The 144179-nt window shown below is 32.1% G+C and overlaps 3 protein-coding genes and 2 long non-coding RNA genes across 6 annotated transcripts; all 5 read left to right on the forward strand.

Annotated features, from left to right (window-relative positions):
* The first annotated feature begins 3830 nt into the window (after positions 1-3830).
* On the forward strand, positions 3831-14235 carry LOC127718322 (uncharacterized). The gene is made up of 6 exons (XM_052224311.1): positions 3831-3947; positions 6661-6713; positions 8294-8405; positions 9374-9417; positions 10356-10412; positions 13778-14235. Exons 1-6 carry the CDS (start codon positions 3859-3861, stop codon positions 14125-14127), a joined length of 705 nt encoding a protein of 234 aa, XP_052080271.1. The 5' UTR covers positions 3831-3858; the 3' UTR covers positions 14128-14235.
* Positions 14236-31937: 17702 nt separating this feature from the next.
* LOC127719118 (uncharacterized) lies at positions 31938-44418 on the forward strand. Its single transcript, XM_052225141.1, has 6 exons — positions 31938-32061; positions 34102-34154; positions 37300-37408; positions 40949-40992; positions 43638-43694; positions 44312-44418. Exons 1-6 carry the CDS (start codon positions 31973-31975, stop codon positions 44416-44418), a joined length of 459 nt encoding a protein of 152 aa, XP_052081101.1. The 5' UTR covers positions 31938-31972.
* Positions 44419-45795: 1377 nt separating this feature from the next.
* LOC127718325 (uncharacterized) lies at positions 45796-48758 on the forward strand. Its single transcript, XR_007989739.1, has 3 exons — positions 45796-45854; positions 46248-46304; positions 47961-48758. It is a non-coding gene; the product is annotated as an uncharacterized LOC127718325 (long non-coding RNA).
* Positions 48759-52625: 3867 nt separating this feature from the next.
* Positions 52626-70829, forward strand: LOC127718323 (uncharacterized). 2 transcript variants are annotated; one of them, XM_052224313.1, is made up of 6 exons: positions 52626-52748; positions 53418-53470; positions 67628-67739; positions 68554-68597; positions 69506-69550; positions 70175-70829. In XM_052224313.1, the coding sequence occupies exons 1-6, from the start codon at positions 52654-52656 to the stop codon at positions 70276-70278; spliced, it is 453 nt and encodes a 150-aa protein (XP_052080273.1). In that variant the 5' UTR covers positions 52626-52653; the 3' UTR covers positions 70279-70829. The 2 variants fall into 2 exon arrangements, with proteins under 2 accessions (XP_052080273.1, XP_052080272.1); XM_052224312.1 differs by lacking the exons at positions 52626-52748; positions 53418-53470 and adding exons at positions 66288-66444; positions 66690-66742.
* LOC127718324 (uncharacterized) lies at positions 60255-64662 on the forward strand. The gene is made up of 3 exons (XR_007989738.1): positions 60255-60625; positions 61021-61077; positions 63793-64662. It is a non-coding gene; the product is annotated as an uncharacterized LOC127718324 (long non-coding RNA).
* Positions 70830-144179: the final 73350 nt, after the last annotated feature.

Genomic DNA, 144179 nt, shown 5'->3' on the forward strand with positions numbered 1-144179 from the left:
TGAGATGGTGACAAGGGAACGTCACCATCTTAAAATGGATAATTAACAATAGGAAATGAAAAATCATCTCTTTTATCGTACATTTTGGTATAAAGCTTCCCGTTAAAGATATAGATGTCAAGATCCAGGAAAGGGCGGTGTCCATTGTTAGTATTTGCTTTATTTGAAGTCAGTTCAGCAGGATAAATGTCTTTAGTGTACATACTGAAGTAGTCATATTTGAAAGCCAATACATCTTCCAAATATCTAAAAGTGTTGTTAAATTTTTGTATCAAATGTTGTTTCGATGGGTCCTTGCTGATTTTAGTCATAAATTGTAACTTATTGTAACTCATAACAATACAGAAACAGGTATACAGAAATAAGTGGTCCACAGTAAGTCCCCATTAGAATTCCGATAACTTGACGATATACGTAATCTCCATAGCGAACAAAAATGTTTTCTAAGAAAAATTCAAGTACATTTATCGTATCAAAGCAGGTCCAATTGACATAGTTCTTTTGTTTTTTGTTACTAAAAAATGTCCTAAAAGAGTTTGAACATATATATTCGCATTCCGACTTTTTAAATGGCCATTTAATTAGATGTGTGATTTTTTTCTTAAAGAGATTATGAGGGAAAGTGGTATATAGGGTATTAAAATCAAAACGTTGAACAGATTCGAAATCACCAATATAAGCATGCAATTTATCAAGTACTTACAAACGATTTTTTGACACTACAACAGTAATTAATTCCACTATTTTCAAAGGCCTTATTTGAACAATTTATTACCAGGTTTTTTATTGTACCAACTGTACTAATAAGTAGATTAGGCAGTTTAGTAGTGGAACAATGGCTTGAAGACGAAATAAATCTATATTTGGAAGGTATTTTGTGCAGCTTCGGAAGCCAGTACATAGTTGGAACTTTCATTGAATTTGTATCTGCTTGTAAAGAGGGAGCTAAAATTGTATGTGTGTAACAGATGTTATTTTCCGAAAATGGAGTCAGTTTGAATGTTGGTGAATTCGTGAATTCGTTTTACAGAACCGCAATATAAAATTTACATCAAACAATAATGATACTATTGGCATATTGGCAGCCTTATCAGCCGGAACAAAACAAATTCCTTGGCGAGTTCTTTTAGCTTATGAGAAATAGGGCTATTATAGTTGTTGCTAGGAGTAAAATGTTCTTTAAAATGTTTAATACGAATATCAACTATATTCATTATTGAATTGAAAAAAAGAATCTAAGGATTTTTTGTCAGCTTTTTCTCGTTTTATCCGTTTTGTGCAGTAAGTACAGAGTGAATCGTGTATGGTGTTAAGACACTCATTCCAATTAATAATTGACGGGGGACGATATTTAGGTCTTTTACTAAGGAAAAATGCCAACTATCGGCCCTTGGCGATATTAAGGGCTTCTGTTATAACATGGGAACTGGGGCCATAAATGTATTGGGAATAAATGCAATTTCATGACGTAGGTGTATTGTCACTGATATTAACATCTTTACACACCTTGCTATAGTTAAACACATAATGGTACACATGTATGTCAATATCAATAACGTTCTAGTTTTTGTTGTAAACCTCGAATACGTGTCATACTTTAGATTTTATCTCATACATGAGGATGGTTGTGTAAAGTTAATAAGTGTATGTCAACATTGTGTTAAATATCAATATTCATAAAGAACAGATCTTTAAAGAGTATACAACTTGTACAAGGATTCAATAAATCTTTCATCTCGTGGGGTCTTGTACGCTATCTTTTTCTTATCGTGTTTTAGGGAAGTCATAAAGGCTAAGAGTTTAGAGTTTGTAATTAATTCATCGTTGTAAATTGCTCTGATGAATACTTCATTTTATGGTGTTGATATAAGGAATAATTTATTCTAAGAAATCGAGAGAGAAACACATCCTTGTAAAACAGCCATTAAAAAACGTTTAGCGTCAATAAGGAAAATATTGTGATGTTCACACTTTAAACAATCATGTAGAAGACACGTTTTAATATGAGAGCAATATGAAGAGAAATGCTAGTTTAACTTAATATACATAAGCAAACCGGGAGCATAAGGACACTACATTTGATTAAATTGTTGTTTTAGAAGATTTTTTAAGAAGATCTTTTAACCTTTCCCAGCCAAAATCTGTTGATCGTGTTATGTTTATATGGGTGATTTACCTTTTTAACTCTTTAAACTTTTTTTTTTGTTTTCAACTGCTTTCTGATTCCAATATTGTTTGTTTTGTTTTGCAACATGCCAAACAGACCATTGAAACATGCAAACAACACTGTTGTCGCTTTTTTGTACTCTGTGTAATCTGACTCATTTTTCATATGATAGTTCTAATACTTCTTGCTATTAATAATACTTTTAAAGTGAAAAGGCATATTTTTGTTTTCAAGTTATCGGTCACATCTTTAAGACACGTCAACAATGTTAGACATAGCATTTGATTTATTTTCTACTTTCTATTATGACTGTCAAACTGAGATCAAGATCAAAGGCATTATAAAGAGTTTGTTTTTTTTTTCTTTTTTTTTTTGTGGGGGTGGGAAGGGGGTCGCTATAACGCTAACACACTAAAAAACCAAACAAATGGAGTGAACTGTTTCAGACAATATTGGAAGGGAAATGATAGTTGCAGCTAAGATAATTTGACTATATTTATGTGCGTTTTATTCACTGTGTATTTGCTAAAATAGTTACATTACACAGTTGGATCGTGTGCATTAATTTTGGATGCCTTTGATCATAAAGATATCAATTACTTATAACCTTAAGTAAACAGGGTGCAGCTGTTTCATCCACTTGTTTCATAGAATAACAAACACGATAATTTTAAGAATTAATGTAAGGTGGACTATGCTACTTACATTGGATCTCCACCAGATCATTATCAGATTTATGATTTCGTATTATTAAATAAGTTTTTTTCTGACATGGGTAGTTATTTGAACGTCAATAAAATAGTAAATTACATTTTAAAGTACGAAAATTTCAAATTTGCACCCTCATTTCATATAGAACAAAATGCTTATTATTTCAATTTATGTAATGCTATGCATATATTCTTTCAATGATCATTTGAACATTGATGATCAACAATTGTCAAAGTCGATGGGGGAAAATAACCTTTCAAGATTCATATTCTCTTATACAATGAAATAAGAGAAATATAAACATGTGTGTTAAAAAATTAAAACCAGAACATTCCATCAAAAACTCATTTTAGGTTTAACATGCAATGGTCTAATTTTCTAAGCCAGTTTCGATTCTGAACATTTTGATTAGTATGATTATTTTGACAACGTCATTTAAGCATGTAATTGTCACTGAAATAGTGGTCTACATTGCCGGATTTTCTCGATTTTTCTGTAAATAAAAAGCCATATTGTCTTTTCCATTCTATCAATACACGTTCGATCTGTGCCTGTTAATTTGAAAAAAAGGGACATGTCAAAACCCAGTATGGTTTACCTAGGATAGAACATATCAAAAACACAATTCAAATGTGTACATAATTTAAGGTTTATAGATTTTAAATGAAAATATAAATCAAATAGACATAACATACATGTATGTACGTTTTCAAACACATCAAAGATTACTCCAAATGATATAGAAATTTTCTATAAAATTAGTATAATATTGCCCCCTTATCGTCCTCCATTTTTTTTCAAATTAACCTCAATGAACGAGTACTTGATGATTATAAGGAAGTTTGTTCCATTGAACTTGGACACATCCGATCTGTATTTTTTTTTCATTGGCTATACTTCAGGAATTAATATAACAATTCTTCCGGCTTTCTGATATTTCGATAGCGTTTTTATATTATATCATTCTCGACTTTGACACAATGTTAGTTTTTTACATAATTCTAATACTTTGTTTTAGTGATAAAGGCACTAGTTTAAAAGGTCTTAACGTATGTGAAGACACACAAAGGTATAGTTGTAACAATTATAATAGTTTAAAGATACTATAATATAGTTTAAACAGTATTTTATTCAAATAAATTGAAATGGATTGGGCAACAGGCAAAGCCTATGTAAGCCCTCTCCATATACTATAATATATTCAGTATATGATTCAAGATTCCGATACAACTCAGCCATGTGGTCGTAGTGATACGATTAATATTCTTGTTGGTTTTAAAATATGATTTCTGTTGTGTAGTTAAATTGTTTTCATCAGTCAGGCATCTTTTCCATCAAACAATTACGACATAGCGTCTTAAACAATAAAGTTTTCATATTTAATTAAATGGTCTTTTGCAAAATCTCATTGCAAATTTATTTGCTGTAACTCGTTTAAAGCCTTTTTCTGTAACGAAAAAGGAAAGTATGCTAGATACACTTACTGGAAATGTGAAGATATGATTAAAGCTTTAAATTTTCTCCTGGACAACATATATGTACATTTCGGCAATAAAATGTATCGACAGGTAGTAGGTATTCCTATGGGCACTAAATGCGCCCTTTTAATAGCAGATTTATTCCTGTATTGCTATGAATCTCAGTTTATGAACAAACTCAGTAAAGACACGTCATTGTTACATTTGGTTGATACATTAAAAAATACCTACCGTTATCTTGATGATATTTTTTCGTTAAATAATCTCTAAATATACTACCGAAATTTACCCAAAGGAACTTACTTTAAATAAATCTAACATAAACAGCAGTAGTTGTCCTTTTCTTAGATTTTAGACATTTCAAATTTTAAAGGGAAACTCCATACTAAAAAATTTACGACAAAAGAGACGATTTTTCATTCCCTATTGTTAATTTTCCCTTTTTAGACATTTTTATATATCCCAACTCGTTCGTTATGCCCGTGTGTGCAGTGATGTCATAGATTTTAACGAACGTAATCAATGCATCACTGGTAAATTATTAAGTCAGGGATTTTGTTACCATAAATTGCTTAAAACCTTTACTGAATTCTGTCATAGATACAAAGATTTTATTAGTAAATTTGACTTATTATAAACGGTATTTCACATCCTAAATTGTACGGTAATATTGTACTAAAAGCGCAGAAATCACTATGTGATCCGTGTAAACTCTTCGAACCTTTAAACAAACTTATTAGTAAAGGTTATCTTACCAATGTTGTAATTAGATCTTTGAATATAGTTTACATTGGCACAAATATCGATTTTGTCATCAGCAAATTAAAACATAACTAAATTTGTATTCTTTTCGAACGTTTTTGTTTTTTGGGATGTATAAATACACATCCGCGTTCATTTTCTATATAGAGATTACTCTATCTATATATTACATTATACATATTTATTAACAGGTTAACTCCTAACTATCCTACTGCCTGTCGATACTTTTATTTTGTCATTGCACAAGTCATGTCTTCTTTGACTGTCCTCGACGTTAAAACACTAATTCCCTGGGATGTGTTTTTGTTGAGTTTAGTCTCTGATGTATGATTTTTTATTATTTATTGTTTTTTGCTTTTTTACTGCGAGTACTCTGAAATCGTACTTTCGTGTTAATTTGACCTGTTGATACAATTTGTAATGTATTTTTGTTATTCAATGTTTACTTATTCAGTGTTATATCTAGTCTCACTGTTTTAAAGTATACCACATTTGATAAGTGTTAAGTATGATTATAAATTTTCACTTTTGTTCTCGTACTAGGAACAGCAAAATTATTTATTTTGTAAAAATTATGTCCGTACTCTATGTCTTCCTTACAACAAAATTAGTTTTGTTTACCTGTGTACGTTATATTAATTGGCGGCATTTTGTCTAAGGTTATGTTTGTCTTTTTGATATTGTTTTACATCTAACCCCCTTGTTTTATTAATTTTGTATTTACATTGTGTCAAAGATCAAATTTATTCGTTCAGTATATGTTCACTTGTTTTTGTTAACATGTCTTTTGATTGAGTTAAGCCATTTCAATTGAAATTTTATAGTGTGTCTTTCTATGTTGTGATGTTACACTATTGTTTCAGGTAGGGTCAAGGTTGGCGCCTATTAAAACGTTTAAACCCGCTGCATTTGTTTGCACCTGTCCTAAGTCAGGAACCTGATGTTCAGTGGTTGTCGTTTGTTGATGAGGTTCATAATTGTTTCTCGTTTCTCGTTTTTTATATAGATTAGACCTTTGGTTTTCCTGTTTGAATGGTTTTACACTAGTCATTTTGGGCTCTTTATAGCTTGCTGTTCGATGTGAGCCAAGGCTCCGTGTTGAAGGCCGTACTTCGACCTATAATGGTTTACTTTTACAAATTGTTACTTGGATGGAGAGTTGTCTCATTGGCACTCATACCACATCTTCTTATATCTATTTAACAATAAAGTATCCTTTTTATATATAATAAAAATGATACAGTTTTAATTGTGTTGTATGTAAGGCTTTATATTGGTACATGTAGCTAATGAGGTATATCAAGGGTAATTATTCAATTCTAGAACTTATTGAAGTTACTCGCGAAATCTTAATGTTTTTCGCTGACATAGAAAGATAAGTGAATAGTTACCCAATGTATCAACAATCTGATCGAAGTTGGTCTGATGTATCTCCACAGTGCAAAAGTAGTGATAACGTTATTTACAAAAAATCTGGCATAGACAATACTTGTCTTTTTAAAAATATAATTATGTTTATTAATATACTTTTCATTATTATAGGAATATACAGTATTGTTGTTCGGGCTATGAAGACACAAATGGTATATGTACAGGTATGAAAATATTCAGAGGAAAATGGATATAATGATAAGACTAAAGATGTGCCCTTTTCTTTATTCTATGATATACCTCGTTTATTTGAACAAAATACAAATACGAAATGTCGAAATCAAATGAGAGGTACTGAAATTAAAAGACGACAAGATGAAACTATCCAAACCGGTAGGATTATAGTCTGCAAAAAGGTAAAGCAGGAAAAAGATGTGCTCTCATTTCTTCCTAAAATGCTTCAAAAGCAAGCATCCCTTGGAGAGATTTGGTTCTAGTATTGTGGATATTTACCAAAATCGGTTGCATACTTAAATTATACCATGTTACACATGTTACAATGAGTAGTTCTTTTTATATTCATTTTTGATTCTCTTGTTTTCAACAACTTATAAAATATTATGTTATGGTATATACTTGTATTTAATCAATCAACATTAACTTAAAAACAACTCTAAATGTAATTAAGGACATCTTCTTAATATGATTAATTTCGTATTTATCTTTCATTTTTTTTAAATTCTTTTGAATCTAACGAGAAATAATGTAATCAATAAAGGACAGTTATTGGTTAAGATCATAGGGAATGATGAACATGGGAGTAGGTTCAATCATACGCGGCAGTACTTCCTTTTGCAGTATCGTAGTATGATCTGTAACGTAGTTATTTAAGACATCTGTGTTTTAAAACTCGCTTCTAAGCTTCTTTTCAAGAATTTCTCAACATAATATAAAAATAGGAAGATGTGGTATGATTGCCAATGAGACAAAATGACACAGAAACTAACAAAAATAGGACACCGTACGGCCTTCAACAATGAGTAAAACCCATACCGCATAGTCAGCTATGAAATGCCCCGAAATGACAAATGTAAAACAATTCAAAAGACAAAACTAACGGCCTGATTTATGTTCAAAATAATGAACGAAAAACAAATATGATATACAGCAACAAACGACAACCACTGAATTACAGGCCCCTGGCTTAAGACAGGCACATACAGAATGTGGCCGGGTAAGACTCGTTTGAATGCGCGCCAACCCCCCCCCCCCCCCCCTAACCTGGGACAGTGGTGTACAGAACAACTTAAGAACAAACAATAAAAATCAGTTGAAAAGGGCTTAACGCATCAGATTATACAAAGCAGAAATTCATCTAAAAAAACACAAAGTTGACGTTACAGGGTACTTATATGTCCATTTTCAATGAATGGCTTTTTCACATAATATTGACTTATGTCGTACCAAGTGTCAGACGATGTTCTTCATTTGTGTTTCAAACAAATATATTGATCAATAAGGAGTAAAAAGGTATTTGATTTTGACTGTAAAGAATGAATTTGCTAATTTCATTGATAAGGCAGTCGACAGTACTAACAAATCCTGCTTGAATATTCAGTAGTCCTCTCAACTAAAACACATTATTCTACATTTGAGCACACTCACCTAAAACTTACAACGTTCACTCTCTCTAACCAATCTATGCTAGAATGATTCAATATACCTTTCGATATGTTTAATATTTCTTTAAAGCCAGGGCAGGGACTAGAATTTCATTACCAATGTTTGTTCATGTCCTTTTCAGAGTGCAAAATTGGTTATAGGTCAATAGAAGGAAAACCGTGTACCCATTGTCCAAACAACAGATTTGGAGAAAGATGTTTGAACCGTTGCAACTGTAACCAAATTGGAGATAGGTGAAAATGAAATAAAAGCATATTTTTTTTTTGTATTTAAACCAATATCATTTATAATATTTGTTTTCTTTTTGTGTAATACGAAACTCAAATTGTATCGTACAATTAAATACGGTTTGCGATTTTTGCGGTTTGTCTTGTTATAATTAGATAGTGGCTGTTTAAACGTTTAGGTTGAATAAGTCGAATCTCGAGAATTTTGCCAGGCATCTGTTTAGCCTTTCTAAGAAGGGAAGTAAACAAATTAAATGATATCAACATACATTCACTTACAGAATTATACTTTTTAAAATTGTTCTCAAATTGCCGGAACTCGATGGTTATATGACATTACCAATAGGTTGATAATTCATGAAGACGCGTTTGAGTTTAAATCTTTATGTAAAATGGCCATTTGAGACCTTATTAAACGGCGACATAGATGTTTGTTTTTCTTCAAGGCTGTGTCGCACATTAAATAAGCTACTAAAGTGATCACATGAAATTGTCAGAATAATGTAATTAAAGAAGGTGACATAATTGATGTATGTTTAATGGATCAACCAATAGCTCTATGCATATTTTGAAGAAGAAGAACAACTAGTACTGCTGCAAACTCTCAACAAGCGAATCAATTGAAACCCGCAACATAAAAAACGACAATAATTATAAAACAACATAATTATGACAACGCCATCGCAAAAAAACAAGAAAACAACAACAAACAACGAACACGTCCGCAAAACACTACATAGAATACTTAAGATTGAGCAATAAGAGCCCCATTAAAAACAAAGCTGTGCTACGAAAGGGTGAGCATTTCCTATTCCACATAGGGCACCAGCCGTGTTGCATTTCTTTATCTATCAAGTAAGATAACTATTGCAATGTTTATTAGGTACTTAAGTTTCAAATATAATGAACGTGGACATGCTATTATATTATTCCTCTTGTATATTAAAATATCAGTGTTTTTTTTATTGATGCAGGTGTGATCATGTTAAAGGGTGCAGTTCAAAGTTTGAAGTTCGCGGTAGGTATTTTCAGACTCTAACAGCATTTACAATTGGAACTTACAAGTTAGTAGATTAGTCCTTAGTTTTTTCATGTATTTGTTTGTGAACTTGTTTGTCTCTTTGTTGTTTTTCGTTCTTTGTTATCCAATGATGTTGTCAATTTATCTAGACTTATAAAGTGTTAATGTTCCATCTGTATCTTATGCCTTTTTAGCAATGGAAACAATGATTCTTCTGTTTTGGTGATCACACATTTGTATAGAAACATCTTAAAAAATTGTTTGTATTATTTTTTACTTTATCAGATAGACATCTGTATATGAAAAAAACCTTTCCGTACTTTGAGGCCCAAACATGCTATACTTATGCTCTTCGATCTCATACTTTTTTTGTCGTTTTAACTTCTTTGATTCGAGTGGTAGTGGTGAGTTTCTTTTGTAGATGAGACGTGCCTCTTGCACCATTCTCAATTTTATTCACAATGGCTATTTCAGGACTTTGTCGTTTGTACATAAACTATTATATTTGCGGAGGGATTTTACTGTTAATTGGCGTCATTCTTTGTCGATCACATTTGTTTTTTCCTTTTCGATGTTAATGTTGTATGCGTACATTGAAGGTTATGGGTAATGTTTACATTCATAGGGAATTTGTCAATCCGCCACAAAACGTATGATCTCATATAATCAGATGCCAAATGTGATTTATCAAGAAACGAAGAGATTTTGTTGTAAGTTTAATATCAGCAGTTGTCTGAATTTCTTTTTTCTTTTCTTTATTCATTAATGGTATTTACTATCTCTTTTTATAGAAGACGGTACATTGTTGTTAAATTTGTGTCTTGTCCATTTGTCAGTTTGAAAAATAAAATGTGTTTAAACTGCTGTCTCCTTTGATGTTAGGTTTTGTTTATAAATGAATAATTCACGTAATATATGTTAAATTATCTTTGTAGAAGATGTCAACTATACAACTAGAACTGTGGTGGAAACCTTTTCCGAATCAATGACGGGTAACAGTTTTGGTAGTCCCCAATATTTAGTGTATCTTGCAAGATACCATAACTTTTGTTAATTAGTTATATCTAATCTGATATGAATTTGGCCATTGTTGTGTTTATTTTAATTATAAAGCATGAGCGATGGATACAATCCAAAATTTATTCAGATGTAAGATTACAAAAGTTTAATATATCAATAAGTCAGTTTTGATCATTTTTCAGTGTTGTGTTCAAATTAATAGTTTAGCTTCAGAAATGCTTCAGAAAAAACAATTAGATAAATAAACTACTTTATTCTTTAATTAAACAAAAAACCGTGATGACTTGACCGGAAAAGCTTTTAAGAGTGACACGTCACCGTAAGTATGACGTGTGCAAACGGGATCACACTCTAGCGCTTCCTTTAGCACAACTCGCACTGCTGCGACAGTAAAACATTGATTCAGAGAATCATGCACAAACGAATTTGTTTAATGATCTTTAATACTAATGAAAAAAGCTTAGATATATCTTCGGAAAATCCTTGTGCCAAGTCAGGAATATGGCAGTTGTTTTTCACATGTTCCGTTGTTTGATAGCGTTTGATTTTCTCAAGTTTTCATGGACTTTGCCTTCTTGATTAGTATTGTGTTATACCTTTCCCTTCAAGCAGCATTACAACTTTATTACAGTTATTTGAATATAGATTTTGTTTTTTACTTTTTGTTAGATGTTCGGAATTTTCTGTTTTTATTCGTGTAGTGATTTAAGAATTGTCCACTGACCTACTTTACCTTTAATAATATTTTTTTTTTATTGTTTTTAAATTAAAATACACCTGTGACGTAAATCTTTTGTTTAAACTCTCCATTATTTTTCAGGAATGGAAAGTTATTTTCTATTGTCCATCTTCATTCATCCGGACGTTTTGCCCTTTGAGTATTTCCATGGGCACATTCTTAAAAAGTGTTCAGCCATGGAAATAGTTCTAAAGGACGTAACTCGATATTGAAAGAAGATGAAAACTTACAAAAATGGCTGATATTAAATGGATTTTTTTTTTAAATTGGGATGACCTCGTAGTAATACAATGAAATACAAATATTTCATTGTAAATAAACAGCTTTTATTTGCGAGTCGTAATTCCATCGTATAATATATAGTATCGTGTTCACTAAAATTTTACAACATTATCCGCAATTTGTTTTCCGATGCAAATCTTGGCTAAATTTCTGTCACGGATAATATCCAAGCGGGTAAAAAACGCATATTTTCCATTAAATGCCATTCCTCTTCTGTGCAATTACAAAATATCAAATATGTTAACTCAGTTAGACATTACCATTATACAAGAAGGACAATAAGAGAAACAAACTTACAGATTTGCTTTTAGTTTTACCGTTTAAGATATCATTTGCTTGAAATTTTAAGTGTTGTATTTTGATTTTGACATAAAAATCGTTTGTTCCAATTTATTATGTACATTAAACAAAAGAAACATTACTCAGTTTCTACAATGATATTGTGGTTAAATACAATAAATAGTTCAAGAAACTGAAATGATCAAAATGACGTATTCGGTATATCATTTGATTTTTCGTTGTTATAATTTGTATATGTAACTAATGAAAAGAATTTTAGGGGTATGGATAATATTTGAAAAAGGCTTGTATTAAATATTGGGCGGGATTTTTATTCAATTTTCAACAGAAACGCGTAACACAATCGAATTCCTCTACTGTTATTATATGTCCAGTAGCAAATATAACAGTTATATCGGCAGTGCAAATGACGGCGTTAATATTGAAATGTTTAAATGAAATCAAAAAAGTAGTTTTCCACTTAAGTTAAAGACATACAAACCACAATCTAGAAATGTTTTTAATCACGCGTTTTTTTTTTTCTCTAAAATTGTTTGCCTCTTTTCTGATAATAGGGAAGAATGAAAAATGTTTTTCAGTTAGCTTGCATTGCTTTTTAACACTCTAAAACATGCATTACATTTTTGTTTTTCGTTGTTATGAGCAAAGGGAGCGGAAAAAAAACAAATGTTGGATTATGCATGAAACATGAAACAGTGTTTTCTTGTTTACTTTTATTTGATGTAACAGAATAGTTTGAAATATAGAATCATATTTTGTTTCAGATATGACTTCAAATCGAGTACACCTTTATTAGTTAAATAACCTATACTAAATTGTTACATACCTGTCAATTTATTCTAGTTGTACCATGTCGTTTTTGTCGGACGATTCTACATCCAAGATTTATCAAACGAAAAATACACATAATCCATTAACATATATGCATAAATATCAGGTTTTTCTCTCTCCCGAAATACCACTTATAACACACATAAATATCCTTTCATTCGTACCACAAGAAAGACATGCATATCCAATGACTTAAAACATAAATCTGGATGAACTTTATTCAAGATTTGTTTATAGTAATTATTCAACTGTTCATAAATACTTCGTTAAGTGAGTATATGGTCAGCTTGATCTTAAATTTTGCCTGTGGATTATTGGGTACACCACGGGGAAAATGAAAAGAAAATCATTACAAAATGAAATGAAATTCTTTAAAATGTTATAATCTAAAGATTCGTTCTGAATATTTAAGGTGTATTTTGAGTTAGCGAAAGTCCAAATAACTGTACATTCCTGGGAAATTATGGGCGTCGGCCCTACGGGCCTCCGCTCCATTATTTCCAAGGAATGGACAGTTATTTGGACTTTCTTTATAACAGAAAACAAAGGTGCCGATATAACGTGTTTGAACAATCTAGTGAGAATCTTTTCCCGACACATTTTTAATGGCTAATGTCTCTGAAACAACAGTCTTGAAGGTAATAGATATTTTGATGATTTTCTTTTATATAGAGGCATTCCGTAAGGTTGCCTTCGTTTGAATATTTTTTGCAAATATTTTGTTTATATCAGATTACGATAAATGTCCTGTTCAAACATTTCTGATGTCATCAGTCCACCATGATAACAGGGAGGGACAAATACTAAAACAATAATCCAATACATAAGTTAAGTCCGTCAGTTTTTTTCATACGAAACTGTATTTTCACTTTTTGGATGAATGCATTTTAATATAAAAACAAGAAAATTAAAAAAGGAGAAAGTCCATAAAAACCGACAAAATCAAACGTTAACAACCAACGGATCAAGTGGAAAATAACTGTATTTAAAGTTTGGCAGCACTAGCTAATGATACAAAACGAGATGTTGGTTTCATTCTGATAAGATATAAATCTTTGTCGATTTTGATGCATATCTCTATTTTTTACTTACATTAAAGCACAGTTAAATCATAATACATATATATATTATATATATATATTATATAGATAATTATATAATACTAGTATTTATAAACTTTTTCAGTGTTTAAATTGCACGTGTTTTTCTTCGGGGCTGCAATAGTAGGTGCATTAGTTATGATAGGAGGATGTTTGGGCTTTATCTGCTTTTGTAAAAAAGGAAACCAGATAAATGCGAATACGGTCATTGAGGAAAACAGATTTCCAAACGTTAACTTAGATGCAGGCCATAGTGCATTCCAGTTGACAGAAGATCAACATGTAGCTAGTAGCTCATATCTACAAGTCATAAATGGATCGTACGGCACTGTCATTGATAACAATGGAAATGAAGATCGCTGCAGGCAACTCAACCCATATGTTAGCCTGGTTCCTAAAAATACCGATACACATTATTACATGTACTATGAGTAGAGGAAACAACAAAACCATGATACATTATCCGGTCTTTATTCATGTATATATATGTTAGAAATAAGTTATAGAAACTAAATAATAATAAAATGGAAATTTCTAAAGATAGTCAACTTTTTGTATTATTTGTCAAACAGCTGAGGAAGACTATTTTCATATCTGTCTTTCATTCTCATTTTTAAAAGATATAAGGGAGCAAATGCACCATCTTTATACAAAAAACAATGTTTTAATCAAGTTCCAAGTAAAACATACACTTTTCTGACACAAAGTCACATATCAATGATATAATGTTTTATCTATTTGCAAACAGTATATGTTTTTGCATAATAAGTGCATACTGTATTCCAGAGCATGTGCATGACTTATTAGGAAAATTATAAGGTCTGTTAAACTAAAATAATGTCGTAAATTCAAAAAGATACATAGACATAGTTTAGAATGTAAAGATTCATGTTCACAGTTACGCTGGGATTTTATTTAAAATTTATCATGAATATTTTCCTAGATATTATCAAATTAGTTCACAAAAAAGTATTAACAAAAATACCAAACTCCAAAGTAAATTCAAAGGTGAAGTCCATAAAAAATGACAAAATCAAACGTTATACATTACTAACCAAGAAAACGAATAGACAACATCTGTCATATTTCTGACTTGGTAAAGTCATTTTTCGAGGAAAATAGTGGGTTACATCCTAAAAACTAGTACATGTTTGACAGTTGTTTATAGTTCAATTATAGTGACAAAACTAGGTGAGCACCCCAAACAGACATAGGCCGTTAGTTTTCTCGATTGAATTGTTTCATATTTACATGACGAATCCTTTTATAGTCGGCTACAAGGTATAGGTTTTTTTTATCATTGTTGCAGGCCATACGGTTGCCTATAATTGTTTACATCCACTTCATGTGAACTTTAATTGGTAGTTTTCTCATTGGCAATCATACCACATCTCCTTATTTTTATATGAAATATAAATGCGACAATAATTGGATCCAGCAACCAAAAAGAGAAAATGAAAACAACTAGTTATAAGTTTCATGTGCCCAAAACGCTTTTCTTTATTTACCTTCATCAGGAACGGTCAATGCCAAATATTTGAAAGCCAAGGATGTATAAGAACCAAAACAGTTGAAGAGCTATACTACGAAAAAGGACCTAACAAATAGCCAAAATCCATTTAAGGTCAACTTTGCCTGAGGGAGTTGAAACTTCAGTTTCTAAATAATTTAAAATTTTATAAACGGACTATTTAAACTGAGTAAACATACATCACAGACTCAGTGATACGGTGTAGGGTTGAGATACCAGAAACCGAATATGACATACAAAGAAACCATCATACCATAGCAAAAAGCTCGATAAGAACTACGATGCATTCTTTTAATCAATGAATGAATCAATTTATATGTAGCCATTTATGATAAAATGACTATTTTTTACAATAACAAAATAACATTAATGAATTAATGAATAGAACGAACTAAACACAGAAATACAATAATTTCGAATTTGAATTGGCAATTATATTACATCTTTTTCTTTGTTTAATGAAACATATTTTCACAATGATTTTAAATTGTGACACATATGCAGCACATTATTATATCTAAGCTACATACCCGGTAAATCATATTATTGCATTATTAAGCTTGTTTCTGTAGATAAATTGCAACTGATGAGAAATTGTTATTTTTGGTTTTAGCATTATCTTTTTCTGGCCTTTTCATTTTAAAATTAATGAACAAGTCTATCACGAAGTAGGAAGTTGGTTTCATTCATTCAATATGTTAGCATTCGATGTGTTTTCATGACAACAAAACCGACAGTTTTTAATTTATTTAAAAAATTCTTTCTGATTTACAATCATTTCATAGATCGATAATGAATTGTACCAGAACCGAAAAACAATGTTAGTTAACTTTGTATTGCTTATACTCTATATCATTCATAAAGGCAAATGTTTGGAAGGTCTGAATGTATGTGTTGACTGGATGAGGTACGTTTTTTTTTATTTGAAATAAAGTTATGGTTAGTACTCTGTGATTACTAATTTTTTATAAATATTATATTTGATATATAATCAAACCAATTATTAGACTACGTCTATACAGTGACATGTATTGATTTTGTCATATTTTGTATTGTGTTAAAGCTAGATCATTGAACATGTTAAACGACCCTTGATAGACCAATAAGGCCAAGGAAGTACACATTTTACGAAGTTTCACGTGAAGATGTGATTATGTGATAAAAAAAAGTGAAATAACAAAAATACCGAACTGCAAGAAAAAACTAAACAGAAAGTACCTTAACAAATGTCAAAATCAAAAGCCCAAAGCCATTAAACGAATGGAAAACAACTGTCATATTCCTGACTTGGTACAGGATTTTCCTTATGTAGAAAATGGTGTTCTAAACCTGGTTTAATAGCTAGCTTAACCTCTCACCTGTATGACAGTCACATACAATTCCATTATATTGACAACAATGTGTGAGCACAACATACAGACATAATAGTTAAAAATGTAAAACATTGGGGTACAACAGTCAACATTGTTTTATAATCTTAATCACTATGAAAACAAACAACTGTGTCAATAAAGAAAAACAAACTGGCATGTAGACACTCTTTAGACATTATTCATTGTCTTTCGTATGTAATATCCTTGTATGCCTTTTGTGTATTGACCGAGACCGAATATAATTTACAGTTCGTTGACCTAACATAGAATGACAAATATTAAAACTGATGACTTTATGGTAATTCTGTACTTCTTTGTTGTAACTTATTTCAATTTGCATAGTTTTACTTCTCGTGTCCTAGGACAATTAAGATCACCAGCTCATTAGAAAGTAAGTCGGGACCATTTTATCAATTACATTATACCTATTTCATTTGTGAAATCCCTTACTTACTCATTTTCCAAAAATTAATTATTTCTTTTTTAGCTCAAAGTAAATTGGAAATTGAACTTTTCATAATGAATCATTAACTTTCTTCCTGCTTTATGATCTTTGTATATAGTGTTTGCAAACGATGTCATCATCGACAATATTTTTTGTTATCTTCATAACTCTACATGTAATATTCTATATTATATATTATTGATGAGGCGAATGTTTAACAGTGGTATACTACTATTGCCTTTATTTAATTGGTCCTTATGTATTTTAAGACGGAAATAGGTACGTTTATAAATTCTGAAATATGTATAAGTTAGAATTGTTAACTAACACATATTTACTGATTTCGTACACAACAGAACTGAGGATCTTAGTAACTATGAAAGGACCAAACCATGGAGTTTGAAATTTCTTATTGACAATCTTGTCAAACTTATAAACAAAGGACCCTATCTCATATTTGTTGTCAGTCAGTAGTGTGTCATGGTCACGTTTTTGTCTCTCTGCATTGGCCTTGAGATTTTCTCTTGCTATTTCATAAACTTCTTGGAAATGAGACTTTAGTGTCGAAATGTACTCTTCTTCATTTTTCTGGATTCCTTTGTCTCTACTTTTATATATTAAGCTAAGAGGAATATTGACCTCTCTTCCTAACATCATACAGTTTGGTGAAAAACCTGTTGCCGGATGAGGGGTACTTCTGTATGCAGCTAACAGTAAACTGATATATTGGTCCCAATTTGTGACGTTCTTGTTGACAAAATTTTGATCATACCACCAAGTGTCTTGTTAAACCTTTCAATCAAACCATTTGATGCTGGATGATATGCAGTTGTTCTGGTTTTATGAATTTGTAATAAATTACACACATATTTGAAGAGGTCGCTTTCAAAATTCTTTCCTTGGTCTGTACGCAATTCTAGTGGTATGCCAAACCTGGCAATAAATTCCATCACCAGTTTCCGAGATATCTGATCAGCTTGCTGATGTGGTATTGAGTAGGCTTCCATCTAACGGGTAAAGTAGTCACCTATAACCAAAATATATTTATTCTTCCTCTTGGTGAATGGTAGTGGACCAATGACGTCTATACCAATTCTGTCTTATGGATACCCAACTCTGTAATCCATCAAAGAGGCTTTTGGCTTTTTTCCAGTTCCTTGTATCTTATTACATATTTTACATCTCTGTATGTGCTCTGTTATGTCTTGACTCATCTTGTACCAGGTGAAAACTGTCTTCATTTTCTCTGTGGTTTTCTTGACTCCCATGTGTCCAGAATAAGGAGTATTATGGCTCATGGTCAATATATCTTTCTTTAATATTGCTGGAATAAGCAACTGTAAATTATTTAACTTATTCTTGGTATTGGTTCATTTCTGATAAATAATACCATCAATCATTTCAATATTCTCCCAGTTTTACCAATATCTTCTTACAGCTGGGCTCAAACTGGCAAACGTTTCTCTGTCTGGTAGTTTTTCTTCTGTTTTCCATTGGTGCAAATACTTCAGGTCTGGGTCTTTTTTTTGGAAAGACTGCATGTCCTTAGCTGAGTATTTAGCTAACCACTCTGGCTGTGTTTTAGACCTAGTCAATACAGCTCTAACTGTAACATTAGAGTTCAGTTCTTTGACATCATCTACTTCGGTCTTGAATTTGCCATTGCTCATTTAGCTCCAAACAGGCCATACATGTATTTTTCATGTTGTTTGAAGAATAAATTCACTCTGTATCACCATGTTCTTGTCGAGACAATGCATCGGCATTTTGATGTTTTTAGCCTGGACGGTGTTGTATTTCAAAATCATACTGGGATCGTGATTCTATCCATCTTGCTAGTTGACCTTGAGGGTCTTTGAATCCAAATAACCATTTAAGAGACCCATGGTCCGTTCTGACTATGATTTTTTTTCTGTCCACTTAAACGTGACATCCTTTCTAGTCAAATGACTTAATGGAGCAGCTATCTCACTGAAACCTTTTATAAATTGTATGTAGTAGTTACAAAGGCCAAGGAACATCTTAACTTCTTTCATCGACGTAGGGACTTTCCAGTTTTTCACATTCTCAATAAGCTTGGGATTTGGTTTAATACCATCTTTTCCCACAATATGTCCAAGATACAGTATTTCACTCATCATCAGGTCACATTTTGATGGTTTCAACTTCAAACCAGCTTTGATGAGTCGTTGGAATACTTCGTCTAATCTGGCTAAATGTTCATCATACTCTGAACTGAAGATGATGATATCATCAAGATATATAAGGAGAGTCTTCCACTGTAATCCTCTAAATATCAGCTCCATACATCTCTGAAAGATGCTTGGTGCATTGCATAACCCAAATGGCATTTTACAGTATTCAAACAGTGATGAAAACCGTCTTTGGTTGGTCTTTTTCTTCCAACTGTAACTGCTAATATCCACTCTGAAGGTCAAGACAACTAAATAAAGATGCTGAGGCTAGGTAATCCAGGCACATATCTATTCGGGGCAATGGGTAGGCATCCTTTATGGTGAGGTCATTCCGTTTTCAAAAATTTAAGCACCACCGGACAGTGTTGTCTTTCTTCCGTACGAGTACGACATTTGAGGCCCATGCTGATTTTGATGGTTGGATTATCCCATGTTCTAGTTGCTCATCAAGGTTTTTCTTGTCTTCTTTCTCGAATGCTGCTGGTGTCCTTCTTAGTGGTACTCTAATAGGAGCAGCCCCAGCTGTATCAATTCTAGGTTTGACTAGTGAACATGTTCCTAAATCCGTTAATGAAGAGGCAAAAGCCTAGCTGTTCCTCTGCAGAACTTCAGCTACACTTACTTTGATATTGTTACTCTCTATACTTTTACTGCTTCTTTCATAAAGTTCTTTGAGATGTTCTGGCAACAGTTGAAGTTAGGCCTTGTTCTCCTGTTTACCATTCAGCTCATTGATTTTACAAATATTTATCTCCGGTTCCCACTTTTCGCGTATATTTGCCTTTTCTAAGGTCTCAGCAATGGAAATTTATAGCTTTCTCTTGACAAATCATGTGTTTTACACATCTTTGAATGATCAGGATGTAGTTCACCAAGAAGGTAATGTTTCTCCAAGTGTATGGGTTCTGATTCTAGATTTATCAATCTTACTGGAATAGTCTTCGTGAAAGGATCAACCAATGTCTGTGCCACCATAATTTTCCTGTTATCTTTAACTACAGGCTGTATCATGGAATACCTGGTATCTAGCAATTCTTTATTTCGACCGCAACCATAAAGTATAACTTCTGAAGATGGTGGAATGCTGAAATTCTTATCCAATAATACTCTTGCAATCATGTCTGACTTGCGGTTAACTTCACATTCAATCCATTTTCCATTCAGTTGAATTCCTTTTCTAGAGTTTACTGTTATATCCATTTCATCAAGGACATCACAGCCTAGCAACAAATCATTACCAATTGTTGCTACATATACATCCTAGACAAACTTTGAGTCTCCAAGTATTAACGTCACTGCTGCTATACCTTTTGTTCCCATTTGCTTTCCTGCTTCGGCAACAACTAGTTTTTTCAGTGCTGGTTTCAACTTTGATCTGCTTGATTTTGGAAGGCGGAAAAGGTGTCTTCATTTAAAACAGTAACTTCCGCTCCAGTATCAATAACAGCTTTTACTTTTTGATTACTGACTTTCATTGGTACCCTAATACTGGCTGCTGTTACGCGATCAATCACAATTTCCTCATTATTGTTGAATATAACATCCTTTTCAGCACCTGTATCCTGACCACTATCACCATTTAAAGAGAGACCTTGGTTTTCCGGTATTATCTCAGCAACAAAATCTTTCTTTTTCTTACTACTGACAGAGTTCCCCATTTCAATCCCCTTACCAAGAAACACACATTCAATGTTATTATCTACTTGATCTTCATGTGTCTGGTTTATATCTACTAAGTCTGCTTTACTCTTGCAATTGCGGGCTGACACTTTGCCGTTAGTCTCAGCCCGTTTTAGTTTAACGGGTTTCCGTCTGAAGCCTGTCCGTGTGTCTGTTTCTGATTAGGACATGACCTTGCATAATGTCCTTCTTCATTACATGCATAGCATCCTGTGTTGTTTTATTCTGATTTTTGTCCTTGTTATGCCATCTTGCATTTTGACTGTTAAAATTCTTCTTTTGCTGGTATGCAGTTGATGTTGGTAGTCTTGTGTTCATTATGTTCTCAACAGACTAGGTTACTTCAGTTGTGATACTTTCTTTAATCTCTCTACCAAACTGATTAAGACGCTCTTCGGTAACAACTCGTTAACCTCCAACTCGTCTCACTTCTATGTCATCAGACTGATCAGCATCAACAGACGTTTCTTCTTCTTCAATTTTAATTTGCCTTATTTGAGTTTTGCTTCTAATTCCATTTTTGCATGTAGTATGCCATGCTACAAGATTGATTGTTTCCTCCATAGTTTTAGGTCTTTTTGTCAATACATCATAGGCAATACTTTGATCATTTAATCCATTTAACATATATTCAATTGATATATTATTGAATAGTTGATTATCCATGCCTGGATATGCCTTCCTGACCATTGTTTGAATGCGAGCAGCATATTCATTTATTGACTCCTTGTATTTTTTTCTGGTAAATTGCAGCTCTTTTCTGTAGGTTTCAGGCAGGTTTTTATCTCCAAATCTTCTTTCCATATCTTTGGATAAAAGTCGAAACAAGCTCCTTGTGTCATACGTTAGCTCAGATGCAAATTTTGCAGCTTCTTCTTAAAGCACCAGTTATATTTCCTCAGCTTGACGTCTTGGATCCCAATTATTTCTTTCAGCAATTATTTCGAATTGCATCAGAAATGTACTCCAGTAGATTCTTCCATTGTAGAATGGTAGTCCTGAGTGATAACTATCTTGCATGCTAGATGTGGAGTCTGTTCGGTATCTCAGTTGGCTGTTTTGCTGTCTAGTATAATCTGGTTGAAAATTCTGCTGTCTTGTATATACTGATTGAAAAGTTTGCTGTCTTGTATTATCTGGTTGGACATTCTGCTGTCTTGTACAATCTGGTTGAACAGTTTGCTATCTGTAATAATCTCTTTCATTTTCAATTTCCCTTATGTTCTCCCTTAATTTAAGTATTTCTTGTTGGTAATCACTGGTACTATGGCTGATTGGTCTGTTGAAACTGGTGTCACTGAATGATGTAATATTCGGTATATTGCCTGTCATTGTCTGGGCATGAATCGGAATAGAGACATAAGGTGTGCATATTCCTCCCGTGGACTTTGGTTATATGGACCAATGCTCAGTGCACTTTGGTTATGTGGACCAGTGCTCAGTGCACTGTGGGTATATGGACGAGTGCTCAGTGCACAGTGTGATAAAATACATGTGCTCGGTGCACCTTAAGCTTGAATATATGTGTTCGGTGCACTCTGATGTTGTACGTTTGTGCTTAGTGCACTCTGTACCGGAATAGTTATGCTCGGTGCTCTATGTGACTGAATAATGCTCAGTGCACTCTGTGATGGGATATGAGTGCTCAGTGCACTGTGGGATAGGTTCTATGTACTCTGTGTACTCTGAAATCGGGTATTTGTGCTCAGTGCACTATCACTTATCATTGACACCCCAGGTATATTTAATGAATTATTACTGGCTAAAGCAGGCAAGGTAAGTTGACTTGAAGAACCATATAAACTTGGCATATTTGATAACTCACTATTTGAAACCACGCTGGAATTTCCCCCGTTACTAGAAAATATCGGCAATGGAAGTTCTCTATTCCGTAAAAACATTTTTGGCTTTGCAAAAGCTAGGTTTAAATATTCTAAATATTTCAATTGCTAATATGTTATCTAATAATAATTAAATGTATACAATCCTTTAGGCTTTACAGTTTATGTAACATATGTTCAGAACAATAAAATAATTGTTTGTGTAATGCTAAAAATAAATATTTTTAAAATCTCTGTCTTCGTTTATTTTTTTTTCTGACTAAGTATTTTTCGACAAATAATATTTTATCTATACTTTATTCACACTCTAAGTTTCAGTAACCTTTAAGTGCTTAATTTCTTTAATACTTTTTTATTTTATTTTTATTTTCGTATTATTTATGAATATTTACAGCTCTTAAGTTTCATTAACTCTCAAGCTTCAATGGGCTTTAAAAATATACTTCGAGTTTCAGTAACTCTCTGTATGTTAATTTATTTTTCTTTATTAAACACTTAAAGTTTCAGCAACTTTTGTGTTTTTATATATCACTGTAAAAATTAAATTTATTCTTTGTGTTTCAATTTACACTTTGAGTATCAATAAAATTTATTTATTATTTTTTTTGGTGTAGTCTTTTAATTTAAATTGTAGGTTTGGTTTTTTTGTTGTTTTTTTTTAACCGCTGTCACCAATTGTAGCACCGATCGGAATTGCTGTGAACTTTTGTTCAATGAAACTATAAATCATTTCAATTAAATTAATGTTTTATTTCATTATATCAATATTTAAGTTTAAAATAGGGGGACATCAGTCAACATTGTGTTATTATCTGAATCAGCATAAAAACAAACAAATATGTCAATAAAGAAAAACAAAATGGCATATAGACAAAACACATACGCAAAAATGAAATACAAGAATACAAAAAATACAATAACACAATTGTGGGGTGTATAAGTACCGAGCCACACCAAAAGGATATTACCAAAAATGCACCTAACAGTTAAGGTTAATAATTTACAAAGACAAATAAAAGAACACTATAAGACGTAAGTAAGATGATGAACAACGTCAGTACCTACAATCTAACATCAAGATCATTATGTATTATTTGTGAAGTTGATGCGGAATATTTACCAACAAGGTCTTAGTATCTTCCGATGAACCTTTTTAGAAAAAGGACGAACGTTCTTTGACAAAACCATAGTTCTTCAAGTTTTGCTCAGACACTGGTGAGCTTTAATAAAGTCTGAGTAGTAGCTGCAAGCTCTTGAATACCGAATGAGTTTGGAAATGTATATCCCATATGCAGGTGAAGTTGGTATTTTGCTTCTAATGTGTGGGTTATGATAATTTTAAAATTAATATCGTTTCGTTTGTCATAGATAAAGGATAGTTATTTATTGGTTAAGATCATAGGTACTGATGAACATAGGCAAAGGTTCAATCACACGAGGCAGTACTTCCCTTTGCAGTATCGTAGTATGATCTGTAACATAATTATTTTAGACATCTGTGTTTTAAAACTCGTTTCTAAACTTCTAATTCAAACATCTCTCAACATATACATTTTCAATGACTAGCTTTTCGCATAATATTGACCTTTGCCACCAAGTATTAGAAAATGGCGTTTTTTCAGTTTTTTTCATTGATAAGGCAGTCGGCAGAACTTAATAATCCCGCTTGAATAGGCAGTGCTCCTCTCAACTAAAACACATTATTCTACATTTGAGCACACTCACTTAAAACTTACAATGTTGACTCTCAAACATTCTATGCCTGTTTGAATTGTTTTACACTAGTCATTTTGGGGCCCTTTATAGCTTGCTGTTTGGTGTGAGCCAAGGCTCCGTGTTGAAAGCCGTACTTTGACCTATAATTGTTAACTTTTTATACATTGTGACTTGGATGGAAAGTTGTCTCATTGACACTCATACCACATCTTCTTATTTATATAGAACGTTACAACATATCTTTCGTTATGTTTAACATTTCTTTACAGCTGGGGCAAAACATAGAATTTCATTTACCAATATTTGTTCATGTGCTTTTCAGAGTGCAAAATTGGTTTTATGTCAATAGGAGGAAAATCGTGTACCTATTGTCCAAACAACAGATTTGGAGAAAGATGTGTTACCCTTTGCAACTGCAACCAGAATGAAGGAAGGTGAAATAAAAATGAACTTATTTTTCTTTTGTATCTAAACGAATATCATTTAAAATTTCTGTTTTCTTTTTGTATAATACCAAACTATTATTGTACCGTACAATTAAATAAGGTTTGCGATTTTTGCGGTTTGTTTTGTTAAAATTAGATAGTGGCTGTTTAAACATTTAGTTTGAATGAGTCAAATCTCAAAAATGTTATCAGGCATCTGTTTAGCCTTTTTAACAAGGGAAGTAAACCAATTAAATGAAATCAACATACATTCACTTACAGTATTATATTTTTTAATGTCTTCTCACACTGCCGGAACTCGATGGTCACATGACATTACCAATGGGTTGATATTTCACGAAGACGCGTTTTGTGTTTAAATCTTCATATAAAACGGCCATTTAAGATCTCATTTAACAGTTACTTAGATTGTTGTTTCCTTCAAGGCTTCATCACAAATTAAATAACCTAATAAAGGGACCACATAATACCGTCAGAATAATGTGATAAAGAAGGTGACATAATTGATGGATGCTAAATGGATCAACTAATAGCTCTATGCATATTTTGAACTTGTTCTTTACAAAGAAAAAAAAAACTAATCGTGTTGCAAAGCGAACAATTGACACCCACAACATAAAAAACCGCAATGATAAACAACATAATTATAAAAACAACAACAGAAAGTCTGCAATACATAGAAAACCAATGATTGAGCAATAAGAGCCCAACAAAAACAAAGCTGTACTGATGTGATACGAAAGGGTGAGCATTTCCTGTTCCACATATAGCACCAGTCGTGTTGAATTCCTTTGTCTATCAAGGTAAGATCTTCAAGGTAAGATGACCATTGCAATGTTTATCAGATAATTAAGTTTCAAATATAATGAACGTGAACATATTATTCCTCCTGTATATTGAAATGTCAGTTCTTTTTTTTTTATTTACGCAGGTGTGATCATATGAATGGGTGCGTTCAAAAGTTTGAAGTTGGCGGTAGGTTTTTTCAGTGTTTGGCGGTAGGTTTTTTCAGAGTTTAGCAGCTTTAACCTACCAGTTCTTCATGCTCTTACGACTTTATTTTGATTAGTCCTTAGTTTTAAATGTATTGGTTTGTGAACTTGTTTGTCTCTTCGTCGTTTTTCGTTTTTTGTTTTGCAATGACGTTGTCAATTTATCTCGACTTATGATTTTTTAATGTCCCCTTTGTATCTTCCGCCTTTTTAGCAATAGAAAAATTGGTTCAACTGTCTTGGTCATCACAAATTTATATAGAAATATCTTTAAACATATTTACTTTATCAGATAGACAACTGTATATAAAAAACATTTCCGAACTTTGAGTCCCCAACATGCTATAATTATGCCCTTCGACCTCGTACTTTATTTGGCTTTTTAACTTGTTTGATTCGAGTGGTACTGATGAGTCTTTTGTAGATGAAACGTGCCCCTTGCGTTCAGAAGTAAATGCTGGTATTTTGATGAGTTTTGCTTGAACTGCTTACTTGAACAGGTAGCATATTGGCAACTTCGGCACTTTGTCGTCTGTACATTTACTATTATTATACTTGCAAAGGAATTTAACTGTAAATGGCGTCACTCTTTGAAGTTCACATATTTTCCCTTTCGATGTTAATGTTGTATGTGTACCTTAAATGTTTTTGTTATCGTATCGACTTTGTTAATTCGCCACAAAAAAGGATAATCTCATCAAATCAGATGCGTAACATGATTAATCAAGAAACGAAGTGATTTTGTTGTAAGGTTAATTTCAGAATTTGTTTGAAAATTTTGGGTTTTTTCTTTTTATTTAGTTAATGGTATTTGCTATCCCTTTTTGGAGAATACGTTACAAAGTTGTTAAACTTGTGTCTTATCCATTAAGCGTTTTGAACAATAACATATGTTTAAACTGCTCTCTCTTTTTAAGTTGGTTTGTTTCTTTTTATTTATGCGTAATCCAGATAATAAATGTTAAACTATCTTTGTAGAAAATGTCAATTATACAACAAGCGCTGTGGTGGAAAACTATTCCGAATCAATGACGGGTAATGATTTGCCTGACTGTTTTTGTAGTCACCCATTTTTTAGTATATCTTGCAGGAAACCCTTATTCAAGTTAATAATTTTGATTGAATCTGATATGAATGCGACCATTGTAGTGTTTATTTTATTTATAAAGCAAGCGAGATGGATATAATCCACATTTTATTCAGACGTTTTGAAAAATTGCTTAATATTTATATATGTCGGTTTTGAGCAATTTTCGGTGTTGTGTTCTAATTAATAACTTGGCCCCAAATATACTTCAGAAAATCAATTTTAGTGTTTATTTTAATTATAAAGGAAGAGAGTGGATATAATCCATATTTTATTCAGACGTTTGAAAAGTTGCTTAATATTTAGATATATCGGTTTTGAGTAATTTTCAGTGTTGTGTTCTAATTAATAGTTTGGCTTCAAATATACTTCAGAAAAGCAATTAAATAAATAAACTACTGTAATAATTAAACAAAATATTATGATGACCTTACCGAGAAAGCTTTAAAGAGTGACAGATTACCGTAAGTATCACATGAGTAAACGGGATGTTACGCTAGCGCCTTCTTCAACCTAACACGTGCTGCTGGGACAGTAATACAACGCCTCAGAGAATCTTGCACAAGCCTGGCTTCACACAAATTATTTGAATGATCTTTAATACAAATGAAAGAAAATTGCATATGATGTTTCACAAAAGCAGCATTGAAACTTTAATTCAAGTTATTTGAATATAAATATAGTCATAGTAATCGGTTTTATATATACTTATAATTCCTCTGCACTTTCTCGTCTTTTCCTATGATTCAAATATCATTTTCGGTCGAAAATTCTGAGTTACATAAAGTAAAATTACATGTCTATCAACCAAGGATTTCAGATTGTATTATTCCTTCATTTCATCAAGAAAACAAATATGTACGCTGATTTTTGTTTTTATTTGTTATTAGATGTTCGGAATCCTCCGGTTATATTCATGTAGCACCATTTCGAATTTTGCCATCTGACTTACTTTACTTTTCGTTATATTTTTGCCTTGTTTTTAAAAGAAGAAAAAGGTTTCAATGTTAAATGTACGAACAATCTAGAGAGAATCATTTCCTGACAAATGTTTAATGGGTTATATCTCAAAAACAAGGACAGACCTTAACATAATCCTGAAGGGAATAGATGATTTAATGATTTTCATTTTATAGAGCTATTCCATAAGCTTCGCTTCTGTTTAGTTATTTTTTCCAAACATTTCGGGGTTTTTTATAAGAATTTAGGATAAATATATATCTCTGGTGCCATCAGCCAGCAATAATTTAAAAAGAAGAGACGAAAATAGGAAAAGAATAATCAAACTCATACGTCGAAACCAAACTGAAAATTTCATGACAAAAAGCGATACAAACTACCAAAAGACAACTAACAGTATACACAACGCAACATTGAAAACTAAAGACTCTGTAACACAAATCCTACCAAAAACTGAGGATGATTAATCTAGGTGCTTGATAGAAATATTCAATTTAGTTTCTCTATTTTGAAGCCAATTGATAGCTTCATCGAAGGGTAAGTTAACATTTTTGACGTGCAATTCAGTATACTTTATTTTTCCTCTGTCAAACATTGATCAAATGTCCTTGCTTTCCCCTGATTTTGTTTTTGTGACGGGTCATCAAAAGGTGACCATTCCTTCTGATTACACAGAAAAATAGCAAAACAATTTATATACCTTTGAAACAGGATGAATTCTTTTTTTTACTGGTATATTTAGTTGTGTTCAGAATTCGTTGTATTGTTTTGTGAACTTCTTTGTCTCTCCGTCGTAAGCTTTTTCGATGAGATCGTCATGATGTTTTGTTTAATTGACACATACAGTAGTTTATTTTTTTTAATTTATGCATCACAAAATTAAAAAAAACTAATATGTAGCCTGCTTTCCTGACCCATTGTCGATGGAAGTCAATAAATAATTAGGACAGGTGATTGTCCATACTGATTCGATTAAGTATAAAACATGAATTGTTTTGTTTTTTTAAGTTAAGTCCGACAGTTTTTAAATAGAAACTGTATTTTTAGATGTTTAATGAATATATATAAACAATTTAACAAAAATACCAAACACTAACTTGAAGGCAAATTCAAAAAGGGAAAAGTCCATAAAAACTAACAAAATCAAACGTGATCAATCAACGGAACAAGTGAAAAAACAACTTCTTGTAAAGTTTGGCAACACTAACAAAGAGTACAAACTAGATATTCATGAATTATTTTAGTTCTGATAAGATATATATCTTTGTCGATTTTGATTCCGATCTCTATGTGTTACTTACATTTGGAAACAATATAATCATAATATATAGACATTAATTGTCGAAATCCGGATATGAATATCCATTTATTACATCGGTGATCCGTTTATTTGGCAATCGCCAATGGCAGTCAGCAGGGTATATATATATATTACATAGCATGTATAAACATTTTCAGTATTTGAATGGAACGTGCTTATCTTCTAGGCTGCAATATTAGGTGTAATAGTTATGATTGGAGGTTGTTTGGGCTTTCCCTGCTTTTGTAAAAAAGGAAACGAGATAAATGCAATTAGGATCATTGGAGAAAACGGATATTCAAACGTTTCCGTAAAGCAGGCCATAATGCATTTCAGTTGATCGACGACACACATGTAGCTCATATTCACAAGTCATAAATGGATCGTATGGCACTATCATTGATAACAATGGAAATGTAGATCATTGCAGGCATCTTATCTCGTACGTTACTGTGGTCCCTACAACCAGCGATACACATTGCTACATGTACTATGAGTATAGGAAACAACAAAACCATGATACATTATCCTGTCTTTATTCATGTATATTTATTTTAGAAACGAATAATAGAAACTAAATAATAATGAAATTGAGAATTTCTTAAGTTAGTCAAATATTTGTATTATTTGTCAAATAGCAGAGGAGGAGGATTTTCATTTTTGTCTTTCATTATCATTTTTAATAGACATAAGGGAGAAAGTCTAACATCTTCATACAAAAATCAATGTTTTTATCAAGTTCTTAGTAAAACATAAACTTTTCGGACACAAAGTCATCGATCAATGGTATTATGTTTTATCTATTTGTTGCTTTAAGGGATTTGCATAATAAGTGCAAACTATATTATAGAGCATGTGCATGATTTATTTAAAGAAAAAAATGGAGGGTTATGAATGAAAATTAAAGGTCTGTTAAAATAAAATAATGTTGTAAATTAAAACAAAAAATCATAAACATAGTATATAATGTGAAGATGCATGTTCATAGTTACGCTGTGATTGTTTTAAACTCGTAGTGTGAAGACTTTCCTGGATATTAGGAAATTAGTTCACAAAAGAAGTATTTACAAAAATACTGAACTCCAAAGTAAATTCAAAGGTGAATTCCATAAAAACTGACAAAATTAAACGTTAGATTTTATTAACCGACGAAACAAATAGACAACAACTGTCAGATTTCTGACTTGGTAAAGACAAGAAAATGGTGAGATAAACCTGGTTTTAAAGCTAGCTAGGTTTCTCACTAGTATGACAGTTATTTATAGTTCCTTTTTACTGAAAAAATTGATCGTGCACCCCAAACAGACATAAGCCGTTCATTTTCTTAATTCTTTCATATTTTTCATGTCGAGGCCTTTTATAGCCGGCTACACATTGGGTTTTCTCGTTGTTGAAAGCCATACAGTTGCCTATTATTGCTAACATCCACTTCATATGAACTTTTTTGGAAAGTTATCTCATTGGCCATCATATAACCTCTCCTTCTGTTTATGTTAATGTTGCAATGATTGAATCCAGCAGCCTTAAACTGTGTAAACATATAACACAGACATACAAGTCAGTGGTACGTTGTTGGGTTGAGACAACAGAGACTGAAGATGACATACAAGCCAAAGGAACAGGCTGGAAAAGAATTAATTTCCGCTGATGATGAAATTATCATTTTCTCAATCGTAGAATACCAATAGTGAATGAAAATGAATGTTGTATGAACTAATTGCAGATGTATGATAAATTTTGGATTTGTATTGGCAAGTATACCACATTTTCGTGTTTGTTTATAGAAACATATATTTATACAATAAATTTCTAAATTGTGGCACATTGTTGTATCTTAGCTACGTACCCTGTAAATAATATTAATTAATTATGAAAATAATAAGAGGAAGTGGTATAATTGCCAATGAGACAACAAAAGACCAAATGAAACAGAAATTAACAACTATAGGTCACCGTACGGCATCAGCTATGCGCAAAACCCATATCGCATAGTCAGCTATAAAAGGCCCCGAAATGACAAATGAAAAACAATTCAAACGAGAAAACTTACGGCCTAATTTATGTACAAAATAATGAACGAAAAACAAATATTTTAAACAGCACCAAACCACAACCACTGAATTACAGGATTCTGACTTAGGACAGGCACATACAGCATGTGGCGGGGTTAAACTAGTTTATTGGCGCCAAACACTCCCCCTAACCTGAGACAGTGGTGCTACAGTACAGACGAACAAACCATACAAATCAGTTGAAAAAGGCTTAACTCATCAGATGGATGCAAATAGAAATGCATCTAACAAAAATACAGAGTGGATGTGGACGGGTACTTATACATCTATATAAAAGAAAGACACTAAGTACAGATATAAGACTACTGGCAGTTACTGACAGTTAGTTCAAAGCCAATTAAAACTAGTGAAAATTAATTAATTAATTGATTAATTAAACTTGTTTCTGTAGATAAATTGCAACTGATGAGACATTATTAGTTTTACCTTTGTTTGGGCCTTTTCATTTTTAAATTGATGAACTAGTTCATCACGAAGTAGGAAGTTGTTTTCATTCATTCAATCTGTAGGCATCCGTCTAGTTTTCATGACTAAATTTACCGACAGTTTTTTTTTTTAATATATTTTCAAACAGTTTCCCGATTTCTGATCATTTCAAAGAGTGATAATGAATGTTGCTAGTACAGAAACAAAAATAAAACAATGTTAGTTAGCTTTGTATTGCTGACAGTCTTAAAAATCCACGAAGGCCAATGTTTGGAAGGTCTGAATGTGTGTGAAGACCGGAGAAGGTATGTTTTTTTTTAATTTGAAAAAAATTAATTTAGTATTCTGTGATTGTCCTTTTTTTATAAATATTTTATTTTATATGTAATTACAAGTAAGCCAAATATAAGTTATAATGTGACATGCATTGCTTATCTCATAATCTGTCATAATCTGTCTTTCATTCTTAGTACGTCTCACGAGAGAAAGATTTGAAAGTTCTCATTTGTGTCAGGCGTCAGCGTTCTAAGCAGATTAATGTATACATTTCGTCTATTTTCTATTTAGTCATTTTTCACTCAGATTCTCATAGACTAATACTTTATATTGTACTTCGGTATCTTTTTTTTCTATTATCAAAAAGGTGTAGGAACATTACGATTTTGTCATGGTTTGTGCCATTGTAACTCATGAAATGTGAAATGTGTTTCTGTCTACTATAATGGTTCTTTAAGTTTACATTGCTAGGACAAATATAAGATTAAATAAGATTACTTTTAAATTTGATCGTAGTTTTGGCCCAAATTAGCCCTGGATTGTCCGACGCCTTTCCAATCTTGAATAATGTATCAATAAAGTACACCTAACACCCACATTTATCTAAAACCGAAAGGGACGCATAACATATATGAGATACATCGTATGATAACCTTTCATAAACCTACATTATAAAACTGGGAAACGCTGTATCATCTAAAATATTTTACATATCATACCAAATGAGGTCCATAATTGATGTCATATTTGTTTATTGTCGTGTTGCAACTTCTAGGCAACGTAACATAATTTATGAAAACCGGAGTTTGACAGACATTGACCTCTGCGGAAATGACCTTATTTCAATTATTACATTTTAGATTTATTCAATATTTCCAGGAAATTCGAACCACATCCTTGATAAGATTGAATGATTTATTTGATAAAAGTATACTTTTTTCAATGAAAATAGTTTTTTTTTCAAACTGTGATATATTTAAAAAAAAATTGCTATTCAAATGAATAAGCAATTTTCGTTATTGATACATGTAACAATACTTAAAAACTTTTTTTCAAATATTGGGGTGGGGCGGGGGATTGATGTTATTGAATAACATGTTTTTGCTTCCCCTGCAAGAGTTAAATTGTTCTTTGTGTAAATTATTATAATGTGACAACTTTTCTGTAATTGGTTACATGCAACTGAATATATACTGAAAGTTTTTTTTTTTTTTTTTTTATTTTTAGAATTGTTTTATTCATGTCCATTCTATCACTTTACTATTTTTTCTGTTACTAATAGTTGCTACTAGTTGAAAACAATGAACACATATTTTGCAAGAACAAACTGTACGTCTACATCGTCTTAATATCTAGATAAGCAATATAATGTTTATTGTGCTCCCGAACGATCAATTTAACAGAAACATACAATATTTTTTGTAAACGATTGACTAATAAGCTGTTGTAATTAAGTCTATATTTAAATGCGCTAAGCTTTTCAAAGTACATGACAAAGTTAAATAACTAAAGTAAAACATAATTATCAACCACTCATAATGATAGCTGTGTTTTGTCACTCTGATAAATCAAGTATTTTCAACAACAGTTTATAGTTTGCTATTATATTGTCCTGTTATACCACGGTTATAGGGAGGATTGATCGCTAAAAACATGTTTATTCAAACGAAAATTAAAATGTCCCTTGTTCAAGTCAAAATCCTTAAATTCAGTGGTTATCTTTGGTTGATATCTCTATAATTGTTTAACATTTATTTGTTTTTATCATTAATGAGGTCGCTGGATTTTTTATTTGATTTGTGCAGCATAATCGCCTTTTTGTGCTTTTTTTAAACTTTATTGTATATGGTTTTGGTTTTTCCTGTTGTTGACGGCCGTACAGTGACCCATCGTTTTTTAAATGCATGTTAGTTAGTCTCTGATAGGTAGTTGTCCAATTGGGAATCATGCAACGTCTTCTTATTGTTAAAACATAGCTATGCTGTAAAGCAAATATAATGTACGCAATTCATATTGCAAACGACTTTATTAAAATGTATTCTTGTTTATTTTATATACTTTGATTATAGCAAAAGAGAGTATTGTTGTGCAGGCTATGAAGAGATACATGCTTTATGTATAGGTAAATACTATATAATTATGGAATCACATACATGTTGCCTTCATTTTGCATTTCTGTCGAAAAAAAGGCGGTAATGGTTAAACAATATTCACTGCTTAATACAGTGCTAAATTAAACCTGGTTTAACTTTCTTAATTATGAAAATTGACAATAAAGATTAAAGGAAAGAGTAATGTTACCTATACAAATAGCCTTTTTACACTTAATAAGCATGGTAGGAAAGTCATTTCAATAAACATATAAATTACTTTTTCCCTTTTTTGTGTAATTGCTGTCAAGAAAGCATCTGTTATAGGAAGACATTATTAAAGTTTGTGACATGTTTAGATTATTACCAAAATTAAATTTGCCCACTGGAAACAACAAACAATGCATGATATGGAAATACAGTATCAGCATTTATGTATAATTAAAAATTCCAAAAATCTTTTAGAGTACATACAATCTAAGACTCTCTCATCTTGCAATAGTATTAAATATTCAACTTTTCTACACTTTACACAAGTATGCCCCATTCCAAACTAAAAGACAAATTCAAAGAGTTGGTATTACTTTGTTTCATTAAAAAGAATGGCGAACGTAGATACAAGTATCTTGTCTTGGGGAGGGATAAATCCTACTTTGTAAAGAATCGCTCTGATTCAAACAAAAAATTCTCTGAAACTGACATTATCAAGATGCTTGATTTCTTGATTGACAACATATTTGTTAGGTTTGGAGGACGTGTTTTTCACCAGACTGTCGGAATTCCAATGGGAACCAATTGTGCCCCTCTTCTTGCCGACTTGTTTCTTTATTATTATGAGGCTGACTTTATACAGGAACTTCTTAGGAAGAAAGATAAGAAGTTAGCAATATCCTTTAACTTTACGTTTCGTTATATAGATGATGTTCTCTCAATAAATAATACAAATCTATCCCTTCGAACTACCGATAAAGATACTACAGATACAGTTAAGTCTGCCTCATATCTTGACTTACATCTAGAAATTGACAATAAGGGACGGTTGAAAACAAAACTTTACGACAAAAGAGATGATTTCACCTTCCCAATTGTGAACTTTCCATGTCTATGTAGCAACATTCCAGCAGCGCCTGCATACGGAGTATATATCTCCCAATTGATACGATATTCCCGGGCTTGTATTTCCTATCATGATTTCTTTGATAGAGGATTGCTGCTCACAAGGAAGCTATTAAACCAAGAGTTCCAAATGGTGAAGTTGAAATCATCCCTTCGTAAATTTTATGGACGCCATCACGAGTTGGTTGACCATTATGGAATAACCGTTGCACAGATGATATCGGATATGTTCCTTATGTCGTAACTACAATACCCTTCCCTTTTCACGAATGTGACCTACCGAATTAGACTATTTACCGGATTTGTAATAACATAAGCAACACGACGGGTGCTACATGTGGAGCAGGATCTGCTTACTCTTCCGGAGCACCTGAGATCACCCCCAGTTTTTGGTGGGGTTCGTGTTGCTTAGTCTTTAGTTTTCTATGTTGTGTCATCTGTACTTTTATTTGTCTGTTTGTCTTTCTATTTTTGGCCATGGCGTTGTCAGTTTGTTTTCGATCTATGAGTTTGACTGTCCCTCTGGTCAGCCAGTCGTCTCATTTACCACGGTGATGACTGCTTAAGACTGTCGATGGTAATGTTACGTTATATACACATTGATATACAAAAATAGAAGTACGTGCCATAATCTCAAAGATTAAAATATATGTAAATCATCGTTTAACCTGTATACGAATGTTATTGTAAGCCGTATCGGTTACCGAAATGGTTTTTTCAATGTTGCTCACTATCTATAGATTTCAGTTTTTACACTATTTCTATTTTTAAACAAACAAAAGTGCTTATCATGGACGTTATCAACCATCAATTAAGGTTCAAATCAAAGGTGTAGTGCATACAGACCAAAATTAGGGTCGAATTATTGTTTTGCAAGAATTGAATATATCAACGATCTTTTTGTGTTTTTTTTAACAAAATTGAACCAATCTGGCTGATAAAAAGAATTTCCATGTTGTGCTTCCATAAATATTTGAAGAAGAAAAAGGAAAAAAAATGCATTCTTTAATGTTTTGTTAATTTTGTAGCAAATGTCCCTTTAATAACACATTGTAATACACATATATTTATTTTTTTTATGACCTCCATCGCATATTCAGAATATTTTTGACGAAAAATAAGGACATGCAGAAAAAAAATGTATTAACAAAAATACCGAATTCGACGTAAATTCTTCAAAAAAAAAGATGTCCGTAAAAGCTGGCACGTCAATACCCTCGAAAAAGTCAACCATCGAAACGAACGAAAAACAATTGTCATATTCTTTACTATGTACAGAATGGTCGGTTAAACCGGGTTTTATAGCTAGCTAAACCTCCCACTTTAATTACAGTTGTTTATAGTTCCGTTATATTGATAAAATAGTGTGAGCAAGCCAAACAAAGAAAATTGGCTAAAGTCATACTAAAAAGGACCAAGCAGCTAAAATTATGTAAATATACATAATAGATATACAACACAACAGACTTAAAAAAATATGCATTTGAGTTTTAAGATTTATCCACCAATCTACAACTTCAACGACATAGAATGACAATAAATTATATTAAATTAGTAACAGTTTCACATGCTCATGCATGGTTAAAATGCCAGAGCAACATAGAGACTTTTAATCCTAGAATTTACAAGTATGCTATCATAAAATAAAACAATGTTAGAATGGTAGCTTTTTTTTTTTTTTGCTGGAATGAAATCTCATTTACTTTGATCCTCAACCTATACTTCAACTACTTAAAAAAAACAATCAAATATACCAGGGCTATAGCTCTTTACGCCAGATGCCTTAGCTATATTTTATCAAAGTGAAACCGGGACATAAATGTAGGACTTTAATATCCTATTTAATGGTCCAACTCAGCCTGATTTGGGAAATAAAAATAAATTCGGCATGAAGACAAATATTCGTATACGCATTTATCATACGGAATATGAACAAGTCCTCAATTCTAATATCTACACTCTTCGGTTTAACTTCAAACACAAACCAAACGAGTGACTTTTATAAATGAACAATTGAAAAATAGATAACCTATCATATTCATACTATGACCTGTTTTACAGAGTGCAACATTGGTTTTACATCTATAAACGGAGACTCATGCACCCCATGTGGAAACAATAGATTCGGTAAAAGATGTCTAGCTCGTTGTAACTGTCAAAGTGTAGAGAGGTAAAACACTTTTACATACTATTTTGATTTCAACAGATATTATACAATTTTCATAAGCGTGCAGTACAAGAGTTACACGTGGTAATTTGAAGTACGATATATACAATGAACATGTAATAATCTACTTGTTAACATGTTATTACTCATTCAGATTTTCAAGCAAAACATAGCCAGAAAATAAAACCTAATGAATACAATATAGTTTTCAAATGAAAATTGAGATTTTCTGATAAAGTTCAGTATAACAAAGAGATAAAAACCCTTCCATGTTGGCATGGTTTGGATGATTTCTATATTATGGAATAACATGTTAGTTTTATTATTCTACAGTCTTAACTATTATACGTGCTATTCGTATGCAAATATGTTCTTTGCATTGCTAACATATTCTTTCGAATTGTAGTATATTCAACAACGTGTGGCTCGGTACTTGTACATATCGGCATTGTGTTGTTGTGCTGTGGTCTTCTTTGTATTCTTGTGTTTCGTTTTTGCGTATGTGCTTTGTCTATATGCCTTTTTGTTTTCTTTGTGGAGATATTTGTTTGTTTTTATAGTGATTGAGATTATAACACAATGTTGATTGCTGATTACCCCTATTTTTGACATTTTTACTTATTACATCTGTTTGTTTTGTTCACACATTGTTGTCGATATAATGGAATTTTATGCAACTGTCATACAAGTGAGAGGTTTAGATCACTTTAAAACCAGGTTTAATCCACCATTTTCTACGTAAGGAAATGGCTGTACCAAGTCAGGAATATGACAGTTGTTTTCCATTCGTTTGATAAATTTGAGCTATTGATTTTGCCAATTGTTAAGGGACTTTCCGTTTTGAATTTTCCTTGGAGTTCGGTATCTTTGTTGTTTTACGTTTTACTACAACTAAGTCGATGTCGAGTTTATTCCTCGAGGGCATCATTAACTTGGTAGCTTAATGCATAATAAATACAAAGAATATAAAGAACAAACCGACTAGGACGTCGCCCGGGTTAATTACTTAAAACATTCAGATACTTTTCAAAAAATAAAACCATGTACTTTATATTTTCGACAGTATCTGCTACATGTGAATCAACTCCTATTATTTCAACTTGTAAACACAAAAAAGGAAGAAGGGCACGTGTAAGACATGTAATACGTTCATCACGTATTCAGATGTCACTAATAATTTAACAGGAAAAACTTATAATACTAAATGTTTTGAGCCTCTAATCTGTGCCACGGACAATGTCGTTTACGGAATTGAATGTATTTTGTGTGAACTACTTTATTTAGGTGAAACTCGACAAACTTTGCGTAAAAGGTATTGCAATGCCATATGGTTGCATTGATAACATCAAAGGAGTAAGAAATTTGTCAAGTCCAGCCTGCAGTGATGTTAATGTAATGAGCTTTTTTAATACTACTTTAAGACACCAGAGTAGTCATAGGCAAAAACGTTAACATCGGCTCAATCTAAAAAAGTCTTCCAAATTTAGATCTCAATCTTGGAGCTTTGATGACCTTCTTTTACATCTTCATCATCCGCTAGGGTTACATTACATTAGAACTATTCTTTTGTCACTGCCGATTAATTTTCTAAAATGTTTGAGAGATTATGCACTTGACAAGGGATGCATAGTTACATTTTCTCCAATATACATACTACTAAGTATAATTTGTGATATAGCTCTTTTCCGTCTTTTTAAACCAGTAAGATCGGAACCTTTACATGATGAAAAGACATTCCTTCCAGTTCAGTTTTCAAATAAAGGAATTGATGCAATCAACATCAGCAACGTTCTTCATCACAAGCACTTTGTCGGAATAGGTCAAAACAATCAGGTCTTTGATAAAACGTCGAATTCATAATTTTAAAGACAGTGTGAATGATCGACCAATGTCCGTTTTCAGAGACTAAGAAGCTGTGAAATGTCTACCATTTCTTCACGATAAATATGTTGTTGTTCCTGCGGATAAAGCTTCAAATAATATTGTCTTTGTTTGTAAATCGTACTACTATGAGTGTCTTGTAAAAGAATTAGGAATAAATGAGCAATCAGGTAATCCCACATACAAAAACATATCATTTGACAAGGATGAGATTTTGGCGAATCACAAGTCCTGCATTGCTTCAATGAACATTAAATTGAACAGTTAATCAGTGGATACCTAAGCTTTACAAAATTTCGTACAAACAACGGTACATTGCCGGCTTATTTACATGTTCTACAAAGGAATTGTCCATTAGATTGACAACAATTCTATCCGCAGTGAATGAGGGTCTTCAGAAATACTGTTAAACTGTTTACTCGCGAAGTGGTATTAACAATATGTGGATTCTAAAAAATTCTAAAGAACCTCTGGATAATTTTAAATTTCGATCTTTCTATAAGATTTATTCTATCAAAACTTTTGATTATTCAACCCTGTATACCACCATTCCCCATGTGATATTGAAAAATCACTAAAAGAAATATTCCAAAATGCTTTTCAATATAAAAATGGTAGCATACGCTATAAATTTATTACTTTGGGATACCATACGGCACAATTTGTTAATAGTGAACGTCGGCCAAAAAAAACAAAATGAACAACAATATGTGCATAGAATTAGTTAATCATTAAAGAACAGTTTAGTTCTTTAAAATATATCAATTGTATACAAAAGCAAAACTTATTACAATGATTATGATTTAGGACAGGGTGTTAAGCGTATAACTATTGGTACCCATTTATTGTTTTTTTTATCTCGACAAAAAATAAAAAATAGAAATATAATATGGAAGATAAGCAGACCTGAAACGTTACTGTTATTACATGCACGTGAAAAAATATTGCATACCAAACATGCAAAATCTCAAATCAACTTTGAAACTTGACAAAAGTAAAATGTATGTTCATGGCCACAATTAATGGGGATCACAATTAGCACATTAAATTTAAAATCAAAAGGTGTAGATTTAACAGTTATTTTATATATAAAAATGTGAACTACTATAACTATCAGAATAACATTTCTACAAAAGATTCATTTGTGACGCTTGAATAAAAAAGGCCAAACAAGTGTGTCAAAAATAAGTATCTATGTTTTAATGTGATAGTATCGTGCAATGTTGCTTATGGTCTTTAATGAAGAAACTAAAAAAAGGCCTAATAAAAAGATCGGGTCGATGATGTTTGTCAATTGGATGTTCGCTAAAAATGTCTTTGTATGAAATGAATGTTTTTGATGATTCTTTAACAAGTAGTGTGTAAAAACGCTTCATATCATTTCGTTGGTGACAATCAAAATAGTATGTTCATAACATCAAAGTGACATAAGAATGTACACCATTGAATTCAAGGACATGATTGTATTTTCATATTTGTTTATTATTTAAAAATATATGTTTCAACGATATGCAAGATTATTTTAACGTTGTTCTAGTAGTTTACATCTCAAAGAAGATTACACATTGAAATAGCAAGAAAAAACAATTCAAATGAATGCAACAATGTTGAATTTAATAATTGATATTGTCAAGCATTATTTATTTGATATATATTGCACAGATGTGATAATGTAGTTGGGTGTGTACCAAAAATAGAAGTAAGGGGTAGGTACTATTTTCATAGTTTATCTCTTTAGCAACATTTGTTTAGCGGTCCTATGAAAAAAGGAGATTTTGAATGATTGTCGATGAGTCAGAGTTCAAATAAAAGGTTACAAGCAATCATAGGTCCAATACGGTCTTTAACGATGAGAAAAAAAACCGTATAGTCGGCTATAAAAGTCAACGACATGAAAAAATAGGAAATAATTCAAACGAGAAAACTAAAGGTCTAATCTATAACAAAACAATTTACGAAAAAAAATATGACAGACATGAAACAACCTAACTACAGACATTTTGATACCGGAATAGTCAACTGATCGGTAATTTTACCAATTGAATCCTATACCTGATTGAGACATTTTGACTGAGTGTAGATTAACGTATGACAATTGCATGGCAGATTATGCATGCATAGCAGATGACGTTTACCCTATGGATGCATCCGATCTCTAAATGTGTGTAGTTCTTGTGATTTCCTCGTGATTTGTTTGTTACTTTGATCTGTATCCTAGTCGTATATCATCTTTATAAAAGAGTCTGCCTTCAGAAATGAAACACAGAAATCCACAATTGAACACACGTTAAGTAAGTCCTGAATAACTTAAAACTACCATAAAATAAAACTACTAGTTTTATCATAGTAATGGAAATGTTCTATAGGATTTATATATTTCATACTGTTATACCACATTGGCTTGTTGTCTCACTTGCTTGAATATTGTGCCATGAGCATGATGAGAGAAATAAATGTGAATACCTGTATATTCATAGGACAAAAACAAAACAATTATGAAAAAATACCTTGAACAAGTTCTTAAAATTAAACAGACAAGAAAACAGTGGGTTGGATTATACATTTCGTAGAAAGGGGAGAATTCTCAATCCTTCCAAATCTAATTTTGATCAGCAGAATAAAAACGGAAACGGACAATAAAAATATATTTCTGGAGTGTAACTAGGCCGTCCTTCTCTTTACGATTGGGTACTCTAGACAATTCACTGAGTAGTTATGTAAAAGTACTAATCAAAGATACCAGTCTAATCATTTTCTACGCCAGACGTGTCTTTTTTCTACAAAAGATTCATTTGTGACGCTTGAATAAAAAAGGCCAAATAAATTGCGAAGACGAAGAGCATTGAGGACCCACAATCCCCAGGGGTTTTGCCAAATACAGCTAAGGTGATATAAGAACAGCTTTACTATTTCGATTAATTCAAAATTTGTAAACAGTAAATTTATAAAAATTACCATGTAAAAATATTGAATTTATATGAATAACATCTATTTCATGCTTTAAACTAACGATCACCACATGCACACTTATAAAACGAAATACGAGCACAACAAAACAATAACATGCCAACAATTTGATCATTATGCAACAAACATGTCAATATCAATATTTCCATAAAAAACGTAATGCTAAATATGTCGTGAATTTCATACAGCGCTAGCGCAACACAGATGTTTTTATGTTTATCTTGCAACACTATTTTCATAAAAAAAATGTAGTGTTAAAATATGCTGTTCAGTTTATACAATCGAAATCATGCCCAAATATCAAATCCATTTATAAGTGATATATTTAAAACAAAAAAGAAGATATTTCTTTTTCAATGTTAACCTCAAAATCACATGGTCATGCAGTTATTTATTTTCTCCTATACTCTTTTCTCATCGTTCGTTAGAAAGTAACGCCCATGCTATGTTATGTTTGTAGAAGACGTTGTGTATACTACTAAAACATTAGAAAGAGGCTTTCCCGGAACAATCAGAGTTAATGCTTTTGTTCTTCATGTTACTAGTCATGGATAAGTATTTTCAGCGAAACGCTCATTTAAACTTAAATGAATCTGATCATGTTTGTTTTTGCATGTCCTCTTTATAATGAAAATGAGGATAAATTCATTGAAAATGTATATGGACTTCTGAAAAAATACTGATTTTACCCAACTGTGGCTTTGAAGTGGGTTGATTTCAAAAGACAGGTCAAATATCGTCTTCACCTAACACGGAGCTTTCAGGAGTAATAACAAAATATAGTTGAAATTGAAGACAGATATTATGTTCGAGCAAAGTGATGTGTCCTCGTGCTAACTGTAGCGTGGACGTAACTTTACATTCGAGTTAAGTGTGCCATGAAAAAAAGTGAAACAAAAATACTGAACTCCAAGTCAACTTCAACAGGGGGGAGTTATATTGACACAATTGGGTAGGCAACTCAAATAGACATAATAGGTTAATGTGACAATAATTAGGATTCAACAGTCAAAAGACATACAAGACAACTGACTACAAATTCAAACAAACATACAAGTTAAAGAAGGAGTTAAACTATTTATACCATATTATCGTACTGAATAAACAGGAACTTCTTCATTTTTGTAATTGCGGTTTGTAGCTAATCATCAGCTAAACGATAATTACATGAAAAGTAATTAAAAGACCTAAGATTTATCAAATAACGCCTACAACAATAGTATACCATACGAATAATCTTAATTCTTTAATATAAGTGTCCAAAGTCAGAATTCTGATATTTTTTATTTCGTCCTATTTTTTTAATCTAAAATACCATTTCTTTATACTTTTCCTTTCAGTAAGACTATCTTCAATAACACATACACATGTAATATCTTTGTAGAAGACGCTGCTTTATCTACACAAGATAAGGAGAACAGCTTTTCTGAAGCAATGACGGGTAAATGTTTTAGTTTCTTCTTTTTCACAAGAAACACATCAGATAAAAAGAAAAGATGAGATTATATCTCCTTTATTCCCAATCATGCACAGCTACAATCTTCCTGGTTTAATTTAAATACAAAATGGATACAAGAATCGGCTGACACATTAAATAATCTACTGTTCACCTATTGAATGATTGTTATCAACACGTCTCACGGATGTGACTATATAGAGAGAATTTCACATGAGGATCATGGCAAGTGACATCCATGTTACCATTTTGTTCTATAAAATGTATACACTCTGACATATTTGTCATATTGTGCAATATCATTAAATGAATATATAATAAAAACTGTTTGATTTTTACAATGCATTTATTTTAATAAACTTACGGTATTCTTCTGTTAAACTTTTTTTTCAAATTAACGTTTAACCTGCTCCGTGAAATATTTTGTATTTTCGTTTATGCCAGCATTCATTGAGTTTAACCATTCAATATCTTTTAAAAGCAATGCTTGATATGCAACGCAACCACAACATATGCGGTTTTCTCTCTCTCTCACTCTCTCACACACACAATTTTCAGATGATTTGCATCTTAGTTTTCAATTGTGTATATTACGCTTGTAGAAAGTGTTGCTGCAACCACCAAAACAAAGAATAATAGCCTTTCCGTGACAATCAGGGATAATGACTTTGCGTACACTTTATCAGGCAAGCAATTTTTGATTCAATAGCGATATATTTTTTTCTTGAAATGATACATATTTTATATCATATAGGTATTGTAAGATGAATGATGAATGTAATGTTTTTTCTCCGAAGAAAGGTGGCAGGTAGCAAAGGGGCATTCAAATTCATAAGTAGACATAAACCGACAATTCCATTGTTGAAAAAAGAAGAAGAAAAAACAAAACAAAGATACAAACAACATTATGCAAAACACAACATTTGAAACTAAAGACTGAGCAACATAAGCACCAATAAAAACCGTGGGTGATCTCAGGTGTTCCGGGATGGTAAGCAGATACTTTTCCACATGTGACTCCCGTCCAAAACTATAGTTTAAACTTTTGAAATAGTTTAGGTAAATAATTAATATGATACGTATTTACATACTTCCCTATTGGTTTTTGTAGATAGTATATTCAATACAATAAGCTAGGTGTATATATTACAATATGTATAAAAGATGACAATAAACCTAACCAAGTACAAATACAAGTACATGCATCAAAGTCAGGCCAGCAAAACAGCGATGCTTTTCTCTTAGTTCAACTTGTGGCTTTAATTTTGTACCAATTTAAAATGCTACAGAATATAGCATATACAATGCATTTAAGGATTATCTCGGCTTCTCCAAGCACCAGTAATTACGTTTGGAATAAAAGTTCGACTGGTGTCTAATCACAAACAAATTAGACATTGTTATCATTTCTTTTTTTCTCTATCCCTTGAATTATTCAATAAGTACAGAGGTGTTTGTTTAGAATTTAATTAATTTAACAACGAATTTAATTGAAACGAGGGAGGGGGACCATACCACTGAGATATTCTTAACTCATAATTCGATAAAAAAAAAATAACAATGTCATCGTAAAAAACAAAAAGACGAACAAGTTCACAAACACTAAATCGAAAAACTAAAGACTGAGTAATCTTATTTTCGAGTTTTCCTGTAGGTTGACTGTCAATAAACCTTAAGCTTTCAGTCTGATCGCAATGTATCATAAGTCAACGGTTGAATTTGCCGTGTCAGTAAATTAATCATTATATTAGATGTGAACATGGCTCCATCATCAGTATTTTCTGTTGTCATCCGTCAATGAACTTGATATAGATGTTTACTGCTTGTTTTTCATGAATTCGCGTTATCGATGTATTAGTTTCTATAAATAAATAAACTACTCCTATAAAGGAATATATTAATGGTTTGGTTCTTTGTCTCTGAGAGTCTGGTTAAGAACTTCCTGAGTAAAAATGTATTAGTTCTTCTTCTACTTTAATCTTTACTTGTTGGAACATTATTTCCTTTAAACTGAATCAAATAATATTTACGCTTATGCTGATTACAGCATCAGTATATTACAGACGTTATGTTATATATTTTTTGTAGAACACACCCATGATTCCAAAAGAAAGCAAGAGAAGGACTTTCCCGATACACAGACGGGTAACACTTTTGCTTAAGTTTTGATCATGTTGATAGTCAAGATATATTTTATAAATCTTAATAAGAATTAATGAATCTACTAATTGAAAGAAATAGTTAAGTTTAGTAGTTTTAAGGGATGTCAACAAGTACTCGAATACTCGGAGTATTGCTGGGTAGAGCCAAGTCACGAATGCCAAAAGGATACTCGACTAATCGGTATGCAGTTAGGGTTTTTTCCCTTTATTTTAATCAAATTTATTTTCAAACATACCAATGCAACCTCGTAAACAATGTTATACTCTTATTTCACATGTAAACATTTTCCGTTGAACTGATATCTAAACGATATTTACGTTATTGTCAAACATAAAATCAGTATCTTACATAAGTTATGTTATGTATTCTTTGTAGAAAACACCGCTTATATCACTAGAACCACAGGGGGAAGTTTTGCTGAAACACAGACGGGTAACACTTTTAATTATGTGTGATAATCGAAAAATATTTGATACATCTTAATGAGATTTAAGGTTTCTATTCATTGAAAGATATAACTATAGCTTTGGCTATTCTTTTTGTCCTTGTTGGTTTATAAGCTTTGCGTTTACAAGTATTTTTTCGTCTAGAATCACAGAAGGGACATAAGTTGGCTAACTGCGCATCTGGTGCAGAAAATATGGTACCGTTAATGTTATAAGTATGTTTTAGGGATGTCAACCAAAACTAAAATACTCGAGTATTGCTCAGTAGAACACATCATTAAATATCAAAATAATACTTAACAAATCGGTGTGTTGTTTGGATTTTTTTTTCTTTTTAACGGTCTGGGCATGCTGTGGTTAATACAGATTTTAATCATAGTTAAAATACGTGTCGTATTTGTGTGCGAAGTTGTCGTTTACACAATTTCTAAAATCTACTGTCAAAGTCTCCTGATATAATGTTCAAAGTGACGGGCTACCCTAGAGAGTATATACCTCTACCTGTAACTTAAGGGCATTCGATATAGTTTCGAACCCACGGTGATTTCTTTATGAACATTTGCATACAAGCTATTTTTCCCCTACCTAGTGAGGCTAAATATGTTTACCTTCATGTGCTACTCTTAGAGATAAATGGGGTCGGAATTTCAGACATTTACTTAAAGTTTCGGTTTCTTGGACACTTCTATCCTTTGGAGAGACATACCTAACTTTTTGTTTCAAAAGAACACAAACGGATTTTTGTAAAATCATTCGGAACATCTTGTTTGCATAAGCATACTCTTAATTTGTATAAAAATTCTTTGGAAATAATTAATTCTTATTAAAACTTCATGGTTTAAGAAACAAAAACGGCATTTTTTTTTGCTGCATGTTTATCTTATTAAAAAACAAATTCTTCGCTGATTTGTTCATAAAAATTGGTATAAGTAATCTTTGTACATAATCAAGCCTATGTCATTTTCAAAGAGAGGGGTCCATGAACTCGTTTTCAAGCTATTGATTCGAATCATGCGAAAAATGTATCTTTTCACAATAATTCACAGTTTGACATCGTGAAAAGTAACATTTTACGGTTGCAACGTCATTACCTCTCCTGTACCTGTATCGTATGCCCTAAAAGGAGGGCTTAAAATTGGTCCTTCTGCTCACTATCGTCAGAGCGAATAATGTCGTTCCAGGGGCTGTTAGTTACAAAGTTTCAAAACAGACTCTTTCTTGGTTTTCTGAAGAACAAATTCGTCAAACCCTGTGATGACCTCAGTAAATGAATTAAAGTATCAGTGAATGTTAATCACCACGTACATTTGTATTGGTAATTCGTTTTCTTTACAATAACAAATGTTGCAGTTGTTTGATCATTTTTCTTTTTATAATCTATATTTAATAGGGATTCATTACATATTTGATTACATTATTGTTAACCTAATAAGTACTTGTAGTAAAAGAGCTATTTAGTCTGGTATCTTTCCAAAGATAATAATGTGATTGGTTTAACGTACATAAGACAACGACCCAAAGAGTGTCATGTTGTTCCCATTTTTAAAACATCTTTCCGAGAATAACATTTTATTGCACACACTTACAAACACACACAAACGCTATAGCACAAATCAATGCATATGTATTTCTTGTTTTATAGTGTTAAAGTTCAGGTTGTTTGTCTACTGTGGAGGAATAGCAGGATTTATACTGCTGATTGGGGGCTGTTTTGCGTGTGTGCAGTTCAGAAAAAGAAGGCAAAAACCAAACACGGCAATTACCAATGATGAAAACAGAATTTTAAGAGTTTCTTGCAAAGGAAATCAAAATCCATCTAAACAAAAGGAAAGTATGCATATATACCATACCATTGATGACAACATATTAGCAGGTCCAATCACAGACTGTTATGCGTATTCAGAGGTAATTATTGAATCCAGCAGCCAGAAAAGCAAAACAAATGGAACTGAAACTGCATGTAGCTACGCTCAACATGCTCAACAATACCAAAGCTTAGTCCCTGAAACTTTAGAGATGCACCATTAAAAGTAGAGAACAATATCACAGATATGTTTATAACCCTAAACATTAAAAAATACGTGAAACGTTTTCACAAACAATAACGATTCAAGAAATGCAATAAGGTTCATAATATTATCAAAATAAACACAAAAGTATCAGAAATGTCAGGGAAAAATACACTTTAATGCCTTTTTTACACACTATCTTGAATTACATTATATATGTAAGTGTTTTCAATACAAGCTATGCAGTCCACTTGTCTGTTAAAGGATAGGAACTTTAATTTCCGTAGAGTACTGCTATTAAATTAGGATTAAACATTGAATTGAAAGTATTGTATTTGGACTTGTACATAGTAAAAATCTGACATTTTGTGCTGCATATAATATATATAACACATCTTTCATTGGCCTGTTTGATCACTTATTTGTCATCTTTTTTTTTAAATGTTGAAAAGGTTTTTCATTCAGTATTATTTTGTTGCTAAAATGTATATGTTATACTGCATGTGTTGTTATGCGTGTAACAATTTTCGCTCTTAATAAAAAAAAAAATCTTTTGTCACTCTTTTTTTTTATTCATTGCCCACTCGATGTACAGCAATAAAGCGTTTTAATAGTTATATTCAGGAAATGCTTGGTTATTTCAGTTTTAGGAGAAATACATAAATAAAAAGAACCTTGTTTCTGTCGAGGTATCATATTTTATGAATTCAGATAAGTGTTTGGATTTGTTATGTAATGCTGTTTTGCATAGTAAACAGCATTTGTAAGTTTGAACATAGATTAATGTTTAACAACATTGGAAATTACGAATACAGACTGCGTTCTACATTTTTTTTCTATGAGGTAAACAGTCAAATAGTAGGATTTCACATGTTAATTAATTATTTTTTTTAGTATGTTTTATATAAAATCACACACAACATATGACTCATCAGTGACGCTCGAATCAAATAAGTTACATAAATATTAACATAAATGTAATGACAACTCGAGATAAAATAGAAATTTCATTGATTAAAGTTCAAACTCTGCGTATTTAGAAAGTGTCGATACCGCTGAAGTGAACTGTCTCACAAGGTGTCGTCAGGTAGCAGTCAGTGCAGTCATCTGCATATACATGATTTATATAACAACAACTTCAAAATATATGTGTTGATCAATGTAGAAATTGGAAGAAACACTAATGTTCCAAGTCCCTCAAGCACAGTTGATTTAAGATTTAAGTTACCTTTTCTTTCTATGTTCCTTTTTGGTCATCAAGCTCCAAAATGTCGTGCTTATTTTTCAAATCTTTGGCTGCCAACTTTTTAGTCATGAGCGTTCCATATCAAGGTTAATACAGCCTAACGGTTCAGATGCACGAAATTAATGAACTGTTTTGTTTTCCATATACTACCACCTTATACTACTGCTAGTAAACTGTTACTTACCGAAGTAATCATCAAGTAGTAGTCAGTGCATCGCCTTTTAAATGATTTATAAGAACTATTTTCAAAATCGCTGATTGAAAAAGCCTACTTCACTGGCTTTGAAATGTAAAGGTTTGAGTATTCCTTATGGTACTACATCCAGACAAAAAAAACCTTTCCTACGCACACATTGTATAAATAAACTCATCATAGTTACCAGGATTAATATTTCATACGCCAAACGCCCTTTTCGTCTACAAAAGACTCATCAGTGACGCTCGAATAATAAAGTTATAGAAACCAAATAAATTCCGAAGTTACAGATCATTGAAGACCGAAAATTCCGAAAGGTTTAGCTCAATACAACAAAGGTAATCTTTTCATGGGGTAGACAACTCTAAGAAAAATATAAAGTTTTGTAAACAATTAATTTATAATTTTGATCATATCAATGATAAGTCATGTCGACACAGAAGTTAGGTCTAATGTTACTTTCTTTACATTTATGTCTTAACATAAACACAACGTTTATAAATCATTATTTATATCAAATATGAACGATCGCGAGTTCAAGGACTATTGTAAAGGTGTTAAATCTAAAATAGTTTTATAATTAACATTTATTTGAATTTAAATTTGAAAAGGTAGTAAATCAAATGTAGCATTTTCTATTATGGTTGTTGCCTGTCGTCTATTTCACCCATGACTAAATATTTTTCGTATCACACTGCATGAAAATGTTATTTTGTTCAAGTTTCATAACATTCTGAAGCGTACAAAATGTGCTTAGATGTCTAATGCTATAATTTGACGCCAGAAAAAGAACTATGACATCATACTGGTATGTTGAAAGTCTAACACAAAGAGAGTATTAACCATGATATGAATAAGTTTAGCAACTCGGAAGAAATGAATATCTCTTGATATCAACTCTCGTTATTTAATTTAGATAGTAATAATAAACTCGACTAAGGCTCGTTTATTTTTTAATTGAAATTAAAAAAACTCGAGTTGATGACAAGCGGTATCCAGTTTATACTCGTTATGAAACCTATAAACACGATAAATCAATCTAAGATATAAGTTATTTTGTATACAACTGCACGCACAACCCTTGTTAGACATAACAGGTGATTTGTGATAATGATAACACAATAATTGTATGTACCTTGTTCAACAATTGTGAGGAGTGTTTACACATGTAAGTCTTTAAATCATAAGATAAAAAGATGATAAAGAATATTATCGTGTCAAATGGATTTTTTTCTGCTTTTTTTGTCGATTTAAATTATCCGTTTTTAAAGACGTCGATTTATGTTTTTGCAGACTAGAATTATACTATTAACGTACCGAAAATTGTTTCTTAAATCCCCACAATGTAAACCCCATAAAAAAAATTACTCTCAATTGAATGAAAACATTTTACCCTTTATGAAACATCTGGAATTAGTTTTCCGGATTTTGCACGTCTCAAACCCTTGGAGAGGGGCTATGTTCCAAACAAATGGAGCAAAAAGTAAGACAATCAAAAAACAAAAATAATGAATCTCAGGATCACACAAAATGCATGTGTGTCTGTATGTGTGAAATAGGGCGAGCAAGTATGATCAAAATGCATCATCACAAGGATTAGAAATGTAGATATTCAGTTGTTAAACATTTGCAAGCAACCTAATTTAACAAACAAACAAAAAATGATAAAGATTATGACGGAAAGACCAACACAAATATATGGAAAAAGTGGGTAAAAGGAAATAATCATAAGACGAAGTGTGAAAACAATTTATGAGAACAAAAACCGAAACAACAATAAGTATCACTATTTTATCAGACTCGGGATATTTTAGAGTTTGGTATAGAAAAAAGAAAATAAAGAGCTTGATATAGTAAATAGGAGATAATTATGAGCTTGATTTGGGAAAAAGTCAATACAGAGCTTGATATAGTAAATATTAGATGATTAAGAGCTTGATTTAGTAAAAAGACACTTGTCTATTGTTGACCTCTATCATGTCTATGTATCATTAGGTTTTTTGTATAGGTGTGTTGATGTGTCATTACGGTATACAACACATCTTTGCTTAGTCTTTGGTTTTCTATGTTGTGTCATCTGTACTATTATTTGTCTGTTTGTCTTTTTATTTTTGGCCATGGCGTTGTCAGTTTGTTTTCGATCTATGAGTTTGACTGTCTCTCTGGTATCTTTCGTCCCTCTTCTACATCCAATTATTTTTTTCTCAGACTAAAGTTGTAATTTATATTGTTTAATTTGTAAAAGCTCTATATACAAAATCAGTATGCAGCAGTTTACCCTATGTTCAAATTAAAAACATATCTTGAATAACTGCCAAATGTGCCATGACACCTTAACAATATTTTGTGAATTTTAGCATTCATGCTTTATTACTTTCTCACTAGTGTATATCTTATTACTTTACTAGCCGAAATTGCTTTCCCTTCCTTAATATATACTGTCATCTCAAAAATCTTCGGATATCTGAAATTGTTGATCCCTCGTCAGAAATACACAGCAGCATGTAAATAAGCGGGTTACTTAGGATAGAACATATCCATTCGTGCAGCTTTGAGCTATAAAAAAAAAGAAAAGAAAAATATGTGCGTTTTTCAACAAATCATAGATGAATCTAAATGACGACAAGATTTTGAAAATAGTTATAACATTGCCTTTTAATCTGCCTCCATTAGTTTTTTTTTCAAATTAAAGTTTATGAACGAGTACTTAATCCTCATAAGGAAGTATTCAACCCATTTAACTCAGGCGCATCCGATCTGTACCTCTTTCATTGTCTATATCATGTATAATGACATATATTTTTAGGAATCAATATAACAGTACTTCCGACTTTTGGGTCATTTGATACAGTTTGCATGTGATGTCATTGTCGACTTTAAAACAATGTCAGTTATTTACTTAATCTTAATACTTTGTTTTAGTGATAAAGGGAATAGTTTAAAAGGCCATAACAGTACAATATGTGAGGACGGAGAAAGGTATAGTTTTAACAATATAGTTTAAAGATATTACAATATTTTCAAGCAGCTCATTGAATTCAATATATCATTCAAGATTTGGATACAAATCAACATTATGACCGTTATAATACATACATGGTAAAGTTGGTGTGATGTATCTTCACAGTGCAAAAGGAGTTTTAACATAATTAACAAACAAGTACAGCATACTTTTAACACTATGACTTTTTTCTGTAGTTTATTTGTTGTCCTCAGCAGACTGGTCACAAATAAACACAATTAAACTTGAATAAACCAAAGACACAATACAGTGTTTTCAACAAAAAAGAACCTTTTCCGTGTACCAAAGCTATAAAGCAGCATGAAACTAACTGCACATACTAATACGAATGACCTTTTAATACTCTTTGATACCATATTGATTGTGTTATACATGTATGTAAGGTTATATATAATTAGTTAATGAGGTAATTAAGGGCTATCATTAGTCATAGAGCTAAATTAAATTCGTGGCGACATGATAACGTTTCTGAAAGATACATAAATACATCAAGTTGGTCTGATGTATCTTCACAGTACGAAATGAGTTTTAACGTAATTAACAGAAAAGTACTGCATAGAAACGAATACCTTTCTTGTCTTATTTGAAATTGAATTATGTTTATGCATATATTGTTATTACTATAGGAACATAGAATATTGTTGTTCGGACTATGAAGACATAAATGGTACATGTACAGGTATGTGAAGGTTTGTTAACATTAAATGAAAAATTAACAATAAATTACCCGTTTTTTTATCTCCGATGAAATGGGGATAACGAACATAGATTAAGAATGTGTTATTTTGTCTATTTTCTTGTATATCTCGCTTATTTGAAAAAATACAAATAAGTTCTGTGCAAATCAAATGAGAGGCATTGACATTAAAAGATGACAACATAAAACCTGAAGGATTTGGGTTTGGTCTGCCAAACGTAGAGCTGGAAAAAAACGCTGACCCTCATTTCTAGGTAAAATGCATTACAAGAAAATTTCCATAAATGAGTGTTTTATTGACAATTATTGTAGCCAATCACCAAAACCTATTGCACGCTAGAAATATACCATGTATACCATGTTACAATGTATAACTATGAATTTTGCTCATACTTAAGGATTCTATTGTTTTCAACAACTTATAAAATAACATTTCATGGCATATACTTGTATAAGATCATCATAGGGAATGATGGATATGCAAAGCTATTTTCAAGGTACTTCGAACTACTTTTTGAACGTAAAAGCATAGCATCAATCACACAAGGCAGTATTTTCCCAATGCAATACCGTATTATGATTTGTGACATTAGTATTTCATTATCTGTTTCACACTCGCTACTACGCTTTCAATTGAGAATATCTAAATATGTACAATTTCAATGTCAGACTGGCCCTAAGCCTGGTAATCGATTTATACCGTACCAAGTGATATACAATGGGTATTTTCCCTTGTACGACTCGTTCTTTTCATTTTGGTCTTGTCAATAAATATATTGGCCAATCAGGAATGAAAGCTATTTAATTTCAACTTTAGAGCACGAAGTTTCTAATTTGTATTTAAGAATAAAATTATCCGGCTGAAATAGTTAGTGGACCTCTCAACATTTTTTTTTTCAATCTGAGCATTCTAGCTTTGACAAAACTTTAAATTTTTCGTAAATCTAAGGATTTTTTTATCCCAGGAATAGATTACCTTAGCCGTATTTGGCACAACTTTTTGAAATTTTGGGTCCTCAATGCTCTTCAACTTTGTACTGTTTTGGCTTTATAACTATTTAAATCTGAGCGTCACTGATGCGTCTTAGGAAGACGAAACGCGCGTCTGGCGTATTAAATTATAATCCCGGTACCTTTGATAACTATTTGAACTAGTGTACACTATTTCACATTCCATGCTTGAACGTACAACATACCTTTCGACATGGTTTATTTCTTGAAATCTGGTTCACAACATAAAGTTTCATTTAATCATATTTGTCCATGTGTTTTTCAGAGTGCAAAATTGGTTTTATATCAATAAGGGGAAAACCATGTTTCCATTGTCCGAAAAACAGATTTGGAGAAAGATGTTTGTACCGATGCAACTGTAATGAGATTGAAGAACGGTAGAAAAAAAATATGAATAAAATGAATAGTTGATTTTTCTTTCATATTTAAACATATATCTTTTGTAATTTCACGATTTTTCTGTAAGACGACGTTTTGATGATGACCCAAATCATGATTTTCTTTAAAATGAAATCATGTGGCTAGTAAATAAAAAAAAATGATGGAAATTCGGTATTGTGTTTAAATCTGCTTGTGAAAATACCCATTTTAGAATATAGCAGTCGAATTAAATAAGATCCTAGTTCAAAGGCACACATGAAATTAACCACACACTAGCATCATATTCATTAATGTAAAGGAGTTTACATCATTCTTAAGTGATTAGTGGGTCAAATAATAACTTAGTGCAAATTGTGAACTAGTTGAATACAGAGAAGGGCATTACAATAAATAGTCGTGTGTTAAACAGTTAACAGACAAATCAATTACTACCCACAGCATAACAAATTGCTATGATTTTAAAGCAAAGTAATAATTTCATTAATATTGTATTAGTAACTACGATAAATTGAAAATTTGAAAATGTTTGTGAGCCTTAACTGGCCTCTAGATTTGAGACATTTTTCTTTCATTGTTATAACCCGCAATGATAATTTTCGATTATGAACACTTTCATTTCAAGTCGGCACAATGTTATTTTAATTAATATGAGCTAAACATAGATATAAGGAGACGCATTTTGTGTTTAAATTTTTATTAAAACGGCCATTTAAGACCTCATTTTATAGGGACTTAGATGTTTGCTTTTCTTCAAGGCTATATCGCACATGAAATAAGCTACTAAAGGGACCACATAGTATCATCAAAATAATGTGATAAAGGAGGTGACATAATTGATGTATGCTAAATGGATCAACTAATAGCTCTATGTATATTTTGAACTTGTTCTTTACAAGGAAGAAAAAAACTAGTGTTTCAAACTCTCAACAAGTGAATCAATTGAAACCCACAATATAAAAAACCGCAATGATTTTAAAACAACATTATAATGAAAATGCCATCGCGAACTACAAAAATAACAACAACAAAAAGACGAACTAGTCCGCAAAACACTAAATAAAAAATAACGATTGAGCAATTAGAGCCCCGCTAAAAACAAAGCTGTATTAATGTGCCACGAAAGGGTGAGCATTTCCTGTTCCATATATAGCACCAGTCGTGTTAATTTCCTTTATCCATCAAGGCAAGATCTTCAAGGTAAGATAGCCATTGCAATGTTTATCAGATAATTAAGTTTCAAATATAATGAACGTGAATATGCAAATATATTATTCCTCCTGAAATGTCAGTTTTTTTTGTTTGTGTTTTTTTTTATTCACGCAGGTGTGATCATGTGATTGTGTGCGTTCCACAAGTTTGAAATTGGCGGTAGGTATTTTAGACTATAGCAGCATTTACTTACCAGTTCTTACGAGTTTAATTTGATTAGTCCTTAGTTTTAAATGTATTGTTTTGTGAACTTGTTTGTCTTTTTTTATACAAGTCATGGATAAGTATTTTCATCGAAACACTTATTAAAACTTTAATGAATCTGATCATGCTTGGTTTTGCATATCCTCGTTATGATGAAAATTAGAATAAATTCTTTGCAAATGTATATGGAGCTCTGAAAAAATACTGATTACCTAACTGTAGCATTGAAGTGAGCTGACCTCAAAAGACAGGTCAAATATCGTCCACCTAACAAATATAGTTGAACTTGAAGATATATATAATGTTCGTGCAAAGTGATGTATCCTCGTGTCAACTGTACATTTTGTACCTTGGACGTAACTTTACATTCGAGTATAGCCTGCCACGAAAAAAATAAACAAAATTACTGAACTCAAAGACAAATTCAACAAGAGGGAATCCATTTAAGCTGATAACATCAAAAGCTCTCAATCAACGGAACAAGTGAAAAACAACTGCCATAATCCTGACTTGGTACAGGCACTGTCCGAAAAAAATGATGGGTCAAAACTGGTTTTAAAGCTAGCTGAACCTCTCACTTGTACAAGACAGGTGACTAAAAAAAACAAACATACATAAAAATTAAAGGAGGAGTTAAACTGTTTATTTTATAAATAACATATAGCTGAAAGGGTGATAGAGCAGATTGTTACCCCGAGAAAACATTGTCAACTGAGGCAAAACCAAGGTTGACAATGTCTTTTCGAGGGATAACAATCTGCTCTATCACCCTCTCAGATGTGTGTTATTTAATTTATTATACTGAATATTAAGCTATTAAATTTCAAATTCAAAGTAATAAACTATGATGTCTTGTACATAACAACCATTCGTTTTTATTAAAGCACACACTTGAGCAAGCGTCTTCGTGAAGAGTAAAAGAGTATTTGCCCTTGGATAGAGTAAATTGTCTCCCTCGTATTACCCAATCAAAATCTGGCATTTTGACATGAAGTATAATAAATCACATTATCGTACTGAATAGACAGGGCCTTCTTTTGTTTTGTAATTGCGGTTTGTAGCTAATCATAAGCCATCCAATAACTATATAAAAAGCATTTTAAGACCTACAATTTATCAAATACTGCCTACCGCGTCATTATATCATACGAATAATCTGATTTTTTTTTATTAGCGTCCAAAGTCAGAATCTTGATTCTTTTATTTCGACCTTTTATTTTTGTCCAGACATACCATTTTCTTTATACTTTTCCTATCAGTAGAACTATCTTCAATAACACATATTTATGTAATATTATTGTAGAAGACGCTGCCTTATCTACTCAAATTAATGAGAACAGTCTTTCTGAAGCATTGACGGGTAAATCTTTTAGTTTCTTCATTTTCATAACAAGAAACACATCAGATGAAAAGAAAATATCAGATTATATCTCCTTTATTCACAATCAGGCACAGCTACAATGTGCATGTTTCAACTTGAACACACAATGGATAAAAGGTTCTGCTGACACATTAAATGAATCTACTGTTCACCTACCTATTGAATGATTGTTATCAACATGATCAACACGTTCAATTAATGTTATTATATGGAGATAATTCCACATGAGGTTCAATGCAAGTGACCTTCACGTTGCCGTTTTGTTCTTCGACATTCAATACAATGAAGCATTATAGAGTTTGACGTATTTTTAATATTGTGCAATATCATTAAATGCAGGTACAATAAGAATTGTTCGATTTTTATGATGGATTTATTTTATTAAAGTTACGGTATTCTTCTGCTATAACGAAAACTAAGCTTTTTACCGGCTCCGTGAATATCTTATCTTTTCGTGTATGCCTTACTCTGTATTTCTTGAGTTAACCATTCAAAATCTCTTTAAAGCAATGCTAGATATGAAATGCAACCACAACATATGCGGCTTCTCTCTATCTCACGTTGTCACACGCACCATTTCCAAATGATTTGCATCTTAGTTTCAAAACAATACATTTTTTATATTATAAAGTTATTATGAGATGAAAGATGAATGTTATTTCTATTTAATTATACTTCATGTCAAAATGCCAGATTTTGATTGGTTAATACGAGGGAGAAATTTTACTCTTTCCCATGGCAAATACTCTATTACCCTTCATGGAGTCGCTTGCTCAAGTGTACGGATGATTGTTATGTACAAGACGACATAGTTTATTACTTTGAATTTGAAATTTAATAGACATATTCACCCCATATGTACCAAGTGTTAGATTAGTTTTATTGATATTAAAGAAATTTCTTGGTATTCCTAAACGGAAGATTTTATACACACAGAAGAAGAAGTATACTTAACAACAAAATTATTTTCATTTACCTGTGTATAATATGACGCAGGTTTCTTCAAAAGTGATGATTTTCTATAAATTGTTTGAAATTTCACAGTGATATCATACTTTAACTTTAAACCTGTTTATTTACTTTTGACTTTAATTATTTATCCCTTGTAAGTTTGTATTAACTGTGTATTTGCATTCAGGTGTCACAGGTCAAATTTATTCGTTCATTGTGTGTTAATTTACGTTTTTTGATTGAGTTAAGCCTTCCAATTGATATTTTATAGTGTGTTTTTCTATGTTGTGATGTTATACTATTGTTTCAGAAAAGGGAGAAGGTTTGGTACCATTAAAACGTTTAATCCCGCTGCAAATGTTTGCACCTGTCCTAAGTCAGGAATCTGATTACAGTAGTTGTCGTCTGTTTATGTAGTTCATACGTGTTTCTCGTTTCTCGTTTTTATATAGATTAGACCGTTGGTTTTTCCGTTTAAATGGTTTTACACTAGTAATTTGTTGGGGCCCTTTAAGGCTTGCTGTTCGGTGTGAGCCAATGCTCCGTGTTGAACGCTGTACCTTGACCTATAATGGTTTACTTTTATAAATTGTAACTTGGATGGAGAGTTATCTCATTGGCACTCATACCACATCTTCCTATATCTAGTAATAACAGAACATTCAGTATAATAAATTAAATAACACCTCAGTTGACAATGTTTTTTCTCGGGGTAAAAATCTGCTCTATCACCCTCTCAGCTATGTGTTATTTATATATTGTCCGAAAAAAGGTAGAACATACCACAGGGATATTCAAACTCATAAGTATAAATAAACCAACAACTCCCTTTTGGTCTTTATAGATAGTATACTCAATAAAATAGAGTTTTATAAACTCAATATATATTGTATCATATAATACAATATGAATAAGGGGAAAATTAATCTCACAAAGTACAAATACATGCACATGCATCAAAGTCAGGCCAGCAGAACAGTGATGTTTTTTTCTTAGTACAACTTTGGCTCTACCCTTTAATTTTGTATCAATTCAAAATGCTAAAGAATATTATCATATAAAATGCCTTTTAGGGTCATGTCGGATTCTCCGAGCACCAGTAACTGCTTTTGAAATTAAAGTTCGACTAGTTTATAATCACAATCAGATTAGACACTGAAATCGTTTCTCTTTTTCTCTATCTCTTCAATTATTCAATAAGTAGAGAGGTGTTTATTTGGAATTTAGTTAATTTAACAACGAATTTTTCTTGAAACAAGGGGGACCATACCACTGATATAATCTAAACTCGAAAGTCGATAAAAAGTAACAACGTCATTGCAAAAAACAAAAAGACGAACAAGTCCACATAACACTACATCGAAAACTAAAGACTCAGTAATCTCAATTTCGAGTTTTCCTGCAGGGTGACTGGCAATAAATCTTAAGCTTCTAGTCCAAGTGTAATGCATTATAAGTCTCAGGTTGAATTTGCAGTGTAAGTAACCAAATACTTATATTAGATGTGAACATGGCTCCATCATCCGTATTTTCTTAGATCATTCGTCAATCAACTGGATATAGATGTGAACTTTTGTCTTTCATGACTTCTTGTCATCGATGTTTTAATTTCTTTTAGATAAATACACTATTCCTATATGGGAATATATTAGTGTTTTGGTTTTTTTGTCTCTGATAGTCTGCTTTAGAACTTTCGTAAGTAAATATGCAAATCAGTATGTAATGTATCAAGGCGGTTGACTTGCATTATGTATTGGAAATTAAAAAATTCCTATTCAGAATCTAAGTTTAAGCGATAAATGTAAACCTCGCCAGCAACTTATATTACTCTAATCTTTACTTATTAGAACATTTTTTCCATTAAACTGACATAGATAAAAAAAATATTCATGCTATTGCTCAATACAACATAAGCATGATAAGTATATTACAGAAGTTGGTAGAAAACACAGATGATTCCACATGAACGCAGGAGAAAGGCTTTCCCGATACACAGACGGGTACCACTTTTGCTTAAGTTTTGATCATGTTGATAGTCAAGATATATTTCATACATCTTAAAAAGAAAGTAACGGTTCTTCTCATTGAAAGAAATAATTATGTTCAGTAGTTTTAAGGCATGTCGACAAGTACTCGAATACTCGAACATCGCTGGGTAGAACCGAGTCACGAATATCAAAAGGATACTCGACTCATCGGTATGCTGTTAGGTGTTTTCCCTTTATTTCCATAAAAGTTATTTAAAAAAAAAATTAAATGCAACCTTGTAATCAATTTTATACTCTTATTTCACCTGTAAACATTTTTCCGCTGAACTGATATCTAAACGATATTTACGTTTTTGTTCAACATAAAATCAGTATCTTACAAAAGTTGCGTTATATATTCTTTGTAGAAAACACCGCTTATTCTTTTAGAACTACAGCGGAGAGTTTTGCTGAAACACAGACGGGTAAGATTTTTACTTATGTGTGATAATCAAGAAATATTTGATACATCTAAGTGAGATTTAAGGTTTCTATTCATTAAAAGAAATAACTAAAGTTTAACTATTCTTTTTGTCCTTTCTGGTTGATAAGCTTTGCATTTGCAAATATTTGTGCCTCTAGCATCACCAAAGAGACATTAATTGGCGAACTGCGCATCAGGTGCAGATAAAATGGTACAGTTAATGCTTTAAGTATGTTTTAGGGATGTCAACCAACATTCATAAAAAGTAAAATAACAAAAATATCGAACTCCAGGGAAAATTAAAAAAGGAAAGTCCCTTATTAAATGGCAAAATTAAAAGCTCAAACACATCAAACGAACGGAAAACAACTGTCATATTCCAGACTTGGCACAGGCATTTCCGTATGTAGAAAATGGTGGATTAAACCTGGTTTTATAGCTCGCTAAACCTCTCACTTGTATGACAGTCGCATACAATCCCAACAATGACAACAATGTGAGAACAAACCAAACAGACATAATAGGTGAAAATGTCAAAAATAAGGGTACAGCACTCTGCATTATGTTATAATCCTAATTACTATAAAACAAACAAAAAATATGCCAACAAAGAAAAACAAAATGGCATATAGACAAATCACATAAGCAGAAATGAAAGACGAGAATACAAAAATGACGATAGCACAATAACACAATGGCGGGATTTATAAATACCGAGCCACGCCAAGAGGATATTACCAAATAATGGACTAAACAGTAAAGTTAATAATTTATAAAGACAAATAACAGAACACTATAACACGTAACTAAGATGATCAACAACGTCAGTACCTAGAGTCTATACTTCAGGACCATCGTGTATTGTTTGTAAAGTTGATACGGAATATTTATCAACAAGGTCTTGGTATCTTCCGACGAACTTTTTTTAGAAAAAGGACGAGACGTTCTTTAACATAACCCTGGTTCAAAAACGTTCTGCTCGTACACTGGTGGCGTTTTAAAAATTCTGAGTAGCAGCTGCAAGCTCTTGAGTACCGAATGAGTTGGGAAATGTATATCCCATATGCAGGTGAAGTTGGTATATCGCTAATAAGGTGGGGGGAATTTCAAAATTAAAAAATGATTCTGGTACTGAGATGACCGCTTATGTCATATTCGAGAACCGAATCAGAAAAGTTTGGATTGTTAATGGAAAGAACACCATCAATATATCTGAATGTGAAATTAAATGATCTGGCTTTTTTTATCTTCTTGTTTGAGACAAGTGTCTGAAGGAACTCCGACTCATATAAAACAATAAGAAGAGGTCGGCAAGGAGAGGCGCACACTTCGTTCCCATAGGAATGAATACTCAAGTACTGCTCTGTAGTACCCATCAGCAAATATTAAAACGATACTTGACAAATCTGTGTCTTTTTTGGACATTATTTTCTTCTGAACGGCCTGGGTATGCTAGGGTTATTACAGTAATAAGCACTGATAAATCATAGTTATGTGTGTGCTAAGTTGTCGGTTACAAGTTTTCTAAAAATCTACTGTCAAAGTCTCCAATTATAACGTTCAAAGTGACAGGATACACAAGAAAGCACCTTTCTTACGCCTATACCTGTATTTTAAGAGCATACGATACAGTTTCGATCCCAAGGTGATTTTTTGACGAACATTTGCATACAAACTATTTCCCCCCTAGTGAATTCAAATATGTTAAACCTTCATGTGCTTATTTTAAAGATAAATATGGTCGAAATTTAAAAATAATTTACTCAACGTTTCGGTTTCTTGGACATTGCTATCCTTTGTAAAGACATACCTAACTTTGTTTGTTTCAAAAGATAAACACAAATGGATTTTTGTGAAAACATTTGGAACATCTTCTTTACATAAGAATACTATTAATTTGTGTAAAAATCCTTTGAAACAATTCGTGTTTATTAAATATTCATGATTTTAGAAAAAAATACGGCATTTTTTGCTGCATGGTTATCTAATTGAAAAATAAAATCATCGGTGATATGTTCATAAAAATTAGTATAAGTAATCTTCATACATTATCAAACCAAATGTTGTTTTGAAAGAGAGGGGTCGATTAACTCGTTTTCAAGCTATTGACTCAAATCATGCGAAAAATGCATCTTTTCCCAATATTTAAGTTTGACATCGTGAAAAATAACATTTGACGGTAACAACATCATTACCTCCCATGTACCTGAACCGTTTGCCCTTTCAAGAGGGCGTAAAATTGGTCATTATCGTCTGAGGGAATAATGTCGATTCCAGGGCTGTTTGTTACAAAGTTTCAAAACAGACTATTTCTTGGTTTTTCACACCCGGTGATGACCTCAGTAAATGGTTAAAAGTATCATTGAATACTAATCACCACGTTAATTTTTTTTATTTTTAATTCGTTTTCTTTACAATAACAATGTTGTTGTTGTTTGATCCTTCTTTTTTAGTAATCTATATTCAATAGGGATTAATTACATATTATATTACATCATTGTTAACCTTATGAGTACTTGTAGTAAAAGAGCTATTTAGTGTGGTACCTTTCCAAATAATGTGATTTGCTTAACGCACATAATACAACGACCCAAAGAATGTCATTGTGTTCCATTGTTTTATATATCTTTCCGAGCATACTTTTTTATTTCACACACTTACACAAACATACACACACTACAGCGAAATCAACATGTATGTATTTCTTGTTTTATAGTGTTAAAGTTGAAATGGTATGTCTACTGCGGAGGGATAACAGGAGTTATACTGCTGGTTGGGGGCTGTTTTGCTTGTGTGCAGTTCAGGAGAAGAAGGCAAAAACCAAACACGGCAATTACCAATGATGAATTCTAAGAGTTTCATGCAAAGGAAATCAAAATGCATCAGTACAAAAGAAAAGTATGCATAATTATCATACCATTGATGACAACATATTAGCAGGTCGAAACACAAACTCTTATGCGTATTCAGAGGTATTGACTGAATCAAGCATCAAGAAAGGCCAAAAAGTGGAACTGAAACTGCATGTAGTAACGCTCAACATGCTCAATAATACCAAAGCTTAGTCCCTGCGACCATGGAGATGCATTATTAAAAGTAGAGAACAATATCACAGATATGTTTAATAAAGTTACCATTAAAAACATACGTGAAACGGTTTTTAAGAAACAATAACGATTCAAGAAATGCATTGGGGTTCATATATTATATTATCAAACAAACACAAAGAGTATCAGAAATGTGAGACAAAATACACTTTAATGCCTTTTTTACACACTATCTTGAATTACATTATATATGTAAGTGTTTTAATACAATCTATGCAGTCCATTTGTCCGTTAAAGGATAGGAACGTTCAATTCCGTAGAGTACTGATATTAAAGTAGGATAAAAATCAAATCAAAAGTACTGTATTCCGACTTGTACATGGTAAAAATCTGACATTTTGTACTGCATATAATATATTTACATTAACACATCTGTTATTGGCCTGTTTGATCCTTTCATTTGTTGAATAGGTTTTTTTTATTCAGTAATAATTTGTTGCTAAAATGTATATATGTTATATTGTATGTGTTGTTATGCTTCTAACAATTTTGTCTCTTAATAAAAAAAAATCTTTTGTCACTTTTTTTTTTATTTATTCATTGCCTAATCGATATACAGCAATAAAGCTTTTTATTAGTTTAATTCAGGAAATGCTTGGTTATTTCAGTTTTAGGAAAAATACATAAATAATAAGAACCTTGTTTCTGTCGAGGTATCATACTTTTATGAATTCAGATAAGTGTTTTGATTCGTTATGTAATTCTGTTTTGCGAAGTAAACAGCATTTGTGAGTGAGAACATAGATTAATGTGCAATAACATTGGAAATTACGAATACATACTGCGTTCTACACTTTGTTCTATGGGGTAAACAGTTTTGATAGTCAAATAGTACGATTCAAATGTTACTTAACTGTTGTTTTCTTAAGTATGTTTCATATAAAATCACCTTCAGCTCCAATAAAACATATAAATTGGCAAGTAAAATATAGTTGTTCTGGTATAGGTGGTACACCAGATTTTTTTTGTTGAGACCATGTTAAATGAATTATATACACATAATCACCGCGGTGCGAAAATAAAGATTATTTGGCAGAGGTTGAAAACGCGACATAATTGCAGTTAGAAACACATGCGGTCTATTCCAACAAATTAAAAATGTGATCTATAAAGGAAATCTTATTACCTAGAAATCGTGCCAAAAATGTTTTTTTTTTTTTTAGGTCACATTTTTTAACACATAACCGTACAGTAAGGTCTCTTGGTATGCAGGATATTAGTAGTAATAGAGTGATAATGATATATGTTAAATAAAATATGTTCAACAAAACCTCTAATTTAACACAATTTTTCAGACTGTTTTTCATAACGTATTAGCTTAGTACTGTAGTCAAAAAGTTGATAAAACATTAATCACATACTTCTATTAAATATTAGACGATTTTCCTCCACTTTACAGTTTTTTCTAGAAAAACAACTAAAAATTAATACGAAGTTGAAGAGCATTGAAGACCCATAATTCCGAAAGGTTTGGCTAAATGCAGCTGATAATACCGTATATTATCATGTCAAATGGATTTTTTCTGTCTTTGTTGTCGATTCAAATTATCCGCTTTCAAAGACGTCGAACTTTGTTTTTGTAGATTAGAATTATACTATTAACGTAACGAACGCTGTTTTTGAAATCACCACTATGTAATGTGTTACCTCTTTTTACCACATCACGTTAAGTTGGTAATAGGGCACATGACAACTTGAAAACAAACATAAAAAACAATTTCTCCCAATTGAATGAAAACATTTGACCCTTTATGAAACCCTTGGAATTGATTTTCCTGATTTAACACGTCTCAAACCTACGAAACACAATTTCTAATTTGTATATAGTAAGGTTTGCAGCTTTCAGACAAAAAAGAAAGAAAGAAAAGAAAAACATGTACGTTTTTTTAACAAATCAACGTTAAATTGAAATGACGATAAAGTTTTGAAAAATAATTATAACATTGCCCCTTAATCTGCCTCTTCTTTTTCAAATTAAGGTTAATGAGTACTTAATCATTATAAGGAAGTTGGTTCCATTCAACTTAGACGCATCCGATCTGTACTTTTTTTCATTGGCTATATCATGTATAATAACTTATATTTAAGGAATTAATATAGCAATACTTCCGGCTTTTGGATCACTTGATACAGTTTGCATATGATATCCTTGTCGACTGTAAAACAATGTCAGTTATTTACATGATTCTCATACTTTGTTTTAGTGACAAAGGAAATAGTTTAGAAGGTATTCCCAGTACATTATGTATGGACACAGAAAGGTAAAGTTTAAAGATACTACAATATTTTTAAGCAGCTTATTGAATTCAATATATCATTCAAGATTTGGATACAAATCAACATTATGACCGTTATAATACATAAATGGTAAAGTTGGTCTGATGTATCTTCACAGTGCAAAAGGAGTTTTAACATAATTAACAAAAAAGTACAGCATAAAAACGCACACGATACTCTTCTTTTTTTTTTAACTGAATTATGTTTATGCATGTTTTTATTACTATAGGAATAGAGAGTATTGCTGTTCGGACTATGAAGACATAAATGGTACATGTACAGGTATGTTAACAATAATTTTTTTCTTATCTCATTTTATTGACAATTTGTGTAGCCAATCACCAAAACCTATTGCAGGATAGAACTATACCATGTTACAATGTATTACTATGAATTCCTTTCATACTTCATAACATTGCATGGCATACATGGCATATAATTGTATTTAATCGAACAACACTAATTGAAAAGACTATAACTATAATTAAGGACATCCTTTACATATAATAGGTTTCCTACTTATTTAAGTTATTTCAATAAGATTCATTGTTATCTAATGAGAAATAATGTAACTAATAATGAACAGTTATTGATGAGAATCATAGGGAATGATGGATATGCAAAGCTATTTTCAGGGTACATCGAACTACCTTTTGAACGTAGAGACATAGCATCAATTACAGTATCGTATTACGCGTTATGAAGTATTTCAGATATCTGTGAAGTTTCACACTCGATTCTTAACTTCCAATTGAAAATATCTCAACATGAACGATTTCAATGACTGAACTTTATCATAGTAATCAATTTATGCCGAACCAAGTAATATAGATGGTTTTTTGCCTTGTACAACTCGTTCTTTTCATTTTGGTCTTGTAAATAAATACATTGGTCAATCAGGAATAAAAGCTATTTGTTTTCAACTTAAGAGCACAAAGTTAGCAATGTTATTTTTAAGAAAGAACTTATCCGGCTGAAATATTCAATGGAACTCTCAACTCACACAATTTTTCTACATCTGAGCATTCTAACTTTGAACTTACGTACAATCTTCCACATTCCATGATTGAACGTTACAACATATCTTTCGAAATGGTTTAAAATTTCATTAAATCTGGGATACAAAATAAAATTTCATTTAACCATATTTGTTTATGTGGTTTGCAGAGTGCAAAATTGGTTTTATATCAATAAGTGGAAAAACGGGTTTCCATTGTCCGAACAACAGATTTGGAGAAAGATGTTTGGCCCGTTGCAACTGTACTGAGATTGAAGAACGGTAAAAGAAAAAATAAATAAAATGAATAATTGATTTTTTTTTTCATATATAAACCGATATCTTTTGTAATTTCATGATTTTTCTGTAAGACGACGTTTTGATGATGACCCAAACCATGGTTTTCTTTAAAACGTTATCATGTGACTAGTGAGTGAACTTGGAGAAACTCGGTATTGTGTTTAAATCTTCATATGAAAATACCCAATTTAAACCATAGCAGTCGAATTAAATATGATTCTAGTTCAAAGGCGATAGCGCATATACAATATTTAAATATTTTACTACTGTGTTAAATTGATATACGAATATTTTTTAAAGTTCAGATCAGTCTTTGTTAAAAAATAAAAAAAGGCGAAACATACCAAGGGAACATTCACAATGTATAAGTTGAAGAAAACGATAAAAACTATCCGATAGAGTAAATAAACAAGCAATACATAGAAAACTAAGCAATAAGCAACAAAAAAAACGGAGGTGAAATCAGGTGGTTTGAAAGGGTAAGCAGTTTTTGATCCACATCCTGTTGATCAAAAAATAAGATTATGTGGTATAATTGCCAATGAGAAAATTCTCCACAAGAGAACAAATAACACAGAAGTTAACAACTATGGGTCATCGTACAGCCTTCAACAATGAACAAAACCCATACCGCATAGTCAGCTATGAAAGGTCCTGAATTCGTTTATCTCTTTAGGTAAGATAGCAATTGCAATGTTTATTTGATACGAAGTTTTCATATATATAATGAATGTGAACTTGCTATCATATTATGCCCCGTGTATATTGACATTTCATTTTTTTTTATTTTCCGCAGGTGTGATCATGTGAAAGGGTGCGTTCCAAAGTTTGAAGTTAGCAGTAGGTATTTTCAGACTAATATTTACAAATGGCACGTACCAGGTTTCATACTTTGTATTACTCATTCCTGATTGTCTCTTTTTCGTCTTTCGTTTTTTTTTTTGCCAGGACATTTTCAATTTATCTAGACTGGTGAATTTTTATGTTTCGCCTTTTTTTTTGCAATAGAAAATCTAGTTCAATTGTCTTGGTCATCACTTATTTTTATAAAAGATCTTTAAAAACTGTGTGATTTGTTTTTTTATTTTATCAGATATACAACTGTTATTTTGAGTCATCAACATGCTATATTTATGCACTTAAACTTCGTACTTTATTTGGCTTTCTAACTTTTTTATTCGAGTGGTACTGATGAGTCTTATGTAGACGAAACAAGCCTCTGGCGTTTAGAACTATAAGCTGGTATTTTACTAAAACAGGCTGCACAATGGCTATTTCAGCACAATGTCGTAATTACTGTAACTGGCGTCTATCTTTGTCGTTCATATATTTTTCCTTTTCGATGTCAGTGTTGTATGCATACATTTGTAAAATGAAGGTTACAGCTTACATTTGTATTGAGTTTTCCAATCCGCCACCAAACGTGATAATCTCGTGTACTCAGATGCATAACGTGATCAATCAACAAAACGAAAGTATTTTGTGTTTATTTTGATTTCAGTATTTGTTTAAACGTTTTTTGATTTTTTTTATATATTCATTAATGGTATTTATTTTCTTTCATTAGTAACTAATTGGTTTTTATTCATTTAATCATATTTCATCAATTTTTGAATATGTTTTGTATTTTTAAATATTTAAACATAGAGCATCACCGAATAAGCAATCAATGTGGAAATGTGCATCTGGTGCAGTAAAATTGGTACCGTTTATGTTATTATATTACTAATGTTAAATTATCTTTGTAGGAGATGTCAATTATACAACGAGATCAGAGGTGGAATCAATGACGGGTAACAACTTCGCTTACTTATTTGTTGGTTGGGCATTTTTAAGTACATCTAACATGATATGACATTTTAAACAAGTTCCAATTATCCTTTTTCTGGTACAATATATCTTTATTAAGATTACTTATTTGTAAATCACATAGATCAAACATATATCGCGCTTTCCGGGTCCAAATTATAACGAAGTCACCAATTAATTCAGACACATGAAAATGACTTGTTCTATTTTATTCAAGTTTGACAGTTTCAATTGTTAAAACTGTATTCCCGTTTTTAGCTTCGTTGTATATCGAAATGATGTAACTTCATATAGAAGACTTTGAGGCACGTATTAATTAATATCGATTTAAAGTTCGGCAAAAATGAGCAAACAGTAATAACTTGAAATCGGTTTAGTTCTGAAATTTGTAGGTTTTGATCATATATACATGTGTTGTTTGTGCTGTTTTTAGAACCCTCTACCAAGAAATTTATTTTGCATGAACACGTATAAAACTTGCGGTTTTTATCCAACGCAATCATAGGTTTGAACGTTGTTTTCAATTTAGACTTGTTTATATATATGCATATGTACATTAACAAACAAGTTCATCATTATACATGTATGATATCTTTGGTTTTTTTCAGTCTTTGAATTGAATGTGCTTATCTTCTGGGCAGCAATAGCAGGTATAATAGTTATGATTGGTGGCTGGGCTTTACCTGCTTTTGTAATAAACGAAACAAGATAAATGCAAATATGATCATTGGGGAAAACGGATTTCCAAACGTTTTGGAAAATGCAGGCCATGATGAATTCCATCTGATCGAAGACACACATGTAGCTAGTAGCTCATATTTACAAGTTATAAATGGATCGTATGGCACTATCATTGGTAGCAATGGAAATGAAGATCGCTGCAGGCATCTCAACCCGTACGTTAGCTTGGTTCCTAAAACCAGCGATACACATTACTACATGTACTATGAATAAAGGAAACAACAACATAGTGATACATTATCCTTCCTGTCTTTATTCATGTACAAATATATTAGAAATGAATAAAAGAAACTAAATAATACTACAATTGAGAATTTCTAAAGATAGTCAAATATTTGTATTAATCGTCGAACAGCATTGGAAGATTTGTTTCATTTTTGTCTTTTATTTTCATTTTCAAAAGATATAAGGGAGAAAGTGCACCATCTTGATACAAAAATCAATGTTTAATCAGGTTCCTAGTAAAACATAAACTTTTCGGACAAAAAGTAACAGATCAATGGTACAATGTTTTATACGTTGTTGAAAATATATTTTTTTGCATAATAAGTGCATTTCAGAATGTGTGCATGATTCATTTTTTTTTAAATTATTGAGGGTTATGAATGACAATTAAATGGTCAGTTAAAGTAAAACCATGTCGTAAATTTAAAAAAAAGATTCATAGACTAAGTATAAAATGTTAAGATGCGTGTTCATAGTGATGTTGCGATTTTTTAAATTTTATCTTGAATATTTTCCTGGGCATTAAACAAATGAGTTCCCAAAAAAGTGTTATCAAAACGAAGTCCATAAAAAGTGACAAAATCAAACGTTAGACTTTATTTTCCAACGAAACCAATAGACAACAACTGTCATGTTTCTAAAGTAGTAAAAATTGTAGGTTAAACATGGTTTATAGCTTTACCACCCACTAGTATGACAGTTGTTTATAGTGCCATTAAAGTGACAAAATTGAGTGAGTACCCGACACAGACATAACCCGTTAGTTTTCTCAGTTGAATTGTTTTATATTTTTCATGTCTGGGCCTTTTATAGCCGCCTTTACGGTATAGGTTTTTCTCATTGTTGAAGGCCGTAGGATTGCCTATAATTGCTTACATTCATTTTATTTGAACGTTGGTAAATAGTTGTCTCATTGGCAATCATACCACATCTCCATATTTTTATATAAAATGTATATGTGACAATAATTGAATCCAGTAACCAAAACTGTGTAAACATACATCACAGACATACAAATCAGTGATACGTCGTTGGGTTGAGATACTAGAAACCGAAAATGAAACACAAAGAAACAATCAATCTAGATGAAAAGGCTGGATAAGAATCAAATTCCGTTAAGAATGAAATTTATTTAACAGATTTTCAATAAGAGAATACTAAGAGTGAATGAGACTGAATGTTGTATGAACTAACGACAGATATATGATAATTTCGAGTTTGCATTGGCAATTTAACCACATTTTCTTTTTTTTATTGAAACATATTCATACAATAATTCTAAATTGTGACCCATATGCAGCACAGTATTCTATCTAAGCTACATACTCTGTAAATCGTTCCAGTTGAGCTTGTTTCTGTAGATAGATTGAAACTGAATAGAAATTATTATTTTTGCTGTACCATTCCCCTTTTTCGTGTTTTTTCATTTTACAATTTATGGACGAGTAGGAAGTTGTTTTTATTCATTCAATCCTTAGGCATCCGTCGTGTTTTCATGACTCAATGTACCGACAGTTTTCAATATACTTCAAAATGTTTCCTGATTTCCGTTCATTTCAAGTCAGGAATATGACAGTTGTTTTTTATTCGTTTGATGTGTTTGAGCTTTTGATTTTGCCAATTGTTAAAGGACTTTCCGTTTGGAATTTTCCTTGGAGTTCGGTTTTTTTGTTGTTTTACTTTTTTTAAGAGTGATAATGAACGTTGCCAGTATCGAAACAAAAAATGTCAGTTAACTTTGTTTTGCTTATAGTCTGTATTATCCACAAAGGCAAATGTTTGGAAGGTCTGAATATATGTGAAGACTGGAGAAGGTACCTTTTTCATTTGAAAAAAAAGATAAATTCTAAATAAAATATTCTGTGATTTCTAATTGTTCACAAATATTTTATGTCCTATATAATTACAAGTAAACCATATAGTAGTTATAATGTGAAATGCGCTCCTCTTTTTTTCAATCTTTTGACATCTTACATTTTAAAATTAATATTAAAGGTTGTTTTAAACTTTACGACAAAAACATTATTTCAGTTTTCCTATATATATATTTTCATATGATTATGTAAAAACATTCTAGGACTGCCTACACATAGAACATATATATCCAATCCGATATGATATTCCAGAGTTTGCGTTTCGTTGCATGGTTTACGTAATAGAGGTTAATTGTTTTCAAAAAACTATGAACACAAGGTTTTTCGTGGTACAGTTGAAGTCGTCTTTTCTAAAGTTTTATGGACCCCATTATTATTTGGTTAATTGCTACGGGATATCTGTGCCACAAATGACCATATATTTTAGCTTTTTCCTGACTGTAACATTACCGAACGCGACGTATCAACGAAATGATAGTTATCATGAGCACCAAGATGGATGTCAAAAGGGTAGCAAGACTAGATTGCCCCCTTTTGTGTCAGTCTTAAGTGTTTTAAGCAGTTTAGTGAATACATATTGTCTATTTCCTTTTCAGTCATTTTTTTCTGTCCGATTCTCATCGACTAATATTTTGTTGTTCTACATCGGTACCTCTTGTCTAATATCGAGAACGATGAAAGGACATTTTGGTTCTTTTTTTGGCAAAGGAAAATAAGTTTTCGAGAACTAGAACTTCTAGTTTTGCAGTGAAAGATATATTAATATATGACAAGAAATGTATAATGCTATGAAGTCACAATGACATCAAGATATGCGTTTAAACAAGTCCATATTTTTTTCTTTGTGGAAACATTATGCTCAGCCAAGAAGCAACAGCAACATACATTTAGAGAAGCTTAATAGTAGCTAACTTAATAATCTAGGCACACATACGTTGTTGAATGACTGCACAAATACGAGTTTACATTTCTGAACTCATATGATAACCAAGATCTTGCAGCTGCAACTTGGACTTTGTAAAATGTCATCGGTGTTTGGTTTGAGCAACCAATTAATGAGCCAGGGCTTTGTCAAATAACCTCCCATTCCTTTTTTTAAAAAATTCATCGGAAAGTAGCAAGAGCTAAAAGATAAATATTCAGGGTATACTTTACAAATATTACAAGATAGTCTTGAGTGATAGATTCTAGGTGCTGCTGAAGTTTTGTATCTTTATATTTTACTATAGTTTCCGTTATTTGTCTTCGGGCTACTAGGTTTCTGTAAGTCGTATGACTTTTGACGTGACTCAGTATTTGTGCATCCAAACATCATATGTTTTACTGTTTGACTTTGGGCATTCCTGGTGCAGTTGGGTCTTGATGTGCGATTCGGACACAAATTATTTTACAGTGTTGTTCTATTTTGTTTACCCTTGTATTTATATTTACTTAATAATTCCCCTATCGAGAAAATGAATACTATTAACGACAAAAACTTTTATTGTTGACGTCATTGTCAGATTAACTATCTACACCGTTTTCGATGGCGTCTTTGTAAGTTTAATGTGTATGTTTGTTTGAATTTTCTAGTCAGTTGTGTTGTATGTTTACACAGTTTTGGCTGTTGGATCCAAATTATGGTCACATTACCCTATTATGTCTGTTTGGGTTGCTCACCAAGTATTGTCAATAAAACGGAACTATAAACAACTGTCATAAAATTGGGAGATTTTTATAGCTATAAAACCAGGTTTAACGTACCAGTTATTTCGGAAAATGCCAGTAACAAATCAGAAATATAGCAGTTGTTTTCACTTGTTCTGTCCATCAACAGTTTTTAGATTTTGTCAGTTTTTATGGACTTTTGAATTTGCCTTGGAGTTCGTATTTCTGTTATACTTTTACACTTTCCCAATACTTTAAATTTACATTAAAGTTCATATAATTAATCAAAATCAAGAAATTTTATCAACATCACAATTTTATACAAGGTTTGTGCCATTGTAACTCGTCAAATGTGAAATGTGTTTCTATTTACTAAAATGGTTTTACATTGCTAGGACAAATTTAAGGTCACGTGTGATAACTTTCAAATTTGATCGTATTTTTGGCCCTAATGAAGTCTTTTATTCCTCTATATCTTTCACATCTTGAATAATGTCTCAATAAAGTACACATAACACATCCTTTTATCAAAACAAACAGGACACATAACCAACAGAACAGATTTCGTTCAATAGCCTTTTTTCTTAGCCAACACATACAAAACGCTGTATCAGCTTACTGACAACTAATTGTACAACTATTTTATAATATGATTTACAAATTTTGCCATTTGTCCATTTTCGTTATGTCACTTTTAGCCATCGTTTAATAATTTATGAAAACTTGAGTTTAACATTTTTAACAGAAAATGACCTCTGCGGGTACGACCTTTTTTCAATTTTTATCTATCAAATATTTCCAGGAAATTTATACCACATCCTCGATTTTTTTTTATTATTGACGTACACTTTTTCAATGATTATAGGTTTTTTCATAAACTGTGACACCTTTTTTCAAAAAATTATTAATCAGATAAATAAACAATTTACACTATATCAACATATCACAATTCTCAATCTTGTTTCATCGAGTATTTATTGTATTGTATATTAATTCATTTTGTCTTATTTTCTGTTGGGGGAGAGGGAGAGGTTTATGAACATGTGTTTCCCCTACAAGAGTTTTATTTCGCTTTGCATAATTTTTTTTTTATTGGTTACACATATTTACTGAATCGTTTTGTTTTCTAAAATTTTTTTATTTAGGTTATTTTCATTGCTTTACCTATTTTTCTATTACTGACGATCGATACAGATCGAAAGCAATACACCTATAGTTTGCAAATATAAACTGTACGTTTTCATCGTTTTGATATATAGATAAGCATCATAATGATTGATTATACTCTTGAACAATCAATTTAACATAAACACGCAATAAATTGTGTAATCAAGCATTTGTCAACAAATGTGTATAGTTTCCTCTAATGTCTAACTACTACGGTCATTGGGAGGATTGAGCGCGCAAACACATATCTTACAACAGAAAATGGCGCATGTGTCTGTCCAAAGTTAAAATACTAAAATGCAGCGGTTATTGTTGGTTGGTGTCTCTAATATTTGTTTTTTGTTTATTTATTTTGTCGTGACCAATCTTTGTTGAATTAAACTCCTAATCATTACGGAATTGCTGAATTCGTCATGTCCTCTTGGTAGACTAAAGACATTTTTACAACAATTTTTACACACGGTTTCATTATAGTCTATTTTTGAATCATTTTATATACATTGTACTTTGATTATAGCAAAAATAGAGCTATGAAAACAAACATAGTATATGTATAGGTAAATACTAGTATTGAATCCGGTTAATGTTGCCTTAAACATTAACTGAAAGACTGAACATGTCTTTAATGACCAAATAGTAAATTTACATTTAATTATAATATGACGTGCTTCTTTCGCTTTGTAAACAACACCGTGATACAATTCTCGATATTTCTATTCTTAGCGCAAACTCAGAGATGTACATAGTAACGGCTGCCTTAATATACCTCCCACGTAAGTCCACGTGTATCGTAACCTATGTGCAAACGCAATGCCGATTTCGCTGTGTTAAAAATTGCAATTGAAAAAAACCTACATAACCTTTATTCTTATTCTGATGCATAACAAAAATAACTAATACATTAGAGTTCGGAAAAATGTACAAAATTAAGATAAATAGAATTCCGTGAAATTCCACCAATGTTTTTTTGCGCATTTTAAAGTCTTTTCAAAACATGACGTCATACGAATGAACACGCCAACGCTGAAGGTTTTTCTGGTGCGTTAAATCTCTAAATGCGGAAAATATTGCATTAAAATAGAGTGTTGACGCTCTTGATACAATTCGAATATCACTGCCCAGGCCATGTGTACATTTTCAACAAATCTATGGATTCCATGAATAATTTCGTGAACAACTGTAACAACGCTACTTATTAAAAACATGTAGGAAGTGGTAAGGTTGCCAATCCGAAAACTCTCCAAAAGAAACCAAAAAGACGTAGATGGTAACAACTATAGGTCAGCGTACGGCCTTCACCAATGAGCAAAACCCATACCGCATCCTAAACCTATATTTCATTTTCATTTTGTTATATATCTAAACTTGGCAAATATATTAAATATCTCAAAAGCAAGGTTTTAAATAATTGCTTGTCGGTTACAAATACTACAAATTACAAAAGACATTATCAACTTATGCTTTTAACATTTTGCATTGGACATCACTGTCTTAATTCACCAATACATATTTATGTTGTTTCAGATACTAGAAAAGTTGTCTGATGTATGAAGAAACCAATAGCAGTGTGCGTCAACTTTGTACCTCATTTTGCCTTCATTTCGAGTCGAGCTATCGTATCGTATGAGGATTTCTCTAATTTTCATGTTTTTTTTCACATTTCTCTATCGGTGTGAGAACAATTATTCTCATCTCTAGAGAAAATTTTGTTTTTGGTAAATGGTTGATCGAAATTTAACTATGACATTAAATTTTCCTGGTTTCTTTTGAATTTCCATAACTGACGTCATGAGAAAAAGCGACCATGTTTGATGACGTCACATAAAAAGAACACCACTTTCTGCATATTTTTGAAAAGGAAGGTTAAACTTTGTTTAGATATTATTAGAGAAACAGAACAGATTCCACCACTATAACTCGTGTATTACGATATTTCTCCACTCTCAAAAGTTAAAAATTTTAATTATTTAAAAAGCTTGGCAAGCCTCGCCCTTTAAATATTAAAATATAAATGTCTCGGATTGAGAAATATCGTAACACATGTGATGCAGTGGTGGAATCTATATATAATGTGTCCGGTATATCTTGTATTTTTTAAAGGCTTACGTATATATAAAAAATAAATTGGAAAAAGTTCTTTCGTGTTTTTCGTATGACTTGTTTTTGTGTTGGAAACCTAGGTTATATGAGAACAAAATGAAAAATGGCAAAATATTGAACATCAGGAAGTTATTAAGTTTTGACAGGATATTTAAAAATTTCCTGGGAATAAACGATTTAATTTATTTTCATGTTGAAAAAAGATTATTTCCTCAATAGCCGTATCTATTTAGTTCTAACCCTTTCAAAATTCATGTTCCTGGGTTTTCGGAATATACCATGACATTTGATAGTTTATCCCTTATATGATAACATGTTAAATCATATGTAAATATGTTTTCCTTAACAGCTATGATAAAACGAGATATGCATGATATGGAAAAAAAATCTTTAAGGCAGCAAAAACAGTCATTAAACGATCTCAAATACTATTCAGGAGTCGAAAAAGATGTATATAAGCAATGTCATTCAATATGTATTATTGTGTATAGACTTGTGAAAAATGAAATGAAAAAAAAAATACAAATTCAATGGTAATTTAAAAAAAAAGTGTCCACAAACACTGACGAAACCAAACGTTTGATAACAACCAACGGAACAACTGGAAAACAACTTTCATACTCCTATGTACAGATATTTTCTATCGAAAATGGTGGAGTGAACCTAGTTTTGCAGCTAACTAAGCTTCCAAGTTGTGTTGCATGGCAATGCTCTTATTGAAATGACAACAAAAGAGTAGTATAACCAAATAGACATAATAGGTTAATGTGACAATGTTGTAGACCCTGCAGCCATAACTATGTATACATACATCATATGCGTATAACATAACTGAATTAACTGATTACAACAAAAACAAACAAAAACAAACAAAAACAAGCGTCATAGATTTTATATGAATCTAACAAAGACGCTAGCAAAAAAATGTTTTGTAATTGATAGTAAAATATAGTAGAAGTATTTTTCAAATATTTTTGATATACAAATACTCTCTTAAAATAATACAATTACAATCAAATACAGGAGTACACAATATGCAAAGATACATAAAGGGAACACTGCTAAAGTAAAGACAATGTTTTACAACGTCTGTATTTTTATAAAGTGTGAGTAGGAGCTGCAAGCTTTTAGATGTCGTTTGAGTTGAGAAATATATACCCAATACTTGAGTAAAGTTGTTATATTTTTTTAAGGTGAGGTAAATTAATGATAATTGCAAATTAATATCGTCTCGTTGTTCATAAACACTCGCACTGAGCTGATCACTGGAGTAAAATTCGATGTATAAGTCTAAAAATGAAGCTAGCAGGGAAGCTGCTTTTGTGATTTCTTAAGTCTCTAGGAGGATATGTAAATACATGTAATTTGCAAAAAAAAAAAGAAGATAACTATGAAAATAGCAAAGTAATGAAATAAATAATTAAGAAAAATTAACAGCACCATAACAATCATATGGATGAATTTGTACCTGATATGGCATATTGATAATAAATAATAAAATTGATATATCGATATTCGGAATTGCATACTGATAATAAATAGTAAAATTGATATATCGTATTGATAATTGAAAACCTTACCTCTCCCTGTCTCAACAAACATTAAGACCTTCTAAACTTTCACCATTATCACTTAGATAGAGTATAAGACATATGAAAAAAAAAACATTTTACGTTGATATATACTTCAGTCATATATAAATTTCATCAAATGATCAACAATACTTTATTAACTGATTTAGAATATAGGAAAATATAGTCATGAAAGGCGACAGGTCGGATGCGTCAATATTGAATGACCAGTTTCCTTTGATGTATTATAGACTCGATCATACACATAAAACTGCAAAATGTTAGGAAGGCCAAATACGGACAACTTTAGGGTCAAAAGTAATATTTTTTGGAAGTAATTTTTTATCTTTATTTGAAAGTAAAACGTACTCTGTCGTATATATGAGTATTTCTAGAATAATTTCGACGAACAGGAAAAGTATCCAGAAATGTCGAGTGTACAGTTTCGATTTTTAGAAGAAAGTAATACAGATCTACTACTGAAACCTTTAGGCTCTTGAAATTGTAGTGTCGAAGCGCTTTGTGTAAATATTTGCAAAATTGTACAGAAGAATTACAGATTGAAACGCAAAACCGTTATTTAAGACATCGTTTGTTTTCAAAAAAGATAAGACAATTGAAATAGTCAGGTATTTTGAAGTTATTTCATAGAGTATATCACAATAGCTGACATATCTACTCAAAAGCATGTATGGTGATACTTAAGAGGTATAAGTCAGTAAGACAGCACTATGTCCATACACACAAAAGGCATACAACATTTAGTGTTCAGCATACTTGTGTTTTCAGTATTTAAAGTTAGCAAATCAACGCGATTATAGAACTATGTAGCATAAGTTATATAGTTTCTTAACTACTATTGCTTTGCTTTCACTTTGATAAAAAGAGATAACAAATGCTATTGCAGTTTTGTAATTGTCATTGTTATTCTTTTAATTTTGAGTATATTATGATTCTTTCTACAATTTTACTGTTTACAAATTCCAAGTATAACATGGACAATCGCTTTCTTTGTTCATGGGATCAACATCAAATTTTACATCTTTACATCACTAATAAATGGGAAAAGGACACTACACAGCAATTGTACAGATTTACTAACTAAAACTCAATCAAAACTTGTTTAACTCAAATCCGTTGACGAGCGATATACCATATTCGGTAATGTTAGATTTTACCATTTTAATCGTCGGTCAATGTAATAGCCTGCCATGTGAGGTAAGGCAGTTTGAAGTGAAACCAGCTGTTGTTGACATTATTATACACTAATTTAGCACAAATTTAACAGAATCATGGATGAAATGACATGTATATCAACTAAGAGTACCATTATGCTAATTTGACTTTTATTTTTGAAAATATAATCTTTTCTATAAATCTGATTAAAATTGTATCCCCCTAAAACTGTACCCTTTTCCTATTATTACAAAAAGGACGAAGATACCAAGGTGACAGCCTTAAAACATGAAAAGAGATGCGAAATATTTCAAAGGGACATTTAAACTGATAAGTCGAAAACAAACTGACAACGCTCAAACAACAGTATGCAATACACAACATTGAAAACTAAAGACTGAGCAACACGAATCAAACCTTACATCGCAGGTTGTATCATGTGCTCCGCAAGGGTAAGCAGAGCCTGCTCCACATGTGGATCCCGTGGCTTTGTTCATACAAGTACAAACTCGGTTATAATTCTATTCGGTAGGTCATATTCGGGAAAAAGAGGACGGGATCGTAGTTACGAAAATTGGAACATATTTGTTGTCATCTTTGAAACAGATATTCCGTAACGGTCAACCAACTTGTGACGGCGTCCCTAATATTTTCAAAGGGGTGATTTCAACTTAACCACTTGAAACTCTTGGTTTAACAGCTTCCTTGTGAGCAGCAACCCTCTATAAAGAAAATCATGAAAGGACATGCAAGCCCTCGAATATCGTATCAACCTGGTGAAATGTTGCTTAATATAAATGGAAAGTCCACAATTTGGACATTTAAATGAAGATACAAATATGGCACCATACCAATTGAACAGCCTCAAAACAGTAATCGACACAGAAATGTAAAAAGGAACAATACCTTACATCGGGGTTGATCTCAGATTCTCATCAAACCTTAACATAATGATTATGAATTTCAAAAATATTTAATATTTAATAAAACAACACCTTATAGTATGATTACATAGAAAACTACACCAACAACCAGACACAGCATAAAGAACAGATGACAAGCTTTCGACTAATATACAATTAAACCGTATGTTAGGTGGGTTATCACTCGCCTAAGAGTATTGTAAGTTAACAGAAATGATCATTTACGAATGCTATTACTATAACTGCTGGACGCAATTTTTAGCATACAGTCACTAAAAATAAATATTAAACATGTTCGTTTATGTGTAGTCACACGTGCCCATTTGATTTCCCATAATTTGGCCAATATCAGGCGTCTGAGTTAACGAATAGTGCCTAGAAAATCAAATAAAATCTATAGATATATTACTTACAGTCTATAATATCTGTAATTTTACATTTTTTGTACCATCTGAAAAAAAAGGAATACAATAATTCTTACATCTTTTCCATTATACTACATCAAAAACATTATATACAGATAAGTAAACTTATATAGAAGAGTTCGCTCACCTCATGTTTTCTTTATAGTTTTGAGAATTTGTATTCTGGGGGTAACAACTATTTGATATTCCTTGATCATGTTCAGCAATATTATAAATTAAACATATTACAAAAGGCCATCATTTGATGAGAAAAAAAAAGAAAATAAAAAGCACGGTCATGAACCTCGAAGTTTCTGTGATGAAAATACTTTATTACATGGATAATTTTATAAAAATAAAAGTTTGCAGATTAGTAAGCCCTTACTACAAAATACATTCAGTGACGTCATACTGTACAGTAATTTCCATTTTACGGAAATTACAGTAAAGGAAGTTATTACTTCTTTACAATAGTGGTTCCCAATGAAAAAAGACCAAGAAATATGACACCTGTGAAGATTCATTTTTTTCTTGGACGTTGTTCAACACAGCCACGGGATGAAATACCTAACTTTGATGATACCTACTGCAGTTTTCATTTAGAGTTTAATAAGAATTTCGCCATATGTTCACACATGCATTTAACATATTTTAACGATTGTCGTAAATTACTGTTGAGATCTTTTTTGAAAAACAAAAATTGGATGATTGTACATGTTTGCCAGATTGATCGATAGATTTTTTCGTAAACGCCCAGTGACAAATATTAAGGACATCGCCAAACAAACATTATTCATGTCTAGAAAAGCATACCGAGTTTGAACTCGGTGCAATATAATGTCCTTACTTTTCGAGTCAAAACATTTTTCGTAATCAGTCCTTTGCAGATAATTCAGCAGCAGCTCTCCTCGTGTATCGTATTGTCATTTATTTTCGGAGATCATTATAACTACACGTATGCGTAGATCTTTCAGTAAAGACAATACAAATATTGTGTTGTAATATTCTGATGTTACACAATTTTGGAAATTGTATTGAACCAGAGAATATATTTCCTCCATGAATCGATTCCCTGCCTGGCTTTGACTTTAGTGAGTTTTGTATGTTCAATGTTTTGGCCTCAAGCATCACTGAATTGACATGTATTGTCGAAATGCACAACTGGTTCAGTAAAACTAGAACCGTTAGTGATATTAAAACTGCTAAATTGTACTGTAAATATACCTTGATTTTGCTAAAACATAATATATAGTTATATAGATATATAATGTCTTAGCCACTTCATGATTTCTTAATAAGTGTCAAAATAATTGTAGACTGAATAAATGCAATTTTCCATCAGGTTTTTTCAGCACGATCCCATTTCTGTACTTGTATTTTTGCTGCATACACGTGTAATGTGTGTGAAATTTGGTTGGCAATTTTGAATTTATGATTATAGCCTTTTAAACAAATGTATATTTTTGTATGTTAGTTTAACTGACCACGTGCATTGCTGCATATACATATATGATAAAAAAAAAATAGAAATTAAAAATAAATAAAAAATGTTTTGTCCAGTTATTTTATAATTGTTTTAAATAATTTGTTTTGTATATTCAAAAGCTGCTCAATAAAGTTTTAAATTAGTTTAATTTTCATTTCTATTAATGCTGATTGCGATACTTTTTTTGACAGACATTGCTGATGTTATGGCTTTTAAATCACGCATTGTACATTTGTAATTATTATATATGCATTTCAGATCCGATTGACATGTTAAAACTGTGAGAACAGGAAACATAAGTCAACTATTCTAATATGACGTTTTTCTTTCGCTTTGGAACAAAGCCATGTTTTAACTCCAATAAAACATGGGCTGCACGTGATTGACGTTACAATTGAAATTGCGACGTCAGTTGTATTTTGAACAACGCCGGACATTAAAATGGACATTTGTGTTGGTGTTACTCGCTAGGAAATTAAATAAAATCTGTCTGAAAGTAATTTTACATTTATCGGTTCATTTGTTATCGTGAAATGGTAGATTTTCTATAACGTTTTGGTCTCATGAAATAAAAATGGCTGCCTTTCGAACGTGTATTATATGTCAGCTTTGAAGTACCACAAATCTAAATATTCCTATTAGAATCAAAATAATTCCATCATGCCATGCTCTATGGTCATTTTAACATGAATAGGCATTATTTTTATCCACATTTTCACCTCGCTAACGCTCGGTATAAAGATACTTTCAAATATAATACCTACCCATGTTAATATGAGCATAGAGCATGGCTTGACAGAATTATCTCTTAAATATACACTAAAGAAACTTTGATATAAATAGCAATGATACAACTATCCGAATGATGCAAATGGAAACAACTATAGGTCGTCGTACGATCTTGAAAAATAAACCCATATCGTATAATCATTTATGAAAGTCCCCGACATGAAAAATGTTAAACTATTCAAACTAAAAATAACTGGCCTGATTTACAAAACAACAAAAAACGAAACGAAATAAGATAGGCATCATGTGAATTGGCGAAACGACCAAGAAAAGGGAGAATTTATATGCTTTATATCGACTATAATGTATAATGCCTAAACACATATAAGAATTTTAACATTAACCTAAAAAGCAAAACATGCAATACGTGCTTCATGTATGTAAAAAAAAAAAATGATTTAACTAATGCTGTCGAATCTTATTAATGTTTAACACAGTAGGAAGTATTTAGTCAGCTATCCCTAGATAATTTTACTCTGTGAAAATTTTCAACCCGGATTTAAAAAAAGGGCGGTTTATAGTGATAGTTTTTGTTCGTTCGTGCGCCCTTTCTGTCCCACTTTCGTGTTCACAACTATTCCTGAACCGCTTGACAGAATAACATTTTGATGGTTCTTATTCACTTGATTGACTTTTGTAATTCTTGTGTTGATTTTGATTAGAATCAGGTTGATAGTTTCCTTGATCAGAGCATTCATTGTCGTTGCCATTTCTTTAAAAGTGCGTACGAACCTATAACGCTATTATTTAACTCCTTTTTCATAATCATATTTGGGTATTTCTTTACCAATGTATGGAGTTTGCTATTGCTATATTTAAGCAGTATCCATTTATATCCGCAACACCTCATAAACGCTTAGGTGCAATTTATTGATACTTTTCTCAATCTTAACCATATGATACAATTGTGCACCTCTTATTTTGAACATAATTATTTGTGTGTTTACCTTACCAAATCATTGACATTGCAGTGGTTGGGAATAATTTTGTAAGATTAGCCTTAGTTGAAGGTAAGACAGAAGCCATAATGTTATATCATTTTATATTTCATTCTTAGCCTAAATGTTATTTTGTGTGCTTTAACAAACATGATATATATCTGTATGGAATTATTTCCTTTCAGAACGATAGGTCATTCGTTTGAAGGATCAACCACGACAATACCAAGTGTCAAAGAAATGTGCTTCACGGCAAACAATAATGACCTGTGTAAGATCATTATTTTCCTGATTACAATGTTAAAACACATGTGTTGTTGCCAATCTTTTGTCTTTCAAGGTTTAGGACAGAAACAATATTTCCTCCGTTTATTATATCGAAACAATAGTAAAAAACAAACGTCACTAAATGCATCTAGATTAATTTTGAAACAATTAATCTGAAAGTTTGTTAATTTTAATCGCTACAATAAATGGACGTTATGTGAGTTAAATTTCATAATATTAACTTAAATTGTATCACTTTTATGTGTCGGATTATAAAAACAAATCAACAAAAAAACGACAAAAGTATACAATTTTGTTGATTCACACCGTATTTGAAATCGTACTATGACCTTTGGATGTCCGCTATTCCATATTCGCTAATGTGCTTTATGCTTTTATGCTGTTCATGATTTTTTACAATCATATAATTTTTTTCGGAAATTATACAATTACCTAATATTCTCAATTTTTGAAGGTGAACAGTCACGTAATTTAGCTAGAGGGAGAGGGGGTACAATTTTAACCTGTATTTTTTAAGAAGAAAATACTATTCCCAGACAAAAAAGAGAAATCAATAATTCTGAATGATTCATGTAAAATTTCTGCTTTACTGTGGTAAAAATGTCATAACACAAGAGAAAAACATAGCACCATAAAGTTATTATATTAATATAAAATATTTCTTACGAAGTGACTTGTATTTTTTATACACCGTAACAATTAATGTATTTCTTGTTTCATGCATTTGCAGAAAGAAACATTTTTAATGTAACTGGACAGTGATAACTAGCTTTCATATGTAGTTGAAGAGAACAGTATTTCACCTTATAATTGAACCGTTGGATGTGGTTATACCTTATGGCTATAGAAAAGAATCACATTAGTTTGATCAGTAAAATGGGATACGATTTCAAATACGGTGCGAATCTTTACAGAAAATAATATTTTTTGACGTATAGCACACATTGGGGTGTCAGGATCGCCCTATGGTCGGTCTTTCATTTTGGGCAATATTGATACTCCTTGGTGTGTTATACGACTATAAAAACCTTAAAATATGTCTTATCTATAAGTAATACATATTATATAATTCTCGGTCATACTTGGCAGTAGTTTTATTCTTTGTTAAATCCCAACACACAGTTATGAATATGATGTATGTCTAAATTGCGAATTGAATACAACCTGCAGGCAAAGGGTTAACTTTTCAGTATCCTGAATTACAAATTCAAATGTTGTAGAAGTCGTATTTATATGACACAATCGGACATGCATTTGATAAACCACTCAATATTACCATTATATCCACAATACAAGACGTGAAAACAAAAATGTTAACACCAATAAACTCAAGAATCCTTCAAAATATATTTTATAAGTATGGAAATGAAAAACGTGAAAAATAAGAAAAAACCCAGCTCATTTGATGTTTGAACACAAAATCCGCATTCTAAATTTGAAAAAAAAAGATAGTATCTAGTACCGAAGTCAACTGGGAGTATATAAAGGAAACTTTTACAATGCAATCATTAAAACGATTAGAACTAGAGCATACTTGTGTCTAAGATAGAATTGAACTATAAAAGAGAGAATCAAATTACTTTGTTCTTCATATCTTACGAGAACAAATACTGAGTATCAGAGATGTATAAAGATTGCATTGGAAAATGAGAATAAATGGATTTTGTGTTGAATATATATTACAAGACTTTGCAAAAATTTGTATATACTTTGGATTATTTGCGATGCAGAGATCAACATGCCCATGCTCTACTGTGATTTTTTTTCTTTCAAGATTCCACTCTTTTACATGGTTATGTGACATCATATCAGGATCTATATATGAATGTTTTATTGCTGAAATCTTCTATCTGTGTTTTTCTTTGATGGAATATGTTCGTTGTTGTTCTGTGGTTTGCATGTTGTGTCGACTATTATATTATTTGTTTGTGCGTTTCTCTGTTATGAATGTTCTTGTGTGTTTTGTGCTGTATTTCTGTCACATAGTGTTTTAGCGATATTTTTTAACATTGTCATAAAGCGGGAGGTTTGGCATGCCATGAAACCAGGTTCAACCCACCATTTTTTTTCTTAAAATGTCCTGTACAAAGTCAGGAATATGGCAGTTGTTATCAAATAGATCGTTTCTTTGTGTGTTGGCGTTTGTTTTTGTTGCACTTCGGTGTTCCTGTTGGTATTTTGTTTTACACTTATAGTTGATGTGTTTCCCTCGGTTTCTCATCCGTGTGTGTAGTGATGTCATAGATTTTAACGAACGTAGTCAATGCATCACTGGTAAATTATTAAGTCAGGGATTTCGTTACTATAAACTACTTAAAACATTTACTAAATTCTTTCATAGATACAAAGATTTGTTTATTAATTTATCAATTTTGAAAAAAAATCTTTACTTCCGTACTCTTAAAAACAAAATTGTTATATTCAAATTTACCTGTCGCAGTAATATCAAGGCAGTCCTCCATAATTTTTAACGATTCTATCGTAATCTCATTGTGACGTCATTGTAGTCGTTTCCATTGGTTGTCGTCACATTTATTCTTACACTCAACGTTATTTCAAAGCTTGAAAAGGCATCAAAATAAACAAGTGCGAGTCAGCTGTTTACGAGGTTTTGACACGAATCTATGGTGTTCCTGACGGAAAGCAAAACTCATACACAACAAATGTAAGTACAATTTCACTTAACTTATTTTTGCCTCCATACGTATTAAAATTCTGTGAAAGTTAGGTGTTAACTGTTATGTTTCCTTCTCCGATAAAAAGGGGGAGGGTAATTGACCAGTTTATTTTATAATCAGCCTGGCGATCACTAAGTATTCGGGTTTTTTTTTTCTAGGTCTAATAAATTTGGATTCGGATATAAAACATTGTATAACACTATTTGTAAAGTTCTTGAATTCTATCAACTGACAATAAAATGAAATGTGTACATTAAACATTAACTGATTTGTCTTATTAGACAGGTATAGGTAACAAACCTTAAATAGTATTTATTCCATTGATACTTTATTTAGGGAAAATTGTATAGAAATAAAAGTTTAAAGCTCTTATCAAATGCAAAAGTTATGAGTGAACAATTTATTTATGTAAAAATATAAATCAAAATATAACTAAAAGTTCAAATCTATTGTATGAAAAACTTCATGGTTAGGAAATGTTTGTCAAAATAAGTATAGGGGGAGGGTTGAGATCTCACAAAACATGTTTAACCCCGCCGCATTTTTGCGCCTGGCCTTTGTTAGTCTAGTGTGTGTTTTTTTAATTTTAGTTCATTTATATGCTTTGGAGTTTAGTGCGACGTCCATTTTCACTGAACTAGCACACAATTTTATTAAGGGGCCAGCTCTTTGGTCCGGTTGTTGTCTTTTTGACATATTCCCCATTTCCATTCTCAATTTTAACTTTCATTCAGAAAAACAATTAGATGATACATAATTGCAATTTTTTGTCATGTATTTCTCTATAATCGAGTCGCGGGCTATATATTTTAAGTGGGTGCACATTATATAAATGTAGCTAGCTTAGGTAGGTTGGTAGGCTATATAGATGATCATTTGTAGTTTTAAGGAAAAGGGATTATTCATCCTTCATCATCTAGTAGGAATAAGAAAATATATATAAAAAAGTACTGTATACTGTATAAATAAAGATATCATTGTAATTAGAAATGTATCTTCTATTTGTCTGATCATGATTGTTTGAAAACTTTAATGCATTTAATTTGGGCATAAAAAGCCTTTCAATTATTTATGTGTTCTCTGTTTTCTTACAGGATGTGAGCAGACTTTATGGTGTAATATGGTATTAATTTGCCATAAATTGGATTGACAAGACAGGTAAATTTTAGTATAAAAATAAGAATATGTGGTATGATTGCCAATGAATATCGAATGATAGAACTTGGTTCTATGAATTTACCTAAACTCCAGTTTTTGCCATTTCAAACTTAATTTGAAATTTACAATTATTTCATTTAATAAACTGTTTGCATTAAGTTTTTATAATTCAAATTTGGTTGAATATTTTGAATTTATAAACGTTACAATTGAACAAAATGCATCTTTTGAATTATATATACAACTTCAAGCTCATGCTATCATTCTATATACATTATTCAATAGAATAACACTTTCAAAATATGATCAGCTAATTTTTGTAAAAACTTCAAAACAATCAAGATTTTTAATAATTTAGAGCTGGACATCATTAAAATTTACAAAACAGTTTCATCATACATGTATTTTCTTGGGTCCTTATTTCCCAAGTCTTGTTGACAGGATTATTTACTGATACTTTTTTTAAACCATCATTGATGATAAAGGTGATCACAATCTTTGGAAACATTATCAGATTATAATGATCTTAGTATATATTTACATTTTGATTACTGATATTTAATTGATGAGGATAAATGAAGTTGAAATATTTCAATTTATTTCATACATCCAAATGTATGTGTACAGTTTTGTGTTATATTATTGTGGCTATTTACAATTACATGTATTATGACCAACAAGTTGTTAATTTTCATTACTATTATGTTTCAGGTCAAATGAATGTATCCAAACTGTAGAAAGTGTCCTATATTAATTTACACTGAAAGTAAAACATAGATGTCATCATGCCAACTGGAGAAAACCCTTAAAAAGGAGGATTAATTTTCTAAATGTTCATCACAAATGTGTTATTCATAATTTCAAAATTGCTATGAGAATAGAGCAATGTGATTGGAAAAGGAAAACTCAATGTGATTCATGTACATGTATTACAAGGATTAAGTGATAAAAATAATAGTGTAGGAAATCATTCAGTATTAATGAGGTAGGAAGTATACATCATTCTATCTAGGATATTACATAAAATTGAGAATGGAAATGGGAAATGTGTCAAAGAGAAAACAACCCGACCATAGAGTGGAAATGTTTATCAATAGTTTGACAGGTGACAATCTTGTTTAATGATTTTAAACTACAAATGTATTTCATTCAAAACTTGAATGTAATTTTCTTTACTTTAAGCAATAAATGCTACTTATCATTTAAACATCATTTCTAGTTCTTTGTCACAAAGACCAACTCACAGAAGGACAACCTCTTACCTTTTGCAGATTTTGAACTTATATATCAAAAGGGCACTCATTTCAGCATGGTATACAATTAGTTATGACAAATATAACTAAGCAAAAACCTCTCCAACTGAATATTATAAAGAGGTATAAAGCAAGGGGAAAGACTAACATTATCAATATAGGGGTCCAACTTGTGAAAATATGAAATAATAACATAAGCATTATGGATATTTTCAGTTAACTTAAATATTGAGGGGCCAAGTCCAAGACCTATACAAGCCTTAGCTACTAATCCTCTGCTTGTTAATCTTTTCCCGAAATAAGTCATGCAAATCAAGTCAAATCTTCTCACCTTGTATTCTTTTGAGTGGTAATTAACCAATATTGGACAGTTAAGATTCGTGTGTTGATATTTTTTTAAACATTGATACATGCATGTATTTGCCCATTAGTGTATAAACTAAAGTATAGATCCTAAATATATATACTTCATTCAAAATCAATGGGCTATCTAGGAGCAACATGAAATTATTACAATTAACAATAAAACATATACAACAAAACAAATTCAACAATTCCGAGGGAAAGAATTTATGATACATTTATCTGGAGTCTGAGAAGGATTTACAGAATACCACAGACAAATGGGCAAAAAATAAAAGGAATAGTGAAAAGTAGGCTAAAAAAATAAATAAAGAATAATATGATGCTAAATTTTAAAGAATAGAGACTATTTAACAGGCAAAAAACTAAATAATAGGAAAAAATGACCTAAATATTAAAGAATACAGAAATGGAGGACCCTCTGCTAGCATTATCTTTTAAAAATAAACTTCTTTGATGAATGATGTACAGTGACCTTTAATTATTATTGCTTATATCCACAAAATTTAAATATATATTCTATCTGGATAGTTTTCTCATTGGAAATCTGACCACATCTCCTTATTTTTATATTGACATATAAATTAAAGAATCTGACTTTAACTCCATACAGTAAACAATATAAACTATCAGTGCCTCATATGCTAGATATGTAAACGAAGATTTCAAAATCCGCTGATGTAAATATATTGTGCTCCGGACCCCTAATCCCCTTTTTTCAACCCCATATATATGAAAATAGCAATAGCTTATCCAATAGTCTTGAAAATACAAACAAAGAAAATTTTAGATGAAAGTGTTTAAAAATGAAAATATATCATACAGGCAGAGAAACAGCGGCTGATTTTAAAAATTAAGAGCAAAAATCAGAGTTCTCAGTTAACAAAGGGGAATAACTCGTTTGGAAAATTGACCGTCAATTGAGCGTTTTAAAAGCGGCGATTTAACTGAATTACTGACGATTCAGTCATAAAAACAATTAAAACAAGGGCATACTGGCCTCCAATGTAGATTTTTTTTGTATCAGTAAATGAAATTACACAGCGCTAACATATGGCAAAGAATACAGAGAATCATAGTGGTGACAAAAATGAACCTTAAAGTGCGAAAAAGGCACAAAATGTGAAATGTTGGACCTTTGAATCTGTATTTTATGCAATATCTTTACGATCAACACTTTGCCATGATTTTTTAATAAACTTTAGATCATAAGCTATTCATAGGTGTCTTCAGTGATATATTTACACATCAGTATGCCTTTGTTCTTCTACGATTTATTTGTCAGTGTTTTACCTTCTATTTCGGGTGGTCACGTGACTTTTTCCCTACGTCTAAATATAAATTTTGATTTTTTTTCAAAGAAGTACATCTAATGTCTTTATACACACCGACTGTACTACGATAAGAAACAAATTCTTATTTACTGGACACTAAATGTGAAAACACTGCATTTTTGTTCATTTCCGAGTGATGAACAACCTTAACATCACTGCGGTGTACGTTGTTTTATTTAACGCCATTTTGTCCCAGGTTAGAGTTGTCTTTTTGACACTGTTCCTACATCTTTTTTATTAATATTGTTTTTATATTTTGTATATTGTAGATCAATCTTATTCGTTCAGTGTATGTTTACTTGTTTTTGTTCAAATGTCTTTATGATCGAGCTAAGCCATTTCAATTAATATTTTATAGTGTGTCTTTTTATGTTGAAATGTTACAAAACTGTCTCAGGTTAGGGTGAAGGTTGGCGCCACTTAAAAAGTTTAAATCCGCTGCATTTGTATGCACCTGTGTAAAGTCAGGAGCATGTTGTTCAGTGGTTGTCGTTTGTTGGTGTGGTTCATAAGTGTTTTTCGTTTCTCGTTTTTTATATGATTTAAACCGTTGGTTTTCCTGTTTGAATTGTTTTACACTAGTCATTTGGGGCCCTTTATAGCTTGTTGTTCGGTGTGAGCCAAGGCTCCGTTTTGAAGGCCGTACTTTGACCTATAATTGTTAACTTTTTATGCATTGTTACTTGGATGGAGAGTTGTCTCATTGGCACTCATACCACATCTTTTTATTTATATATAGTATTAATATGAATAAATAACATTTATAATTAAAATAAAGAACTATGTAAATACTTGTTTTATTTCAAAACGGTAAGGCCAAGTATTTTAAAGAGTGACATTTAGTCTGTTCAATTGTGAAATATAATTTTCTAACATGTTAGCATGTTAGCTTTGTTTAAAAGGTTGTCTATCTCATGGACTCATGAAAATGAGTTATATTTCCAAATATAAGAAATATTTATTCATCTTTCATATATACCGTCAAACTATTAGTTTCTACACAGAATTACAGGATGTGTATCTTATTATACCGATCATTAAACATGAATATTCTTTTCTCTTTCGTTTAGGTATAACGAAACGATACGTCTCTTTACAATGGGAAATAAAACTCACTTATTAAAGAAAAAAGAATGGAAACGGGGAATGTATCAAAGAGACAACAACCCGACCAAAGGACAGAAACAACCCAAGACTACCAATGAGTCTTCAGCGCAGCATCCGGAAGCGGGCTTCATCTGGCACTTTAACTCTAATGTATATAAGTTCAGCGAAATGGACACCACACTAAACTCCGAAACATAGAAATGAACCAAAATAAAAAAAAAATTTTAAAAAAACACACACACAAAATTAACAAAGGCTAGAGGTTACCGACTTGGGACAGGCGCAACAATGCGACAGGGTTAAACATATTTTGTGAAATCTCAACCCTCCACTAATAATCTAGTCTATACATTTTGTTAACGATATAACTCACTCTCCAGCTAGAATAATATGTGTATTGCAATTGCATAAAGCATGACACAATTGAATTGTCATCGTGCATGAAAATTGAAATCACTGTGTATGTAATTTATTATATTACATTTTGAACGTAGATGATAATTGTTTTTCACTTGTTACTTGACATATTACTGCAGAAAAACAGAATTCATAACGAACTATTCTTTTTGTAAACTACTGAGAATCAGGATAAATTGTCTAGCCCTCTCTGGGTACCCCCCCCCCCCCCCCCCCCCAAAAAAAATGATTCAGAGAACGTTACTGTTCCCCTATAAAAAATAAGATTTTTGGTTATTTGATAGTAACAGCTGTATATTTAAAATAAGAAAATAAGAAAAATAAGAAACACTGGTACGAAGAGGGAACTAAATCGTAATGTTCATGTTACATCATAGGTGCATTAACATTTGTTGTATTTTTTTATTCCTACACACACATGTGTTTTAAAAGTGTTACTGTAACGAATACATTTGCATAGCTGGTTTGACTTTTAAGGTTTGTCAAAAAATTTACTTAAAGCAATTTTGAATAAAAATTAATAGGAAAAACAATTTCCTACGTATATTCATACAAACTTTTGTTTTAACAATTTTAATACTTCTGAATTTGAGTTTATTTCGATTATTACTCAGACTTTGTCAAGTATGGATTATTCTCGAATCGGGTATGGCTAAGACTGGATTTGAATATTGTTCAAACTCTACAAGTGACTAGTTCAGAAAAGGTTCAGACTGTTAATACAAAAATGAGGACATATGGTATGATTGCCAATAAGACAACTATCCACCAGAGTTCAAATGAAGTGGTAATAGAAAATTGAAGGTCACCGCACAGCCTTCAACAATGAGAAGGAAACATTTTAGAGGATTGCAACACAATTTCATATTGCAGTCCTAAGTATGAAATCGTTCAAATTATAATGGCAAATTGTTATTCTAAACTGTTTCCCAAAATTGATCGCCCTGAAGATCATAAAAAACATTTTATTAAAATAAAGTATGTCAATAAAGGTTTTGATTTTGTAAATATTGCCGGTATTTTTAACGACCATTCTATTTAAGAACAAATTCCTGGATATTTTGATAATACTGAACTCCCTCTTAATTGTTATATTTACAAGAAATCTACCCGACAATTTGTGTTTAATTATAGCCAAGTCTGTAAAGATGTAAATATCAGTGAAAATACACCTCCGTCATGTAATTGTAGTAATTCCGAATACACTTATGGCCCCATTTCCCATGTTATAACAGGAGACCTTAACGTCGTTCGCGACCGAGAGTTAAAATCATTCCTCAGTAAAGGACCTAAATATCGTCCCCCGTCAATTATTAATTGGAATGAGTGTCGTAATATCATCCACGACTCACTTCGTGCTTACTGTTTGAAATGGATAAAACGGGAAAAAGCTGAAAAAATATCTTTGGACTCTTTTTTTAATTCAGTAATGAAGATAGTTGATATACGTATGCAACAGTTTAAAGAACATTTTACTCTTAACAACAGCCATAAAAATCCCATTTCTCGTATCAAACATAAACTAAAAGAACTAGCCAAGGAATTTGTTTTTGTCCCGGCTGATAAAGCTGCTAATAATATCATTATAGTTTGAAGTAAATTTTACATTGAGGTTCTGCAAAAGGAAATCACGAATTCAGCAACATTCCAACTGACATCATTTTCAGAAAACGATATTTGTAACAAACATAAACTATTAGCTACTTCTTTACAAGCAGAACCAAATACAATGAAAGTCCCAATTATGTACTGGCTTCCGAAGCTACACAAATCACCTTACAAATATAGATTTATTTCGTCTTCAAGTCATTGTTCCACTACTAAATTGTCTATTCTACTTACTAGTACACTTGGTACAATCAAAAACCTGATAATAAATTGTTCAAATAAGGCCTTTGAAAATAGTGGAATTAACTACTTTTGGAGTGTCAAAAACTCGTTGGAAGTACTTGATAAATTGCATGCATATTTTGGTGATTTTGAATCTGTTCAAAGTTTTGATTTTACTACCCTATATACCACTTTGCCTCATATTCTTATTAAGAAAAAATGCACACACCTAATTAAATGGGCATTAAAAAAGTCGGAATGCGAATACATATGTTCAAACTCTTTTAGGTCATTTTTTAGTAGCAACAAACAAAAGAGCTATGTCATTTGGACATGCTTTGATATTATATCTGCCCTTGAATTTTTACTTGATAACATTTTTGTTCGCTATTGAGATTTCGCATATCGTCAAGTTAACGGAATTCTAATGGGGACTAACTGCACGACACTTATTGCGGACCTGTTTCTGTATTGTTATGAGCTACAATTTATGACTAAAATCATCAAAGACCCATCGAAACAACATCTGATACAAAACATTGATAACACTTTTAGATGTTTGGATGATATATTGGCTCTCAATAATAACGACTTCAGTATGTACACTAAAGAGATTTATCCTGCTGAACTGACTTTGAATAAAGCTAGTACTTACAATGAACACCCTTTCCTGGATTTTGATAATGATACTAAAACCCTAACAGGAGGGATTGTGCTTGATTTTCATATGATGAAGACATAATCTTTCAATCAGTTTAAATGAGGTCTGGAGCTGGCATATCGGTAACAGCCAGTAGTTCTTTGTTAATTTATGTATCATTGTCATTTTGCTTAGTTTTATCTGTTACCTATTCTGACATCGTCCTCGGACTTTTTTAAACTGAGTTTTACTGTGCGCATTGTTGTGTGTTTGTTTATTCTACATTGGCTAGAGGTATAGGAGGAGGGTTGAGATCTCACAAAACATGTTTTACCCCACCGCATTTTTGCGCCTGTCCCAAGTCAGGAGACTCTGGCCTTTGGTAGTCTTGTATGTTTTTTTAATTTTTGTTAATTTATATGTTTCGGAGTTTAGTGTGACGTCCATTTTCACTGAACTAGCACACAATTTTGTATAGGGACCAGCCTCCGGGTGCGTGATTTTCTCGCTGTGTTGAAGACCCATTTGTGGCCTTGGGCTGTGTTATGCTCTTTGGTGGGGTTGTTGTCTCTTTGACACATTCCCCATTTCCATTCTCAATTTTATGTAACTAGTCTTATACAAGATTTTAATTTGCGGTTAGCAAAAGGAAGAGCGTTTTACTCGAAATGATAGATTTCATAAAGTTTGATGTTTGACGTGATGTAATTTCATATTTTAGTATACTAAGTAGTTATATTCTCTGATGATATAAAATTATGGCCCGTAGAATAGGTGATTCTCCAAAATTGTCAACCGGAAAAGGTTTTTTCTCTGAGGACACAGTCCGAAGTGAAATCGCTTTTTAGAGTTGACTACTATATATAGGGTTACAAAGCTTCTAAGGAGTAAAATTGTTGTATTGCAGCGAATTAACAATAACAGGACCTTTAGAACCATTAAAGATAATTGTTAAAGAAGCTCTTGCACATGCCTTATTGTACTAATATTATTAAAACAGTTACGTCAAAGAATTAGTAAGATTTCTTAGTATGTACAATAAAAGACTATTTTTGTACAAACAATTACAAAAGCGAAGGCCCTGAAAAGGATCGATTGTAAAACCTATCCTAGGCACAAGATTAGTACCCAATACGGGTTTATTCGTTATTCGACGTATTTGTAACATGACCGTTGATATTAATTTCATTTCCTTACGACCGAGACGTCAATTTGATTTGAGGTTAATTGAGTATAAATCGAGAGGTTTAAAGATTGATACACCGGTGAGTAAAATGGTAATTCACCGCACATTATTAATGTTCAGGGTTATTTGCTATATTTTGCATTTGAATGCAAAATGAACCCAATTTGTTCCTAAAGATCATGTATTCGTCTTTCTCTAATAGTATTAGTTCTCAGTCAGCTTTAAGAGTTTATTTTTGACTCATTGGTTAATGAAGATGCACTTCGAGCCAATACAGCTAACCTCTATCCTCGACCCAAAGAAAGCTGTTGCAACGTTTAATGAAGTATAACGAAGTTAAAGAGCAAATTCGATTTAGGCTAGATAATTCATTCTCCATTCGTTCCGTTGGTTGATGAAATCAAGCGTTTAATTTTGTCAGTTTTTAATGACCTGTCCTTTTTTAGTATACCTTGGAGTTCGGTATTTTGGTTTTACTTTTGTTTATACATATACCAACATTATATTGTTCATTAAAGGTGTTTGTTTGTACCTTTTTCAAATTAATTTTTTTTTTCTTAATTTGTCCTACATGAAATACTTCAGCCTGTATTGCATGGTGTGTTTGCGTTAATGTGTTCTTAGGAAGTTGATTGTGTATTTGATTTAAAATATCAAAGCCCCATTACATGATGGGTTTTCTATGATGACAGATAACTCAATGTATTAACCACCCTAGGAAGAACCAATCAACGAAAATATATGATTTAAATCAGATTGAGACAGAACACGATATCATAACGTGTAACACCATTTTCGGTATCAATTTTACTGCATCAGATGGAAGTGCACTTCGACAATTGTGATGCTCCAAAACCTAATGAAAATGAACCTACATTAGCAACACGATAGGTGCCACTAGTGTGGCAGGATTGTCTTTCCCTTCCGGAGTACCTGAGGTCACATTCCAAATTTTAATGGGGTTCGTGTTGCTGAGTCATTAGTTTTCTATGTTGTGTTGTGTATACTGTTGTTTGTCTTTTTAGTCTTTATTCTTCTTTTGCTATGGCGTTGTCAATTTGTTTTTGTTTTTTTTTTTTTTGAATTATGAGTTTGAATGTCCCTTTCATATCTTTCGCCTCTCTCTTGAAGTGCTGATCAAACAAAAAAAGGACAAAAAAAGTTGTCAAAGCTTGACAACGAAATAGAGCTATGCATAAGGGAGATACATTCATTAATTCAACTTGATTTCCAAACTTTATTACAGCAAATTCTAATAAAGAGCTGCCCCATGAGCGCATGATACGCCCGTCTCTTTTTCAAAGAATAGAGTTCCATAACTCCTCAATGTCGAATCAAAAAGGGGTAGGGCCATTTTTCCCAGATCTATTTTCATTTGATTATGTAGGTAAATCATGTTTTTAAATAGCCCGATAGACGCTAAATATAGTACATGAAAATACGTCACATCTACTATGTTCATACCTTAAACAGGTATACCTACAATAAACAAGGCCAAGACTATTGATTTTTTGGTTTATCAAAACCAATATTGATTTTTACAGCGGATGGCCATGAGGGCATTCCGGTGTATTGTTGCCACAGACATTTCTACCCACGTGACTTGCGTTTTTGACTGATAACCGAGTGCAAAATTACATTCCTTATCGCTTGTTATATATTGATTTGATCAATAAATATTCATGAAAATAATTTTTAAGAACATAGATAAATGATATGAAAATGCTTTGTCGTGGGAAATATATATATCAATAACAAATCAAGAATACCGAAAATTTGTGTTAACGCATGCGGACTAATATCTCAAGAACGTTTTCCAACACACGCGGAAGATATGAATGCGTTTTCAAATCCAATCTATTAGAAAAATGAATTATTACAGAAGAGTGACCATCATGCACGTGTACTGCACTATCATTTGAATAGTAGAATAGAATATATACAAATGGATGAAAATTAAATATTATAACTGATATAACTGTTATACAAATATTAATATAATATGTACAAAAAATCAGAGTATATTGATAACAAATGATTATATCACTACAATATAATAATTATTACGGTGAGGCTAAATTCCTGTCATTTATTCATCCTCCTCACACGAACTTGTCTCAGAAAAAGATATATATCTATGTACCTTAACCTAATTTTCAGTTAAAGAGATGTGATTTTTTTTTTCTGAGACAAGTGATTGTGACCATCCACCAGAACTTGCGGTCATCCGATGTTTAGTACTTAAGTACTTTGATTTTTGTTAATGCCCATGAGGTGCATTAAAATATGTATTATCAACTAATGGATATTCAAAATTAGTTTTATATTAAAAAAAAATGTGTTGCCTCAGTTAGATAATGTAGGTAGGTGATTTGTAGCGTACATTCTATTGCGGTTCCTGGAGTTCTATACGCCGAGTTTTTCAATTTAGAAACACTTAAAACTAAAAAACTCCAATTGTTCCTGGTTATTCCGGTCGGGCTCAAACCATCTTCATCCGTAAAATAGTTCGGATCATCGAAGTCTAGTCTCGCTTTCTTTGCATGAGATACCATACCACGAAACCTGTCAAGAAGCCAAATAATATAGGACGCATTTAACTGGGATGTTGTTTTACTCAATCTGGATGTGTCTATCTTTGTCCCGGTTTTTAAGGTTTTACCGTCTATATGAACCGGACAGCATCTTACAGCAGTTGGTACTAGAACACCTTGCGTTACAAGCACATGTAATTTGGCCTTTTCTGGCATTGTAACAAATGGGCCTTTTGGTGTGATACAGATGCAACACTTTCCTGATGTTTTGCCTACAGCCACGAGTGGTACTGAAATTGATTTGTTCTGTGTTTTCTTTTTTTTTTTTTTTTAATTTTCTTATCACCTAGGTTCCGGTGCAGGGACGTTGGTAACAATGTCAATACTAGTGTCTACATAGTTGGCGATATAATTGCTGCCTGCATTAGTTACATACGATACCATTTTCAAAATCGTTCATGTTGAAGGTTTCGAAAATTGTTTTTGTTTTGAATTTTTTCTGTTGTGGCCTTTTTTTGTTATGTGTATATTACACACAACAACATTTGGGCTTCATTGATATAATCAATTCTTGTGTTATTGATAATGTACAAGCACCTACTTCAGCTGGACGGCAATTGTTCCTTGCATATATATAACAAATGTAAACACAGAAATAGGACCTAGGTCAAGAGTATGGATAGGAATAAGAACGCACACAATAAGCAACACATTTTTTTTTCTTTAACGAAATGATATACAGTCAAAATGATCATTAATGACTCTATGAAATAAACAAACATCCGAAAAAAATATGATAGAAACATTGCAATTTAATATTACAACACAAAAAAAGGCAAAAAATCTGCGTGAGATTTGAACCCCTTCTTAAAAGCAATCTCGTGTGTATAGTTCTATGCGCAACCGATGGAGCCACAGCGACTTGTACTAAGCACCAATATAGGTACAGTTTAGTGATGTTCCACTTTTAATTAAAATGTTGTATTTTAGGTATTAAGGACACACCAAACCAATTTCATTTTTGAGGAAAAAAGTTGTATAAATTACAACAAGAACAAAAACATAACTTTGTTTTGGTTTGAAATGTCCTTTTCGGGGGATTCCCTGTTTTTTTCACCTAAGAAAAACGGTAAAATTTGCATATTTAGCTTTCATCTATTTTGAGGGGTTCCATTAACAATTCATGCTATTTCTAAGACATATCATAATCTATGAAAATCGAGATATTGAAGAAAAAACGTTTTTATTTTTTGTTTTTATCGTAAATTTTATTGCTTCAGCACTTTTTTAAATTGGCCCTTCTGTGAAAAAAATTCAAGGGAAATTGGCCCTTCCTCGAATTTATAAAAAATAATAAAGGGAGCTTATTGTAAAAGATATAAACCAGTCACCAAAATTTCATGAAAAATGCTCAAAGCACTTTTGAGTTATTGTCAAAAAACTGGAAAATCAGCCCTTTTTATGAATAAAATCAAATAACTCGGTAACGTAAAATCTAAAATTTATAAAAATCAAAAGAGAGCTTACGTCAATAGATATATAAAGAATTCAACAAAGTTTCATGAAAACTGGAAAATCACCCTTTTTGAATGAATAAAACCCCATAATTTAGAAACGTAAAATATGGAATTCATAAAAATCAAAAGGGAGCTAACATCACTAGATATAAACAATTCACCAAATTTTCGTGTAAATTGGTGAAAGTGGGTTTGAGTTGTTGTCCGAAAACTGGAAAATCCCCCTTTTTGAATGAATAAAACCATAATTCGTAAACGTAAAATCTAAAATTTATAAAAACATCTTAAGGGAACTCACATCCATAGATATAAACAGTTCACCAAAGTTTCATGCAAATAGGTTAAAGCGTTTTTGAGTTTTAAAACCAGGTTCAAACCACCATGTTTTTCTTAAAATGTCCTGTACCAATTCAGGAATATGGCAGTTGTTATCAAAAAGTCTGTTTCTATGAATGTTGGCGTTTGTTTTTGTAGTAGTTCAGTGTTTATGTTGTTCTGTTGTTTTCTTCTTATAGTTGATGTGTTTTCCTCGGTTTTGGTTTGTGACCCGGATGTGTTTCAGTTATATCGATTTATGACTTTTGAACAGCGGTATACTACTGTTGCCTTTGTTGAAGATATTTTTAATACCACAATACATTAGCAGCTAAATGACCAAAAGGTCAGATATATTTGAAAATAAGTGATACATGTATAGGGAAATAGTCATACAAATTTAAACAGAGAACAAACATTTTTGCGAATATAATTGTTGTATTATTTTGTATACAATAAAAAACATTAACTAAATACAAAACATAAGCAAAACTTAAGCAAAAGCATACACACAATTGTCACAGATTTTAAGTTTTTATCTAATTACTATTATTTTAATACAACAAATACGTTGAAACATGTCTTTATCATGTTTTTTGTAAACCAAGACAATACAGATCAAACGTTTTACTGTTTACATACAGTATAAGAACGAAACGTATAATTGATATTAAAAATACACTTTCTTTCAACTTCTATGATAATATTTTATGTAATTTTCATTGATAGATAGATGTAAATATATGTTCTACGTGTATGACAAAAAATAATAAATTTTAATTTGTCTACAATTTTAATTAAAATGTCACACGGAATAATTCAGAGTATAGCAATAGCGGATTTCCGTTATTATTAGCTTTACATATGGAAAGATAGTTAAAAATAAAAAAAGCCTTTGAGAACTTGACCCTTTGCATTTGTCAAAGTTAACTCATATTTTTGAATACTTTCGTCATTAGTCCGAATCATATTCGTCCACGTGATCACTTGAAGGGCAAGATTGTATGTAAAAAAGTGATTACATGACGTTGAACCTTGACTTGGAAAGACTTCACATATTTATGTTAAACATAAAAAAACTGCATGTTTTGTGAAAGACTTGATATTTCCATATTATAGTTATGCAATATACTAAATGAAACAGTTGGTCCGGACATTAACTTGTGGTTGATAATATTAATGGTTTCGTCATAATAAAGTTGTTTGAAGGCTTAATATAACGTGCGATTGAGCATTACACACGATTTCTGTTCTTTTCACTTACTATAATATTTTAAAAAATTCTGAATAAAACTTAGAATAAATTAAAATTTAAAGTGCATTATGTAAAAAAAGATGACCACTCTCTTATTTGAAACACAGTTATAGAGGAAACAAAAGCAGGATGTTTTAACCTGTCCTTTCTTGTCTAATGAAATCTTGAACTCTGTTCATTTTTAGAGGAACAGTTTATTGCATGAATACATCGGCAATATCATACAAATCCATTTCCAGTAAATATACGAACTAAGATAAAACAAAACAAAACCTAAGGAAATAAAATGAACCCTTAATGGAGCAGTTGACAGGGTAACCGTCACTAACTATGAAATCATCGGTCATGCGAATCTAAACTCGATGAAATTGACACGATAAAGAATGGGAATTTTTCAACTTTTTTTTATTCGATGGTCACTTATGAGTCTTTTGTAGATGAAACGCGCGTCTGGCGCAAATACAAAATTGTAATCCTGTTATCTATGATGAGTTTATATACAATCAGTACCTTTACAGATAAAGCGGATTTTGTTTTGTATTATATGATTTAAGACTATGGAAACATACAGCTCGTGAGTTGAGAAACAGATAGGTCGTTTCAGTCAACCAAAAATATAAAACAAAACACGATACGACCATGGGATAACTGAAAACGTGTGTATTTGGTAGAGAGGACATCAAACATATATCTGAACATGAAGTAAGACAGGGTATTACCTGTTTGTTCATGAGGCTTTTAGATGAATTCTGTTGCGTATAAATTCGAAAATTAAATCGACCAAAAAGATTACACATTTAATACAAATGTTTGTTTAAAATTATCTACCAACGACAAATGCAGCTTTTCATTATATCGGCTTCGGTGTATTTATTTGGGATGATCTCGGGTTCTCCGGCAGAGTCAACAGATCCTGCTCCTCATGTGGCACCCGTCGTAGAGTGTAGAAAAATTTACGAAGTTTAGATATTTTAGAGCAATTCCAAAGGCAAAAATAGGCAGTATTGTGGTTTTCCTAAATTCTCCTCGTTCTTGAACGACGTAGGTGTACATGAATTATTGCTTTAAACATGTTAAACACCAGGTTCTTTTGTAAGGACATCTGCATCCACCAGCAACCTCGACTGCGGAATATAATTTTTCGAACTAACAACACTTTTGGTGGTTCATTCCAGTACTATGGCGAGTAGGACCATATTTATATAGGGACAATAAACAAAATCAATCGGGAGGGTCTATTTTCATCCTTCATGGTAACGATCATTTACACCCTGTTGTGATTAAAAATCTTGGATTCAATGGGTTAGACTAGGACATGGCGGGTAACGTTATACCTTTGAAGTAATAAGATATTGTTTCTATACAGACTTATGGTGGGAAATATTTCTAATATTTATAGCATCCAAGCCCTTCTTTATTCTACATTTTAAAATATAGTTACGTATCTAGGAATCTAAGATAATGTTAAATAATTTGTTATAACAGCTGTGTAATTATAGCATGATTAGTGCCACAATGCGGTTAAATGCAGGGAAAACATTTGCTATTGACAAGGATATAAAATAACACAATACTGATATCCATAACCAGCGTTTCAATGTCAAACTCGTAATATATGTTTTCACTAATTTACAAGTGACAAATTATCCATCAATGTGATCAACTTTTAGCATGGTTTATCAGCAAATACTTAAAGAATACAGACAATTTGCCAATGCCATAACATATCTACTAGGTGTTGGTAACATGTAGACATGGATGCTGTGTCAGTATTGCATAATCAAGGACGCTATTTTAATACCAACTGATATGTCCCCTATGTCGTAGTGGCATAGCTGGAAATCGCCTCCTATCAAATCTGTCTGATGATTCTTTCAATGTTTCTTTCTTCAAATTCAATCTGCAATTGAATAGACAAACACTATCATAACTACAGTATAACGGGTTTAACATCAAGGAACGCGCGTTTGCTTTTATTTTTATTTTTTTTTTATTATGTGTGAGTGTGTTTAATTCTTAGGGAAAGAGCATTTGATTTATGAAAACTTGAAACGAAACAAAATTTAAAATAGAATCAGTAAAGACACATGAAAACACCATCTAATACAAAAATTTAATAATACCCCCCCACCCCCCTTTGCATGTTTAACTTGTCCCAAGTCAGGAGCCTCTGGCCTATGTTAGTCTTGTACGGTTTTTTTTATATTTTAGTTCATTTATATGTTTCGGAATTGAATGTGACGTCTATTTTCACAGAACCAGTACACTATTTAGGGGCCAGCTGAAGCCCGCCTCTGGGTGCGGGATTTTCTCTCTGGGTTGAAGACCCATTGTGGCCTTGGTCTTTTGTCTGCTCTTTAGTCGGGTTATTGTCTCTTTGACACATTCCCTATTTCCATTCTCAATGTTGTTCCTATTCTAATTTGTTTATAGATACAAAAACAAGTATTTGATATATTCAATAAAGGTAAGTTCCATCAAATAGACCTTGGTATCGACAAGGGAATACGTTTGCTTGTGACGAAAAAAAACTATGGATGCACATAAACTGTGTTTACATGTATAAACATGTAAGATACTATTATTTCATTGAACAACCAAATTGACGGAAATATATATGGTCAGATGACACAGTAACTTGACACAGAATACATTTTGTTATAGTGAAAAGTATTAACCAAAAAGGCATTTATAGTTAAATGATCTTTGAAATAAAACAGTCAATGTTGATTTAAAATATAAACAACCAACAGTACTAGTACTGTCTCCGTCAGTCTTGTTTTTCTTGTATAATAACCGTCATCATATATTCATCATATTCATTCATATCTAAACCTCCTGATTGCACCTGTGCTAGTTCCCCATTCATATACAATCCAGCCGGCCATGTTATTACTGATGACGTAAACATTGTCAATAACGCTTCTCTGCGAAATGAGTTATTCAAAGGCCCGAAATGTCGTGAGCATAAATCAATCAATTGGAAACACAACTTCACAATGCGTATAGATTCATTTGTCAGGCAATGAGTTAAACGCAAGAAAGAAGAGATAGATATTCTTTCCGAATGGATTCAGACTGTGAGGTCGTTGATACAAATCAGAATTAAAAAAAAAAGAAAGGGTCTATGAATACCCATGCTACATAAGTCTTAAAAGATCCCAGTGTTGCAAAACACATGTCCTTACTCCATGATAACTGTGTTGTTAGATAAAGCATAAAACAACATCGTTTTTGTGTGTAAATCACATAACCTGTTTGATAAATGAATTAGGTATTGACAATTCACTTGGAAAGTCAACAGATACCCCCACGACACTATTCAAGGAGGAAATCCTGAATATTATAGGTCTGTTCTATGTTCCTTCAGAATTTCAACCAAAGATGAAGAACTGGATCTTCCATCTCTATATTGGATGCCCAAACTAAAAACGTGTCCTTACAAACAACGTTATATTGCTGGGTGTTCAAAGTGCTCAACGAAACCTCTTTCTAAATTATTAACATATATTTTATCAGCAATTAAAGCCGGGCTTCAAAGTTATTGTGAAACTACCTATTCTAGAGGTGGTGTGAATAAGATGTGGATACTAAAAAATTCTTTGAGAGTACATACAGTATTAGTCTCTTTCATCTTGCAAATGTATTGAAACATTTGACTTTTCTACATTTTACACAAGTACACCCCATTCAAAACTAAAAGACAAATTGAAAGGGTTAGTCCTGCTTTGTTCCATAAAAAATAACCAACTTAGATACAAGTTTCTTGTCTTAGGGAGGGATAAATTGTACTTTGTAAAAAATCACTCAACGAAAGAATTCACTGAAACCGACATTATCAAGATGCTTGATTTTTTGAATGACAACATATTTGTTACGTTTGGAGGACATATTTTTCAACAAACAATCGGCATTCTCATGGACACCAGATGTGCTATTCTTTTTATATATCTCCCAGTTGATACGATATTCCCGGGCTTGTATTTCCTATCATGATCTCCTTGATAGAGGGTTGCTGTCACGCAGAAGCTATTAAACCAAGAGTTTCAAGTGATGAAGTTAAGGTCATCCTTTCTTAACCTTTACGGACGCCATCACGAGTTGGTTGACTGTTATGGAATATCCGTTTCACAGATGGTAGTGGATATGTTTCAATTGTCGTAACTACAATCCTGCCCCCCTTTCCTTTTCCAGAGCACCTTAGACCACCCCCAGTTTTTGGTGGGAGTCGTGTTGCCCAGTCTTTAGTTTTCTATGTTGTGTTTTGTGTATTGTCTGTTGGTCTTTTGTTTTCTTTTTTTAGCCATGGCGTTGTCATTTTATTTTTAACTTCTGACTTTGAAAGTCCCGTATGTATCTTTCACCTCTTAAAATAGACAACAGCAAAGTCAAAATTAAAAACGATTTAATTACAAATAAAGATTACAGTGAACAGAAAACTGAGGCTTGAACAACACAAACCTTATAAAAACCCATATTAAAATCAGATGATCTTGAAGGATATGCAGTTTTTGTTCTAAATATTTTGCATGTCGTGTTGCGTAAGTAAGTGAAAATACTGTGATATAATTTGCACTCGGTAATGTTGAACTCGCGGGAAAATAGGACAGGATTCTAGTTACAACAAGTGAAGTATGCATCCCATAATGGTCAACCAAATAATAATTTCGTCAAAAAATCTTTCACCGTTTTTAACACCACTAGAAACACTTACCCTCTATTTAGTAAATCTTTACAGTTTACACGTGTGTATTTATTAATTTTGGGTTGATGGAACAGTTTATGTTCATTGATGATAATTAAGTTGTTTATAGGTACCTGTTTAAGATCACACAGGTAGCAAAAACTGCTCCAACGAGAGACATAATTGCAATAAAAGCTCCAACACTTCCGACTATTATTGGATCATCAGTATTGTAAACTGTAAAACAGAGTATGATCATTAATAAAACAAGTGCTTCTGAAATATCAATAATGTACATGGTGTGATTCAAGGATAATGTTTGTGTATGATTTTCACTTAATATCTTATCCTCGGAATATGGATTAAAATAACTTACTTTTGTTTCATTAAATATGTGTTTCAAATAAAATTTGAAAACCCAATATCAACTTCGACCGCTGGTCAATGAATATCAGTTTTTCAAACTTAAAAAAAACTGCGTATTCACCTCGCCAAAGGTAGCATTTTTTTATTATTTCAATTTGAATTTATCTTGCAAATCAGAACATCTTGAATGTGTTAAGCTTCTTTTGCCAATAGTATAAGACAATTGTTTGTCATTTATTTTGCGACATTGGTATCAAAATGTCTAAGACTGCACACATAGGTATCTAGTGAGTTGATACAAACATTAATCGTATCGTAAGTAAGTGACATCATTTTGTGTGATGACCGTAACACTTATGTAGTGTCGATTTCAGTCATTCTTCCTCATCACACAGTTGAAGCAGTATTTGTGTTCGAAGAATACCCCTGCTATTGAAGTCCGTAAAGAATGGACATATACGAACGTAGCGTATCAGTTGAGATATGCCAACGCCACACGAGGGAACAGACGGTATGGAACTGCTGACAGATGGAAATTTAACAATTAGAAAGTTGACATAATCACGATTGTCCTAAATTCTATTTTGAAATTGTCCATTTGTGTCATTATCGATGAACAGATGAAGATGTAAACGATCACTGGTTTTGACGTCTGTTTTTTTACGTCACAGCCGTTTTCACACCACTTTATTCTTAGTCTTGTCTATGAAGTTCTGTTTTCAGAATGATCGCTACTCTGCTTTTGGTGTTTCATTTTAGTCACCATTTCTTAAACTTATACATCAAATGCACTTCTTACTTTTTTAAAACGCTTATAATATCTAAGTAGTCGTAAAGTTATAGATAAGAGGCAATATGCGCTTACCGATGGTCAAATCTCACAAAATGGTCAGGGGGATACAAACCAAGGTAAAGATACATAAAGTACGAGAAAACCGCCTGAAATTAATGCGTCTACATGATAACCGTATGATTTTTTTGGGTCAGTAGGCACAACACACAACCTTTCTTATGGATGTACTCAAGACCAAATGTTATAAAGCCAAAATAAATTAAAAAAACACAAAACAAACATATAATAAATTGCGGTTGCAATGGTGTCATCAATTTTTGAAGTTGCACATGTAAGCGAATGTCTTTACTCGCGATTTAGTTTCTTTGTTAAAATTATATTCGGGTTGTACTTTTATGATAGTGAAAAGAGAAACGTCATATCGTTTTGAGAAACATCGATTATACAAATACTAGGGCGATAAATTAATAACTCGACAAATGGGATACTACTTTACAAAACAGTTCGACTATTTTAAACAGTTGCGTGTTTTCTGATAATAATATATAAAAAAAATGTGAATTAAAAAAGATAAGATCTTGTATAGGATTTTACCAATTTATCAATGTCTGCATAATGCTAGCAAACCGATAAAGACAGAAATATATAATAATATACCATAAATATGAACAAAATGAACTTCAGGTAAACACGTGTCTAAAAAAAGAAATAAAAAAAAAACATACCATATAGTTAGCTATATAACATACCGGTTTAGAGAAATGTAATACCTTTAAAAACAGATCACCCTTGGTTTTCGTGGGTTTCGTGGTTGTAAATCTTTAGTAATTTATGCAGTGTTTTGTAGAATGCTTTTTGTATTTTCGTCGATTTTCGTTTTGCCATGATTTTGTCAGTCTCTCTTTGAGTATTGTATCTCCTTCAGTATACTCCGTCTCTTCGTTAATTACGTTGCAATGCATTGACGTTGAAAAATCACAATGTTTTTTGGGGGATTTGCTTCTTCATCATTTGGCTTTTAACTTTCAGATTTGCGATTCATTCCTCGATTTTTACTTTTTGGGGAGACATGTTTTCAGTCATCCGTTTATAAATATTATATGTTTATTATTTTATATTACATATTTCGGACTGACAGAATCTATAGATTTACTAATATTGTGCGTACGACTGCTGGAGAACTGTAAGTCCCTGAGGGTATCATTAAAATAATGCCTCATGCAAATTGTTGCTACAACTAAACCTATTCTATATGGTTAAGATAAAATTGACATACTTACGAGTAGCTATTGTGTTAGTTGTGCTCTCTTTTGTTGATGCTACTGGTGTGCTCTTTTTCGGTGATGCCACTATCGTGATCTCTTTCGTTGATGCCACTGGTGTGCTCTCTTTCTTCGATTCAACGGTGGTGCTCTCTTTCGTTGATGCGACTGTCGTGCTTTCTCTCGTTGGTACTACTGTCGTGATCTCTTTTGTTGATGTCACTGGTATGCCCTCTTTTGTTGATGCCACTGTCATGATCTCTTTTGTCGATACAAATGTTGTGCTTTCTGCTGTTTGTACCGCTGTTGTACCTTCTGTTGTTAACTCTCCTGTTATGATTTCTGTTGTTAACATATTCGTTGTCCTTTCTGCTGTTTGTTCCGATGTTGTACCTTCTGCTGTTAACTCTCCTGTTATGATTTCTGTTGTTATTTTGTCTGTTGTGCTTTCTGCTGTTTGTACCGCTGTTGTATCTTCTGTTGTTATCGGTCCTGTTATGATTTCTGTTGTTAACATATTCGTTGTCATTTCTGCTGTTTGTTCCGATGTTGTTCCTTCTGTTGTTAACTCTCCTGTTATGATTTCTGTTGTGCTTTCTGATGTTTGTACCGCTGTTGTATCTTCTGTTGTCATTGCTCCTGTTATGATTTTTGTTGTTAACATATTCGTTGTCCTTTCTGCTGTTTGTTCCGATGTTGTACCTTCTGCTGTTATCTCTCCTGTTTTGATTTCTGTTGTTAGTTTGTCTGTTTTGCTTTCTGCTGTTTGTACCGCTGGTGTATCTTCTGTTGTTAACTCTGTTGTTATGATTTCTGTTGTTAGTTTGTCTGTTGAGCTTTCTGCTGTTTGTACCGCAATTGTACCTTCTGTTGTTATCGCTCCTGTTATGATTTCTGTTGTTAACATGTCTGTTGTGCTTTTTTGTTCTCCTCCAGTTGTTATCTTTGTGGATTGTGGCATTGTAGATTCTGTTGAGTCTAGTGATTTCATAAACAAATTACTTAATTAAAGAAATCCTATCTTAAGAAAAGAGACTCTCTTACGAGATAGTTTAGTACATTATCTTATTTTTGGGTTACAACATTAAAAGTTTATATCATCACAGTATTATAAGTTTGACAAACTAATTACGCTTAGACCTGTTATAATGCCCTTGAAGTGAAATGTAAGCTTATGCACCATCTTGAAAGTTTAGGTGAAGTACAACAATAAAATCTCTTAGCATGGCAAGAACATAAAATTAAAAGCAAAATTCTGTTAACGCGTACAAAAGATCATAGAAATGGTTACAAAAAACTTGCTCATTGTCCCCCTAAAGTGAATGCAGACTGTTACAAAAACGATCTACTATTAATAGATTGTTGATTGATTCCATTCAGTGGCAAATAATACAGAACAAATGAGCAATAAATATGATTGGCATGGTTCTGCAAAGAAGGTCGAACGGGATGGAGTGTGGGACATTTGAACTGCAACTGGAAAATGTATGTGTGTAGGAAAGGGTAACATATAACAGGCTTACTTCTAATATGGTTTCTGCAAGGTTCACTACCATGCAGAGCGCATGGTAATCACCCTACATTGTCCTTCAGATATGATGTCCCAACTCAGATAGGATGTGGCTGTGTAATAATGCATTTCCAAATTACGCAAGAATTTTACTAAAGGACAGGATAAGTCAAGGAATGACCATATTTATATATCACAGTGAAATTGCAATCAATCATCTCATTAAAGACCTTGTTAATTAAACTTTGAATTGTTGTCAAATCTCATTGATTTTATGATTGATAAAAACAGATATAAAATAATCAATCGATACAATTTTGCAGATAAACAAGGATGAGCATATGATTTTTTTTCTATAATAATTTTTCGTTTGAGACATAAATAAATAACTTCTGTAAAGTAAGTGGACAAACTAAATAGCAAAATTTACAAGAATTATACATAAATAATATTTGCAATTTCTAGTATGTTATTTATTAAATTGACGCAATTCACGATAACAACCTAACCTGTTTCGTGTTTATGTGATTGATCAATCGGAAAATGTTTGAAAGTGTCCAGATGTCTGATAACCCAAAATTAAATTTATAACACGACAAACAATTTTTAAAACGATGAAAACTTTTTACGTTTCTTTAGAATTAAAGTGTTTACTAGCCATTACATTAACAGTTATTACTGTATGCTTATATATATATTTTATAAATCCACGTTTGAAATTAATCCAAAACTCAATCAAACGTTTGAAACACTATTTATAAAGAAATAACAGCCCTATACCTCAATGCTCTCAAATTTCCTTTTTGAGATATGATTTAGAATTCTTGCTCCAAATTGTCTAATAAATTTTCGAGATTACACATGTGCATATTTGTCTTGTACATTCTTAATAAAATAGAATAATGTTCAATAAGGTGCATTTATTGAAAATACAATCATTTTGTTATGAATTTTCTATTGTTTCCTCATTGTTTATCTATAATTGGATAATATTACCTGCACAGTCGGTGAAGTTAAAATCATATACTAAGGTTGCTGTGCCATTACATGTCGCAGATGCACCCAACAAGTGTGTATTGTTTAGTAAATACAGCTTGAGATTCTCCAAATCGCAGTCACGGCAATCCAGTGGGTTGTTGGCTAATTTTCTGTTGAGGCAAACATTAAAATTAAATCTTATTTGATTCGTCGGAGCATGCAATTCGGATACAAATTGTAAGTAAACTACTTGTTTTTTAAATTATATAAAAGAATATTTTTCAGTTTACTTACTGATCATTAATAATCTGTTAAGATTGATAAACTGGATGAAAGCGAGTTGTAAATATTTCTTCCTTAGAGGCATTTTTGATCAGATTTCGATGATAGAAATTTTAAAGATCTTGTGGATATATTCGATCTTCTTCAGTTAGTGAAATTGAATAACATTTTTTACTTCTTTTTATCTTACCAATTATTACTAAATTCTTAATTTATAACAAATAGAAAAAACTTGTCTACAATCGTTTCCCCAAAATAGTATGAATGTTTTTGAGAACGTACAAATTTGCTGAGTACAACTCTGCTGCTACACGTTTTTTTTTTTATAAAGGCAACGCGGATGTCATTAGTGCAGCTGAAAATGCCAAGCATGTTTTAGATAAAAAATTCATCCTGTTTTTTTTTTTTGGGTGCTCGTTTTCTTCAATCTGTAGATTTCTGCGAGTCAGACGCTAACACAGGGATGGGCAAACTCATAGGTCGAAAGCAAATTTACAATGTCATAGCAAAAAACATTTTGTTGAAAAAGACTTTCTTTGAACGTAACAAATATGTTGTCAATCAAGAAACCAAGCATCTTCACTTTGGCCATTCTTTTTTTATAAAACAAAGCAGGACCAATTCATTTAACTTGTCTTTTAGTTTTGGATCTGGAATATATTTGTAATTGGAAGAGTATTTAAGTATTTTAATATTATTGCAAGGGGAGTGAGATTTAGATTATATCGGTTCTTATACAATATTGGCTTTTATACATTCGGTTTTGAGCGTTTTGATGAAGATAAACACAGAAAAACGATTCGTACGCATGCATTTTATAAAGTGTTGTTTTTATTGTTTACGGTGTATGTAACAGATCATTGGATTTTCTGTTAATATCCACATCTGATTTACACCTCACCTACAGAAGGTAATTTTACAATAACATCTGTTAAAATACAGGTTAAAAATCTAGAAAAAGATGTTTTTAGCAATTTGAAGTAATATAACTTTGTTGTATAAGACAAATATACAATCAGGTATCAAATTTAGTGCAACTGACAACTATGAAATTGTGTTAAGCAATACGTCAAGACCAAATTAAAACCAGAAGCTTTGTAACAAATGGATATTAACGTAAATGTGTAATAATGAACTGGAATCTTAGAATGTGACAAACGATGATGTATGTAAGGTTCGATATGCTTTATTGGTCAGAACAGACACGGATATATCGATTATTTTGTAGGATATGATTGTAATTATGCAATCTATATAATGTTCAATTGTTTTTACATGTAGTCGGTTGTATTCATGTGTCAGGTGACCTTTTGTTTAAAAATGTAGGTCGAGCACAAACAATTCGATTCTACAATCAATCTACTGCAATAAAAAGCAAATGAAAAAAAAACCTGCACAGGTTATATTTTTTCCTGGCTCAAACTCTGAATTAGAATGGACTTAAGGACTAAAAAAATCACTTAAGAAATATAATCCTTCGGGTAATATAATGAATGTTAGAAGTGATGTTTATGGCAGCAGCAACACAAAAACACATAAACAAAAACTGACGTGGTAATTTGCTTCTACATCAAATATTGCAACTAGTATACATACAGGGTGTTAAGAGCGGATAGGTTTTGAAATAGTCCTTCCTGTATTGTAGTTATTTGATTGCTGCTCAAATCTCTGAAACAAAAAAAATTGTAATGTTAATTGTATTCTACACTTAAGAAATGATTCATTCTAATGCAATCATTTTGTGTAAATGGTTCCGATTGGATGACAACAAGCGTACAATTCTTTATCTACCTGTCTGTAAGTAAGGGAAACCGACATTTTGATTTCTGTACTGTACTGACATGTTATTTTTTCAATATTAACTTTAAAAAAACACATTTTACTTCAAAAGATGTCCTTTGATCTAATTTTATTACATTTCGAGACATACAAGAAGCCCTGAGTTTATGACTTTTGAACAGCGGTATACTACGGTTGCCTTTATTTACATTGGACGCCAGAAGCATACATATGACGTCACCTTGTTCAGTTGCCAAAGACGATAACATTATTTTGAGGAATTTTTTTTATGAAATTGTACACCGAATTAATTACTGAAATCGAATGACATTATAATATAAATAACAGTATTATATTTGAAGCTTGGCTTACGTAAAACATTGTTTTATTGTCGCAAATATCTGTTTAGTACCAGTTCTGCTACGCGTCGTTAGTAAAATCCGCGTTTTACGTAGGCCAAACTTCAAATAGAACTCAGTTATGTCTTAATTATCATTGATAGATAAAGATTTATTAAAATTGATAAATATCATATAAGAATATTGGTGTGACCATTACAACAGTCAATAAACATCATTACTGATAGGCATAAGTAGTATACAGATATTCAAACAAGTCACACTGATATATTGTTTTGTACAAATTATTTTCAGTAAGATATAGAAAACGGCAAAAAGTATAAAAGTCGATTGGTATTCTCTTGTTATCATTAGTTGTACCCTGGCAATCATTCAGATTTAATCATCTATAGATTTGCACTTTTAAATCTAAATTCTAAATTGATTTTAATGTAAACAACATTTGTATCTAGATTTGAATGAGTTATGCTTTTGGACCAAAGCTTTGAAGTATAAATGCTTAAAACATGTACAACGATGAAACTGCAGAGAACTATATGGACTATAAAAATATCCGTTGTGCCAATCTTCGTTTTGAATATTCAGATTCCTGATAAACTGAAACCTGCTAAATAGAATATTCCATTTTGATTAAGATTTTAACACAATGTTGACTGCTGTACCCCTATTTTTGATATTTTTGTCTATTATGTCTGTTTGTTTTGTTCACACATTGTTGTCAATATGATGGAATTGTATGCGACTGTCATACAAATGAGAGGTTATGCTAGCTATAAAATGCCTGTACCAAGTCAGGAATATGACAAGTGTTTTCCATTCGTATGACGTTTTTGAGCTTTTGATTTTGACATTATTTTGTTTGTTGATGTGGTTCAGAAGTGTTTCTCGTTTCTCATTTTTTATATAGATTATACCGTTGATTTTCCCGTTTGAATGGTTTTACACAAGTAATGTTTGGGGCCCTTTATAGCTTGCTGTTCGGTGTGAGCCAAGATGGAGAGTTGTCTCATTGGCACTCATACCACATCTTCTTATATCTATTTGTTAAGGAGTTGTCGATTTTAACTTTCCTTGGAGTTCGGTACTTTTGTTATTTTACTTTTTAATCCTGTCAGATCAGAAACAATGGCTTCTATTATATTTTGGTGTGAAACAATTATTTTTACGACTCTATTGGTGTACAGCTAGATCTACAAACTCTTCAAAAGGATATGAGATCAGCCCCGTTTTTTGGTTGAGTTTAATTTGCTCAATCTTATTTTTTTCTTTTCTGGGTTTTATATACTGGTCGTCTATTCGTTAGTTTTTTCGCCATGGCGTTGTCAGTTTTTATATCGACTAATGAGTTTGAATATGCATTGGTATCTGTCGCCTCTCTTCTAAGGGCCGTTGTATTTTATTTATTAACATGGTTCATCATGAAGGTATGAACAAAACTATACAAAAAACGAAATGTTTTTTTCTTTTCTGTAAAACAAAAATGCTAAATGTTTACTTAAATTAGAAAATACTTAAGGACGCATGCAAATCACTTAAAAAATATAACTATTCGGGTAATATAATGAACATGAGATGTGATATCAAAAAAGATTGACATATTCGTTTGCCTCTTGATTAAAAATTGCAACAATGTATACATACAGGGTTTTAAGAGCTGATAGGTCTTGAAATGTTCCTCTATCTATGTTTATCTATCTATACTGATTGATTTTAGATTTTTGGTGTTTTAACGCCACTTTTGGGCTATTTCGTGGCGGCCAGTTTTTATTGGTGGAGGAAGCCAGAGTGCCCGGAGAAAACCGCCGACCTTCGATAGGAAAACTGACAATCCTAGTCAATTAAGATTGGAGTCGGCCGCACCCGCTCGAGCGGGGTTCGAACTCACAACCTCAGTGTTGACTGGCTAGTGATTACAGTAGTAACTACTTAGACATCTATTTTATCAGCAATCAAAGACGGGCTCTAAAGTTTTTGTGAAATTGCCTATTCTAGAGGTGGCGTGAATCAGATGTGGATACTAAAAAATTCCAAAGATCTTTTAGAGTACATACAATCTAAGACTATCTCATCTTGCAATAGTATTAAAACATTTGACTTTTCTACACTTTACACAAGTATTCCCCATTCCAAACTAAAAGACAAGTTGAGAGAGTTGGTATTACTTTGTTTCATTAAAAAGAATGGCGAACGTAGATACAAGTATCTTGTCTTGGGGAGGGATAAATCCTACTTTGTAAAGAATCACTCTGATTCAAACAAAACATTCTCTGAAACTGACATTATCAAGATGCATGATTTCTTGATTGACAACATATTTGTAACGTTTCGAGGACGTGTTTCGAGGACGTGTTTTTCAACAGACTGTCGGTATTCCAATGGAAACCAATTGTGCCCTTCTTCTTGCCGATTTGTTTCTTTATTATTATGAGGCTGACTTCATACAGGAACTTCTCAGAAAGACAGAGAAGAAGTACGCAATATTCTTTAACTTTACGTTCCGCTATATAGATGATGTTATCTCACTAAATAATATAAAATTTGGTAACTATGTTGAACGAATCTATCCCATCGAACTAGAGATAAAGGATACTACAGATACCGTTAAGTCTGCCTCATATCTTGACTTACATCTAGAAATTGACAATGAGGGTCGGTTGGAAACAAACTTTACGACAAAAGAGATGATTTCAGCTTTCCAATTGTGAACTTTCCATTTCTATGTAGCAACATTCCAGCAGCGCCTGCATACGGAGTATATATCTCCCAATTGATACGATATTCCCGGGCTTGTATTTCCTATCATGATTTCCTTGATAAATATTGCTGCTCACAAGGAAGCTATTAAACCAAGAGTTCCAAATGGTGAAGTTGAAATCATCCCTTCGTAAATTTTAAGGACGCCATCACGAGTTGGTTGACCGTTATGGAATAACCGTGTCACAGATGATATCGGATATGTTCCTGATGTCGTAACTACAATACCCTTCCCCTTTTTACGAATGTGACCTACCGAATTAGACTATTTACCGGATTTGTAATAACATTAGCAACACGACGGGTGACACATGTGGAGCAGGATCTGCTTACCCTTCCGGAGCACCTGAGATCACCCCCAGTTTTTGGTGGGGTTCGTGTTGCTTAGTCTTTAGTTTTCTATGTTGTGTCATCTGTACTATTGTATGTCTGTTTATCTTTTTATTTTTGACAATGGCGTTGTCAATTTGTTTTCGATCTATGAGTTTGACTGTCCCTCTGGTATCTTTCGTCCCTCTTTTTAAGACCACTCGGCCACCGAGGCCCCTCTATCTGTACTGTGTTGACATGTTATTTCTTCAATATTAACTAAAACCACACATTTTTCATCTTTAGATGTCCTTTTTATCTAATTGTATTACATTCGGAGGCATACAAGAAGCCCGAGAACACCGGTGTTTACATTCGATGCTGGAAGCTTACATGTGACGTCACTTTGTAAAGTTCCCAAAGACCATAATTTTCGTTGTATAACATTTTACACCAAAATAATGACTGAAATAGACTGATGTGTTTATTTTGCATCATAATAGAGATTACAGTATTATATTTAAAGCTTGGCCTACATAAAACTTGGTTTTACTATCGTAAATATCCGTTTAGTACTAGTTCCACTACGTCCCGCTAGGTAAACTCAATTTGCGAGAGTAAAACCCAGGTTTTACGTAAGCCAATCTTCAAATACAATACAGATATGTCTTTATTATCATTTATAGATAAAAAAATCATCAATATCACATAAGAATATTGGTGTGACCATAACAATTAACAACATTACTGATAGGCAACAATAGTGTACAGATGTTCGAACAAGTCACACTAACATATTGTTTTATAATTATTTATTATTGTTTATTATTATTTATCATTATTTCTAATAAGATAAACAAACCACGGAAAATAATAATAGATAGTAGACGATTCCACGAGGACAATAAACACAAACAGGGTAACCAACGGTCAGTCTATCCGACGAAGGAACTCCATAAATAAAACCGTAATTATTGATAATAGCAAACATAATCTTCAACTGATTAACTTTTCATTTGCTTCTTGATAATATATTGTAACAATGTATACATACAGGGTATTTAGCGCTAGTAGCTCTTGAAATGATCCTTTCTGTATTGTAATTATTTGATTGTTTCTCAAGTCCCTGAAACAAAATAATGATAATGTTTAAAAAAGATGCAAAATATATCAAAGGGACATTCATACTCAAAAATAATCTGACAACGCCATGGCTATAAAAGAGAAAAAAACAAACATTCAGACAAACAACAGTTCACTAAACACAACATAAACAACTAAACAACTAAAGACTGACAACAACGAACTCCACTAAAACGTTGGGGTGTTCTCATGTCTTCAGACTCTTTTAAGATATTTCACACTGAGGAAATCATTTATTTTCATTCAAAGATGAAGATGTATCAAATTTTGATGAATACCTTATAAAGATATTGATGACACCATGACGCCAGTAGTTTACCGATGTTCAAACAAGCAACATTGACAGATTGTTTTCTAATTGATTATCTGATATTTATTATTTTTCGCAGTTTTGTTACTAAGTTGTTTAATATATGTTATATACATATATGTCAGAATCAAATATGATACATAATACCATGCATTTACAAAATTAAACTAGCAGCATGTGCATAAAAAAGTATAACAAAAAATACCGAACGCCAAAGCAAATTCAATAAAGGGAAGTCCTGAAAAACTGTAAAAAAAATGCTATCAATCAATGGGAGAAAAATAAATCCAATATTCCTGACTTTTACAGGCGTTGTGTTGCATCCCTTGAAATCCTATATTCTGTTAACAATTTACAGGGTTCAAATCAGAGACAATTTTTAAGAATCACTCTTGTTATAACTTATAATATACAATGATTATTGTTCCATATGTTCTCTTAAGAATTTACAACATATTATGTGATCAAAAACTATCAGAAAACGTTCTATCTTTTAAATATCCCATGTATAAAATTCAGAAGTGAACAGATAGTTGTTGTTCAACAAATGCACATGCATAAAAAAGACGTAATCCTTAATTGTTTATAAACATTGAGTGCAAAGTAATCAAAATGTAAACAAAGTTTCAATGCTGTAGTAATTATGGTCTTCACAAAAAACGAGTAAAGTATCTATGCCACTCAAAAAACCAGGGCAAAGAATTCAACTTTATATATCACTGATATTGGACAATGGTGATGATTACGAATTTCATCATTCCAGGCCGTTTTGTTTTCCACATATTAATTAATATTACCAATAATTAACAGTTCCAGGTCAAATCCGATACCGATACCATTAGTACATGTCGCATGTAGTTTCCGGTTGTAGTACAAAAAGTAGGACGGGTTCAAACAGAAAGATTTTGAAAACAGAGAAAACAACGTACTTATAATCATCATGGCTTTATCAGATGACAATATGATTACTTAAGATCAAGGCTAAAAAGAATGTGTTGGTACTTTAATTCAGTCACGGACCCGCGATGTCGCGAGTGTGTTCTAGTACATAAGAATTTTCGTCCCATATATGGGTTATATTTAGGATTTGGGTATAAATACCTAACAAGATTGAATAGACAGCCAGGCTAAATTATTATGATGATCACAATGGTTTTGACAAACCTATCTCTATTCAGAGGCCTGCTTTTTTAAGATATTGAGAATAGCTCCATGCTCCGCTATGCTGCAGCTTCATCCAGCATATTTCATTTTCCAGTGTTCTTATTCCACTATTCCTTGCATGTGTTTTCTGTCCAACACCTAGCCCATTTTGTCTATTGTGTGTCTCACATGGACTCCAAAAAACATTCCTGACCCATATCTTCATCATTGAGATCGTTTTTAACACTTTATTGATCTTACCCACCGTTACAAGGTTGATCAATTTCATTACTTAAATCAAGTTTTGTTTCTGCATTATCTTCTGAATGAAGTACTTATTGATGTTATTTCATGAAATTCCCAATCATTATGGCTAAAAATTATCTCAATTGCAAGTTTCTGTTCCTCTATTACAAAAGAATGAACATTTTGAACATTTTGGTTTTCCTTTTTTCTAGATTCCCATAATGCCATGTGTTACAGTTTTAGGTGTGCCGGTATCATTTTACACACCAATGATGGGGATTTGGAAACAAGTGAAATTTCTAACGACCAAATAAGTGTTATTTCAACTTTACACGATATACAATATTATATGAACCTGTCATTTATATACCTTAGATAAATGAAAAAGATGCTGAATTGACAAAATATTTTAACAAATATATATTTTTTTGAGTTATTTCCCGAGTCCATCCCATATAAATGGTGATGTCTAGTATTATGGTATTAGGGGGGAAACTCGCATGCAATTCATTTTTGAAGGAGAGTGTCCAACGCAACGATTAAGTACAAATACAAGTACAATCTCAATAACCCTCATCAAAAGGTGCAGAAACAGATTTCTGTTTTTAGAACAAAATTCAATTTTCATTAACCCCTGCTTTGATTGAAAATTGGAATGCCCAACATCAGTAGCTTTTACAGTTTGAATAGAAATTTTAACTTGAATGTTTCATTATCATATATGGAAGGACTTATGACAGTAAATATGAATGAAAATATTCAACCTGCAGAAAATCGAAAATATCTAAAGTTGAAATGGAGAATGCTAAAGAATGCATGATATTACGAAAGAAAAAATAAAACCAATTGAAAGATATTTCCTACTGGATCTGTTGATAAGAAGAATTTGATATATAAAACTACTAAAGACATTAAAAAGGCAATGGGTGTTGGGAATCTCAACAGAACTACAAACAAAGACAAGTTAAATGAAGAAAAAAACGACATTCTACATTAAAAACAATATAAAACAACCACTAAAAGATCAACATATGGCCGCGGAAAATATTACTAATTTAGATTGTTTTTGTGGTGTAATGAGGAAAACATCAATACAGAAACTTTTTGTCACTGCTTGAAATTCTTATTCTCAGAGTGATAAATCACGGAAAAGTTTGTAAAAGTCATTTACATTTAAAATCAACGGATATAATTAAAAAGGGTCATGTTGGAGTATGCAAACTTGACTTTGTTGAAAAAACATGGGTTAAACTGGTCTAACTTACTGTATATGGAAGACACGTATCTTGTGTAATGTAAGAATGTATAATGGATTTTATGTGATAAGAATACTACCAAACAAATATTCAAAATTTTTTCAAGCACCTAATTTTGGGACCATTTTTGAGACAACATGAATTAGTATTTTCCAGAAACGGTAGTGTCACAGCTGTCTCACGGGACTGCTCTTTTATAGAAGACGGAATCGACATTGTCAATAATGCAAAAAATGGCAACAGTAGCAATGTCGATTCCTTCTTCTATAAAAGAGCAGTCCCATGAGACACTACCGTTTCAACAGAATACCGCTGTCCAAAAGTCATAAATCGATTGGGAGAAAACAAATCTGGATTACAAACTTAAACCGAGGAAACACACCAACTACAAGAGGAAAACAACGGAAGAACAGAAACACTGAAGTGCAACAAAAACTAACGCCCAGGCAACATACATAGAAACGAAGTATTTGATAACAACTGTCATATTCCTGACTTGGTACAGGACATTTTAAGAAAATAATGATGGGTTGAACCTGGTTTTATGGCTAGCCAAACCTTCCGCTTATATGACAATGTTAAAAATACCATTAAAATGACAGCATTACGTGACAGGAATACAGTACAAATAAATGCAAGAACACTCAGGACAAAACAACATTAGTAAATAATATAATAGTACATTTCGATATGTAAACGACTGAATAACAACGAACACCTAAAATTTATTTACGACAGTACACAAATACAGCAAAATAGAATTATGAACTATACGTAACACGAATGTATCAACGCCACAAACAGTGACGTCACAGGTACATTTCTAAAAATTGAATATAAAATCGGGATTAAGTTTGTAATGGTGTTATTTGATGTATTTTCTAGCAATTACACGAATATTAATATAGATTTGTGTTAGTAGTGGTGTAATTAATTGTATTTTCTAACAAAGTCGGTTTTTCTTCTAAATCAAACTGTGTAAACACAAATAATTCCTGTGCATCTAGTTGCTTTAAACCAAAGATCATACAAATGAACAAGGTGATTAATTATCTTTACTTTTACATACATATAGAAAATAAAAAATAGTATTAAAACCACAAACGATAAGACATAAAACAATATCCAATCAGAATTACAAATAAAACATCATAACTAAATACATGAATGTTGGATGTACAAAAACCGAGACACGTCTAATAGCAATGCGAATTCACCCTCTGCAAAACAGTCATATTCGGGAACAGGTCACGTTCGGTACTTAAAAGACCAGACGACGTAGATGGTAAACAACAACCTAAGTCGCGGTAAAACTGTCGTTAGTTAGTTTAGATGCATCGTATAGAACAACCAATTCGGGATGATGTTCAAAAAATTTACAGAGTGTCATTTTTAATATTTCGTCCTCATATACCGGTTGGAGCAGTTTCTGGGTAAGGAGCACACTCCTATATATGAAGTCTGTATAGTGTGAACATGCACGAGCATAACGTATCAATTGAGATATGTAAGCGCCATACGATGGGACAGAGGGTATGTTACTGCTGAGAAATGGGAAATTGATAATTGGAAAGTTGAAATCATCCCGTTTGTCATAGATTTTAGTGTGAAGTCGTCCATCTGTGTAAAATTTGAGGAAAAGATCAAGGTATGAAGCAGTCCTTCTAGTATCAGTAGTATCCTTAATTTCAAGTTCACTGGGATTATGAGATGTAAGTACTGGCTGAAATATGGGTTATTCAGTGATAGGACATCATCAATATATCTGAATGTAAAATTAAAGAATTTCGCAAGGTACTTTTTCTTTTTGTCATTTAGAAGGTTCTGAATGAATTCTGCTTCATACGAGTATTTTGATAATATCATATTTAGCATATTTTCTGGTAGAATCAGTATGGTTCTTCACAAAATAAGAATTATTATAAACCAAAACAAGAAATTTATATCTACGATTCCAATTCTTATAGAAAAAGCTCTGTTTGATGAGATGTTGAAATCGATCTTTCAATTGAGCATGGGGAATAGTATTGTAAAGCGTAGAAAAATCTAAGGTCTTTATGTTGCTGCAAAATTGCAGAGATTGTAGTGATGAATGTTGATTTGATCCCATGCTAGTATTTCTTCTGTTGTAACATCTAACCTAGGAATGTGAATATGCACTATTTCTAAGCCTGTTGTAATACACAAGATTATTCCTATGCCATGCAAGGTATTGTTTCCGTCGATGGTATTAACGTTGTGATCAACGTTGTCAGCAACATATTGGAGACAATGTTATTCATCTAAATGATCGGTTGTTTTTTCTTGTTTCGAGATAACAGCAGATGTTTCGAATTTCTGAACCTATGAAGCTATGATATATTGCGTCAACTGCATGTAAATCTCGAGCAAATTCTATTCTTTCTTTGACTTCTGTTGCCCATTCATCCTTTCTTTCAATGCAAATCTGCTCTACTGTTGTTTGAATATCAGTGGTCTGAACGGCATGCACGTCAAATAAACTTTTTTTTGCTATTACCACAAAATAGGCAGTGTTTTTGAAAGCTAAACTGTTTCTCTGTAGGTGGTGTAGTAAACGGTGCTGGTGATGTGGATTTTCTTTTTAATCCTTCGATGACAATTGGATTAATGTAAGAACGGCGGCAGTGTTCATGCACAAGCTGACCAGTCCTGGTAGCAATCGTGTCACCTCTTTCGCTACTTGCATTATTAACTCCAATACTGCCCTGTATTTTCAGTTCAACAGTCTTGTTCCCATTTTATATATCGTCATTACATATTATGCAAATATCCATGCTTTCTTGTTTTCAGCAAGCTACAAAGTATAACGAAACACATATTTATATGTTTTATGATTATTACAAATCATGCAGATTCTTATACCGGAGCACCAATACTAATCTGCAATCGAGATTGTGGTGTGTGTTTTAGAAATTCAATTGAAATAACAAATTGTTAGTTCCATCAAAATGTATTTTGCTAATAATAAAACCAGTTTTTATAGAAAAGCAATTTCAGACATTGTCGGTAAGAATTGATGATATTCAGCCATTTCTATTTCAAAATACATTTCGATTACAAAAATGTCACTATTTTGCTATTGTTGAATTTCTCTTTTGTGAAAATGTTGAAAAGATGATTTAATTTGAAAAGTTATAACGTTTTCCCTGTGCATTTTCCTGAGGTCATTGCAATATCGAAATATGTCAAATAATGAAATGTTTTTGGTAATACGGCGCTTTGTACTTTTTTTCCTAATAAGGGACGTACGTGCAAGTGTAAAATAGTTTTATCTTATTTTAATGCGTTCTTTGTAATGTATTTTGTTTTGTTTTTTTCTATTTCTAGATTTATGCACTTAAAAAAATATAGCAGTTCATTTTATTTACAGCTATATTTATAAAAACAAAGTATCAAATATCAAAGGCAGATAATCAAAATACTATTTGGAATAATTGAGTGTGTATTGATTTTAGATTTACTACCATAATAATATCTAAGTTAACATTCCATATACATACCATTCTCTGTTTGAAATAAGAGTTTCCACGTTGTTTGCGTTTTGTACCGTTTACATGACGTCGTCTTTACCTGTGCATGGTGGACCGTTTTGACAAAAATCATCGACGTTTTTTCGTACATTTTATTTTCGATTTTTAAATATGTTCCGCAAAATCTATTTTTGTATATATTTATCATGTTCTTTTTCGAATACAACACAATGATTTACAACAAAAGAAACTAGTGGTGCAAATAGTTCGAGTTTAATTTTTACATTGACTAGACTATTCTTGTTGATTCAGCCATGACCTACATGACTGAATCTCTCATAATCACTATCGATCGGAACGTCGTCTGAAAGTCTGGAAATGTCTGAACGCAAATATATTTTGGTAAATTTAGTCAATTAAGACTTGACCAGACCAAAAGGATCATTTTTACACTGAAATCTTGCTACTTCTGTATTTTGACCGCATCAATTACATTTAACTGAAAATAAATGATACATTAAAACAGTTACGTGTGGCTCAAATCTTGTCGTAACCACAATCCCGTCCGTCTTCTTTTCTTCGAATTTGACCTACCGAATTAGACCTATCACCGGATTTTTAGGAGGAACACGACGGGTGCCATATGTGATTCAGAACCTTAGATCACCCTAAGTTTTGTTTAAAAAGGTTTCGTGTTGCTCTTACTATGGCTTTTATGGTTGTTCTTTGTACTTTTATTTTTTAATTGCTGTGATTTTTATATCGGAAACAGTCTTGTCTATCTTTTGTCATGAAAAACTTCTTTCGGTTTTAATATTCGTTCAAGTTTCAGGATGAGAAAGTTTACATGACCGACAGATTATGAATTTAGAGAATTCTAGAGTTAGATAAACTCACCATAGATACCAGGATTAAAATTGTGTACCCTAGACCCGCCTTTCGTCCACGAAAGATAAATTAATAATGCTCGAATGAAAAAGTTAAAAATGCAAAAAATATAAAACGAAGAGCATTGAGAATCACAAATTATACATTAGAGTCTTTAACCAATCCGCTATTGCGCGATGCCTAGATACCTATTATAAATTATCATCATAGTTTATAGATGTGGGGCAGGATTTGCTTGCACTTTCGGGGCACATGAGGTCATCTACGGTTTTCGGTGGGGTTCCTGTTGCAGAGTTATTAGTTTTCTACGTTGTGTTTTATGTACAGTTGTTTGACCTTTGGTCGGTTTTTCGGGTTTTTTTGCCATGATAATACAAATGTATTAGTCATATGTTGTTTACCCAACGTAGCTAGGTATCCAATAAACTGTAGGCACACATTGCGGCAGGGGGTCTGGGGCCGCTTAAGGCCCCCTGCAGGTCCAGGTCAGGGGTTTAGGGTGGCAAAGCCCCCCCCCCCCCCCGTCCCCTCCCCGACGGAAAACTGTTTTCAGCATTTAAGTTGAACAAATTTGTGTACAAAACATAAAATGTACTGGTCCTTTTATCATGATAATTTACGTGAAGAAAAATTTCGAAAAAAATAACTTAATCATACATTTACATCTGACTGATGCATTAATCGGCAATACAATCGGATATAAAAAAAACCAATATGTATTGACCAGCGTGGATCAGCGTAGCACAACATATTTCTGATTGGGTATAATTGATATCAAGGATTCATATAGTACAAAAGGTCTTACTTTACAAATCCTTGTTGATATATACGTCAATTTATAGTACATATTGACAATTCTACATTAAAAAAAAATAGGCACGTAAACACTGAGACTACGTACTGCATAATACCAACTTTTTATAACGCATCGACCAATCATCTTTTGATTTTTTAACCTTCACCCTCCCCCGGTCACACAAAAACATACACAACCACAGCCGATACGTCATGCAGAAGTTCTGTTCTGTTCATACTATCTAACAACATTAAACAAATTGACATCCTTATTTCTTATACTGTAAAATCCCTACCTGCTTAGGAATTTGAATAATAATGATCAGTGCAAGTAGATCTGAGAGAACTCGAAGTTGCTGAAAGCTAGTAAATTGATTGATTGATTGATATAAGTCCATTGGCAAATAGTTCAAATAACCTATAGTGCCTTACGGCAGCTATGCCCCTGTATATAACAGTAGAACTCATGGAGGGTAGACACAGAGTTGACAATGCGAAATGATTAAACCAAGTAAAGAATAATAAGAAGCCCGGTGTTCTGAAAACTGTTGTGCCCTTTGCTTTACGACAAACGAGATGATTTCAGCTTCCCATTTCCATTTCTATGTAGCAACATTCCAGCAGCGCCTGCATGCGGAGTATATATCTCCCAATTGATACGATATATTCCCGGGCTTGTATTTCCCATCATGATTTCCTTCATAGAGGGTTGCTGCTCACAAGGAAGATATTTAATCAAGAGTTCCAAATGATGAAGTTGAAATCATCCCTTTGTAAATTTTAAGGACGCCATCACGAGTTGGTTGACCGTTATGGATAACCGTTTCACAGATGATATCGGATATGTTCTTCATGTCGTAACTACAATACCCTTCCCTTTTCACGAATGTGACTTACCAAATTAGACTATTTACCGGATTTGTAATAACATAAGCAACAAGACGGGTGCCACATGTGGAGCAGGATCTGCTTACCCTTCCGGAGCACCTGAGATTACCCCCAGTGTTTGGTGGGGTTCGTGTTGCATAGTCTTTAGTTTTCTTTGTTGTGTCATCTGTACTATCATTTGTCTGTTTGTCTTTTTATTTTTGGCCATGGCGTTGTCAGTTTGTTTTCGATCTATGAGTTTGACTGTCCCTCTGGAATCTTTCGTCTTTCTTTCATACATTACTCTAAAAAATTGTTTATTGTTTTTGATATATGAAGATTGATAAAGTTTAGATAATTATTGTATATTGATATTGGTGGGTCAATGATGCCAGTCAGTTAACAATTTTAAATATAGGCAACTTCAGTTTACAGATGTTCAAATAGACCACATTGACATATTATTTTCTAATGAATTATACTATCATCCTTCAATTTTTCAAAGCAAGCCTCATAGATACCAGGATTAAAATTTTGGACGCGTGACGCGTGTTGCGTCTACAAAGACTCATTAATAACCTTTGAATAAAAAAAATTCATATATCATTGAGTAAAAGGCAAAAAACGAATAATCATTACTTCGGTATTCACTATGTTTGGTCCACTTAGTATTCCAACACTCGTCTACTTATTAAAAACTCATGGAATGCAATCAAATTAATCCGCGTGTATGTAATGTGTTTATTTACTATGTCATGTTTTGTAGACCATGGTTTAATCTCTTTCGACGACTTCAAACAATTTCAAATTTACTAGCATGTGTCATATTTGTTTCCGTGGTTTAATATTTGAAATCTGTATGTTTTATTTCGCTTTTTAATACATGCTGCACAGTCTAACCAACTGGGGCTACAGCCGTTACTTTTGAGGACGGCAGAACTCCATATATCGTTATCATTGATAATATAAAACATAGACTGAAACTGCTTTAGTTTAGATAAAATTTTCATTTTCCTCTCGATAAAAATATTGTCAAAATGTATACATACAGAAGGGTTAGCGCTGGTAAGTCTTGAAATACTCCTTGCTGTATTGTAGATATTTGATTGCTGTACAAATACCTAAAAACCAAAACAGTGCAAAATAATGGTTACAGCAATGTTTCATATGTTACACAAAGGCAATTATTTATTGTCATTGATATGTGACAAATTATCTAGTTTTGATAAATATTATATAATGATATTGGTTTGACCATGACGCCAGTTGGTCAACAACTTTGAAGATAGGCAACAGCAGTTTACAGATGATCAAACAAGCTACATCGGCAGATTGTTTTCTAATGAACTATAAGATCATTCTTCAATTTGTCTAAGCGAATTTGTTTATTAAGTTGTTTAATACAAAGTCAACATAGATTAAAATTGTGTGCCCTAGACGCGCGTTCCGTATACAAAAGACTCATTGGTAACGCTCAAATCACAAAAAAGTTATAAAGGTCAATACATCACTGTTTAAAAGGCAACAAACGTAAAAGTGGCAATGATAACATGACAACAATGTATTTAGTATCTTATGGCAAATGCGTTTTGTATCCATAATTATAATAATAACTTTAATATCTGCTAAATGGAATGCAAGCAAATTAGCGCTTAAAATACCAACCTGTTTTTAGCAATTAACAGAGCAGTTGCATTAAACCATGCTTTTACTCCTATTATAATACAATGTTGACTGCTGTACCCCTACTTTTGACATTTTTACCTACTAAAGTATTATGTTTGTTTTGTTCACATATTGTTGTCGATATAATGGAATTTCATGCGACTTTCACACAAGCGAGAGGTGTAGCTAGCGATAAAACCAGGTTTAATCCACCATTTTCTACATAAGGAAACGTCTGTAGCAAGTGAGGAACATAACTGTTTTTTTTTCTATTCGTTTGATGTGTTTGAGCTGTTGATTTTGCCATTTGATAAGGGTATTTCCGATTTAAATCTTCCTCGGAGTTAAGAATTTTTGTTATTTTACTTTTTCGTACTTTTTAACATATTTGTTTCGAGTGTCATAAATGTGGGTTTTTTTTACGAAACGCACGTTTGGCGTACACAATTTTAATCCTGTGAATGTGAATGATTATAGCTTCCGTATCCCATATTCTTTGTCAACCTATCATTGTTTCACTCGTCTTCTTAAAAACTACATATATCGTTAACATTAATAGTAAACCTAGTCTGCCAATGATTTAGTGTACATTCATATTTAACATTTTTCGTGATAAAATATAAAAACAATGTATACATACAGACGGTCAAGCGCTGTTAGGTTTTGAAATGTTCCTTGTTGTATTGTAGTTATATTATTGTTGTACAGATATCTGGAAAAAATAACGGTAATGTTTAATATATGAGCTGTGTCGGATAGATATTTACCTTAAGCAAGTGCAAGTATACATGTTCATAACATATGACGATTTATCTAGTGTTAATCAATATAGTTTATTGGTATTGATATCACAATGACGCCAGTCAGTTAACAATTTTTTATACAGGTAACAACAGTTTACATATGTTCAAACAGACCACATTGACATATTATTTTCCAATGAAATATATGATCATTCTTTAATTTTTCAAAGCAACTCGACATATATAACAGAATTAAATTCTTGGACGCCTGACGCGTTTTTCGTCTGAAAAAGACTCATCAATAACACTTGAATCACAAAAGTGTAGTACATTATTTAGTGAAAGGCAACAAACATAAAATTGGCTACGACAACACTTTATTTAGTAACACATGACAAATGCTTTTTTCCTTATCAATAAATAATTATTACTTCGATATTCACTATGTTGTGTATACCTAGTATTGTAAAACTATTTTACTTATCTAAAACTAAAAGACTGCAATAAAATTTAATTTGGTGCTTTTAATATTAAACCCGTATTAAAAGATTAACAGAGCAAAATCACTAATCATGATTTTACTCTGCCAGATAAGCCTTGTGGCAATTAATTTATTTACATTCATTTTTTTTTTAAACAAATAATTAACAACTAATTTAAATGTTACCAAGCTAATATAACCAAACCGGACAAGCAATGAGATCTCTGCATGCGATAGATAATCAACATGTTTTTGTATGGTTCATTTTGCTCAAACTTAAGTTTGTTTTACTTTCAACTTGTCGATGACACTACTGATGGAGGTTCCCTCCTGCAGTATCATCAGCCTAGTAGTCAGCACTTCTGTGTTGACATGCACTTTTGTTGATATGGTCATAATTACAAATTGACTGTTTACAAAACCTGCAATTTCGAAAAACTAAGGATTTTTTACCCAAGGAATAGATTACCTTAACTTTATTTGGCACCCTTTCGGAAAATTAAGCCGTCAGTGTTCTTAAACTTCGTACTTTATTTGGCCCTTTAAACATTTTTAATTCGAGTGGCAAATGTGTTTTATTTTGTTCTGTTTTTTAATATAAAAATGGGAATCGTAGCTATAAATTTCTTGTTTTGGGTTATAATAATTCTTATTTTGTGAAGAACCACACTGATTCTATCAGAAAATACAGTAAATATGATATTATCAAAATGCTGGACTTTTTAATTCACAATATATTTGATGAGTTTGGAGCATTGATATTTCAACAGACACTCGGTATACCAATGGGTACTAATTGTGCACCCCTTCTGGCCGACTTGTGTTTGTACTCATATGAAGCAGAATTCATTCAGAACCTTCTAAAAAACTTTTACTCTCGGATATATTTATGATGTCCTATAACGGAATAACCCATATTTCAGTCAGTACTTGCATCTCATAGTTCCAGGTGAACTTGAAATTAAGGTTACTGCTAATACAAAAACGACTTCTTCATACCTTGATCTTTTCCTCAATATTGACGCAGATGGACGACTTCACACTAAAATCTATGACAAACGGAATGATTTCAACTTTCTGATTATCAATTTTCCATTTCTCAGCAGTAACATACCCTCTTCTCCGTCGTATGGTGTTTTTATATCTCAATTGATACGTTACGCTCGTGCATGTTCACACTTTACTGACTTCATATACAGGAATGTGCTCCTTACGCAGCAACTGCTCCAACAGAGTTATGAGGAGGAAAGATTAAAAATGACTCTCCGTAAATTTTATTGACACCATCACGAATTGGTTGATCTATACGATGTGTGTGTGTCTTAACTAACTAATGACATTTTTTCCACGTCTTAGATTGTTGTTTTACATCTATGTCGTCTGTTTGCTAAGTACCGAACGCGACCTATTCTCGAATATGACTGTTATACCGAGTGTGAATTTGCATTGCTACCCGACGTGTCTCGGTATTTTGTACATCAAACATTCATGTATTTATTTTTGATGTTTCTTTTATGGTTTCGGTTGGATAATGTGTAATGTTTTATGTTTGTAGTCCAAATACTTATAAAATTGCATTTCAATACCATCATTATCTTAAAAATTGTTTGGACTGGTATTGTAAAAATAATTGAATAAAATTTGAGATTGCATGTTCGTTACGTAAGTGTGTCACTGTTTGTGATATCCTGTGATGTCTGTCATTGATAGAAGATGTTTGTTGTTGCTCTGCGATTTGCATGTTGTGTCGACTATTAATTGTTTGGTCGTTTCCCTGTCATGAGTGTTCTTGTGTGTGTTTGTGCTATATTTCTGTCACGCAGTGTTGTCATTTTAGCGATATTTCTTAACATTGTCATATGAGCGGGAGGTTTGGCTAGCCGTAAAACCAGATTCAACCCACCATTTTTTCTTAAAATGTCCTGTACCAATCAGGAATATGGCAGTTGTTATCAAACAGTTCGTTTTTTAAGTATGTTGGCGTTTGTTTTTGTTGCACTTCAATGTTCCTGTTGTTCCTTTGTTTTCGTCTTATAGTTGATGTGTTTTCCTCGGTTTTAGTTTGTGATCCGGATTTGTTTTCTCTCAAACGATTTATGACTTTTGAACACCGGTATACTACTGTTGCCTTTATTTATTTAGACAAAACATGCGTGTGGCGTACAAAATCCTCGTGTCTTTGATGTGTTTATATACTATGTCATGTTTCGTTTTTGCCATAGTTTTGCATGCTATGGAAAATCTCAAATTTAGTAGCCTGTGTAATTTTTTTGTTCTTTGAGGACGACAGAATTCCATGTATCGTTATCATTGATAATAGTAAACCAAGTTTGACATTCCTTTTTCCAAGATTCAGTTTTCATTTTCCTCTTCATGAAATATTGTCAAAATGTATACATACAGACGGCTAAGCGCTGGAAGGTCTTGAAATGCTCCTAGCTCTATTGTAGTTATTTGATTGCTGTATAAATACCTGAAACAAAACAATGGTGATGTTTCATATATTTCATACTATGGAAATGTGAATAATTATCTAGTTGTTAAATATGGGCAACATTAGCGCAAACACATCAAACAACTGTCATAAACCTGACTTGGTAAAGCCAATTTCTTATGTAGAAAATGGTAAATTAAACCTCGTGTTACAGCCAATTAAATCTCTCAATTGTATGACAGTCGCATAAATTTCCATTATATTGACAATAAGATGTGAACTAAATAAACGGACATAATAGGCAAAAATGTCAAAAATAGGGGTAAACGAGCGTTTTAAATACCAAACCGTATTTAACAATTAACAGAGCAATAGCATTAAACCATGATTTCATTCCGCCAGAAATGCATAACGACAATTAATGTATTTGCAGTAATTTTCTAGACCAAAATATGTAAAAATAATTAAAACCTAATTTGAACGTTGCCAAGCTGATATAATCTAAAGTACATCCCCAAACAGGACATGGAATAGTAGCTCTGCATGAGGTAGATGACATTTAAAAAAGAAGATGTGGTATGATTGCAAATGAGACAACTTTCCACAAGAGACCAAATGACACAGAAATTACCAACTATAGGTCAGCATACGGCCTTCAACAATGAGTAAAGCCCATACCGCACAGTCAGCTATAAAAGGCCCCGAAATGATAATGTAAAACAATTCAAACGAGAAAACTAACGGCCTAATGTATGTACAAAAAATGAACGAATAACAAATATGTAACACATAAACAAACGACAACCACTGACTTACGGACGCATCAAATTTATAACGTGTTGTTTTCATTTTATACAGCACCTCTGCTGGTGGACTATCAGTCCCCGAGGGTATCATCAGTTCAGTAGTCAGTACTCTGGTACTGACATGATTTATAACAAACTATCTAAATTTGCCCGTTTATAAATTTTGAAATTATACTGAAACTAAGGTTTCAACTCCTTCCGGCAAAGTTGGCCTTAGATAGATTTGGCTATTTTTTTTATCCTTTTTGGTTTAAGCTCTGCAACGTTTTCGGTCTTTATACATCCTTGACTTTCAAATATTCGGCTTTGAGCGTTCCTGGTGAAGGTAAATCCAGAAAAGCGCTTCGGACGCATCAAATTTATAACGTGTTGTTTTCATTTTTTTACAGGCTCCTGACTTAAGACAGGCACATACATACATAATGTGGCGGGGTTAAAGATGTTAGCGGGATCCCAACCCTCCCCCGAACCTGGGACAGTGGTGTAACAATACAACATTAGAACGAACTATAAAAATCAGTTGAAAGAGGCTTAACTCATCAGATGGATAAAAATACAAATACTACAAATACAAGTGGACGTGGCCGGGTACTTGTACATCCAAACAACAAAAAGACACTAAGGACAGATCTGAGAACTAATAAAAAAATCATATATTTTTGTAAGATTCAGTTTGCTCAGACTTAAGTTTTAACCTGATATAAATGATGCGTTAATTTATTAACACTTGGTCGATGACACTAATGATGGAGGATTCCTTCCTGTGCTGACATACACTATTATTGCTATGGTCATAACTATAAGTTAACTGTTTACAAAACTGCTAATTTTTCGACAAACTACGGATTTTCTACCAAAGGAATATATTACCTTAGCTATATCTGGCATCCCTTTCGAAAGTTTTGGTCTTCAGTTTTCTTCAACTTCGTTCTTTATTTTGGCCTTATTAACAGCCATAAAACTAGGTTCAACACACCATTTTTTAAGCGTTATTTCTTAACATTGCAATATAAGCGAGAATTTGGCTAGCCATAAAACCAGGTTCAAACCACCATTTTTTTTCTTAAAATTTTCCTGTTCCAAGTCAGGTATATGGCATTTGTTATCAAATATTTCGTTTCTATGTATGTTGGCGTTTGTTTTTGTTGCACTTCAGTGTTTCTGTTGTTCCTTTGTTTTCCACTTATAGATGATTTGTTTCCCTCGGTTAAAGTTTGAAAGCCGGATTTGTTTTCTCTCAATCGATTTATGACTTTTGAACAGCGGTATACTACTGTTGCCTTTATTTGTTTTGAGTACTAGTATCACAAATGTGTTTTTTAGACGAAACGAGCGTCTGGCGTACACATTTTTAATCCCGGTGAATGTGATGTAATTATTTACTATGTCATGAATACAAATCGTGTACAAATCCCTATCAATGCATGATTATAACTTCCGTTTCCCATATTTTTTATCATTGTAACACTCGTCTTCTCAAAAACTCCATATAACGTCAACATTGATAGTAAACCTAGTCTGCAGATGATTAAGTTTACGTATATATTTAACTTATTTCATGACAAAGTATAAAAACAATGTATACATACAGACGGTCAAGCACTGGTAGGTCTTGAAACATTCCTTGTTGTATTATAGTTATTTGATTGTTGTACAGATATCTGGAAAAAATAACGGTATTGTTTCATACATGAGCGGTATCGGATAGAAATTGACATTAAGCAAGTGCACGTATAAATATTCATGTATAACTTTGATCGTTTTTGGGACATCCAAATATGAAATACAAGATGAATTGTGATGTGTTTTGTTTCTCATATCAAATCAATACAAAACAGTTACAGACTTTGCATAGATATTTGTTCAACCCGAAATTAGTTCACAAAGGTATTTATATTCAATTGCATAATGTCGATTTCTATCCAATGCAAGCATTTATTACTTTAACAAAAATGTTCATTTGGTTTTGATAGATAAAGATTTTGATAAATATAGTTTATTGATATTGATTTGACAATAGCGCCATTCAGTTAACAATTTTTAATATAGGCAACAACAGTTTACAGATGTTCAAACAGATGTTGAAAGGCAACCAACGTAAAATTGGCTACGACAACACATTATTTGGTTATACATTGCTAATGCTTTTTTCCCTTATCAATAAATAATTATTACTTCGGAATTCCCTATGTTGTGTCTACCTAGTGTTGTAACACTCTTTTACTTATTTAAAACTAATAGAATTCAATTAAATTAGCGCTTTTACTACCAAACCCGTATTAAACAATAAACAGAGAAATAGCATTAAATAATGATTTTACTTCGCCAAATATGCCTTATGGCAATTAATTTATTTACATTCATTTTCCAGAACAACATATGTGAAAATAATTAACACCTAATTCAAATGTTTCCAAGCTGATATAACCAAAAGTATATCCCAAAACCGGACAATGATTAAGAGCTCTGCATGAGATAAATAATCAAAATATTTTTCTATGGTTCATTTTGCTCAGACTTAATATATAAAAAAGAAGATGTGGTATAATTGCCAATGAGACAACTCTTCACAAGAGACCAAATGACTCAGATATTAACAACTATAGGTTACCGTACGGCCTTCAACAATGAGCAAAGCCCATACCGTATAGTCAACTATAAAAGGCCTCGGAATGACAAATGTTAAACAATTCAATCGAGAAAACTAACGGCCTAATTTATGTACAAAATAATGAACGAAAAAACAAATATGTTACACAGCAACAAACGACAACCACTGAATAACAGGCTCCTGACTTAAGACAGGCACATAAAGAATGTGGCAGGGTGAAACATGTGAGCGGGCGTCCAATCCTCCTACTAACCTGGGACAGTGTCGTAACAGTACAACATAAGAACAAATTATAAAAATTAGTTGAAAAGGGCTTAACCCATCAGATGGATACAAATAGAAATAAATCCAACAGAAACACAGAGTGGACGTGGCCGGTTACTTGTACATCCCAACAACAAAAAGACACTAAGTACAGATCTGAGAGTACTCGCAATTCCTGGCAGCTAGTTCAAAGCTAATAACAACTAATAAAAAAAAATCATGCATCTAAGACTAGTCAAGTTTTTTTGCTACCACTTGGTCGATGACACTTCTGATGGAATTTCCCTCCTATTATATCATCAGCTTAGTACTCAGCACATCTGTGTTGACATGCACTATTGTTGATATGGTCATAATTATAAATTAACTGTTTACAAAACCTTTAATTTTTTGAAAATAATGATTTTCTACATAAGTAATAGATTACCTTAGCTTTTTTGTATCCCTTTCAGACAATCTGGTCGTCAGTGTACTTCAACTATTATATATTAGGCCCTTTTAAGCATTATTAATTCGAGTGTCAAATGTGTTTTATTTAGACAAAACGCGCGTCTGGCGTACAAAACCCGTGTCTGTGATATGTTTATATGCTATGTCATGTTTTGTTTTTAGTATGGTATAGTGGTTTTATCGACGATCTATGCATGCTATGAAAAATCTCAAATTTAGTAGCATGTGTCTTATTTTTGTTTCTACGGTTTGAGATTCGAAATTTGGTTTGGCATTCTCGCTTATTAATACATGTTACATAGCTAGGCTAACCAACTTGGGAAACAGTCGTTACGTTTGAGGACGGCAGAACTACATGTATCGTTATCATTGATAATAATAAACCACGTTTGACACTGCTTTTTTTAGATTCAGTTTTCATTTTCCTCTTGATAAAATATTGTCAAAATGTATACATACAGACGGTTAAGCGCTGGAAGGTCTTGAAATGCTCCTAGCTCTATTGTAGTAATTTGATTGCTGTATAAATACCTGAAACAAAACAATGGTGATGTTTCATATATTTTACACTATGGAAATGTGAATAATTATCTAGTTGAACATGTTAAATATGGGCAACAGTAGTTAACAGATGATCAAACAAGCTACATTTCCAGATTGTTTTTCTATTCTAACTTGACGTGCATCTTTCGCTTTGTTGTTTAATATAAAGTCATCATAGATTAAAATTTTGTGCATTAGACGCGTGTTCTGTAAACAAAAGACTCATCGGAAACGCTCGAATTACAAAAAGTGATAAAGGTCAATATATTATTATGTAAAAGGCAACAAACGTAAAATTTGCAACGTTACCACGGTATTTCGTATCGTATGGCAAATGCATTTTCTATCCTTCTCAGTTAATAATTATAACCCAGGTATCTCCTATTCATTGTCTACTTAGCATTTCAACACTCGTCTACTTATTAAACACTAACAGATTGCAATCAAAATGTAAAAAAAATAAAAATACCTAACTCTGAAGAAAATTCAAAACGGAAATTCCCTTATCAAATGGCAAAATCAAAAGCTCAAACACATCAAACAACTGTCATAAACCTGACTTGGTAAAGGCATTTTCTTATGTAGAAAATGGTAAATTAAACCTCGTTTTACAGCTAGCTAAATTTCTCAATTGTATGACAGTCGCATAAAATTCCATTATATTGACAACAAGATGTGAACTAAACAAACGGACATAACAGGCAAAAATGTCAAAAATAGGGGTAAATGAACTCTTTAAATACCAATCCGTATTTAACAATTAACAAAGCAATAGCATTAAACCATGATTTCATTCCGCCAGATAAGCATTACGACAATCAATGTATTTTCAGTTATTTTCTAGAACAAAATATGAAAAATAATTAAAACTTAATTTGAGCGTTGCCAAGCTGATATAACCTAAAGTATATCCCCAACCAGACATGGAATAGTAGCTCTGCATGAGGTAGATGACATGTATTTTTGTAAGGTTCACTTTGCTCAGGCTTAAGTTTTTTTTAACCTGATATAAATGATGCGTTAATTTATTAACATTTGGTCGATGACACTACTGATGGAGGATTCTTTCCTGGTGGTATATTAAGCCTAGTAGTCAGCACTTCTGTGCTGACATGCACTATTATTGCTATGGTCATAACTATAAGTGAACTGTTTACAAAACTGCTAATTTTTCGACAAATTACGGATTTTCTACCAAAGAAATAGATTACCTCAGTTATATCTGGCATCCTTTCGAAAGTTTTGGTCTTCAGCATTCTTCAACTTCGTTCTTTATTTTGGCCTCTTTTACAGTCATAAAACTAGGTTCAACACTCCATTTTTTCTTAGCGATATTTCTTAACATTGCAATATAAGCGAGGAGTTTGGCTAGCCATAAAACCAGGTTCAACCCATCATTTTTTTCTTAACATTTCCTGTACCAAGTCAGGTATATGGCAGTTGTTATCAAATATTTCGTTTCTATGTATGTTGGCGTTTGTTTTTGTTGCACTTCAGTGTTTCTGTTGTTCCTTTGTTTTCCACTTATAGTTGATGTGTTTCCCTCGGTTTAAGTTTGAAACCCGGATTTGTTTTCTCCCGATCGATTAATGACTTTTGAACAGCGGTATACTACTGTTGCCTTAATTTGTTTTGAGTATCACAAATGTGTTTTTTAGACGAAACGAGCTTCTGGCGTACGTATTTTCATCCCGGTGAATGTGATGTAATTATTTACTATGTCATGAATACAAATCGTGTACAAATCCCTATCAATGCATGATTATAACTTCCGGTTCCCATATTTTTTATCATTGTAACACTCGTCTTCTTAAAAACTCCATATAACATCAACATTGATAGTAAACCTAGTCTGCAGATGATTAAGTTTACGTATATATTTATTTTTTTTCGTGATAAAATATAAAAACAATGTATACATACAGACGGTCAAGCGCTGGTAGGTCTTGAAACATTCCTTGTTGTATTATAGTTATTTGATTGTTGTACAGATATCTGGAAAAAATAACGGTATTGTTTCATTCATGAGCGGTGTCGGATAGAAATTGATATTAAGCAAGTGCACGTATAAATGTTCATGTATAACTTTGATCGTTTTTGGAACATCCAAATATGAAATACAAAATGAATTGTCATGTGTTTTGTTTCTTATATCAAATCAATACAAAAAAGTTACAGACTTTGCATAGATATTTGTTCAACCCGAAATTAGTTCACAAAGGTATTTATATTCAATTGCATAATGTCGATTTCTATCAAATGCATGCATATATTACTCTAACAAAATTGATTCATTTGTTTTTGATAGATGAAGATTTTGATAAATATAGTTTATTGATATTGATAGGACAATAACGCCATTCAGTTAACAATTTTTAATATAGGCAACAACAGTTTACAGATGTTCAAACAGATGTTGAAGGGCAACAAAGGTAAAATTGGCTACGACAACACATTATTTGGTAATACATTGCTAATTCTTTTTCTCTTATCAATGAAAAATTTATTACTTCGGAATTCCCTATGTTGTGTCTACCTAGTGTTGTAACACTCTTTTACTTATCTAAAACTAATAGAATGCAATCAAATTAGCGCTATTAGTACCAAACAATTAACAGAGCAATAGCATTTAATAATGATTTTACTTCGGCAGATAAGCCTTATGGCAATAAATTTATTTACATTCATTTTCCAGATCAAAATATGTGAAAATAATTAACACCGAATTTAAATGTTGCCAAGCTGACATAACCAAAAGTATATCTCAAAACCGGACAATGAATAAGAGCTCTGCATGAGGTAGGTAGATAATCAAAATATTTTTCTATGGTTCATTTTGCTCAGACTATTATATAAAAAAAACGATGTGGTATGATTGCCTATGAGACAACTCTTCACAAGAGACCAAATGACACAGATATTAACAACTATAGGTCACCGTACGGCCTGCAACAATGAGCAAAGCCCATACCGCATAGTCAGCTATAAAAGGCCTCGGAATGACAAATGTAAAACAATTCAAACGAGAAAACTAACGGCTTATTTATGTACAAAATAATGAACGAAAAAACAAATATGTTACACAGCAACAAACGAAAAACACTAAATTGCAGGCTCCTGACTTGGGACAGGCACATACAGAATGAGGCGGTGGTTAAACATGTTAGCGGGCGCCCAACCCTCCCCCTAACCTGGGACAGTGGTGTAACGGTACAGCATAAGAACAAACTATCAAAATTAGTTGAAATAGGCTTAACCCATCAGATGGAAACAAATAGAAATACATCCAACAGAAACACAGAGTAGACGTGGCCGGGTACTTGAACATCCTAACAACAAAAAGACACTAAGTACAGATCTGAGAGTACTCGCAATTACTGACAGCTAGTTCAAAGTCAATAACAACTAATAAAAAAAAATCATGCAACTTAGAATAGTTAAGTTTTTTTTGCTACCACTTGGTCGATAACTTTTCTAATGGAGGTTTCCTCCTATTGTATCATCAGCTTAGTACCCAGCAATTCTGTGTTGACATGCACTATTGTTGATATGGTCATAATTATAAATTGACTGTTTGCAAAACCTTTAATTTTTTTTTAAAAACTAATGACTTTTTACATAAGTAATAGATTACCTTAGCTTTATTTGTATCCCTTTCGGAAAATCTGGTCGTCAGTGTACTTCAACTTCGTACATTATTAGGCCCTTTTAAACATTTTTAGTTCGAGTGTCAAATGTGTTTTATTTAAACAAAACGCGCGTCTGACGAACAAAACCCGTGTCTGTGATATGTTTATATGCCATGTCATGTTTTAGTTTTAGTATGGTAAAGTGGTTTTATCGACGATCTATGCATGCTATGAACAATCTCAAATTTAGGAGCATGTGTCTTATTTTTGTTCCTACGGTTTAAGATTCGAAATTTGGTTTGGCATTCTCGCTTATTAATACATGTTACATAGCTAGGCTAACCAACTGGGGAAACAGTCGTTACGTTTGAGGACAGCAGAACTCCATGTATCGTTATCATTGATAATAGTAAACCACGTTTGACACTGCTTTTTTTAGATTCAGTTTTCATTTTCTTCTTGATGAAATATTGTCAAAATGTATACATACAGTTCGATTAGCGCTGGTAGGTCTTGAAATGCTCCTAACTCTATTTTAGTTATTTGATTGCTGTATAAATACCTGAAACAAAACAATGGTGATGTTTCATATATTTTACACTATGGAAATGTGAAAAATTATCTAGTTAAACATGTTAAATATGGGCAACAGTAGTTAACAGATGACCAAACAAGTTACATTGACAGATTGTTTTTCTATTCTTATTTGACGTGCATCTTTCGCTTTGTTGTTTAATATAAAGTCATCATAGATTACAATTATTTGTGCTAGACGCGTGTTCTGTTAACAAAAGACTCATCGGTAACGCTCGAATTACAAAAAAGTGATAAAGGTCAATATATTATTATGTATAAGGCAACAAACGTAAAATTTGCGACAACACCACGGTATTTAGTATCGTATGGCAAATGAATTTTCTATCCTTCACAATTAATAATTATAACCTAGGTATCTCCTATTCATTGTCTACCTTGCATTTCAACAATCGTCTACTTATTAAAAACTAATGGAATGCAATCAAAAAGTGAAATAACAAAAATACCGAACTTTGAAAAAAATTCAAAACGGAAATTCCCTTATCAAATGGCAAAATCAAAAGCTCAAACACATCAAACATTTGTCATAAACCTGACTTGGTACAGGCATATATTGTGTAGAAAATGGTAAATTAAACCTCGTTTTACAGCTAGCTAAATTTCTCAATTGTATGACAGTCGCATAAAATTCCATTATATTGACAACAAGATGTGAACTAAATAAACGGACATAATAGGCAAAAATGTAAAAAATAGGGGTAAGTGAGCGCTTTAAATACCAAACCGTATTTAACAATTAACAGAGCAATAGCATTAAACCATGATTTCATTCCGCCAGATAAGCATAACGACAATTACTAGTAATGTATTTACAGTCATTTTTTAGAACAAAATATGTAAAAATAATTCAAAACCTAATTTGAACGTTGCCAAGCTGCTATAACCTAAAGTATATCCCCAAACCAGACATGGAATAGTAGCTCTGCATGAGGTAGATGGCATGTATTTTTGTAAAGTTCACTTTGCTCAGACTTAAGTTTTTTTTAACCTGATATAAATGATGCGTTAATTTATTAACACTTGGTCGATGACACTACTGATTGAGGATTCCTTCCTGGGGGTATATTAAGCCTAGTAGTAAGCACTTCTGTGCTGACATGCACATGATGCACTATTATTGCTATGGTCATAACTATAAGTTAACTGTTTACAAAACTGTTAATTTTTCGACAAACTACGGATTTTCTACCAAAGGAATTGATTGCCTCAGCTATATCTGGCGTCCCTTTCGAAAGTTTTGGTCATCAGTATACTTCAGCTTCGTTCTTTATTTTGGCCTTTTTAACAGCCATAAAACCAGGTTCAACTCACCATTTGTTTCTTAAAATTTCCTGTAACAATTCAGGAATATGGCAGTTGTTATCACATATTTCGTTTCTATGTATGTTGGCGTTTTTTTTGTTTTTTTTTTTGTTGCACTTCAGTGTTTCTGTTGTTCCTTTGTTATCCACTTATAGTTGATGTGTTTCCCTCGGTTTAAGTTTGAAACCCGGATTTGTTTCCCTCAATCTATTTATGACTTTTGAACGCCGGTATACTACTGTTGCCTTTTTTTGTTTTGAGTATCACAAATGTGTTTTAGACGAAACGCGCATCTGGCGTACACATTTTTAATCCCGGTGAATTTGATGTAATTATTTACTATGTCATGAATACAAATCGTGTACAAATCCCTATCAATGCATGATTATAACTTCCGTTTCCCATTTTTTTTATTATTGTAACACTCGTCTTCTCAAAACTTCCATATAACGTCAACATTGATAGTAAACCTAGTCTGCAGATGATTAAGTTTACGTATATATTTAACTTTTTTCATGATAAAATATAAAAACAATGTATACATACAGACGGTCAAGCGCTGGTAGGTCTTGAAACATTCCTTGTTGTATTATAGTTATTTGATTGTTGTACAATAATCTGGAAAAAAATAATGGTATTGTTTCATACATGAGCGGTGTCGGATAGAAATTGACATTAAGCAAGTGCACGTATAAATATTCATGTATAACTTTGATCTTTTTTTGGAACATCCAAATATGAAATACAAGATAAATTGTGATGTGTTTTGTTTCTTATATCAAATCAATACAAAACAGTTACATACTTTGCATAGATATTTGTTCAACCCGAAATTAGTTCACAAAGATATTTATATTCAATTGCATAATGTCGATTTCTATCAAATGCATGCATATATTACTCTAACAAAATTGTTCATTTGTTTTTGATAGATTTTGATAAATATAGTTTATTGAT

This window comes from Mytilus californianus, unplaced genomic scaffold, assembly GCF_021869535.1.
Source record: "Mytilus californianus isolate M0D057914Y unplaced genomic scaffold, xbMytCali1.0.p SCAF_10, whole genome shotgun sequence".
Classification (NCBI taxonomy): domain Eukaryota; kingdom Metazoa; phylum Mollusca; class Bivalvia; order Mytilida; family Mytilidae; genus Mytilus; species Mytilus californianus.

Bases quoted from the DNA above. Each gene is read 5' to 3' on its own strand.
- LOC127719118 (XM_052225141.1), top strand. From the start codon at position 31,973: ATGTTAGTTAGCTTTGTATTGCTGACAGTCTTAAAAATCCACGAAGGC. The intron at 34,155-37,299 runs GTAAATACTATA...CCTGTTTTACAG, and splicing joins GATACATGCTTTATGTATAG to AGTGCAACATTGGTTTTACA. The intron at 40,993-43,637 runs GTAGGTACTATT...ATATCTTTGTAG, and splicing joins ACCAAAAATAGAAGTAAGGG to AAGACGCTGCTTTATCTACA.
- LOC127718322 (XM_052224311.1), top strand. From the start codon at position 3,859: ATGTTAGTTTTTTACATAATTCTAATACTTTGTTTTAGTGATAAAGGC. The intron at 3,948-6,660 runs GTATAGTTGTAA...TCATTATTATAG, and splicing joins GTATGTGAAGACACACAAAG to GAATATACAGTATTGTTGTT. The intron at 6,714-8,293 runs GTATGAAAATAT...TGTCCTTTTCAG, and splicing joins CACAAATGGTATATGTACAG to AGTGCAAAATTGGTTATAGG.
- LOC127718323 (XM_052224313.1), top strand. From the start codon at position 52,654: ATGTCAGTTATTTACTTAATCTTAATACTTTGTTTTAGTGATAAAGGG. The intron at 68,598-69,505 runs GTAGGTATTTTC...TTATCTTTGTAG, and splicing joins TCCAAAGTTTGAAGTTAGCA to GAGATGTCAATTATACAACG. The intron at 69,551-70,174 runs GTAACAACTTCG...GGTTTTTTTCAG, and splicing joins AGAGGTGGAATCAATGACGG to TCTTTGAATTGAATGTGCTT.